The sequence below is a fragment of the Microtus oregoni genome, unplaced genomic scaffold (genome assembly GCF_018167655.1).
Source record: "Microtus oregoni isolate MIOR12 unplaced genomic scaffold, Mior012 000036F_ref0000092, whole genome shotgun sequence".
NCBI classification, from domain to species: Eukaryota; Metazoa; Chordata; class Mammalia; order Rodentia; family Cricetidae; genus Microtus; species Microtus oregoni.
In genome coordinates, this window is record NW_024543095.1 from 2,386,641 (window position 1) to 2,497,396 (window position 110,756).

The 110,756-nt window shown below is 40.0% G+C and overlaps 2 protein-coding genes and 1 non-coding gene across 4 annotated transcripts; all 3 read left to right on the forward strand.

The window, feature by feature from the left end:
- Positions 1-11,837: 11,837 nt before the first annotated feature.
- Ppp1cb (protein phosphatase 1 catalytic subunit beta) lies at positions 11,838-46,694 on the forward strand. 2 transcript variants are annotated; one of them, XM_041631072.1, is made up of 9 exons: positions 11,838-11,875; positions 12,032-12,174; positions 32,614-32,745; positions 35,184-35,414; positions 37,241-37,345; positions 39,687-39,758; positions 40,651-40,802; positions 42,385-42,519; positions 44,873-46,694. In XM_041631072.1, exons 2-9 carry the CDS (start codon positions 12,123-12,125, stop codon positions 44,975-44,977), a joined length of 984 nt encoding a protein of 327 aa, XP_041487006.1. In that variant the 5' UTR covers positions 11,838-11,875; positions 12,032-12,122; the 3' UTR covers positions 44,978-46,694. The 2 variants fall into 2 exon arrangements, with proteins under 2 accessions (XP_041487006.1, XP_041487005.1); XM_041631071.1 differs by lacking the exon at positions 11,838-11,875 and having other exon boundaries at positions 11,907-12,174.
- A 5,354-nt stretch (positions 46,695-52,048) lies between these two features.
- On the forward strand, positions 52,049-86,592 carry Spdya (speedy/RINGO cell cycle regulator family member A). The gene is made up of 7 exons (XM_041631280.1): positions 52,049-52,104; positions 55,651-55,900; positions 57,568-57,626; positions 61,059-61,144; positions 66,850-67,021; positions 77,613-77,910; positions 86,225-86,592. The coding sequence occupies exons 2-7, from the start codon at positions 55,669-55,671 to the stop codon at positions 86,314-86,316; spliced, it is 939 nt and encodes a 312-aa protein (XP_041487214.1). The 5' UTR covers positions 52,049-52,104; positions 55,651-55,668; the 3' UTR covers positions 86,317-86,592.
- A 3,588-nt stretch (positions 86,593-90,180) lies between these two features.
- Trnac-gca lies at positions 90,181-90,252 on the forward strand. The gene has a single exon. It is a non-coding gene; the product is annotated as a tRNA-Cys (tRNA).
- Positions 90,253-110,756: the final 20,504 nt, after the last annotated feature.

The window sequence follows — 110,756 nt, forward strand, 5'->3', positions numbered from 1 at the left end:
TTCTGTTGCAGCAATTAGAAAAGGAACACACCACCTAAAATATGAAAACTGGCACAAATATATAGATTTAAGCATGAATATCAATACCCAGTTATCTTCCTTAAGTAATCACTAGATGTGAACAAGAAGATCATAAATTATAAATACAGTAAAGCTCATTAAAATAGAAAAGAAACATGCCATCAGCCTGTTACTATATACCTGTTAAACTAGCAAAATTAAATAGAAAAGATTAAAATACCAATAATGGCTAGATGGTGGAGAAATACACCATTTCATGGTTGTGAAGCATTCAGTTACACAAAACATCATTTTAAAAGTAATTTCCTATAGTTGAGCATGGAAGTCGTCACTGGGTGAAGTTTCCTGGGGAACAAGCTATGAATATGTCCAAAGGAGCTATGAGATTACTTCTGTTGTTAAATAATGATTCCTAGATAGGTATATGCTAGCTCATGACTGTAATCCCAACATTTGAGAGATGGAGGCAGAAGGACCAAGAATTGCAGGTCAGGCTAGTCTAATAAGACCCCATTTTAGCAATGCAAACACATACAGTAATGGTTATTCTAAAGAAATAATGTAGAACCAGGCGGCTGTAGAAGGAGCAGTGGGCTGCATTCCTGCCACCCAGCTCCCGGCCACCTGGCTAGCTTATGCCCTGAAATAACAACATACAAACTGTATTCATATAAACACTGCCTGGCCCATTATATCTAGCCTCTTCTTGGCTAACTCTCATATCTTGCTTAACCCATTTCTAATAATCTGTGTAGCACCACGAGTGGTGTCTTACCAAGAAGATTCTAGCGTATGTCCATCTTGGACTAGAGCTTCATCGCGTCTGACCAGAGAGGAGAGGCATGGCGTCTGGCTCACTTCCCTTCTTCCCAGCATTCTGTTCTGTCTACTCCACCTACCTAAGGGCTGGCCTATCAAATGGGCCAAGGCAGTTTCTTTATTAACCAATGAAATCAACAGATTGACATATGACCTTCCCACATCAGGCCACAGTGGCGCCATGCCTTTGATCCCAGCACTTGGGAGGCAGAGGCCAGTGAATCTCTGTGAGTTCAAGGTCAACCTGGTCTACAAGAGCTAGTTCCAAGACAGTGCTCCAAAGCTACACAGAAAAAAAAATAACAAAAAAAAGAGAAAAAGAAATAATGTAGATGGAAAAAAATACTTTATAGAATTTGTACAGTTTTTTGTTTGCCCAGATATTGAAATAAAAGAATAAAATAACAGCTAAACAGAAAAATAAAGTCATTAATAGAAAATTCATCTATGTTGTCATTCACTAAACATTCAAGTGCCTTCTATCAAAAGAAAATGAATTTTGTTTGTTTAAGACAGAGGCTCACTAGGTAGCCCAGGCTAGCCTCAAAGGCACAATTCTCTTACCTCAGCCTTTCCAGTGTTAAAACTGCAAGCATATACCACCTTTCTTGTCTAAGAGATTTTTTTAAAAGAAAAAAGAAAAAGAAAAGAGGAGGAGGGAGAGAAAGAGAGAAACACACACACTAGAGAGAGAGAGAGAGAGAGAGAGAGAGAGAGAGAAAGAGAGAGAGAGAGAGAGAGAAAGCGAGTATGAGAGAGAGAGAGAGCACGCACACTAGAGTTATATAATCTCATTCATCCTTAAATTTAAACTCAGGGAGATAATATAAAATTTATAGACAGTGAATCCTTTAGGACTTAAGATGTCTAGGTTATTATGGAAGTGTTTTGGAAGGGATTCACTCTTAATACATAACCCTGAGGGGTGGGCATTATGATGACTGTCCAGGAAACATGGCAATGAAATAGCCAGCTCGAAGTGAGTGTTCTAACACAGGGAAGCACCATCGGTTGTTCAACTCCTAATCATCTGGCCCAGTTGTTAAAGGTCAGCTCTGGAGGTCACGTGGCTCCAAGGCTTGCACCCTGGACTTCCACACCAACTGTCTTGCTCACTTTTTATAGGAATCAAGGGCAAAGAAGTTACAGTGGGTACAAAGTACCACGGGAGCACAAAGCATAAAACTGTGGGTTTGGCAGGGGTAGAGAACAGAGGGCAGGGCCAGATCAGGGAGAACAAAGATGCAGAAAAGGCAAAAGACACACCTTGGATTGGGCAAGGTCTCGTATACCCAGCGAGGTATTCAGACGTTATCCTGAGGACAAAGGGCAGCAGCTGAAGGAAGTGAGCTGGTAAGTGGTGCAATCGTATTATTCCGGTGAAGTGGGAGCTGGAGGATGACGGAGGAAAAGCAGGTTGGAGTAGTGTTAGTGCTGAAGATGAATTGATAGCCTCCCTCTCCTGCCAGCAAAGAAACCTGAGGAGGAAAAGGCTCTGCAGCACAGAGGAGACACACAATAACTACACAGTAAGAACACAAAGCACAGGTCGTTTCCTGTGTCAAATAGCATCAGGTTTCCACTCTCTTGCCTCACAGTTCAGGTCCTTCAGGACTTCCTTCTTAATTATCCCACCACACAACACAGTCTCCTCACCCTTGTATGAACTTTCCCCCGGGGCAGTGAGTGAAGCACCGAATGAGTCTCTTTAACAAGTTCTGCTGTGTTTCCTTCTGTTTGGTTTTTGAGCTCTATATCAGTGAAAAGTGGGGGAGGGAGAGGAGAGTGTTGTAAGGGGCAATGTTTCAAAATACAACTTTGATTATTCTGGGGAAAAGTTCCCTAAGTAATTTTTTTTTGTTTGTTTTTGAAACAGGGTCTCAGTTTGCAGTCTGGCTTTGAACCCACCTCATAGGCCTGCTGGCCTTGAACTCAAGATCCACCCAGTTCTGCCTCCCAAATGCTGGGACTGTAGATGTGAACCACCATAGCTGGCTCCCCAAAGTGATTCTACAACAAACACATCAGTCATTTTAACTGCAAGTCAGTGATGTAAATCACCCAAAACCTAGGTCAAATCCTTTTTCAGCATTGATGTTCCAAAGGCTTGCATGACCTCTCTGGAATTCTGAAAAAGTTTAGGAACCAGCCCACACCTCCAGAAAGTTGTGCTGGACTTGCATAAAATGAAGGTTTTTGGGTGTTTCTTTTTTCCTTTGGTTTTTTTTCCCCCCAAGACAATGGTTCCTCTTTATAATAGCCCTGGCTGTCCTGGAACTCACTTTGTAGACCAGGCTGGCTTTGAACTCACAGAAATCTTCTTGCCTCTGCCTTCCAAGTTCTAGGATTAAAAGTGTGTTCCACTACACCAGACTAGATGAGGTTTTCTTTCTTTCTTTCCTTCATTTTTTTCCTTTCTTCCTTTTTTCCATCCATCCTTCCTTCTTTATTTCTTTCTTTCCTTATTAGTTTCTTTCTTGTTTGTTTGATTGTTTTAGACCGGGTCTTGCCATGAAGCCCTGGCTGTCCTGGAACTCACTCTATAGACCAGGCTGGTCTCAAACCCACAAAAATCCTCTTACTTCTGCCTCCCAAGTGTTGGGATTAAAGGCATGTGTGACTAGGCCCTGCAAGATAAAGGTTTCTTGTACAGAAATATTGATAATGTTGACCTGACCAAGCAACTATAGGAAAGGGCAGGAGACTCCCTGTCCTTCTCCTAGTAGAGGCTGGGAATCACTTCCCACAGTTCACTTCCTAGAATACTTCCTCCATAGCTTGAATTGCCTGCATTCCTTCCTGTTGTGTCCATCAACACAACTGGCTACATCTACTGCCCCAGGCCCCTACACTTCTTCCCTCTTCCTCTCCCTATCGACTCTAGTTCTAGGCAGCTAGAGTCAAATTAAAGCCTCCTAGCCTTCCTTTCTGTTGCTGGGAAAGAAGAGCTACTTACTGCAAGCATTCTCAGAGTGGGCTGAATGCACACCCCTCACAGTTCCCAGCACTCCATGAAACTGGGCGTGGTGGTGCGCGCCTGTAATCCTAGTACTTCAAAGGTAAGGGCAAGAGGCTGGTTCAATGTCATCCTTGGCTGTATAGCAAGTTTAGGGGCAGCTTGAACTACAGGAGGCCTTGTTTTAAAACAAAACGTGTGCCATCCATCTCCAGTTGCAGGCTCTTTCAACAAAAAAGCAGTATCTATGGTATAGGCACTTGGACACAGAGCATCGCTGAGGGCTGACCGTGGTGCTAGAGTTCGGGGTTGCTCACTACAGTCTGTAGGTGGTTTATGTAAGCTTGCAGTGGAAAAGCGGCTTGTGAGCAAGGGAGATGTCATCCTCTGGGCTGCTGGTGCTGTTCGACACATGGGGACACAACAGCAAAGTGTGGTAATTGCTGTTCTGGTTGCCCTGGAAAATAAGAAATGTGGGTGGGCAGGGAATGCCAGGTTCTAAGATCTCAGAGTAGGAAGAAGAGTGGCTGAAAAAAGGAATTTCTTGCATAGCATGGTATCTCTCAAGTAAAAATCTGGGAGTGGCAGAGAAGAATAGAAACAGCAAGGTCCAGATATGTGTTCCAGCTTCAGGATTCCATCAACAAGATTAAGCTTTATAGATCTCAGCTCCTAATTAAAAGTAATTTAATCCCAGCACTCAGGAGGCAGAGGCAGGAGGATCTCTGTGAGTTTGAGGCCAGCCTAGCCTACAGAGTGAGTTCCAGGACAGACTCCAAAGCTATAGAGAAACCCTGTTTCAGAAAAAAGGAGAAAAAGTAATTGTGTCTTTTTTAAAGTTTCTAGAACAGTCTGTTCACTTCCTGTTTCCTTTTGCCCTTCTATCCCTACCCTTTGATTCAGAAGCCAGCTTCTTCCTAGCAACCAAACCACTAGACACCATGACTATGCTGAGCCCACCCTGCAGTAGGCTCAGAGTTATTGGAGCATCCCTGCCTTTCCAGTCTATGGGGCCAAGCTTTGGGTCAGGACCATCTGAAAGTTGGAAGAGAAAGTCCTTCATGCTTATCAGGGCAGTAGAAACCCTTGTGTAGGAAGATTTGGGGGGGGGGGGAATTCAGGACCGCCAGCTCCCCCAAAAAACCACACAGAGACTTACTATTAAGTGTAAATGCTCAGCCGATATCTTTGTCTTGTTACTAACTCATGAACCCATTAACCCATATTTTCTAATCTATGCTGTGCCGTGTGGCAGTACCTGTCTTCAGCACAGCATGTTCATCTGCTTCCTCTATATCTGGCTGGCGACTCTGACCTTTTTCTTTTTTGTATGTATGTTTATATACTCTGCCCTTTTTCATTCCCAAGCTCTTTTTGTCTGAAAGTCCTGTCTAACCTCTACCGGCCTAATGATTGGCCATTTAGCCCTTTATTAAGCCAATGAAAGCAACACATATTCACAGTATAAGAAAAGATTGTTCCACAGTGTCCCTGAAATGTGTTCTCTGCCATGCCAAATTAGAATCCTTGAGGAATGTTTTACATTGATGTTTCTTTCTTTTTTTCTTTTCTTTTCTTTCTTTTTTTTATTTTTATTTTTTTGAGACAGGTCCTGAAACTAGCGCTTGTAGACCAGGCTGGCCTTGACAGAGATCTGCCTGCCTCTGCCTCCCGAGTGCTGGGATTAAAGGCGTGCACCACCACTGCCCAGCTCTACATTGATGTTTCAAAGACTGATGGTTGAAGTCCACACTGCTATGGTCACTTTTCTATAGTTATATTAAGGATCAGATAAGTTTTTGCAGACCAATCTGGAAATTTACCATTTGTACAGTCTGTGTTCCAAAACAATAGACCTTTTGGAGTTGAGGCAGTTCCTAAGTTGGAGTCAGTTTTCCACTGTTATTATATGTGTGGGTTCCATCTGTGTCTTAGACTCAAAGACTGGACGGGTAGAAGACACTAATGAGAGTATTTTAGTGGTGGGAATCTTTTGTAGTTAATAACACCCAGAGTCAGAAGATGGATCTGGTTAAGGTTGTTCAGCTACTCTGGTCTTCCACCTTTAATCTGATTCCTTTCCTGCAACCCAGCTCATTTGTGTTCATTTTCCCATGCGGTCAATGACTTTTCCAAAGTACCTCCTTTTGTGCAAAATCAAATCCAGTTAATACTCACTTAGTCCATTATATATTTCACTTTAGAAGTCTGTTCATTACAGATTCAACACAATGCCCATCAAAATCCCAACAAAATTCTTCAAAGACCTTCAAAGAATGGTACTCAACTTCATTAGGAAAAGCAAAAACCCAGGGTAGCCAAACCAATCCTATACAATAAAAGAACTTCTTGAGGCATCACAGTCCCTGACTTCAAACTCTACTACAGAGCTACAGTACTGAAAACAGCCTGGTATTGGCATAAGGACAGACAGGAGGACCAATGGAACCGAATAGAAGACCTGGATAAGAAATAATGAAAGAAGTTTGAGACCAGCCTGGTCTACAAGAGCTAGTTCCAGGACAGGCTCCAAAACCACAGAGAAACCCTGTCTCGAAAAACCAAAAAAAAAAAAAAAAAAAAAAAGAAATAATGAAAGAGAAAGTTAGGAAAGCTTTCAGGTTAACCTCCAACTGAAAAGGTTAAAAGGCGAGAGAACAATTTTGGTTGTAAGAGACCAACTTGTGTTAGTAACCAAAGATTGCAAGTGTTTTATTTGAAACAAACTTTCACTTAGTATATTTTTTTTTCTCACCAAAAAGTAGCTATAAGTGAACTCTTGGTGCCCTGTTTGAAGGAGCAAGCTGTGAGAACACTGAAAGAGAAACATTCTTACATATGTAGATAACAGAGTTGGTTGTAACAAACTCAGGCTGACCTAAATAGTACTGCCTCTGTAATCTCTTTCCAAGAGAAAAAGAATGGGGGGGAAAAAAGAAGGGAAAAAAAGGAATGGCCATTGACCCAACTCTTCAACCATTAAACACTCACCATTACTGGCGGCCACTCCTAACTTTAATTGCCCTGTAGTTGACAGTTCCCTGTGGCTAGTTAACCCCTTCTTTCACTAGGGATTTGTTTTCTTTTCAGTTTATTTTGAAGGATCAAGATTAAGTATAAAATGCTCCACTGAGCAGTGCGGTGGTGGCTCACGCCTTTAATCCCAGCACTCGGGAGGCAGAGGCAGGCGGATCTCTGTGAGTTCGAGACCAGCCTGGTCTACAAGAGCTAGTTCCAGGACAGGCTCCAAAACCACAGAGAAACCCTGTCTCGAAAAACCAAAAAAAAAAAAAAAAAAAAAAAAAGCTCCACTGAAAATCAACTTCCCCACATGTAGTGTGTCTGTCTTTCCTTGGGGGTGGGGGGAAGGGCAGGCTAAGAAGAAGTCTTTGACCAAGGTCAGGAAAAAGGCAGTTGGTTATATTTGCTTTAATTATTTAGGACTAAGCTTGAATAGTGTGTATGCTACAAGTACATATATATGTATAAATGTAAGAAATGGGAAGTGTTTAAAATGACTGAAGACATGCTTCATGCCTAGTTTCCTTTTCTATCTTTTAGTGTTTTGTTCATTTGCTTGTTTTTTGAGATAGCTCTGGCTGTCTTGAAACTCACTGTGTAGATCTGCCTGCCTCTGCCTTCTTAGTGCTGGGATTAAAGGTGTGAGCCACTATACCCGGCTTTAGTTGCTTTTCTATTGCTGTGGTAAGACACCCTGATCATGGAAATTTATAGAAGAAAGTCTTTAATTTGGGGCTGACTGTTTCAGAGGGTTAGAGTCCATACTCATGGTGGAGAGCATGGCAGCAGGCAGGCATGGCATTGAAGCAGTAGCTTAGAGCTCTTAAGACAACCAGGATGCAGAGCAGAGAGACTTAGAGTGGCAAATAGCATGAGCCTTCTAAAATCTCAAGCTCACCCCACTGACACACCTCCTTCAATGAGGCCACGCCTCCTAATCCTTCCCAAACAGTTCCACCAACTGAGGGCCAAGTCTTCAAACACATGAGCCATCGACATTCAAACCACTATAACTTGGGAAACTGATAGCTTTGCCAAGCTGGTTATTTCCTCATCTGTGCACTGAAATAAAATCTAAACTAAATCTTAAGAAAAATATCTTGAAACTGGGCGATGGTGGTACATGCCTTTAATCCCAGTACTTGGAAGGCAGAGGCAGGTGGATTTCCGTGAGTTTGAGGCCAGCCTGGTCTACAAGAACTAGTGACAGGACAGGCTCCAAAAGCTACATGGAGAAACCCTGTCTTGAAAAACCAAGAAAAGAAAAAAAAAAAAAAGAAAAAAGAAAAATACCTTGGCCCTAGGGCACCTATACTGGGATCTATATTGAGAGGGGTAACTTCTCGCTGATGCAGCTTGGTTTTTCTCTGATATTTCAATTTTCTTAAATTGAGCTGGCTTCAAAAGTTTTTTGACATTTGTTTCTTTAAAAACTATGTCCTCCAGGTACGTTTAAAATTAAACTCAGGTACCCAAGACCTACTGAAGACGTGACTGAGAGAAATAGTACTGATGGAAGACAGCCAGAATATTGCTTCATCCAATCCAGAACCATCCTGGGCCAGAGTAGTGACACATAATCTTGTCTTAGTTCTCCTGAGGCAGCAGGAGGACAATCAGCAGTTCAAAGCCAGTCCTGACTGTGTGAATCCCTGTCTAGGCAAATAACTGAACAATGGATTAAGTCAGAGCAACAAAGCTCTGTACATAATGACTCTCACGCTCTGCTACCTGTATCTGCTTACTCTCATATATGGGTGACTGTCCAGGCAGCGAGATGTCTCTGTGATTTCTAGAGTTTTGTAAGTTGCTTACTTCTCATTTACTTAGGTCTTTGATGGAGTTGAAACATAGATAGTTATAGTTTTCCTTAGTTATGATAAAGATAAAATAGATATAAATATTGTAATTCTTACTTGAAAAAACAAACAAGGATGTAGCTCCCCACAAGAAAACAAACCCAACTATGATGCATTCTTTCTTACTGGGAAAATCTGATGGGAGTGGAAACCTGAGCCTCTTTCCTGTGTTTGGTTGGTTCCCTTTTGCCCTCTTGGATGCTGCACTTGGTTCCCCTCTTTCCCCTCTCCCCCTACCCCGTCTCCTCACTATGTTCAGCGTCATGTCTACCCTGGACTCTCCCAGATATCTCTGCCTCTGGCTACACTCTCTCCTTTATCTCCAATAAGCCTTCTCCTCCACCATACCCAGGAACAGTCGTGTCCTTTCCTTTTTCATTTTTTTTTCAATATGGAACTGAAGTTATAGGTAGTTGTGAGTCACCATGTGGGTGCTAAGAATCGAACCCAAGCCCTCTGCAAAAGTAGCCAGTGCTCTTAACCTCTGAACCATCTCTGTAGCATGAATTCTAATTGTTCTTTAAATAAAACCCGGAACCAGATACTAGGGGTGAAAGCTGAGAGATCAGAGAAGCAGTGCAGCCAGCCACCAGAGACCTTTTACCTCTAACAATGCTCAGACCAAAGGGGAATTCTGTTCTTAGACTGCATCCTCAGACTGCATCCTCAGATTACATCCTCAGACTGCAACTGTCTCCACCAAACCTGACTGCATTGGGGCTCCAGTCTCCTTCCTCTCTGCCCAGCCATATCCCTTCCTGTCTCCACTTCCCTAGTGCTATGATTAAGGACATGGGACTCCCAAATACTGGGGTTAAAGATGTGAGCTACCACTGCCTGGCCTCTAGTGGCTTAGCCTCTGCACTGTGATCTTCAGGCAAGCTTTATTAAAACACAAACAAAATATCACTATACATTTCTCCAGGCCCTGTGTTTTTTTTTTTAATTTACCCCAACTGGAAGCATTTATTTAAATTAACTTATACCCTTTCTTCTGGAATAAAGTTGGGTATAAATAAAGTAGACTTAAATAAAATATAATGAAAATGAGCCATCATGTCTTTACCTCTAAAATTTTGGGGAATGCAAACTGCTAGTTTTCACAGATTACTTCAGAGCCGGTGTAATATACACTAGCATCAATACAAAGGCTAAATTAAAATATAGAAAAAAACTAAAGGTTTTTTTTAAAAGCAAATTCGAGCATTCATCTGGACATGTAAAGAACTTGACTTGATAATGTTTTTTCTTTGGTTTTTTTTTTTTTTTTTTCGAGACAGGGTTTCTCTGTGGCTTTGGAGCCTGTCCTGGAACTAGCTCTGTAGACCAGGCTGGTCTCGAACTCACAGAGATCCGCCTGCCTCTGCCTCCCGAGTGCTGGGATTAAAGGCGTGCACCACCATCGCCCGACTGATAATGTTTTTTCTAAAACAACACATGCACACACCTTAGTTTCTATTCTCCAAGTTTGTGTCAAAGCATATGCACGTTTGAGAAAGAATATTGCAATTTAGTACATATTATAGCACTAGATTCCTGGGTTTGAATTCCAGCTGTGATGTTTGTTACTTGAGGCAACTAACCCATTTAGCGTCTCAGACAGTCTTACCCACAAGTAGAGGAAATAACGGCACCTGCCACCTAGGACTTGCTGTAAGGGTTAAATGAGATGTTGCTGTATGACATATACAGTAGGACCAGGACACATGATCTCAGTAAGTGTTTCGCTGTGTGATCAAGGAAAGCACACATGGCCTTGCGCTCTCAACATCATGAAGTCTGAGTTGGGGGAGGTGGAGGCAGGAAGCACACACTTGGGAATAGTTAAAAGTTTTGACCTGGCCGGTGGTGGTGGCGGTGTACTCCTTTAATTCCAGCACTTCGGAGGCAGAAGCAGGTGGATCTCTGTGAGTTGGAGGCCAGCCTGGTCTGCAGAACGAGATCCAAGACAGCCAGGGCTACAGAGAAACCCTGTCTCGAAAAACAAAACAAAAACTAAAAAGCTTTGACCTGACCTCCTCAAATTTTTGCTTAAATCTTTCCCGTGGCTACTCTTTCGTCCTTTGGTGAAGGAACGGTAAACAACGAACCTTTCCAAGTTCCTGAGTTTCTATTTCTCCCTGTCTTGTATGACCCAGATACTTAGTGGATGGTGCAGACACAAAGATCAATGTGATGTCTTTGGTTGGTTTCTTGAGACAGGAACTCCTTTAGCACAAGCTGCCCCGCCTGTTTTGTAGTTGACGATGACCTTGAGCTTCGGAATCTTCTGCCTCGACCTCCCAAGTGTGTGCAGGGATTAGATGGGTGTCAAGCCCAATGCGTGTGATTTTATCCCCTAGAAACCAAGTGCAGAAGAAAAATGTTTAAACTATCACAAGATAAGAAGACTACGCAATATTATCAAGCAAAGAACAGAAACACACTACAGAAAAGTGGTATCTAGCGCGTATGAAGATGTTAGATGTGATGAAAGGGCTACAGAAGCAGAAACCGGGAGGGAGCGTATAAAATCTTATTACTGCGGACCGGGGTCCACTTTGATGCTGTTTCACCCAGGGCCACCTGGAGAGTCAGCCACTCTGGTAAAAAAAAAAATAAGGAACCCCCTCATTTGCAATGTCAGTAGTTTTCAACAGAAAAGTCTCCTTCTGCTTACAACACACCTGGGTTTCCAACAAGGGTAACAGCAGCGCACGTCTCCGGATTAGCGGAAACATGAGGAATTGTTTGCAAAAGCGGTAAATGAAGCCAAGAAAAGAAAGCAAGGCGGGAGGAACGCTATCACTAACTACGGAAACCCCAAGCCCTAGGTAGGAGAAAAGAGGAAGGTCATTCGTGCCTACGCGGGCTCCGCTTTCACTCCGGCGCTGCAAGGCTGGCTCCGCCCTGCGCCTGCGCAGTCGCGACAGTCGGGCGCAGCGGACCGGGCGCGGGAGGAAGCCGCACCTGCGCGGTAGCTGCGGCGGAGGCGAAGGCCCGGAGCAGGAGCCGCGGGGAGGGGGACGTGGCGCGCGTGCGTGCGCACGGCTCAGCGCGGCAGCGAGGCGGGTGCAGGGCGGAGGGGGAGGGAGTGACGCTGGGGGCGGGGCTACCCGCGGCGCCGGCGAGCATTGCGGAGCTGGGCGGTGCCGAGCAGCAGGAGGAGGAGGAGGAGGAGGAGGCGGCGGCGGTGGCGGCTGGGGTCTGACGCGGCCCGGTTCGTGGGGCCCCGCTTGTTTATTTATTTATTTCTAGTGGGTTTCGCCGGGCGTGTGAGCGCGCCCTCGCTGCTCGGCGGGGAGGGGTGGGGGGAGGGCCCGGCCCGCGCCCAGGGGGAGTTGGAGCCGGGGTCGAAACGCCGCGTGACTCGTAGGTGAGAACGCGGAGCCGCTGCCGCCACCACCGCCGCCACCGCCGAGAAGCCCTTGTTCCCGCTGCGGGGAGGAGAGTCTGCTGCCGACAAGATGGCGGACGGGGAGCTGAACGTGGACAGCCTTATCACCCGCCTGCTGGAGGGTGAGTGCGGCGCCGGTCCCGGGGCTCTTCCCGCTCGAGCCGAGCCCGGGCAAGAGGGCGGGCGGGCGGGCTAGGTGGCCCCGGAAGCCCCGGAGCGCGGGATGGCGGGCGGGCCGGCGGAGAGGCCGGTCCGAGGCCCGGGCCCCCTCGGCGGGGACAGCCTTCCCGGGAGGCGGCGGGACTCCGCTAACCCTTCCCTAGAAGGGGCGACGATGCCTGCCGCTGCGCATTGTGTGTCCGTGGAATGTGTATTTCTTCTCTGTTCTCTTTGTGCGTTGGTTGCCCTTGGCTGCCTCCGATTGTCGTTCCGGTAGTGAATTTTACCATAAAAAAAGAAAGAAAAGAGAGAGAAAGAAAAAGAAACGATCCGCGGCTCGGATCGTTTGCAATTTTTTTTTTAACTGGATGCTCTAGAACGGCGTAAGGAGAGGATAGGATGAATAGTTTACCATTTATTGTCTGGCGTACAAAAAAAATAGTAAAAGTATTGTATCGGTTTGGAGATGTCCGTTAGAAATACGATACGCGAGAATACGTGGAGCCGAAAGGGGGTTATAATGGGGGGGGGGCTTAAAATTATAACATGTTTGAGCTGAGTTTAATTTCTGCACAAACTTAGTAAATGTTTGTTGTAACAGCCTCTCCTGGGCTTAAAAGGTATTTTTACAAGTCTTCGCAGCATTTGAAGTTTCGGGCTCTCATGCTTTTTATTGATTAGTTTTGTATTGGTGGGAACATGAGAAAAGACTTGATGGAGAGACCAGTAGTTAAACGGATTGATCTGTTGTGGGATACTGTTTAAAGTTAAAGGCGGGTCTTGGTCAAAAGAACCCTTTTACTCTAAAATTCGCGTCGTCGCTAATTGTTTGGGGAGTTTGTAAAAAGAAAAAGAATTGTCTCTTTGAATGATTAAGAGTCCTCTTGTCGGACACCTAATGAATGCCTGTGTACTGCTTTTGTTTACTATAGCGAAGCAGTTTGCATATGTTTGGAAGTTTACCAAAGACGTTTGTGTAGGGACTTTTTCAACTAAAGTACAACGCTTCTATCAGCTGTAAAAACCTTTGTATATTTGCTTCAGATATTAAAGCTATCCAGCAGCAGAAGTTGCCTTTTTTTTTTTTAAACCAGGAACTCCTTCTTATTTACCTTTTCCTTTAGTATCAAGTTATTCCTGGGAGGCCCCCTGGTGCTTGCTGTGTTCACTACTCGGGACTTTGTTGTCTTTATAACTGATAGGAGTATCTTGCTGGGTCTATGAGAAATTTGTTTAGAAAAAAATTTATGCTTATAGTGCATGACTAGCTCCATAAGGGAAATAGAGTTATTTAAAAATTTTATATCTTGTTAGTCTTCGGCGAAAGGGAATTTAAGCCTGCCGCTGTTTTCATCTACTTTAAATTTTACATTAAGTTTAAATTTGACTGTATCTCAGCTTATTTTCATTTAAAATTTTTCATAAACACCTGATAGCGATTCATGTATTTTAAACTGATCTAGAGCCCTTTAAATCAAATGTACCTTTATGTGATTACAGACGCTTTAACTAGTTGGGTGAAAGTTGTAGAGAAAAGGGGGAAAGCAACCTAATACTTGCTTCTTCTAGCTTCAGTCCACCCCCCTTTTGGGGTAAGAATTCTTGTCAAGATACATTGTTCTTTTTTTCTAATATAGCAAGTGTTTATTGATTCCTGTGCCAGGCACCAAGAATTCAAAGATAAGACAAATCTCCACTCAGGGAGCTCAGTATAAACAAGCGAGTTCAGCATTTTCTAGCCTTCTTGCTCTTCTGATGTTGAAGATAGTTTATTAGTTTTTTTTTACATTTTTTTATCCAATTGAAGATTATTTTCCTTGACATCTCCGTTACTCTGAAATATTACCAGTCCCTCCCTTCCTCCCCAAATCCAATCCTGTTCAAATAATTGTCAAAGACTTGGATTTTCTAATGAGTATTTTTAATGTTAATTTTTTTGTCAACTTTTGTTTCGTGCTAATTTAACTCATCCAAGGGATGCTATTTTGCAAAGTTGTCTAGCAGAGTAACTTCTATTTTTTTTGTGTCCTAAGTGAAAATAACATTAAAATTGGACCAGTAAAAGATACATTATTATAGTTAGAATAAATTTAAGAAGACTTCTATCATAGCAAGGTTAGTGGTTGTTGTATTGAAAAACGTGAAGAGAACATATGGTCTGAGCTCTAAGCACAAATATGATAGCCTTGTGAGATAAAATTTGTGAATTCAATATGTTCAACCAGTATATATACACTTAAAAACATTATGTTGTACCTAAAAATATGCAGTGTTATCTGTCAGTTAAGTGTGCTTTGGGCTGGGCAAAAGATGTGGCTGGTTTATGTCATTAATCCCAGCCCTGAGTAGGCAAAAGCAGGCAGATCTTTCTGAGTTTGTGGCCAGCCTGGTCTACATAGCAAATTCTAGGTCACTAAAACACAACAAAAGGAAAAAAAAACTTGTCTTTGTAAAACTTTCTGTATTAAGGGAAAAAAATGACCTGGATCTAGTCACGTTTTAAAATGCTTGCTCTGTGTCATGGTATATTCCTTAAAAAAAAAAAAAGATATAGAAACTATATTTGATTGCTAGTTAGGCACATGTACTTTTAGTAAGTACATTTTATGGGTTTATTTGATGTTATGATTTCACAGAACCTTAAGGACATTTAAATAAATTATACTATTATTTAGTATAATATAAGAGTACTGGTGCATTATTTAGAAGGTGCATGTTTCTCTATTATTTTATTTTGCTTTAAGTTTTTCTTAAAATGAAAAACAACTACTGTTCTGTCACTTGTAATGATCCTGTAGCATAGCTCACAATATTCTTGTGGTTTATCTTAACTGGTTGATTATTTAAATTAAGGCTAGTTAGTATAGGTAAGCTAGAAAGCCCAGGAAAGGATTTTTGCTAAAATTAGTTGTTTAGCCGGGCGGTGGTGGTGCACGCCTTTAATCCCAGCACTCAGGAGGCAGAGGCAGGCGGATCTCTGTGAGTTCGAGACCAGCCTGGTCTACAAGAGCTAGTTCCAGGACAGGCTCCAAAGCCACAGAGAAACCCTGTCTCGAAAAACCAAAAAAAATAATAATAATAATAAAAAAAATAAAATAAATTTAGTTGTTTACTCTAGGTATTTGAGAGGAAGCGGGAATCCCCTGGGGGCTTTAGATCCCATTATAAATGCTGTTTATTTTGGAAGAAGTCAGAAGGGATAAATAGAACTACTATGCATTGGGGAGGAGAATCAAATGGTGCCCTCAGAGGCTCTTAACTGCTGAGCCATGTCTCCAGCACCAAACCTTGGCTTTTAATGACAGCTTTATGAGATGCAATTCACATACCATAGGGCTTGCCTATTGCTGGCATGTTAGTGATTTTTAGTGTGGTCACAATGTTTTGCAGCTGTCACCACAGTCAGTTTTAGAGTATTTTCACACACATATCCCAAAAAAAACCCTGTTCTCTTTTTCCCCTTCATCTGTCTCCATGGATTTGCCAGTTTGTGCACATTTTATGTAAATGAAAGTGTATATGATGTGGTCTTTTGTAACTAGTTTCTTTCCTTCTTTAAAAAATTTTTGAGACAAGTTGTCACTATGTAGCCTTAGCTGGCCTCAAACTCACAGAGATGCTGCTGAAATCAAAGATTCCTGGGCCTCTTTAATGTTTCTTAAGTTTCATCCATGTTGTAAAATGTATTAGTACTTCATTCCTTTCATGGCTAGATAATACTCCATTGTGTCTATGTGCCAATTTTCAGAAGTAGTCACTGGTTGATGGCTGTTTCAGTTGTTTTCTCTTTTGACCATTGTGGACAGCACTGCTCTCAACTTCTGGGTTCAGGTTTTTGCAGGGACCTAGACTTTCAGTCCCCTTTAGTGTATTGTTGCGAATGGAATTGCCTTGTCAAATGATAACTCTGTTTAGCGTTTTGAAAAACTTGCAGACTGTCTAAAGTTTTTTTACTGGTTAAAATTGCTTAAAATTCAAGCCCAACAATTTTTAAAAAAAAAGTTGAAGGGCTAGTTGCTTCAGCCACCTCCGCATCAGTCAGCGTGCTGTAGTGGGCGTGAGGCAGGACCCATTAAAAATCAAAGCAAGCTTGAAAGTAGCTCATTGGAGGTAGACTTCCTTCTCTTGACTATTCTAGATGAGAGTTTAGTCTAGTATGCACAGATAGTGGGTATTTTTTTAAACTAAGTCGTAGATCACCCCACCCCCTTGTTAATTAGTTCCAGCAAATAAAGGAAGCTAGTTTGAGAAAAACAATCTATACATATTTTTAATTTGCTACTTAAACCTAGCCCAAGAAGTTTTCTATGATGTTTCCAAATTCAAGATAAGAATTGGTTGGGACTTAGAAATAAATGTATTCATGAAGAAAACCTTAAATTGCATCTAGCAAAAAAAAAAATTTGTTAACGCACATACACACATACACACCTTTTAAATTCTAGAGATTGAACTAAGGACCTTATGCTTGCATGCTAGGCAAATGCCCTACTTCTCCAGCCCTTTTAATTTCTGTTTTAACAAATTGTTGCTAAGAAAGTAGCCATTCTGGCCTTGAGCTTGCCCTGTATCCGAAACAGGCCTTGAATTTTGAATCTTGTGACTTAGTTCCTTAAGTAACTAGAATTACAAATGTATGTCACCATACCCTACATTCATCACTTAACAGACTAGTTCTCATTGGCCACATGGCACACTCATACCAGTAAATAGAAACATCAAGGTATTTTTATATGACTAAACTGCCATTGAGTATTTCTGAAACTGAAATTTCAGAATTAATTTCAGTGTCAGTAGGCAAGAAATGGTTTAGTCAGGGTATGTTTGGACTCTTGAGTCTCCTGGGATTTAGTTTTGGTCAGGTACAGATTATAACTAACCTCTGGACACCACTTCCAGTAAATAACCATTTCAGATCTTGTTTTCTCTAGACAAAGTAGGATCCGTAAAGATAGTGAAGCCCTATGCGTGATTTGGTAATAGACATTGGTCATTTGGAAAATGGTTCAGCTGAATTATATAGTTAAATGTCAACAGATCCAAGAATTCTATTTGTTAACCATGGAAGTCTCATCAGAAGAGACCTTAAGACTGGATGAGCTATGAGAATAGATACAAAGTTTCCAGTATTTAAATTTTTACACTGAAATCTTGAATTTTATCATTGGCTACAAAAGAACTATTTTCTTTGCCATGGCAGGGTGTTGTTTGTTTTTGAGAGTGTTAATTATGTAAGTCTGGTAGCAGTAGTTTGTCAGTCTCGTGCTTTTCTTTGAGACAATTACTGTGTTGTATTGCAGCAGACATATGTTTGGATACTTTGCCTTTTCTCATAGATGATTAAAGACGTAATTGCAAGAGCTGGGCTTAATTGATCATTTTTACTGGTTTTATCACAATGTTTTACTGAATTGCATGGCAGTGAACACAGGATTCTCAGTAGTTGATAGCTCTGACCTGGTGTGTGTCAAAGTGCCAACCATTTTCAGCATATTGCTTTTGTCCCCTCAAACAGATGTCAAAATAATTCAGGAGTTCATGCTTTGAGCTGGGTACTTATTTATTCCTGAACTATTTCATCCCAACCTGTTTATCAACATTCTTTACTCTTTGTACTACACTGTTTTGCCAGTGTACAGGGGCATGGCTTTTACTTACAGTGTATCACAAATCTTTTTGAGGATTCATGAAAAACACTGTAAAGTTTTATTTTTGGTTGCTAGTAGACCTTTGTGCTCAGAGGGAGCACCTATGCAGAATTTAGGAAATCTAGATTAACTGACATTAGTTAGTGATGGGGTGAAGAGGGGAGGAGTGGCATAAATGGAAGAGAAAAATATCAGTAGTTAGTGAAGATTACTGAGATTTCGTGAGGCACACATGTAAAGCTGATCGAATTGGTTCTTTTTGTTTTCTTGCTGTCCTCTGTTTCAGAGAAGGGAGTCTTGAGTAACTTAGAAAGTACAGGTGATGGTTAGTGAAAGATAAACATTAGTGTGCATGGAAGATTCCACGGAGACACATCACAGGTCCTTTTTAGTTTAAAAGACAAACCTGTATTGGAAATTTTTCAAACAAATAAAATTGTAATATGGTAGTGAGTACAATTTGGCAGGTTGTTATTTTGTTTGTTTTTTGTAATTACTGGGATGGAATTCTTTTGGATAGAATTCAACATTTTAAGATTCAAGTAAGTGGTTTCAATGTTGGTCATAAAATTTGATTGTAAGTGCTCATCTGTTGATACTGATCTGTAACGAGATTTTGTGAATTTAATCTTGAAAGATGCCCTTTCACACAGATAGGAGCTGCCAAATGCTAACAGTAGTCTATAAGTGTATGATCTTTTTGTTTGTTTGTTTTTGCTTTTTGAGGCAGGGTTTCTCTATGTAGCTTTGGAGCCTGTCCTGGTACAAGCTCTGTAGAACAGGCTGGTCTCAATGAGAGTGAGATGATTTTTAGTGGTTTTTTGATTTTTGGAGACAGGGTTTCTCTGTGTAACAGCCCTTGACTGTCCTAGAACTCGCTCTGTAGACCAGGCTGTACTTGAACTCATGGAGACCCACCTGCCACTGCCTCCCAAGTGCTGGGATTAAAGGTGTGCTCCACCACCACCTGGCTAAGTATATGATTTTAATTGAGCGTGTTCATTTCTTAGAACACATTTATACTTTTTGGAGACCGGATTTCTCTGTGTAATAGCTCTGGCTGTCCCATAACTCACTTTGTAGACCAGGCTGGCCCTGAACTCAATGGTCCACCTGCCTCTGTCTCCCGAGTGTTGGTATTAAAGGCGTGTGCCACCACTCCCAGCCTTGAGTAGTTTTTCTCTTTTAAAAAGGTGTTCCCAAAGAAACCCGGGACCCTTTTTTAATTTTATTTTTTTTAAAGATTTATTATGTATGCAGTGTTCTGCCTGCAAAATAGGACACCAGATCTCATTACAGATGGGTGTGAGTCATTATGTGGTTGCTGAGAATTGAACTCAGGACCTCCAGAAGAGAGCAGTTAGTACTCTTAACCTCTGAGCCATCTCTCCAGCCCCTTTGAGTGATTTTTCTTACCCTTGACTAGGTGACACATGTTACTAACATGATAATTGGTTGGAGGAGCAAGTGTTCAAACCAAAGTGACTCCAAAGTTAGCTTGTAGGATAGTCATTGTGGAAATACAGGAAAAAATGTTTTCAAAGAAGCTGAGAAAAAACAATTCAGTATAACCTATATCAGAATCTGCTAAATGATACAACTGATGGTAGTGAAAAACCACATAAAACAGGGAGGGGGGAAAAAACCTTAGCTGTCTTTAAAGTCTTTTGATACAGATGTTCTACAGAAAAGGTACCTTATCATGTTTTCAAGCCAAGAATATCAATAACCAACTTCATTTGCTTTCATGATCTCATTCAGTTTTAGTTTTGTGATTATATCAGTAATAGATTGTAACTTTGATTTTGTTTAATGATAAAATTTTTCTGAATGAAAATTATTTAAATTTTTAAAATTATGCATATACTTATGTCTGTGTAGCTATGAGCACATGAGTGTAGGTACCATGGGAACCAGAGGTATGGGACCCTTAGCACTGCAGCAGCAGCGAGCTGGGTGCTAGGAACCAAGAAGACCTGCAAGACCAAGCAGCACATGGCTATAACTGCTAAGTTCTTCAACCCATGAAAATTATTCTTCTTAATCATTATTGAGTACAGGATAGTGTTAGGGTCTTGATATGTAATCCATGCTCACTTTAACTTCAAGATGCCCCCGTGTCAGACTGCAGAGTGTCTGAATACAGGTGTACATGTGACCTCACTACCCAGCACTTAATGCTACATATAAGTTCAACTTAAAATTGTAAGAACGCCCCACTACAGTTTGTAAACATAGTGTAAGTCATTTTGATAATAGCACCTTTGTTTACCATGCTATCAAAAGTTAAAATAAGCAAGATCTTTATCCTCATAAACCTTCAGATTATTTTCCAATTCACTATAGTTCCTTCAGACCTTAAGTACAAAAGCAATTTCCATATCAAAACCCATTTACTGTGTGACTAAGCAGCTTCCACCTAGCTCTATATTTGGAAATAATCAATATGTAACATAATAACATGTTAAAAGACAAATTACAAAGGAATTGTAAATCTAGGTAGTAGCGCACACCTTTAGTTCCAGTACTTGGGAGACAGAGGCAGGTGGGTCTCTGTGAGTTCGAGGCCATCCTGGTCTACAAAGTAAGTTCTAGGACAGCCAAAGGCTACACAGAGAAACCCTGTCTCCAAAATTCAACCACTGAAAATCATCTCACTCTCATTTTTAAATTGTTCATATCATCCCCAGTGTCCTCAGTCAGGCCAATAGTCTTTAAAATTTTTACCTCAAGATAATTGTCACAGATTATCCCAGTCAAACATAATTGACCTACCATTGGTAAAGTGGTTTACCTCACTTAGCTGACAGTTGAACCACTTGAAAATTTCTCCACTTGTTAAATTCTGAGTTTGAGGCCAGCCAGGGCAGCATAATGTGATCCTGACTTAAAAAAACAAAACCAACCAACGAAATAGACCAAAAACAAAGAAAAAGAAAAAGAATGCTACCAAAGCTTCGAAGTAATGTCAGTCAAGTAACAGCAATCTGTCTCTTAAACTACTAAAGCCCAAACAGAATGGTTTTTTTAGAGTGGCAAAAAAAGAGGATGCTTACCTAGAATTCCAATTATACTAAGGATATTCTTCACCACTAAAAGCAAAAATAAAGACACATCGGAGCTCAGAAAATTGAGATGGGTCAGTGGTTAAGAGCAGGGCTGCTCTTCAGAGGTTCGATTCCCAGCACCCACATGACAGGTTGCAACCACCTGATTTTTGTCAGAAACCATAGTAAATGTAAAAGAAACAAACATTGAAATTAAGATCATTCCAGCAGTTGGCAAGCAGAAGTATCAACCAAAGCTGAAGATCATCCTGGTCTACTTAGTAAGTTTCAGGGTAGTCAGACATAAATACTGAGGCCCTTTCTCATTAAATTAAGGGAGCGGGGACAGGTAGAGAAAACTCAGAAATTTACATATTGAATATAAAGACATTTTAAATTTAGGAACACAGTGGGGGGGGTGACTAGAGAGAAGACTTAGCATTTAAAAGCACTGGCTGCTCTTCCAGAGGACCTGCGTTTAATTCCCAACATCCATGAGGTGGATAATAATCATCTGTAGCTCCAGTCTCAGGGATCCACACCCTCTTTGGCCTCTGTAGGAAGCAGGCACACAGTGGTACGCAGGTATGCATATAGGGAAAACACCCAAATGCAAACAGAGTTTTAGTTAAATAAAAAAGAAAAACAGATAAATACAAAAATGGGAAAACTGTGTCATGTACACATTACTCAAATGAGGCCTGGGTTGACAATGCTAGGTGAAGCTGTAAACTTCAGTGTCACTAGAGATAATGAAGAATATTAGTGCTTTCATGATAAATTCAACAGAAATAAATATTTATGTCTTAAAAATAAGTCCAACACAAAAATCTAAAGTCACTAGACCTAAAAAGACATAGAGAAAACCTTATCCCCATAGTGTACTACTATAGCTTTAGTACCTGGTAGAACAAACAAACAGGAAACACTCAAATGGTTGGAAATTGAGGATGAAAGATATCACACAATTGGCCTGTGAAGATATCTCAGTAAGCTTTCGAGAAGATCTGAGTAGGAGACACAGAAAGTTTGCATAATAAACTAACTTCGTATGGTGGTGTGGGCCTGTAATCCCAGCACTAGGGATACAGAGAAGGGCTTGGGGAATCACTGGTCAGTTAATTTAACCTACTTGGCAAGTTCTAGGCCAGAGGAAATGGACAGCACATGGAAAATGCCACCCCGAGTTATCCTCTGGCCCTCATACACAAAAGCAAGCTGGTTCAGACAGTGGAATAAGGATTTTATCAAAGTAGAAAGAAACAGTAGCAGAAAGTAAGTATCCTCTTGATGAAAAGATTAAAAGTTTATGTGTCTAGAAAGACTTAATATCAGTAAAGATAAAGGAAACAATAGTACTAAGGGTACTAGTATAGAGCAGAGATGAACACATGTGATTGTGATTGTGCTAGAGGAAAATAAATGCTTTAGAAGATGATTGGAATAGTTGAGTATTGTCTTTTAAATGTTTGTATCCAAGTCTAGTGACTTGTGCTGTGACCCTGAAAGGGGTAGTATTCCAAACTATTATGTTAAGGGGTGAAAAGACCTGATGCCTGCCATACTTCAGAGAGAAGTAGGACTCTTGTTGAAGGACAATAAGATATAAGTAACTTTATGCTAATAAATGTAAAGGCTTAGATGAAAAGTTTAGCTCAACTGATAGAAAAATAGAAAATATTATTGTTCGAGAAAATGGATTTGTATTGAAACACCTTAAATTTCTAGGCTAGATTGTTTTAGTAGTGATCTAAACTACAAAGACATTAACATCTATTTATAACCTTACAGATACATATAAAAAGACAGGGGTTGGAAAGGTTGTTCAGCAATTATGAGCACTTGCTGCCCTTGCATATGATCCATGTTCTGTTCCCAACGTCCAGCACAGTGGCTCACAACTACTTGTAACTCCAGTTCCAAGGAACCTAACCATCTTCTGAAGTAGGATGCCCCTCTCTATGCTGTGAATATGTTTTATTACCATTGGTGAATGAAGAAGCTACTTTGGCCTGTAGTAGGACAGAATATAGCTAGGTGGGAAATCCAGACAGATACAGGGAGAAAGAAGGTATAGAGTCAGGGAGACATCAGCAGCTGCCAAATGAGTAAGTTGCCAGAGCATCACAGGGCACATGGCAGTATGCAGTTAAATGGAATGGGTTAATTTAAGTTGTAAGAGCTAGTTAATAGTAAACCTGAGATGATAAGCCGAACAGTAGTTAATGTTAAGCCTCAGAGTGGTTGTTAGGGAACTGGCAGGCAGGAGAGAAACTGCCAGTTATACTCTTTTAGTCTCAGGTGAACTTTTACACATGTGGTACATTCATGCAGGGTCATACACACATACATGAATAAAAATAATAACACTTCCCAACTTCATAAAAGCTTGCACAGCACTTTAGCAAAACCTGGCAATAACAAGAAATCAACCAGTATGTGAATATAATCCCCCAAATCTTGAAAAATATGTGTCATTGTGAAACCCATTAATGTGTGTTAATAATTATGATCTTAAAAACTCAGCAAACTGGGGGCTGGAGAGATGGCTCAGCGGTTAAGAACTCTGACTGTTCTTCCAGAGGACCCGGGTTCAATTCCCAGCAACCACATGGCAGCTCACAGCTGTCTAAAAATCCAGTTCCAGGGGATCTATCTGACACCTTTATACCAATTCACATAAAATAAAGTTAAAAATTTATTCTTAAAAAACAAAACAAAAAACTCAGCAAACTATTTGCAGGTTGAATCTTAACATGTTTAATAAAGATGTGGGCTTGCTTTAGGAGACCAGTTTACTCTAATACTCAGAGCTTCCGTTAAAATAAATCACATTAATATAAAAGGGAAAGTTGGTGGTTATCTCGATTAAAAAGTATTTGGTAAAAACAAAAAATTCCCTTCCCCCCGACAGAAATTCTTAGTAAAGTAAAACAGGCATTTTCTTCAAGATAAGGTACATAGAGTTATCAGTTATTAGATAAATTAAACGGAAATAAATATTTGTGTCTCAAAAATATGATGGTGAGGTGCTGCTGGGTGCCATTTCCTCCAAACAGGTTCAAAAACGTGATGGGAGAAAGAAACAGCATCAGTTCTGCTCCTGAAAACTCTAGCCAATTGAGCAAGCAAGGAAGAGAAATTAAAGATTATGTCTTAGTCATTGTTCTATTGCTATGAAGAGGCATCATGACCAAAGGAACTTTTATTTTCCTTTTAAGACAGGATTTCTCTGTGTAAGACCTCTAGCTGTCCAGGAACTTGCTCTGTAGACCAAGCTGGCCTCGAATTTACAGAGATCCACCAGTCTCTGCCTCCTTGAATGCTGTGATTAGAATGTTGGGATTGAAGACGTACTCCATTTTATTATAGTGAAAAGCAAACAGGAATGTTGCTGGAGCAGTAGCTGAGGACTTTACATCCTGATCCACAGGAAGCAGGCAGAGAGAGACTGGGCCTGGTTTGAGCTTTTTGGAACCTCAAAGCCCACTCCCAGTGACACACCTAAATTTTTCCAAACAGTTTATCAACTGGAGACTTAAATATGCATATGTTTGGGTTAGTGGGGGTCTATTCTATTTGAATCACATTCCACTCCCTGGCTCCCATGAACTTGTAATGGTATCAAAAGGCAAACTGCATTTAGCTCAACTTCATAAGACCCTATAGTCTTTTACAGTCTCAATCAATACAGTCTCTTTTGAGACTCAAGACAATCTCTTAATTGTAACCCACTGTAAAATCAAAAGGAAAATTGCATACTTCCAACATACAATGGCACAGAATATACACTACCATTCCAAAAGGAAGGAGAGGGCATAGTGATGAAATACTGGACCATAGCAAGTCCACAGCCCAGCAGGGCAAGCTCCAAACTTTGCATGTACCTGCATCTGATGTCAAAGCACTCTTCAGGTCTCTGGCTCCTTTCAACTTTATTGGATGTAATACACTTGTCTCTCTTGGGCTAGTTCCACTCCCTGTTAGCAGCTCTCCTTGGCAGGTAGCCCAGCACTCTGATCCCTCCAATATCTTGGGATCTCCTTCACAATCCAGGCCTCACCTCCACAGCTTCATGCAGTGGCTTCTCTGAGCCTCCATGCAGGGACTTCCTTGCTAAATGCCTGACATCAGTGCCCTTCCTTAACCACTGAGGAAGGTTCCATAACTCTTTTCCGGTATGCTTGACTAAAATCAGAACCATGTGGCTGAAGCTGCCAGGTTCTGCTGCCTACCTGGGCCCCCTCCATTACTTGTATTTGCATGAATTGTGACCTGGTGGTTTCTAGGCTAAGAAAATCTTAGGCTTATTATTTTCATAGGTTGCAAGGTTAGCTGGTTGGGGCCTTGCCTGAGGTCACCACTCCCTTTATTCCATTTAAACATCAGACTTTAACATTTTCATCTTGAGCACAGACTTGGCTCCAATATTACATTTTCTAGCATTCCTTTTCCACTCAAACTGTACATTTCTTCTCTTTGTCCACTTTCCTTTTCATTATAGATCTACATAAGGGTGATCACTAATAACTGTGACACAGTTCATACTAGACTGTCTTGGAAGTCTCTTTTGCCAATGACATTAATCCAACTCTTCAATTAGCCTTAGGCAGATTTTTAGGAAAAGGGCAAAAAGAAACCACATTTCTCCGCCAAATTATCACAAGAATGGCTTTACCGTCAGCTGATATTTTTCCCCTCTGAAGACAACTGAGCTAGGCCTGCGTAGTTCACATTGGCCTTCAGCACTACTATCTCCCAAGCTCCTACAAGGGTGGATTGCTCAGCCTCACCTACAACATTCACTTGCTTTCTTAATCCAAGTCCCCGAAGTCCACTTTTCACCAACAAGCATCTTGAATAGGCTGGCACAGCCTGGTACCAATTTCTGTCTTAGTTATTCTTCTATTGCTGTAAAGAGACACTGACTAAAGGCTACTTTTATAAAAGCATTTGATTGGTGGCTTGTTTACAGTTTCAGAGGGTTAGTTCATTATCATAGTGGGAAGCAGACGGGCATGGCACTGAAGCATAGCTGAGAACTTTACATCTTCACATCTTGATCCACAAGTAGCAGAGAGGGAGGGGGCTGACTGAATGAACAACAGAGCTTGGGCTTTTGGACTCTCAGAGCACATCCCCAGCAACACACCTACTCCAACAAGGACATGCCTCTTAGTCCTTTTTAAACAGTCCAGTAGCTGGGGACTAAGCATGCAAATATGTCAGCATTTGGGGACCATTCGTGTTCAAACCACCATGGATTGGAAAAGAAATAAAGCTGTGTTTTTATAACTGATATGACTGACTTTTAAAAATCAAAAAAAAAAACCCTCTAAACTTTAATACTACACAAAGTCAGTATACAAAATATGTATTCCTCTGTGTGTGTGTAATCACATACTGGAAAAATGAAACAGACATTTACAGTAGTCCTCCCAAAATCAGTTTGAAAAAATATACAAAACTGCCACGGTAAATACTATGAAGGAAAAATGGACATTGCTGAGGAAGATGACCAGAGCTAGCAAGATGTTACAGCAACTAAAACACACTCACACACACTGGAACAAGAGTAAATGACAAATAAAAGGAGAGGAAAGGGCATGGGTTGGAGACTTGAAATTAAGACATCAATTCTACCAAATTCCTCAGTTCATTTTTCCATAAACCCCATAAGCCCTACAAACTTGATGACCCATAGATACAAGCCAACTTTAAAGCTTTGGGAAACACAGAAGTACCCAGATTACTTTAAGAATTTTAAAGATCAGAGTCAAAATGTTTATAATACAAAAAATGGTGATAGAGTGGTGGTGATGTAAGAAAGAGACACTGTAATAAGAGTGTCTTCTTGTTGATGTTTTCCAGGACAGGGTTTCTCTATGAAACAGTCTTAACTGTCCTGGAACTTGATTTGTAGACCAGGCTGGCCTCGAACTCACTGAGATCCACCTACCTCTGCTTCCTGGGTGCTGGAATTAAAGGTGTGCGCTACCGCTGCCCCTGCTCAGTAAGAGTGGTTTTCTATCAAGCTGCCACTAAATTAGTTGCTATTAATCAGTGCTACTAAATCAGTTGCCTTTGTGCCTGGATAAAAATGAACGCTGGGTTGGAGAGATGACTCAACAATCAAGAGCTCTTGCTGCTCTAAGTTCGATTCCCAGCACCTATGTGCTAGCTCACAACTGTGACTTCATTTTCGGGGGTTCTGGCACATGTACACAAATACACATGCAGGCAAAACACCTAAATTAACCTTGACTTTTACTTCAAGCAGTATAACAACCTAATTCAAGATGAATTATACAATTAAATTAGCTGTAACCAAATATCAAAAAATAATCAACAAATTCTTTAGAAAGGGTAGTGGTTTCTTGATAAAATGCACAAAGTATTAAGAAGTGAAAGGCAAGGTTAACTTAATTGAAATTGTTTTAAAATCTATATTCATTAAAGAACTTTTCATTGAAACAACATTAAGAAGTGGGAAAAGGCCCAGCATCAAGATTGATTGATTGATTGATTTGATTGATTTAAGATTTCTGCCTCCTCCCCGCCACCGCCTCCCATTTTCCTCCCCCTCCCCCGATCAAGCCCCCTCCCTCGTCAGCCCAAAGAGCAATCAGGGTTCCCTGCCCTGTGGGAAGTCCAAGGACCACCCACCTCCATCCAGGTCTAGTAAGGTGAGCATTCAAACTGCCTAGGCTCCCACAAAGCCAGTACGTGCAGTATTTGTAACGAGGTCTGGTGCCCTCTTCTGGCCTGCAGGCATACACACAGACAGAATATTGTATACATAATAAATAAATTAAAAAAAAAACATTGCCATTGTTCTTGAGTTCTCAGTAGTCCTCATTGTCCGCTATGTTCAGCGAGTCCAGTTTTATCCCGTGCTTTTTCAGACCCGGGCCAGCTGGCCTTGGTGAGTTCCCAATAGAAAATCCCCATTGTCTCAGTGTGTGGGTGCACCCCTCGCGGTCCTGGGTTCCTTGCTCGTGCTCTCTCTCCATCTGCTCCTGATTTGGACCTTGAGATTTCAGTCTGGTGCTCCAATGTGGGTCTCTGTCTCTGTCTCCTTTCATCGCCTGATGAAGGTTAATATTCAGGAGGATGCCTATATGTTTTTCTTTGGGTTCACCTTCTTATTTAGCTTCTCTAGGATCACTAATTATAGGCTCAATGTCCTTGGTTTATGGCTAGAAACCAAATATGAGTGAGTACATCCCATGTTCCTCTTTTTGGGTCTGGCTTACCTCACTCAGGATAGTGTTTTCTATTTCCATCCATTTGCATGCAAAATTCAAGAAGTCATTGTGTTTTACTGCTGAATAGTACTCTAATATGTATATATTCCATACTTTCTTCATCCATTCTTCCACTGAAGGGCATCTAGGTTGTTTCCAGGTCCTGGCTATTACAAACAATGCTGCTATGAACATAGTTGAGCATATACTTTTGTTGTATGATAGGGCCTCTCTTGGGTATATTCCCAAGAGTGGTATTGCTGGGTCCAGGGGTAGGTTGATCCCGAATTTCCTGAGAAACCGCCACACTGCTTTCCAATGTGGTTGCACAAGTTTGCATTCCCACCAGCAATGGATGAGGGTACCTCTTTCTCCACAACCTCTCCAGCAAAGGCTATCATTGGTGGTTTTGAGTTTAGCCATTCTGACAGGTGTAAGATGGTATCTTAAAGTTGTCTTGATTTGCATTTTCCTGATCGCTAAGGAAGTTGAGCATGACCTTAAGTGTCTTTTGGCCCTTTGAACTTCTTCTGTTGAGAATTCTCTGTTCAGCTCAGTGCCCTATTTTATAATTGGGTTGATTAGCCTTTTAGAGTCTAGTTTCTTGAGTTCTTTATATATTTTGGAGATCAGACCTTTGTCTGTTGCGGGGTTGGTGAAGATCTTCTCCCAGTCAGTGGGTTGCCTTTTTGTCTTAGTGACAGTGCCAGCATCAAGTTTTAAGGTAAGTAAGCGGTTGCCTCAAAACAAATATCCAAAAAACCCATTAATTATAGGAAAAGGCACTCAACAAGCTTAGTCATCAGGGAAATGCATATTAAGATTTCAGTGAATGCTACTATATTATAGCCAGCAAAGTCACTAAAAGTTAAAAATACAGATAATAGCCAAAGTTGACAAAGATACAGAGCAATAGTGATAGTTTTATTATAAAATGATATAATCACTATGTAAAACTGTGCTGGTGTCTCACTCTTAAAACTCAGCTTTCTCTGTGACTTTGATTTACTCAGTGTTCCAGACATGCTCAAGAGAAAAGTACTTGAACGTATTGGTGACATTGATAGTGGCACCAAAGCGGAACTTTGTGGTGGAGTCATTCAGTGAAACACTTCAGATCACTAGACACAGTTAAAGGGGTAGCAGGTCTCACAGAAAGAATTACGAACAAAAGAGTTTACTTCTGTTGTCTAAAATTCAGAAACAGGTCACATTACTCCATAGTGAAGGAACGCTGACCTTGGACACTGTTAGGGCACAAAGGGATGTTTGGTTGTGGAAAGCATTGTATCTTGAGCTGAGAAGTGGCGTACTGGGTGTGATAGTTGACCTTTCATTGAGTTAGTCATTCTAGCTTAGTTATCTGTACATAATACCTTTAGAGTGTTTTTGTTTGGTGGTAACAGCAGATGTTTGCTATGTTGGTGTCTTACTTAGTTTGACTGTATCTCATGCTGAAGGTTTTCACCGGGAAATTTTATGTACCAAGTGGAAAGAAGACTGGTTGTTTGGTGACTACTTTTGAACCGTTCCTATTGCTGTTTGCTTCCTATGGTTGTGTGAAACATGAGTGCTTTAGTCCTAAGTTGTTTTAATTCACCTCTTACTGTACAATGAAGATAACTTGGAATTTCTGGGCTACCAGAAGGACTAACTGAAAGATGATGATAGTGTTCTGAGCCTGATAGAGTATGCAAACTTAGCTGTGCCTTCATAATATAGTGTGACCTTATACCTGGACCCATTCAAACACTGGCAATATTGTGGGCTAGTCTAGTTGCTCCATGTAAAGGAAGAAATGATTGCTTGATTGTACTGTCACTGTCCCCCACCCAAGATGACCGAGAAATGTGAAGTGCTCTTAGAACCGGAGTACTCTGGGCATGGTTCTGAAATGAAAGGATTGGGTTGCTCTGAGGACTACCCTAGTTTTCTAACATTTAACCAGTTAAATTTTGAAGTCTCTTGATAAAGGCTTTTGGAACCGTTAGTTTCTATAATAGCATTCATCCGCCCCTTAGAATTTTGTCTGAAATGCACCTTTATGTGCTACTAGGTGGGGAGAAAACCTGTTAGCCCTAAGACGGTGTTAGTCAGAAGGCAAGCAGCAAAATAATCACTGCAGCATGGCTCTGTTTGATAAAATTTTAGTTCTGTAGGTTAACATGACTAAGTTAAAGCGTTTAAACTTTGTAAATATGTTAGTCAAAGCCACATAATTACTGAACTCAAAATTAAACCTACAGCTGGGGAAATGACATGCTCAAACATGAAGACCCGAGTTTAGACCCCCAGCACCAATGTTAAAAGACACCTGCTTTAACCTCCATACGGGGGGGGGGGGGGGCGGGGGTGACATGCTAACTGGGTACCAGCCTAACTCGTGGTCAGTGGGAAGTTCTAGGAATGAGACCGTGTCAGAGCAGAATGCCTAGTGTCCTTTTCTGGCCTCTGCATGACTCACAGATGAGCACACACACACACACACACACACACACACACACACACACACACACAAATAAACACGTAATTTACTGATAACAGAGAAAGAAGATAGCCGCTTTAAACTGACCTATTAAGGTGACCCACACTCATCTTCTGACTTATAGTTGCTGTTAAGTTTCAACTAGCTTTGGAGCTTAGTGTTTTATTAATAAATTGTAGGTAATAAATTACAAACTTCATTGTTATTGGGAATCTCACTAGTGTTCAGGTTGAGGTGAATTTAGGATTTTTTTCCACCTCAGACACATGCCGTTGTGCCAATTTTGAATTTTTATAACAGCCAAAAATGTTTCCATTGACTTCAGTTGCTGTTATCTTTAACAACTTATACACAGTGGATTTTCAAGTATTTGCTGAATTGATGACTTCTGAACAGTCATTTTTAGCTCTGCATGTACTCATTCAGAGACCTTTAATCTTTCAAGGTGAATGCTTTTCCTCTTAAACCAGAGGTCTCCCAATTTATAACTAATGCCAAACCAAGCCTTTAATCTTGGGAGGCAGGTGAATTTCTATGAGTTCAAGGTCAGCCAGAGCTACACAGTGAGACAGTGATAAAAATAAACAAACACTAGCAAATAAAACCCTAATGCTAAAACCAGGTGTAGTGGTGGTTGCTTATAATTCCAGCAGTTCAGAGTAGCCCAGACTACATACAGGAGATCCTGTCTTAAACAGGCAAACAACAAACCAATGCCAAATTAAAATTGTTGCTATATTGAAGCTAGTTTTCCAGAATTTTCTTTGAATTTCAAGGGTAGTTTTGTGTGTGCGCGCGCGCATGTGGAGGGGGGTATCATTCCTTAGTTACCGTCCACTTTATTTTTTCTTTTATACAGTCTCTCTTTGGCCCAAATTCATCTTTGAAATTCAAAAGTAACAACCAGCTAAACCGGTTGCCTTTCTTATACAAACCTTAACACAGCTTTACATAAGTACTCCATCCACAGGTGTGAACCACCCCTGGGATTTTCTGCGCAGGTTAAATTGGCTGGCCAAGGAACACCAAGAATCCACCTCCTGTTTCTGCTTCCCCAGTGCGGGAGTTACTTCACCCTGCTTTTTATTTAACGTGGGTTTTGGGAATTGAAATAGATCCTTATGCTTTTAAGGTAGTCTTATTAACTGGTGTATATATGCCAAAACATTTGTACATTGTATTCTCTTACCTCTTCCTTGGTATTTTGGTATTAATATGGTCATAGAATGTATAGTTCTAATTTTTGAATATCTGTTTCTTTTTAAAGCCTGTTTCATTCTGACAAAGGAATTATAGCAGTTCTTAGGGGAGAAAAATGTGTGTTTAGTTTGCAAATGGGAACTTGCAGTGCGGGGTATATTATATGGCATGTTTCAGTGTTCTAATGAGCAGCTAGAAGTGCAGATTGATAAGCCTCGGCACTGCTGCGACTTTAAGGAACTGTGGGAAGCGGAATCACCTCATCTCTCTTTGCTGCTGGTTCTTAGTGATGCTGTGTTTGCTTTCTGCTTACTCAAGAGTTTATTTAATGAGAACAGGACAGACCTTAAGATGCTAGCCTTGAAATCATTTGAGTATCTTGGACTACTAGCTGATGCTGGCCACCGGAGAAATGCATTTTAAATTATTTGTTTTGCCTGCATGTATGTCTGTGTGAAGATGTCGAATCGTGGAGTTACAGTTTTGTGCGGCCATGTGGGTGCTGGGTATCAACATTAGGTTCTCTGGATGAGCATCCAGTGTTCTTAACCACTGAGCCATCTCTCAACTTGTCCAGATTTGAGAAGTATCATCAGAAGCCAGCAACATTGGAAATTAATGCCACAGTTCTTAAAATAAATTCACCGTTAGCCATATGACCCGGTCCATGTGTGACTGTTTCTGGTCTTCAAAATATGGGTGTAGTTCTTTAGAAAGCATTATTATTTTATGGATAATTCTGAAAAAGTGACCAGTTTCCTCATTGTTTTATCAGTACGAGGATGCCGTCCAGGAAAGATTGTGCAGATGACTGAAGCAGAAGTTCGAGGACTGTGTATCAAGTCTCGGGAAATCTTTCTCAGCCAACCTATTCTTTTGGAATTGGAAGCACCACTGAAGATTTGTGGTATGTAGATGGTCAAAGTTAGAAATGAGTTTTCTTTTTTTTTAGGCTGACTTCGAACTCAAAGAGAGATCTATCTGCCTCTGCCCCCCCCCCAGTACTGGGATTAAAGGTTTGTGCCACCATGCCTGGCAGGAAGTGAGGGTTTTTTTGTTGTTGTTGTTTTTTGTTTTTGAGACAAGGTTTCTCTGTAGCTTTGTAGACCAGAATGGCCTTGAACTCAAGAGATCCGCCTGCCTCTGCCTCCCGAGTGCTGGGATTAAGGTTTGCGTGAGTTTTCTAAAGCACTTATTCTCTCGTAATAATTTTGAGGGTGATTTAAAGAAAACTTCCAAATTTGAATTAAAACAATTCATAGTTTTTATTAAGGGTTGGAATTTATAAAACCTGTGTTCTTTGTAATGGTTATGTGTTTGTGAAAACCCTTTGTTCTTCATGTTTCTAAGTAATCTACCTTGAAGCCATGTAACTTGATGTTCAGTGTATATTTTTAAATGTCAGATATTCACTAATGGGATGATACTTTCCCTTTCCCAGACTACTGCCCCTCCCATTCCAGGGTTCCTCTGAGTTCAGTGTTGTCCTGTTAGGAAAAGGTCCTGGTCCTCAGGCACATAGTTTGGAGGAGGTCCTCATCCCTTTCTAGGGGTTGCTTCTGGTCTTTTTTGTTAAGAACAAGATGGGGTCGGGTAGGGGAAGACTTTAGCCACCAGCACTCAGAGTTCTATGATGTCCCAAGCTGGGGTTCCAGGGTTAAGTAGGGGCTAGGGTATCTCCAGCCTTAGCAACCTGAAGACCTCAAGGATCAGACTCTCGAGATATTGCCAGAGAAGCAGCTTTGGGCAGCGGCTCCTAATTGGTTACTGGGTTTGGGGAAAAGTCACCAGGGGACTGCAATGGTAGAGGTAGTCATGTATGTTGAGTCAGGAGGGGTAGGTGACCATGTTCTCCTTGGACTGGAACTATTTGTGCAAGGGTTCCCTGGTATCCAGTCCTCAAGGTGGACCAGTTGTCCCAACTTGGAGGGCCTTGCTTTCGGGACTATTGCAGAATCATTATGGTTAGTTTCAGGGTCCCACAGATTTAGTGTATTTCTTAAGTGCTTTGTATTCTCTCCTCTGTGGGATTTTATTAAATCACCTGTGGTGCTTTGTACTGTATCCAGCAGATACATAGTAGCAGAGTAAATGTTTGTTGATAAGTGAGCTTAGACTATTACCCTTACATCAAAAACAGTAGTTGAAACTCCTGGCAATCTTCAGTCTCTTATGATTTATAAATAAGGTAATTTAGTTATTTGTAGATGATCTAAAAATTATTTGAAGTACAGATCCTCCTGGATTTATGGTGTGGTTATATTCCAGTAAACATTAGGTTGAAAATAACATAAACCCAAAATACATTTAAAACACTAATGCTGAACACTATGGTTTGATACATTACACTGTCAAGCATCAGTTGTACGGTCACAAGCAGTGTGACTGGTGGATACCTAGAGCTTGCTGCTGCCACCTAGCATAGCCCAAGTGTTGTATCACATTTCCCTAGCTTGACAAAAAGATTCGGAATTCAAACTGCAGTCTACTGACCACACAGTGCTATTGCACCACCATAAAGTGAGAATCTTGTAAGTTAAATCATTTTAAGTCAGTGATTGTATTTCATACATATACCCCTGCAAAGGTTATTTAATATAGCAATAACTTAAAGGTAATAAAAGTTATTTGTATGATTTTTTTTTTGTTCGTTTGTGGGGTTTTTTTGTGGTTGGAGAGACAGCCGTGGGTTCTGGAAACCGAACTCTTATTTTTGGTTGTGAGCCTAGCCTTTAACGGCTGAGCCATCTCTCCAGCCCATTTGTATGTATTTTAGTTCCTGATATTTGGTATAACAGTATGACTTAAGTTCAGCTACCAGCTAATGAGAGTAACTGTCCCAATTATTTTATAAAAAATTGCCTGAAATTTTTGTAGTATACAACAATATTAGTTTTTCAGCTCAGTTTCTATAAGATAGGAATTTTGACTCAGCTTTGCTAGTTCTTCAGGTTCTGAGAGTCTCGTGACACTCCAGTCAAAGTGTGCTCTGGGCCTTGGTCATGTGCAGGCTGAGCTGTGAATGGGTTTGGGTCTGTGTAGGTTTACTGGACTGCGGGCCCTTATTCCAACTGAATGAGCTGCTGGCCAGAGTCTCCTCCATTCTTTGTAAGAAGCAGCTCCATCAGCAAGCAGGGGAGAAGGTGTGAGGTTGCAAGCATGATAAAAGTTACAGTTTTTGTAAATGAGTCTTAGAAGTGACTGGCCGCATTTGGGTGGTGTTGTTTATTAGCAGTAAGTCTGGATAGTGACCAATGCTGTAATGGTAAGGAAGTATACAGAGTTTCTAACTGTCATAGACGCTACGTAAAACTAATTAAATTTTCTAACCCGGTTTGTTTTTAGGAGATATTCATGGACAATATACAGATTTACTGAGATTATTTGAATATGGAGGTTTTCCACCAGAAGCCAACTATCTTTTCTTAGGCGATTATGTGGACAGAGGAAAACAGTCTTTGGAAACCATCTGTTTGCTGTTGGCTTATAAGATCAAATACCCAGAAAACTTCTTTCTCCTAAGAGGGAACCATGAGTGTGCCAGCATCAATCGCATTTATGGATTCTACGATGAGTGTAAGTGGGATTTAAAGCTTAGAAGCGCATTTAGTTTCCACATGCTTTTACGATTCAAGTGAATTTCTTCTTCAGGTGCTCGGTGATGTTTTCATTTTTATTTTTTTAATACAATCTCAGGCAAAAGCCCAGAAAGAACCTAAAGCTAGGAAACACGTTAAATTTTTTTCTTGGGATCTCCTTGGTTATGTTCCAGATTGTCTGCAGCTTAGTTGGCTGAAGGTAGTCCTCTTAGTTTTCCCAGTAGGATACCCGAGAGAAACAAGCTCAGTACACTACAGACAGTGGCTTCTGCTTTTCTGCTGTTTATTTGTTCATTAATTTGTGTGTGTGTGTGCAAACATGTGCACAGGCACTCTACATACATGGTATCGTGACACACATTTGGAGATCAGAAAAGAAGATGGCTTCCGATTGTTTTTTTTTACCTAACATTCTCAGCAGTTGGGAGCCCTGGCTGCTCTTCTGGGGGACTCAGGTTTGGTTCCCAGCACCACATCAGGGAACTGACAAACTCTGCTTTTAACTCCAGGTTCAGCGATTCTCTCTGTGGCCTTGGCAGTAACTTCATACATGTGGTTCATAAACAAACAAGCAGACTCACATGTATAACATAAATAAAAATAAATAAATAAAATGCTAAGTAAAAGTCAAAATTTATTTTTAAAATTTTAATTTGTTCTCATACATTTATAGTAGTTTTCTAATTAAATTATTTTTACTGCTAAATTACCCATTTGAATCTACTTTTTTTTTTTTTTTTCTTAAAAACCCATAGCTTCCTGACTCCTGTAACAACAAATGCTTGTGAATGTGTCGTGTATGCCAGTGACTTCTGACCCTGGAATGTGCTGATGCTCAGGGCAAGTTACTCTCAAACACACATGGAGTTTATGTTGTAATGATTCTGTATTTGATTTTTACATTTTTTTTGTGATCTGAATTAAGTCAGACTTGTACAGAGAAAGTAAGTTGAAGCACATCAAACTGTAGCTGTTTTTCTAAGCTACAACAGAAATTAAGGCATGTTCTTAGAAAATAAAGTGAGACTTGAATATCCTTTAGGGTAGAAAAGACTTCAGATGAAACGTGTGGGAAAACAGCTTGTAAACGGTCTATAAGTTACACTTACTAATTAAAAGGTAGGCTTGGACATAAAAACGGGAAATTAATAGCTGACTTTCATCCCTTCTCTGGCTTGGTAGTTGAACTTAATGCCCAATCAGGAAAATCTGGTAACTCTTAGTTGAAGCTGTCTTTGTTGTAGCTGGGCTATGGGAAATTATAGCCTTGCATCTTTTCACTTGCTGTAGTACCAAGTTGTAATTTGCTTGGAAGTGAATACGACTTAGGCACTTGGAAGTGTTCCTTTCATGGTAGTAGGTTTATACCTCGTTACTCAGTGCACTAGGTTAACGTGGACCAGCTCCTCATTTTATCTACTTACTTGGCTAGGTAAATCCATTGAATGGAGGGAATTAGCTAATACCCTATTAGCCAATTTTAAAAATAGTGTATTACAGTGATTTTATAAGATAAAGCCATTTGATGTCTTTAAAGTCTTTATAATCCTGTAGGTGGTGCTGATTGTTTATTTTATTGCCCCTTTAAAAACATAAGTAAAAAAGTTAAGTATAATGATAAACTTGCATGCTGGACAAGTACTGAAACATGAGCTACATCCCCAGCACATGAAAAAAGCGCTATGTGGATGAGCTGTGTTTGTGCTAAGGTAGCACAAAGAAGAAAATTAAAACCATCATATTTTCTCTTTGAGATAACTAATGAGAATGGTTATTGATTCATTAATTCTCACTTTTTTATAGGCAAAAGAAGATTTAATATTAAATTGTGGAAGACATTCACTGATTGTTTTAACTGTCTGCCTATAGCTGCCATTGTGGATGAGAAAATCTTCTGTTGTCATGGAGGTGGAGTAATAAATTTGCTATTTACACAGCAACTAAAAGCCATTCTGACAGCAGATTACAGGCCAGGCAGGGTCAGGGCTGCATAGGAAGATGCTGTCTCAAACAAAAGCAAAGTCATGCTAAGACTGAATAAAAACTGCTCGAGGCCTGCTTACGACCTCCTTCAGATGGGGGCAGTGGTGGCTCACGCAGAGGCAATCCCAGTGGGGACAGAGGCAGGCGGATTTTAGTGCGTTCAAGTCCAGCCTGGTCTACAAAGTGAGTTCTAGGACAGAGCTGCTACACAGAGAAACCCTGTCTTCAAAAACAAACATAAGACCTTCTTTAGTAATTAGAAATTTGTGATTATTGATAATGAAAATTTAACATAAGTATTGACCTGAGTGGTCTATACACACCTATAATTCCAGAATTTGGAGGGAGATGGATCTCGGGGCCATCCTAGGCCATATATGCTATGTGAAAGAAAAAAAGAAAACTAGGTGATTTTTAAAAGTATTTTCACTTTGCCTCAGTTTAGGCCTGGTTGACTGGTTGGGTGATTTTTTGTTTGTTTGTTTGTTTTTGTTTTTTGTTTTGTTTTGTTTTGGTGGTGCTGTGGCTCTAGCCCATGCCTCAAATTTTGATGAAAAGATACTCTGCCATCAGTAAAACTGAGAGGCTAATTATCTTTCTGTCTATATTAAATACTTTTTATCAAACTTTAAATGTAATATAATTTAATATTCATATAACTTCTAAATTTTATGCAGTATATCAGCATAAGTACATGTTAGGAAATGAGGATACGAGAATACAGAGATTAGAATTCATATCAAACGTTTTCAGACCTCCATCCTCAGCACCCAACTTTACATCAGTGCTCTTTGGTGTCTCAGAGCTATGTTTCTGACTCATCTCTGAAGATTGTAAATAGCTGTGACTAATGCCTGGGGACTTTCTGAAGAGCCCCAGTGTGTAATAATGAATAATCTTGTCTACGTTAGATGAAGTTTTTTTAAGTTCACATGCATCAGAACTCACTTGAGAAGACACAATAAAGTTTTCTATGCTATCACGTACACACAGAGTTTTTCAAAAGTTAGGGAGATAGTATATTTGGTAAAATGCTTGCCATGAAAACCTGATAGCCTAAATTCAATCCTTTAGAACCCATGTGGAAAAGTCAGCTTTGTTTAACCAGTGAGCTCCAGGCTAATGAGATATCTTCCTTTTCAAGCAAGGTAGAGGCAGGCATGTCTGTGTGAGTTCAAGGCTATCCTGATCTGTGTACCAAGTTCCACATCAGCCAACCTGTCTAGAAACAAACATAGCAACAGCAACATACAAGGAGATTGCTCCTGAGGCAACATCCAAGGTTATCTATCATCTGGCTTCTGCATATAAAAATATAATCATACACACATGTACAGGCGTGTATAGGTCAATTTAATAACTATTTGTATTTTCATATAGGGAAGAAATTTAATGAAATAATATAAAAAATTGGTTGCTCAGTATTATCCAGGGTAGTATCTTAAGGGAAGCTGTAAAGTGGGAAATGCTGCTAAGACGGGTAGTCAGGCCTAAGGTAGTGAGTGGTTCATTCTGACAGCATCATTCACTGTATTTGTTGAAATGTTGTTTTCCGTAGACTGAACACTTAAGGAATTGTGTTCTTGGACATTGGTGTAGCTGAGATAGGAACCGAGAAGTTTTTTTTTTTTTAAATATTTATTTATTATGTATAATTTATTTATTTATTATGTATACACTATTCTGTCTGTATGCCTGAAGGCCAGAAGAGGGCGCCAGACCTCTTTACAGATGGTTGTGAGCCACCATGTGGTTGCTGGGAATTGAACTCAGGACCTTTGGAAGAGCAGGCAATGCTCTTAACCACTGAGCCATCTCTCCAGCCCCCAGGAACCTAGAAGTTTGAAGTGTGTATTTAGCTTCATTCCTTGTGATGATAATTGAATTATTTACTAAAGAAATGGTAGCTTATATTTATGTTCTACTTTAAAGATTACAGAGTGTATTCTTGTGCTTTTTCTTATCTATACTTCTGATTAATAGTTTATATATTTTTGCAGATAATGAGCATGTTGAGGTAGGATATGGGGAAAAGTTCTTAGGGGACCAAGAAAGTAAAACTGCTTCAAGATTTAGTGGTCATGAAGTTATAAAAGTAGTAGGAAGGATTGCAACTGAATGTCTTCTTATGGAGGATAAGGGCATTTGGGAAGAAAATATTGGAGTTCCTCCTTGGAGACTTAATTTATTTCCTTGGTAGAAGGATAGAAAAGACAACATTATAAGTGTTCTGCTAGATGTCAAGTCTTTCTCTTTTTATTTATAGGACTGTCACCAGATCTACAATCTATGGAACAGATTCGGAGAATCATGAGACCCACTGATGTCCCCGATACAGGTAAGTATATACAGAAGTTTAGTTAATTGCTTTATGTGAAATGCTGACATGTCTGAACCTAATTATACTTAGTGAAAGTCATTCAGAAACTTAGTATCAGCCCCGAAACCAGTTAACATTTGATAGTAAGTTTCTGCTTGGGGGATATTTTAATTGAAAGTTTCTGAGATATTGAAAATGTTTATTTTGGTGTTTGATTTTCTGTTCAGCCTTCTGAAATATATTATAGTCCTTAGATCTTTTCCTAGGTTCAGACATTTCTCGAATTTAGGATCTGATTTGATTTTGTTCTTCATATATTTTTTTTAATACTGTAGAGATTAGAAAGGCAGACTTAAAGTGAAAAACAGAATCCAAAGTGATCAGGACAATCCTGACGGAAAAAATTACAGGAAAAGATTAACCCTTCCTGTAAGATAAAAGTCTTACTTAAAAGTGTTAATGTGTTTGTGACTTAATGATAATAAATAAAATGACATAAGAGGCTGGTAGTGTAATTGTAAAGAATGGATAAGCTGACTATCGAGAAACTAAACAGGTTCCAGCTACCATGCTTCAGTGTTTCACACACTATTTCATGTCTGCAGAAATCATCAGAAAGTGTGCCTTAGGAAGCCAGGGAAGGTTATATTTGTCTGATTGCCTCAACATCAGAAATCATCAGAAAGTGTGCCTTAGGAAGCCAGGGAAGGTTATATTTGTCTGCCTCAACAAAGAATGGTTAAAGTGTAAGAAGGCAGGAGAAAAAATATAAAATAAAATATATATATATATATATATATATGGGGATATATATATATATATATGGGGATATATATATGTGTGTGTGTGTGTGTGTGCGCGCGCGCGCGCCTAATTCTGTGCTTATTTTTTTCTTTTCTGTTTTTTAAAGGTTTACTTTGTGATTTACTGTGGTCTGACCCAGATAAGGATGTACAAGGCTGGGGAGAAAATGATCGTGGTGTTTCTTTTACTTTTGGAGCTGATGTAGTCAGTAAATTTCTGAATCGCCATGATTTAGACTTGATTTGTCGAGCTCATCAGGTATGCAGTATTAAGACTTTTGGATATTTTGTTAATTTCACATGCTTTTGTTCACGGGTAGATAAACAGATAAGCTTCTATCTCCCCATGTATCTTAGTTACTGTTCTGTTGCTGTGAAGAGACACCATGACCAAGACAATACATTTAAAAAAAAAAAGCATTCAATTTTGGGTTCGCAGTTTTAGGGGACTAGAGTTCATGAACTGCATGGCATGAAGTGTGATGGCTGGCAGGCATGTGCTAGAGTAATAGCTAAGAGCTTCCATCTTGAGCAACAACCAGTGAGGCAGAGAGAGCGTGATGACTGGGAATGGCTTGGACTTTTGAAACCTCAAAACCCCCAATGATACGCGTCCTTCAACCAGGCCACACCTCATACTTCCCAACAGTTCCATCTTCTGAGGACCAAGCATTCAAATATAGGCATTGATATCTAAGAAAGGTAATGTAGGGGGTTGACAAAGTGGCTCAGTAATCAAGATTACTGGCTGTTCTTCCAAAGAACCCACCCACATCTGATTCCCAGCACTTACATGACAGCTTCAAACTGTCTGAAATTCCAGTCCCAGGGAATCAGACACCTTCTGATCTCCAGTGGATGATACTAGGCATGCAAATGATGCACAGACATACATGCCGGCAGAACACCTATACACGTAAAAATAGAATAATTCATTAAAAATAAAAGATAATGTTGTTTATGTAGGAAAAAGAGATAAGGAGGCCAGCATCTAGAACTCATAGTGTGTTACCCAAATGTGTGGGTATTGTTTTTTGACAAAAAAAAATTTTTGATTGTGTTTTTGTTTCAAGACGGGGTTTCTTTGTGTAACAGCCCTAGCTGTCTTGGAACTAGCTATCATCCATCCGCCTGCCTCTGCCTCCCAAGTGCTGGGAATAAAGATGTGTGCCACAACTGCCCGGCGCTATAAGAAATTTTTTGAGACAGCCATAGAATGTGATTATAAACTGATTAATTATACATTGTTAATTATTTTCTGTGATCAAATCATTATTGATCCACCGTTCTCAGTAATGCATACTTACAGTGCTCATGATCTATAAAACATAATTGGCTTGTAATACATTTTGGAAATATTTTTGTCTTAATTTTGTTTTTAAAGTATACATTTCATTTTCTGTGTGTGAATGTTTTGCTTGACTGTATGTGCTTGTACCACAAACATGCCTGGGGCCTAACAGATCAGAAAAGGACATGAGAACCCTGGAAGTAGCAATTTGGATGTTCGTGAGCTGCCATGTTGCTGTTTGGGAACTGAATTCAAGTGCTCTGAAAGAGCAACAAGTGCTTCTAACCAATGAGCCATTACCTCAGTCCCTTTGACCTCTTTTTACATTGCTGGTTTGGTTTTGTGGGTTTAAAAAAGGAAGTTATATATCTGTGTGGGAGTATGTGCAAACGGGAAGACTCATTTTGTTTTTTCTTACCATCTCCGGGCGTAAAACCAGGGCCCTGGCACCTGAAAAAGTTGCTGCTGTTTGGCCTTTGCTTCATTAATCTGCATTAGCATAGACGATTAAAAATTACCTGCTAATGAGGATTTTTATTTCTTTTGACAGGTGGTGGAAGATGGGTATGAATTTTTTGCTAAAAGACAATTGGTAACCTTATTTTCTGCCCCAAATTACTGTGGCGAGTTTGACAATGCTGGCGGTATGATGAGTGTGGATGAGACTTTGATGTGTTCATTTCAGGTAAGACACGAGATATAAATGTCTGCCCGCCCGCCTCCTTCCTTCCTTCCTTCCTTCCTTCCTTCCTTCCTTCCTTCCTTCTTTCCTTCCTTCCTTCACAGGATCTTCCTGTATAGCCCAGGCAGACTCTGACCTTACAGTCTTCCTGCCTCTCCCTCCTGAATATCAGGATAATAGCCATTTGCTGCCCTGTCTGGCTTGGTAGATTATTAATGACTATACACATTCATTAAAACTATTGTCAGAGTAATTTTTCTTTTTCAATAATCTCTGTCTGAGTAGGATGTGTTGAAAATCAGTTTAATTAAGAATTTGTTAACATTCAGGGCTAGAGATACAGTTGAGTGATAAAATGCTTTCTTACCACATGCAAGGCCTTTTGGTTCAATCTCCAAATACATCAGTGGAAGTGGATCTCCCTCCCCCTCCAAAAAAGAAAGAAAGTGATTACCATTCACACTGATTAAAACTTTCTGGTTTGGGTCATAAACTTCCTAATGTTCGGTCTGTATAACCAGATACATTTTTAGAAACGTTTAGGCTGCACCTTTCTTGTTCCACATGTTGAAATAGTTAATTCTTTTGTGACATACGGATAGTGCATAACTACTAAAAGAATAGGAAGAGCAAGCTGGGAAGATGGCTCAGTGAGAAAAGTGCTTGCCATTTAGCATGAGTGCCTGAGTTTGGACTCCATGGAGAACAGTGTGGGCCTTTAGTTTCACTATGAGGAAACTGTGAACTTTCTGTACATGTTCAATCCAGAAATCTTTTTTTGTAAATAGTCTGACTTTAGTATTAGCTGGGTTCCTGGTATATAGAACTGACACAGTGTAGCAAGTTAGCTAGGGCTCTTGCTGTGAAGAGACATCATGACCATGGCAGCTCTTAAATGAAAACATTTGCCAGGTGGCGCATGTCTTTCAGGAGGCAGATGCAGGCAGATCTTTGTGAGTTCAACGCCAGCCTGGTCTACAAAACCTAGTTCCAGGACAGGCTCAAAGCTACAGAGAAACCCTGTCTCGGAAAAGAAAGAAAGAAAAAGAAAGAAAGAAAGAAAGAAAGAAAGAAAGAAAGAATTTAATTGGGTGACTTGTTTACAGTTTCAAGAGGTTCACTCCATTAACATGACAGCATGCAGGCAGACATGGTGTTGGAGTAATAGCTGAGAGAGTCCTAAATTTTGTAGGTATCAGGAAATTGACAGACACACTAGGAGGTATCCTGAGAGTGTCTCAAAGCCTATCCCCACTGTGACACACTTCCTCTAACAAAGCCACATCTCGTAATAGTTTCGTTCCGTATCAGATTGTGGGGGCCAGTTACATTCAAATACCACAGTTTTCATAGTTCTTTCCCTTTGATGTATTAGACCGTACTTATGAACAACTGAATGCTAATGGCTTGGTGTCTCCATTACATTTTAAGAGTTCTAACCAAGTCTTGTCCTTCAGCGATTGTTGGATTAATATATTTCTTTTATTGGGATACTCTAATATGCAGAGTGGTTTTAAGAAACACCACATAAATATTTTCCATATTTAGTCTTGTAAAATTATGGCATTTTCTATTTCTAACAGGTAATGCTCTATTTATGCTAAGCCCTGTAGTGAGTGTAATGAAAGTAACAGGTGTTTATGCAGGGCATGGTTGCTTATGCCTTTAATCCTAGTACTCAGAAAACAACCAGGCAGTTGTCTTTGAGTTTGAGGCCAGCCAGGGCAACATAGCCCTGTCTTAAGATAAAACAAAATGTTTGCAAGGACACAGAACATTTTAAAACCTAAAACCCTAATACATTAATGGTGGAAATGCAGATTGCTACAGCTGCCCTAGGAATACAGTTTGGCAATTCATTAAAAGTTAGATGTAGTGTTAACAGATGATTGAGCAAAATTAGGTCCACTCAAAATCCTGTAGCATTGTTTGTAATAACTAAAAGTGGAAACAACTCCAGAGCCCAGCTGCAGAATGGATAAACCCGGGGTGGGGTAGGGGTCAGAATTAAGGTAAGAACCTAAGGTTTTGTTTTTTTTTTCTCTAATGAAGTGAACTAATGGTGAAAATTTTAGCCTAAATTTATGGGCTTGGCAGTTGCTAAGGCTGTGTAACCAAGCTTTTGTTACTAAAATATAACTAACTAGTAAGTGTTCCTAAGGGCAGTGCTGGAGGCTGAATCCAAGTACTTCTTCATGCTAAGCACTTACTCAGCTGCTCTGCCTAACTTACCCAGTCCTTAAGTCTAAGAAATGTTTGTGTAATGTTGCTGAACTATTTCTATATTTTCATTGTACTTTAACAATTGATGTCATTTATTAAAAGAATAATATTGTTAATAATTTTTTTTTTCAAGATACTGAAACCTTCTGAAAAGAAAGCTAAGTACCAGTATGGTGGATTGAACTCTGGACGTCCTGTCACTCCACCTCGAACAGCTAATCCACCGAAGAAAAGGTGAAGAAAGGAATTCTGTAAAGAAACCATCAGATTTGTTAAGGACATACTTCATAATATATAAGTGTGCACTGTAAAACCATCCAGCCATTTGACACCCTTTATGATGTCACACCTTTAACTTAAGGAGACGGGTAAAGGCTCTTAAATTTTTTTCTAATAGAAAGATGTGCTACACTGTATTGTAATAAGTATACTCTGTTATAATATTCAACAAAGTTAAATCCAAATTCAAAAGTATCCATAAAGTTATATCTTCTGGTATCACAATTTTTAAAGTTGAAAAGCATCCCAGTTAACTAGCTGTGGTAGTTACCCAGATGAAAGCATGGTGTTCCACCTGTGTCACATGGTTTTAGTGTTGCTTGGTTGTTTAATTATTTTGGGCTTGTTTTGTTTTGTTTGTTTTTGCTAGAATAATGGCAACTACTTTTCCTGTTTTTCCCTAAACATTTTAAAAAATGGACTATGGGAAGAGCTTTAAAGACATTCACCAACTATTCTTTTCCTTCACTTATCTACTTATGGAGCTGTTTGCTCTTACTAAGAAAACTTATGCCTCATAATAGTAAAAAAGAATTTTAGAGGTTGATAGGTTTTAAAAATATGCAAACTCTCTGATCCAATGATTTTTATCAAACAGTTTGACTGGGCAGATGTTGCAGCTGATAATGAATGGATATTTTGCTTTTTACAAAATTGCCACTGATTTGGATTTGTGCACTCTAATTTTTAATTTATTGATGCTCTATTGTGCAGTAGCATTTCATTTAAGATAAGGCTCATATAGTATTACCCAAAACTAGTTGGTAATGTGATTATGTGGTACCTTGGCTTTAGGCTTTAATTCGCACGAAACACCTTTTGGCATGCTTAACTTTCTGGTATTACCCTCACCTGCATTGGTTTTGTTTTTTGGGGTTTTTGTTGTTGTTTGTTTTCGTTTGTTTGTTTGTTTGTTTTTAGATCCACAGAACATGAGAATCCTTTTTGACAAGCCTTGGAAAGGTGGCGCTCTTCTTTCCCTCTCTATGTGAAGGATGTATTTAAATGAATGCTGGTCAGTGGGACATTTATCAGCTCTGAGTATCGGGGTGCTTCACTGTCTAATAATTGCCATGTGAATGTTGTTTTTGACTGTAAGGCTTTGTCACTAAAGATTTTTACTCCGTGTTTTCATAATCAAAGGTCATATAGTATGTATAGACATGCTTTGTAGTGAAGTATAGTAGCAATAATTTCTGTACATGATCAAGAGTTTATTGCAACATTTCTTTTCCTGTTCTCTTTTTTTAAGGGTTAGCATTAACAAATGTCAAGGAGTAGCAAAGTCAACACAGATTTTAGGAGGACTTAACAACAGGCACAGATCTGTGGTTCTTTGGAAGTGACACTATTGGATGTGATTATAATAAAGTATTTTATTGAACATTGTCAAATTTGTAAGCTTCATAGGGATGGACATAATATTTATATAATGCCCTTCTTATGTGTTACCATAGATGTGAAACCTTATATTGTCTTTGAGAATGTTAAATTGAGAACTCTGTTAACATTTTATGGATTGGCGCATATTGTATTACTGCAAGAAACATTTGATTTTCAGCACAGTGCAAAAGTTCTTTAAAATGCATACATCTTTTTTTTCTAATTCCATATTGTTTTGAAGCACATTTTAAATGTAGTTTTCTCATTTAGTAAAGTTGTCTAATTGATAAAAAGTCTGAGTGATTATTCTGTGTTAAGACATGTAAACACACATTGACACGGCTATAGCCATGCTCTATTAGGTCACACACACCTTTATCTAATGTGATGTCATAACTGTACTGAAATATAAGTCAAACGTTTGCTAATAGGATTTTAGATGTCATCTCTCAGTAGTCAGTATTTAAGGTAGCTCAAGAAGATAGCTTTAATCTCAATGTTAATTAATCCACATTATTCAGTATCTTATAGACCGGATTTTTATGAAAACTTATTCGAGACAGGGTTTCCCTGTGGTTTTGGAGCCTGTCCTGGAACTAGCTCTTGTAGACCAGGCTGGTCTCGAACTCACAGAGATCCGCCTGCCTCTGCCTCCCAAGTGCTGGGATTAAAGGCGTGCGCTACCACCGCCTGGCAAAAAAAGAAAATTTTTAAATAATTATTTATTTGCTTATTTTAGTTTTCTGAGATAGGATTTAAGTGTAAGAGCCCAGGATGTTCTAGAACTCGCTTTGTAGACTGTGCTGTCCTCAACCTCACAGAGATCCACCTGCTTCTGCCTCTTAAGCACTGGGATTAAAAGCATTTGTCACTGCTGCCTGATTTTTTTGTTTTTTAAGTGCTAAGCAAATGCAATGAGGTTTTTAATTGGGGGTTGTCACTGTTTTTGTTTTGAGACAGAGTTAAGTCTAGGTTGGCTTAAGCTCTAGGCTTCCTGCCTTAGCTTCCTGACTGTAGGTGTGACCTCCAAGGCTAAGGCATCCATGTTAAGTATGTAACCCTCTGATAACTGCTAGCTACCAAGAATGCCCCTGAAACTTCATTTCTTATAGAGCTCATGAACCTACTCCGTACAGCAAATCAAAGTACTTACTACTTTAGAAGTTTTGTGGTTTTGGTTGTTTTTGTTTTGTTTTCTTTTTTAAGATTTACTTACTTATTTAATGTGTGTGAATCTTTTGCCTATGTGTATTTATGTGTTCCACATGTGTGTCTGGTGCCTGTAGAAGTCAAAAGGTGTTGGGTCCCAGAACTGGAATTATGGATGGTTCTGGGCCACTATGGGTGCTGGGAATCAGGATCCTCTGCAAAAGCAACAAAAGTGCTCTTAGTCACTGAATCATCTCTCCAGTCCTTGCCTTTAAAAATCTTACTGTGAGGCCCGGTGTCCCACTCCCAGCAGGAAGTCTTTACTAGGCATAGTGACACACAAGTCTGAGGCATTTGAGCCTAAACTGGGTTATAGATCAAGACACTATCTTAACAGAAAAAAATCACTAACAGCAAAATAAGCTTCTCATCTTAGTCAGACCTAGTGAGACCTGCTATCTGAATCTCAGGCAGGAGGATCTGGAGTTCAAGGCCAAGCTTCAGCTAGACAGTAAATTGAGGCCAACCTGAGCTAAGTGAGACCCTGTTTTAAAATAACCACACATGTTCTGGGGGTGTGGTGGGGGCTTATTGAGTGCTCCACCCTAAACCCATTTATCACCCCAAGTCTTTAACGCAGTGAAAGGGCAGAAGGATGGAGAACAGTGCTATTAAACACTGTCTTCTGGACATGAGATGACATTATACTCATGGTCTATGGTTACCTGCACGAATTGAGCCTTGTTAGCACTTCAGCCTGGACGGTTGATGGGCTCACAAAGTTCCACTCCAAGTTGAAATTAATGGCTCCTGGGGGAAAGGAGGTCTTTTCTTTTTTTTTTTTAAGATTTATTTATTATGTATACAACACACATAATTATGTATCCTCACATGCCAGAAGAGGGCACCAGGTATAATGATATCACAACAGATGGTTGTGAGCTACCATGTGGTTGCTAGGAATTGAACTCACGACCTGTGAAAGAACAGTCAGTGCTCTTAACCACTGAGCCATCTCTCCAGCTCAAGGAGGTCTTTTCTTTAGTGGTATAGCCAATGCTCCATTGCCCCTGCTCCAGTGATTAGGTCCACATGCGTGTTCATGACTTGAAGTCAGCGAGTCAAAACAAAAAAATGGACATGAGACTAAGAGTCCAGGAGGAGAGGGTAATGTGATGAAAATGATTGTAAACAATTCATAAATTGTCAGTGGATATTTTTGAGACTTGATCTACCAGGATAAAAGTCTGAAAACTTATAACAGGTCTGTTGACCCCCTCTGAAGTTAATTCAACTAGTCACCAGAGGCCTAGGTTACAGTTGCTTACCATACTGTGATATCTGTTTTGTTAGGAAGCTAGTCTTTCAGCTTTTGAATTGTCAGTTATTCTTTACTGAGAGCCACGTGTGTTGGGTTCTCCTTCAAGAATTTGACCTTAACCTTTAGGTGCCTAACAAGCTCTGAGGCAGAGATTATTGTTTATTACTGATGCATTTCCTGAAGTGATGTTTGGCATGTCAGAGACCTACAAATTTAATGAATCACAGATTTCAAAAATGACTGCTCACATTGCTGTTGGCACTTTGACCCTATAAAGAAATTTACAACACAGTTCCAATTGCCCTTTATTCTCATGTCTCAAAAACACTGCAGTTATCTCTGGAGGTTTTGAATTTGTACTGTCAGAATAAATGGTTCATTGTGAAAACTGTGGTTCTAATAGATAAATATAAGGAAAAAATAATGGGTTTGTGGAAGCAAGCTGACACATACTTTTTAGAAATGAGGTTTATGGGGGCAGGGGAGATGGCTCAGAGGTTAAGAGCACAGGCTGCTTTCTCTTCCCGAGGTCCTGAGTTAGTTAATTTCCCAGCAACCACATGATGGCTCACAATGATTATAATGACAATTCAGACTCCTTGAAACATGGGCATTAGTAGGAAATTTAAATGGTGAAGAAAGCACATTATAAGCTAGGTTTAAAAAAAAAAAAAAAAAAAACGAGCTGGGTGGTAGTGGTACACACCTTCTATCTCAGCACTTGGGAGGCAGAGTTTGAGGCCAGTCTGGTCTACAGAGCTAGTTCCAGGACAGCCAGGGATACACAGAGAAACCCTGTCTCAAACAAACAAACAAAAACAATAATAATAAAGACAAGCAGAAATGTTTCAGACATGTTCAAGAAAAAGTTTATAAAGTTTAGTAAGAGAATTAATTGTGAACTGCTGTTTGAAAACTGGAATGGAGCCTGGATTCTCTGAAAGAACAGCCATTGCCTTCAGTCATCTCTCCAGCTCGGGACTTGCTTTAAGTACTCAGTCAAATCCAAGTCTCGGATACAAGACAAGAAGGAAACCAAGAATGCTTTCTCTGTACCTGTCCAGCACATGAGGTTTGTCCCAGGATGACACAGTAAGTACCAGCTCACATTCATGTTTACTTTGACATGCTGAGGTCACATCTGCCTGCATTTATACTGCTGGTAAAGATGTCCTACTAATGCCCATGTGCCAAGGCCCTGCTTACATCAGCGAGTGTTTGCTGCGTGCAGGAAATTGCAGCAGTGTCGCGGCTGTTGTGTCCTTTGAGTGGCAAGCATGGTCCAGTGCTTACGGAGCCTCATCTGACTCTTGGATCTCACATCTGTCTACAGAGCTCAACTGAAACAGGAACTCAAACTGCCTGGCGTGTTCAAATAGTTTAAAAAGTAGTGAGAACATTCATGAAGGCCTCACTGGTTGTAACCTTTTAAGCCAAAATATTGGCATTAAATTACTTCTTCGATACCTTTATTTTGATAAATTGACCTTAATATAAAAACATAATAAAACGTAAATTTAAGTATGATTATTTGAGGAACACTGTCAGACATGGTGGTACACTCGAGAGGTGAAGTTCGGGGTTATCCTCTGCTATGTATGAACTGAAGGCCATCCATCCTTGACTACACAAAACCCAGTCTCGCAAAAAAATAAAAGTGTATGTGTTTCATTTTTATGGTTTTAGAAGACAGTGTTTCTCTGTTTGGAACCTGTCCTGGAACTGTACATCAGGCTGGCCTCAAACTCACGGAAATTTTCCTGCTTCTGTCTCCCGAGTGCTGGGGTTAAAGGCCACCACCACCCAGCCGTGTGTGTACTTTCTGTACCTCTCATGGAAAAGGCTGTCCAACGACTGTTCTGCGGCAGCAGAGTGCTGTTCATGTGCTGAATATTCATTGCTCAGTAAATAACATTTTATACTAATGGCTGGAAACTAGTGATCACAAGAATCCCTGCTCCTGAGAAAAGAACAGCAGAGAAGGATCCTCATGAAAAACCACAGGAATGAGTGAAGCAGCCACTTCCCTAAAGATTTTCTTGACACATTTATTCACCGGAGGGCCATGGATCTAAGAAATGAAAAGTGAAGAGCTAGGCAGTGGTGGCACACTCCTTTAATCCCAACACTTGGGAGGCAGAGGCAGGAGGATCTCTTGTGAGTTCGAGGCCAGCCTGGTCTAGAGTGAGTTCCAGAAACTGGGAGGGAGGGGAGAAACAACAACAAAAGACCAACTCAAGGACCTCCCTCCCTCAGGAAAGCTTAGTACTCAAAGTGCCCCTTTAGGTTGATTTGTGTGTTAGTAAGCTGCTTTCAGTGTTCAGAGTTGCTGAGCAAGAAAGTAATAACTGGGAAGTACTGCAAATAGGCAAGGCTAAGATGCTCTTAAATGCTATAATCGGAAAAGAAAGTCCCAAAGTCATAGACGCAGCGTCAGCCATCCGAATGATCTAAATCTCGCTCTTTTCTGGAATATGAGGCAGTAAGACATGAAAGACTAACAGCATGGAGAAACGGATGCTGAAAAAAAGCAGATTCTGCATTAGAGGGATGGGGCAGGCGAGCATTTATTAAACACCTTTGCTACATCCCAGACCTCTCAAGAAAACACTGGATTTAACTGTGAACGGGAGAACACGGTCCTCACTAAAAGTCACTTTATTTTGGTTTTTTTTGTTTTGTTTTGTTTCTCTGTGGTTTTGGAGCCTGTCCTGGAACTAGCTCTTATAGACCTATTCACACCCTTTGAGCTAGCTTAGGCGGGCTTTTCCTCCTTTCAGACACTTGTGCACACGCGGTTCTGAGGCGGCAGCGTTCTCTCAAGCTCACAAGTGCGAGGTGCGTGCAGGGAAGCGGGAAGGAGGGGTACTGCGGGCGACCCCGGGCCTGCAGGGCATCACGGTGTCCTCGTCCCGTCCGGGGCGGAGACCTCAACGGTTCCACACTGACACGTTCGCGGGAAAGCGCGATTCCCACGTAGAGGTCCATAGAGCTAGAGCCAAAATTAACGGCAGAAGACCAGGCGTCAGCCCCGGGACCGGGAGGGGCGGGGCTACAGAGCCGGCCCCGCCCCCAGCTCTTCCCGCGCTCCGATTGGCTCCGGCGGCCGCGCGCTCCCGGCGGGGCAGCTGGCGGCTGAAAAGCCGGTGCTGCTCTGTGCGAGCCACCAGCGAGCAACCGTCTGAGGCTGCGGGCTGAAGCGGAGGCCGCTCGCTCTTCGCCGGTCTGCGCAGGTACCTTCGCCCTCGCTGGGCGGGCGGCCTTGGTGACGAGTCCCGAGTGTCAGCAGCGCCGGTGCCCTCCGCTCTCTCCCGCAGTACGGCGTGAGGAGGGCCCTCAGCCCTCAGCGGCGCATCGGGGCGGTCTCGCGGCCTCGAGGCTCCCCGCACCTACCCCCCCCCCCCCCCCCCCCAGCTCTGAGGGCCGGGACGCGAGTGAGCCTCCCCGAGGCGGAGACCGGAGGGAACCCGTGGAGGGACCGGGTCGCCCGGCAGGTCGGGCTGCACGGTGGGGCTGAGGGGATGCGAGTCCTGCCGCTTGATCCCGTGTCCCACGCTCCCACCCAGAGTCGCATCACAGTGTCGAGTTCTGAGCTGCCCTGTGTCATCGCGACACCCCAGATGTAGGAAAGTTTCTCCGCCTGCCTATCCCCAGTCGCCAGGGATTGGATTTTCATACAGAAAAAACGATTTCTATTTTATGATTCTGTCGCCAGATGCCCTTTATCCTACGCCGAGAGAGAACTTTCTTCAGATGCCTACAAAGTTCAGGTGTATTTACAAAAAATACAAAAACAAAACCCCAAACCTCACAAACTCAGACATGGTCTTTATGAATTCTGCTATGACTTTTCAAATGTCGCTGGAATGCATGCAGGCGAATTGAAGGATTCTTACCTTATGTTGTGAGACTTTGCCTTGAGTGACGCAAACCAGCGTCTACTAACCCCAGATAGGGAGCGGATGGCACAAAAGTAGGGGTTCCGCCCGAGTCCAGGTTGAGAAGCATGGATGAATCAAGCTGCATCCCCGAAGAGCCCACCCCGGGGGGACTGATGTCTGGGAAAGTTGTACAGGCGATCGGTTTCCTCCCGCCGCAGTCCTGCTCTGGAACCGCGGGTCGGGGCTGGTATCTGTGAACCCGAGTCTTGGGCAGCTTCCCTCTAGGATGGAATGTGTCTGTTTGGAGACGTGGCTACACAATACCTATTGGCCATAGTTTCTTATCCTCCCCCCCCCCCCCACAACACACACACACTCCCTCTTTAGAGAAATGCCCATATTTTAATTAGCCTTTGATTCTTTTCCTCTGAGCAAAGAGCTAAGCCAAAGAGATCCCACAAAGTGGAATTTTACACACGCTGTGGCATAGACAGCTTCTGTCCTTACGTTCTTGCTCCACGACTTTCCTTCAGTCTTTCTTAACTTCAGTGAATATCTATTTGGGAATTTCAGACGCTCCCTTTTCCTGTTTTCAAGAGTCTTAGATGAAATAGTCTGATACTCGAAGTTTGCTTTTTCTTATTTTCCATTGGTTTCAATATAAAAATAATTATTTGAAAGTCACCACTGAGTCAAACTTAACTCGTGAAAAATGGGCCACAATATTCTGTATTCTGGTATGTTTTACCACTGAACCTAGCCCTGCCCCCACTGCATTGGCGAATTCTAATGATTGCTTAGTTTTTTTCCAGAAGACAGATGAAGGAAGCAAAACAAAAGGCAAGAAATTATTGTAGAACTAATTGTAATTTCTTCTGTTTAATTTTTGTTGTTGGCTGATTGGTTCTGTTTGTTTACTTTTGAGATAGAGTCCAGGTTCCTCTCAGACTAAAGACATAGCTGTAGCTACAAGTGTTTTTCTCAGTTCCTATCCTCTGCCTTCTCTCTCTCTCTCTCTCTCTCTCTCTCTCTCTCTCTCTCTCTCTCTTTCCCTCTCCCCCTCCCTCCCTCCCTCCCTCCCTCCCTTCCTCCCTCCTCCCTCTTCCCCTCTCTTTCCCTCCCTCCCTCCTTCTCCTTCTCCCCTTCCCTCCTTTTTATTTACACACACACACACACACACACACACACACACACACACGATTATTTTGTCTGTGTCTGTACACCACACGCTTTCCTGTTGCCCTCAGAGACCAGAAGAAGGCACGGAATTCCCTGGAGCTGGAGTTAGATGATTGTGAGCCCCTGTGAGTGCCAAACTGCTGAGCCATCTCTCTAGCCCCCTCTGCCTACTTCTTTATCATCTAACCCTACACTGTAGCCACTAGCCACATGTGACCATAAACACTTATTTGGCTGGGTGCAACAGAAAACTTTTTTTACTTCATTTAATTATAAAATGGAAGGAGTGTAAAATATTCTCTCATACACTACTTCATTTTTTATAGGACTACATTTTGAGTTATTTAGTAATTAACATAAAATTGAGATATGTATAAAGTATCAAAAATGTATCAGGGCTGGAGAGATGGATCAGAGGTTAAAAGCACTGCTCTTCCAGTAGGTCTCGGGTTCAATTCCTAGCACCCACGTGGCAGCTTGAAACTGCCTGTAACTCCAGTTTCAGGGGATCTGACACCTTCACACAGACACACTTACAGGCAAAACATGAGTGCGCATGAAATAAAAATGTTTTTTTTTAAATGTACCAGACTTAAAAGATTTTGGATGTAAAATATTTTATTAATTTTATATTGATTAGATGTTAAAATTACATGTTTGATCTATGGCTTTATTAAAATTAACTTTGTTTTTAGCACTGAGGCTTGAGCTCTGCTCTCACACATGCTAGGCAAGTAGTCTCCCCTCCCACTGAGCTATAGCCCAGCCCTCATATATTCCATATATTCTCTCTCTCTCTCTCTCTCTCTCTCCCCCCCCCCCGTTTTTGTTTTGCCAGACAGGGTTTCTCTGTAGCTTTGGAGACTGCCCTGGAACCCGCTCTGTAGACCAGGCTGGCCTTGAACTCACAGAGATCCACCTGCCTCTTCCTCCCAAGTGCTGGGATTAAACGCATGTGCCACCACTGCCCTGGCCATGTTTTCTTTTTAAATATAGCTTAAAAATATAAAACTGTGTATGTGACTCGTAGATTGGGCGATATTGGTAGTATCCAGCTAGTTTGGGTGTAGTAGCTTCACCTTCAGCAGGAGAGATTCTTAGAGCAGGAAGGAATCTGTCCATAACTTGTTGTGTGCCAAGGGAAGTGTGGCTGCTTGGTTACTATGAGTCAGGGATTCAGAGGTTTGCATTAGGATCCTGAAGTTGTTCCAGCTTGATCTGCTTAGTGATTTCTAGGCCAGCTAAGAAGTACGTAGTGAGACCCTGTCTCAACAAAACACACACACACACACACACACACACACACACACACACACACACACACACACATTAGTGAAAATCATACAAAGCACATGTGTCATTTATTTACTAAAACTGTTCAGAAAATACCAATAATTGCTTATTGAATATGGAAACTTTGTGGCCAAGGAAGACATACCAGGAAAAATGAACACTATAAAAAGAAAATAAGCAAGTTTCAGATTTGATTTTGAGTTCCAGAATAACCAAGGGAAAATGAACAAGAAGAAGTATGCCGTTACCCAAGGAGGCATAGCATTTCTGAGCACTGTAAGAATAATTTCTAATATGACTTGGTGTTACAGATAACATTTTAATAGCAAGATCAACATTTTATATGATTACATATGGTAATATCCAGATAGTTTTATATAGAAATGAATGGATGTGAACAATAATTTTTTATTTTTATTTTTGTAGGAATCTCGGGAAGCCACAATGCGGCACAATCAGATGTGTTGTGAGACACCACCTACTGTCACTGTTCATGTGAAATCAGGTTCTAATCGGTCACATCAAACTAAAAAGCCTACCAATCTGAAGCGTCCTATTTTCAAAGATAGTTGGCAAGCATCTGAAAAAAATGCACATAACAACAAATCTAAGCGGCCCAAAGGACCCTGTCTAATTATACAGCGTCAGGAAATGACTGCTTTCTTTAAATTATTTGGTAGGTGTAAGACATTTTAATAGTGTAAAGTACTGAAGAATCCTAGTGTAAATCTCTTTTGTCAGGTTTTTACAATGTAGTGTTTATACCAGCCAAGAAAAGGAGCCCTGCTTTTGCAGTCGCAAGGTAGACAATAGAATAAGAGATAGTGTAGATGTTTCCTGATAAGGACTCAGATCACAGCACAGTCTAATAGTGCTGCACAGCAGACCCTCCTTGACTATAGAGGAAGTCTATATGCTTGCCTGCACACTTGGTAAGATGCAAAGAATGTCAGAGCTAAAAGATGAGCTAAATATATAAGGAATGTAAAGAGAAGTTATAAAGTTTTCTCCAGTCAGAATCTAGAATGTTAACACGATCCCATTGCTCCTTAGTAAGAAGAGAGCAAAATGATTGCCCACAAACCTTTCTTTAGGCTCTCCTTACTCCTCACCACCTTTGTGTTAGAAAGGGTCCCATGTACGCCCAGGCTAGTCTTAAACTTTGTATGTACTTAAGGATAACCTTGTGTTTTTAATCCTGCCCTCACCTACCAAATGCTCAGATTAGAGGCAAGCAAAATACCCGTTTTGTTGGTCATCTCCAGTCCTTACCCCACAAGGTTTTTGAGTACTCTTAATTGGTCATAAGAAAACACCTGATTCCATCATTTTAGGTAACTTATGAAATAGAAACAAAATTAAAAGAACAAATTAATTCCAGAAAATAAAGTTATTCTTAGAAGTTTCCAAATATCAATTACAAGAATGCAATTCATAACATACAAAATGAATAAAAAGAACCTTTTGCTTTGTTATTAAAACAAAGGTGATTTTCCTAGATTAAATTCTGATAGTTTTCAACATATTTTGAGATTATCTATTTTAATGCTTTCAAATCAAACCAAGGTTTTTTTTTTTAAATTTACTTTTTGGATGTTGCTTTTTGTTGTGTTTTTGTTTTGAGACAGAGTCTCGTCAAGTAACTCTGGCTGGCCTGGAGTAGAACTTGAATTCACAGAGACTTGCTGGGATCAAAGGATTGCACCACCACTCTGTGGTAGATATTATTCTTCATAATTTTGTTGATCTTTTTATTCTAAAAATTGGTTTTCTCAAAATTAAATGTTAATTATAAATCCAAGTAAAACTTGAAGTTATTTATATAGACATATTTATATTTTTATTTGAGTAATAAGTAGACTAGAGAGGAAATAGGGGAAAGGGTCCAAAATGAAAAATACCCAAATGAATAATACCCAAAATGAAAAAAGGTGAAAGTAATTGGGAAAAGTGATACACTTAGAACAATATTAAGCTATTATTTATTAGGAGATGAATTATCTTACTTCAGATTCCATTTCTGCCTCTTACAATGTACTCTGCAAAAGAAGAAAGAGCTGGAGTTTCCCAACATGCTGTTGGATGCTCAAAAATGAAACATTATTCACTTTTAAAGTTGAATATATATATATATATATATATATACACACATCTAGTAAGGCAAATCAGATGGGAAATGATAGTCATTGCAATAATAAATTTACTTTTAAAACTGACAACTAAACCTTAGTAACCATTTTTGCTTAATTTCCAAGCATCACTTTATAATGTCCCAATACAGAAAGTATCTCTTCAAAAGGAAACATTTTAAAGAAAATAAGTCATAGTTACCTTTTGTTGTAGATGACGACTTAATTCAAGATTTCTTGTGGATGGATTGCTGTTGTAAAATTGCAGACAAGGTAAACTGAAAACAGTATAATCATAAGCTATCGTTGTGTTACTAGATCATTAAAATTTTTGATACCCAATAAGAATTTACTCCTTCATTATGTTTAGAAAAATAGCCTATGTCTTTCCTTCAGAGCAGAATTCTTTGGTCATATCTGTTGTGTGTGTGTGTGTGTGTGTGTGTGTGTGTGTGTGTGTGTGTGTGTGACAGTGACAACATGGATACCGTAGCCATTATGTTGAGGTCAGAAGACAATTTACAGAGTTGTTCCTCTTCTTCCACCATGACAGCATGTGCCTTTACCCACTGATCCATTCCACTGGTTCCCAAAGCAGAATTTTTAAACTTAATTTTTACCAAATCTATTTGGAAACAATACTCAATACTTTGGTGGCAGGGTTCAGGGTAGGGAGTGGGGGTGGAGGGCAAGGATACATTCTCTCTCATTCCAGCCCAGCCTGACCTCAAACTCGTAAATTCACAATCACCTTACCTCAGTCTCCTAAGACATGTATAACTGTGGTCAGCTAGATTCAATTCATTTGGTTAGAATTACTACTTTTTTTTAAAAAAGTAGACCAAGAAGAAGAATTACTACCTTTAATTGGTATGGAGAAAAGTTCTTGAGACTCCGTTAAGGCAATCTTCTATAAGTTTGAATATTTTATAAGTAATTCAGACCAAAAATTTCAATTATCCTTTTAATCAATTTATTACTATAATTCAAGAGGTATTAAATTGCTGTATATAATTTCTAATAGCGTAAATAGCCTCTTATTCCATGATGGCTTTCTTACTGCTGGGTAACAGTAAGAAATGATGAGCGACTGTCACATACTTTGAAAAACACTAGACAAGTGAAAATTGAGAAATATTCTATAGAGCAAATGGCTTGTGGGGTGGAAAAATGGCTTAGTAGTTAGTAGAGCACTAGATGCTCTTCTAGAGGATCCAGAGGTTTTTTTCTACCCACATCTGGCTGCTTGCAACTACTGTAACTCCAGCTCTGGGCGGGTGCATGAATGCACACACACACACACACACGCATACACACATTCCAACATGACACAATTAAAAGTATCTTTAAAATAATGGATCATTCTCTTTTGGGTTAGTGTACAAAGAAATCAGTTTCATTGTGATATTATCATATGTGTGTATCATTTATTATCCTTTTTTTCCCTGAGACATGGGCTTAACTATGTAACACTAGCTGTCCTAAAACTTCCTTTGTAGACTTGAACTCAAAGATTAAAGGCATGTACCCAGATGCCCATATACTTTATTCTTATTCATATCTCTCATTCCCCACCCCTTAGTTTAACATGTTCTTCAGTTAGATATCATATTCTATAAACTGTTTAGTTTATTAGGAACAGCAATGGTTTATGCTCTTTTATGGATACGTTTCAATATTTGTTTCTATACTTTTGAGTAAGCTGAAAGTTGCCATTTTACTTTTGTAAATACCAATTTAGACTGAGCAGTCATATATTAAGTTCAGTAACAGTTAAAATATAAATCAATAGATAAAGGAAAGTATAGAAGATTAGTTTATGATTTAAGTCTAAGAATTGAAATAAAGGTCTTTGTTTCATACAAAATTGCCAAAGATAAAAAAGTTTTCGAAGTTTTTTTTTTTTTTTTTTTTTTTTTTAATTTGGGAGGCTGGAGAAATGGTTGAGTGGGTTAAGAGGACATCCTGTTCTTTCAGAGGACCTGAGTTCAGTTTCCAGCACCGGTACTGAGTGACTCATAACTGATTGTAGCTCCAGCTCCAGGTGATCTGCTGACTTCTGGTCTTTTCAGGCATCTGCACTCATATGCACACACGCACACACACACACACACAATTAAAAGCTAAAATATTTTTTAAAATAAAATTAATTTTGGAAAGTTTTTTTTTAGAAACTTTATGTATTTGGGTGATCAGTTTGTTTGTATGTCTGTTCACCATTTGCATGCTTTGAGGGTCAGAAAATGGTGTCCGATCCCCAAGATCTGGAGTTACAGACAGTTGTGAGTCCCCGTATGGGTGCTAAGAATCAAACTCCGGGTCCTCTGGAAGAATAGACCGCACTGTTAATGGCTGAGGCATCTCTGCAGCCTCTGGAAACTATTTTGGAAAAACTAAAGCACACATAGCTTAAAGACCTTCCGTGTGGCTCTTAAAAGTACAGCCATCATCAACGTGGCCATTCTTCTTTCTTTTAACCCTTCTTCCTAGGAATGTAAACTATTTTGAGGTAAATCTGAGGCATGCTAACTTTTTTTGTTGCTATTGTTTTTTGAGACAGTGTTTCTCTGTGTAGCCCTGGCTGTCCTGGAACTCACTGAGATCTGCCTGCCTCTGTCTCACAAGTACTAGGATTACAGGTGCTGACACCACTGCCTGGCACATGCTAACATTTTATCACAAACATTTGATGTGAGGTTGCCAGGATACATACATACTACACCAACTGCTAAAGGTGCCTGATGCCAATCCTGAGTTGATCCCGGGATTCACATGATGGAAGAGCGAATGAAATGGGCTTCCGTCATTTGTTCTCTGATTGCCTCATCTGGATGGTGGCCTGACACATGACACACACTGATAAATAAATAAATAAATAAATAAATAAATAAATAAATAAATAAATGTGTGTGTGTGTAAAAATAAAATATGTCTCCAAAAATGTAATCTTTAAAACAATCGCAGTGTCAGTTTTCACATAAACTAATATACCCAAATCCTCAGTTTCTATAGTTGTGGTAAACGGTATAGTTTAGGTGCTTTAATGCTGGTGGACAGCAGGGGGCAGTGTTTAAAAAGTAACTAACCCAGAACACTTGACATTATTTCAGGAATCCTTTACTTAGAAGTTAAGGGAACCCTTGGAATTATCTTCTTGTACAATGCCCTTACTAGATAATAAATAAGTATGAAAGATAAAAATTCATATTTTAACTTGTTTCAAATTTAAATCATTAGATCTTGGCATACATTCTAATAGGATAATTGTGTGTATTTGTGATATTGCATTTAAAATGTGTTTTCTCAATGAAACTAAGCCTTGCTATTCTAATTTTTGAAGTTATTTAGAAGTTATCCTTACATATTATTTTTTAGAGTAACTATTGGTGAATCTAGGTGAAAGATGTTTGGTTACTCATTGAACTATTTCAACTTCTCTATAAGATTGAAATTTAAGTTAGAAAAAAATGGAATTTTAATTTTAGAATGCATCAGTTATAATAAGATTTGGAAATACACTTAGCTAAATATAATAAATCATCAGTAACTCTCACATATTCAAGCGGATTAATTACAGGAGAAAAAAATAAGTGCTCAGGTGATTGCATAAAGATTAATAATGCCTTAAAGTTTAGTTTACTATTTTATAGCAGTTGTATTACAGAAAGCAAACCACTAATATTAATTTCTAACTTTTCCTTATAGTATCTTTTGGCTATGACCTTTGTTTATTTCAAGAGAGCTAAATTTACTATAAATGAGCATACCAGGATAAATTTCTTTATTGCTCTGTAAGTATGCTTTCTACTTAAATGAATTTTATTGGTTATTTACAATATATGTGATTTATAATTTAAAGCAGAAACATTAAATTTTTATGGATATTGTTAATAGGCCTTGTGTATGAAAATTGCATATATTTTATTTTAGTAGGATAGTTTTATGTTCTTTTCCCTCTCTTACATTACATGCCGGAGATTTATTGTTCACTACCCCACTTCAGGTTGTATTGTGTTTTCTACATTTTTCACAGTGCTCTCATAGAAATTTCGTCAATTCTCTTTCTCTTTCTCTCCCATTCCCCACTGGTTGTTGTTGTTGTTGTTGTTGCTTTGTGGTTGTGGTTTTTGGTTTTGTGGGGTTTTTATTTTTGAGACAAGGTTTCTTTTTGCAACAGCTCTGACTGTCCTGGAGCTCACTCTATAGATAAGGCTGGCCTGGAACTCAAGAGATCCACCTGCTTCTCTCTTCCAAGTTTGTTAAAGGCATGCATGCACCACCACTGTCCAGTGTGGATATGTTCCTTGTAAGTCTATTTCTAAAAGATAGGAATTATTTATTTTTAATACTTTTGTGTTCACTGATGGTCTCATCAAACACTGAATATTGTTTATTCTCCAGATTTTCTGGTGATAGCACATTAATTAATGATAGCCTTGTTATCTGTTAAGTTGTTTTAATGATGTGGTTTTCCAATTCATAGGTCCTAATTTAGTAAGGAAAAGTACAATTTCAGGGCTATAAGGGATATAACTTAATGGTGGAATATTTGTCTGGTATGCACAAAACCCTGGAGTCAGGCATCAGCAGTGCTTTAGAATAAAGGGAAAAGGTTAAATTTAAGAATACATCTTGGGGGGCTGGAGAGATGGCTCAGTGGTTAAGAGCACTGCCTGCTCTTCCAAAGGTCCTGAGTTCAATTCCCAGCAACCACATGGTGGCTCACAACCACCTGTAATGAGATCTGGTGCCCTCTTCTGGCCTGTATACTTAATAAATAAATAAATAAATAAATAAATAAAAGAATACATCTTGGGGAGCGGGGGGGGGGGCGGGGAAGAATACATCTTGGGTTGGGTGGTGGTGGTGTACGCCTTTAATCCCAGCACTTGGGAGGCAGAGGCAGGTGGATCTCCAAGAGTTTGAGGAAGGGAGTTCTAGGATAGCCAGGACTTACACAGAGAAACCCTGTCTCGAAAAACCATAAAAAAAAAGAAGAAAAAAAAGAATTCATTTTGGTTCCAGGACAGTCAGGGCTGTTACACAGAAAAACTCTGACTCAAAACAAACAAAAAAATACATAATATATTTTGAAAGTTGTGGTGTTCGAGGAAGTAGCATGGTTTCCCTGGTATGCAGGATGCCCTGGTTTCAATTACTAGTAAACCTCCCCCACAGCAAAAAAAAAAAAAAAAAAAGAAAAAAAGAAAAAAAAAGACAAAGACTTTTACCTTCTCCATGGATACAGCAATGCAGCTGGAATGTACATGAATAATTTTAAGTGTTAAAGTAGGAAACTGTATACTGAGCCATTTCAGTATTGGGGGCTGGAGAGATTAGCTCAGTGATTTAAGCACAACCACCTGTAACTCCAGTTCCAAGGAGCCTGACACTCTCTGAATGATGGAGACATCATGTTTTGGAGAAAGGATGACAACTCGCCCTAACTTAGTCCCAGCATTCATAGAGCCATGCAAAGAAAATCCCATCCAGTCCCTTCAGCCCTTCCCAGACGATGCTGGTGACAGATTTCTGGGTGCTCTCAACACACTCTCTTCTGGCCTCTGGGCATTAGCACACACATGGCTCACATAGGCAGGCAAAACACTGAAACACATAGAAACAAATCTGAAAAAAAGACATTGGCGTGCCACAATAGCTCTCAGAACCGAGGAAGAAGTTTGTGCTCAAAGTCTGTTTAGAATCAGAGTTTTTAAAGAAATCAAACCAGAGGAGCATTATCTATGCATGAATTAGAGGGACACTTCCCGAATGTAGGAAAATGTGATGGTTGCTAAACTGGAAGAATTTAATAGTAATAGCTAACACTGAGTATTATTTGTCAGCTGCCACAGCTTATATATTTATACATTTAGTTTTGTTACGAAATGTATCCTTTTTGTTGTTATTTGGTTTTTTTTTTTTTCCAGACAGGATTTCCCTGGATGTCCTAGAATTCACTTTGTAGACCAGGCTGGCCTCTGCCTCTGAGTTAAATGAAATGCATTTCTTATTCCTTATGTGGAAACAGAATTTAGGAAGATAAAGCACTTTACAAGATCACAGAAGTTAGTAAGGAAGCCAGGTGTTGTAGTACACACCTATATTCCCAACATTTAGGAAGCTAAGGCTGGAGAATCATGAGTTTGAGAGCAGCCTGACCTCAAGAAAAAACAAACAAAAGGAGCAGGGTTGCTGAGGTGCAAATTCATGTATGTATGATATTTCCAAGAGCCAGAGTCAGCCTTTACACTGTTAAATTGCAATTTATGTGTTTCAGTATTTTATTTTCATATAATATCATACATATTCTGTAGTTTTCTTCATCTGACAATTAAAGATAAACCAAAAATGACTTTAGTGCAAATCTAGGTAAAGGTCTGAAACTGAATGTTTCTCTTGTTTTGTGGTAATAACCATTAAAGGGCAATTAACTTTTACTATGTAGTAATCTTTAAGATTGCACTGAAGATTGTATTATATTTGAAGTAGCATGAATTATAATTTCCATCTTGTGTCTGATCATGTTTTCTGTAAGCTAATTCAATATTTCTTTTTCATTAAGCATGTTTTGTTAGCCAGTTTTAAAGCTTGTATTTTGTATGTAGTCATGTAATGTTTCCTTATTATAGTCTTGTAACACGCTGAATTTCATTTTCTTTTCTTATTTTTTAAAGATGTATTTATGTATTATGAATACAGTGTTCACCCTGCATGTATGCATCCAGGCCAGAAGAGGGCACCAGATCTCACTACAGGTGGTTGTGAGCCACCATGTGGTTGCTGGGAATTGAACTCAGGACCTCTGGAAGAACAGCCAGTGCTTGTAAAAATAAGCCATCTCTCCAGCCCTCTTTTCTTATCTTTTAAAATCTTTTGAGATAAGGTATTTGTAGCCTAGGTGGGCCCCAAACTCCCTGTGTAGCCAAGGATTCTCCTTTCTTTGCCTTTCAAATGCTGAGATCGCAGCTGCCGGGAACTGAAGCCAGGTCCTCTGTAAGAGCCTCTCCAGCTCCTACACAGTTGTTTTTATATTCTATCTTGACTTTGGGATTTGCTTCTCATGATGTTTTGTTTCCTTGTGTGTTTTGTAATGTTTTTGTTGTTAAAGCCTGTGGAGCTTGCATTGCTTCTGATATGAAATCTGCCCCATCCTTAACTTTATCCCTGTATTAATTTCTTGTGCCCTTCCTTCCTTCCTTCCTTCCTTCCTTCCTTCCTTGCTTCCTTCCTTCCTTCCTTTTTTACCGGGGTCTCATGTAGTCCAGGCTGGACTCATACTACATAGCTGAGGATAGTTTTGGATTCTTGATTCTTCTGTCTCAACCTCTCAAGTACTAGGATTACAGATGTGTGACAACATTCTACTTTAATGTGTCTCTTTTTGTCTGTTTTTCAGTTTTTATCATTGCTTTTGAACAGCTTGGTTAGGATGTACCATGGTATAACTTTTTTGTGATTTCTTGTTTCTTATTCATTACATTTCTTTGTATATTTGTAGGTTTTCTGTTTTGTTTTGGGTGTTTTTTGTTTCATTTTTATTGGAGAGATATTTTGTTGTTGGTTTGTGAGGGGTTGTTGTTTCCTTTTTTGCCTTTTTTTTTTTTTTTTTGGTTTTTTCGAGACAGGGTTTCTCTTTGGCTTTGGAGCCTGTCCTGGAACTAGCTCTGTAGACCAGGCTGGTCTCGAACTCACTGAGATACGCCTGCCTCTGCCTCCCGAGTGCTGGGATTAAAGGCGTGCACCACCATCACCCGGCTCCTTTTTTGCTTTTTCAAGACAGGGTTTTTGTGTATGTGTGTGTGTAGCTCTGACTGTTCTGGTGTATTGTAGACCAGGCTGGCCTTGTACTCAGAGATCCACCTGCCTCTGCCTTCTGAGTGTTGGAATTAAAGGCATGTACCATCATTGCCTGGCTGCATGTTTATAATTTTTGTCAAATTTTTATAAAGGGTCTCCTATAGTCCAGGTTGGACTCAAACTTTCTCTATAGCTAAGGATATCCTTGAACTTCTGATCTTTCTGCATCTACCTCTCAAGGGCTGTAATTATAGGTATGTGCCACATACCTATTTATGCAATGCTGGGGACCAAGTTCAGAGGCTCCTGCATGCTGTGTGAACATTGTAACAGCTTACATTTCTAGCCCCATTTTCTTCAAACTTTGGGAAAATTCATCTATTTCATCAATAGTTTGTGTCTACCTGCCATTTTTCAGATCCCAAGTTTACTTTGAATTCACTTCTTGAAGTTTTCACACATTAACTAATGTTCTATTTCTGACTTTTAATTTTTATCTTTATATTCCAGGTCGGGTAGATTCTATTACTGTACCTTTAATTGACAAATCTCTTCTCCAGTACTCAATCTTCCATTAATCTAGTTCAGTGCTTTTCATCCTACACATTGTGGATTTCATCTCTAGAAGTACAGTTTCATGCACCTCCTTTTTGAGCATATAGAATAGTTATAGTTGTTTTGTGCCCCGGCTTGACTTGAGAAGGTGTGCCTTCCTATAGTTTGCAACCAGGGCTGGCTTTCCTCCGCCTGTCGCTGTGCCCTACTGGGTCACTTATATGCTTCGATAGAGCTTTGACAAATAAGGCAGGGCTGAGAACGAGACAGAGATGATATGACCCATAAGCCCCAAATACCTATAGTACAGATACAGTTTGTATAACTAACTGGCATGGTGAATAAAACTAACCTTTTATTCCAGCATTTGGGAGGCAGAGGCAAGCAGATCTCTGTGAGTTCGAGGCCAGCCTGGCCTCCATAGAGAGACCATTTGTTGCTGGATCGATGTGGCCCTGCACTCACACACACCAGGGCCAAAGAGGAGGCAAATATGGTCTTATATTCCAGAGGGGAAGTGGGAACCAAAAAGAAAAAAAAAGAATAATTACAGTTGTTTTGATGTCCTTTTATGTATCAGTTTACGTTTGGATTGGTTTTGATTAGTCAGTTTTTCTCTTTATCATGATTTTTGTTTTTCTGTTTCTTTGTATGTCTGCTTCCCCTCAAGTATATGGCAAAATACCAACTTCCAAATGTGTATGAAGGAGCTGTCTGAAGATAGCCTAAAGAAAGACAACCCAAAGATAGCCCAAAGAGTGGCTCACAGTCGTTCATCTAGAACAATAAGCATAGCTGTTCTCAGGCAGGCAGACACCACAGTCCCTGGAGTAGTAAGGGAATGCTCTGGAAAGTCCTGTCTGGGGTCAGCTGATTAGCTCCAGACTGAACATGCCACAGATTCACCTTAGAAGTCAGAAAAACTTCAGACTGCATCCCAGAACAAAGGTCAAAATTTATAGGAATACAGAAAGACCTAGAAGATGCAACAATTATATCACTATTTTTATTATGTACTTTAGATATGAATACCCTTCATGTGTTGATAAGTCATTTGTATTTCTTTTTTTATTGTTGTTTTGTTTTCTGTTGTTATTGCCCTTATCCATTTCCTCCTTGGGTTGTTGATCCTCTTTGTTAGGTACCTGGCTAATACAGTTGAAGAAGATGAAGAGGAAGCCAAGTATGAAATTTTTCCATGGGCTTTAGGGAAAAACTGGAGAAAACTGTTCCCTAATTTCTTAAAGTTAAGGGACCAGCTCTGGGACAGGATTGACTATAGGGCTATTGTGAGCAGGCGGTGCTGTGAAGAGGTAAGGATTTAAGAACACCTTTTATTTATAATCTTTGTTTACCTAATTATCCTTGGTTTATTTTGCTTCCTTATTTGGGATAGAGTCCAGAAAGTAACCCAGCCTGGCTTGGAATTCATAGTCCTATTTTGTCCTCTTCAGTTTTAGAATACAAGTATATAGTGCCAGTCTGTCCTGCCCACACCACTTTGGTTTTTAATGCTCTTTCTCTCTCTGTCTTTGTACATGTACAGAGATCATTAACCTCAGTCACTATTATGAATGTATGAGTATATTCTATTTCTGTATGAATTTTATCAGATATTAAAATTTGTCATTTCCATTTTTTTAGAGCAAACTACTTCTATACTGTTCTTATTGTAGTGTTCCCTTCCTGTCTAAAAGATCACCACTATGCCAGCAAGGGGTTTGTGAACATATTAAAGAATCTTATTCAAGATTATTATAAAATTAGGAAACTAGAACTGAATAATAATTTCCACTAAAGTATATGATCGTTTTCAACATTGAGGCCAACAGTGTGGTGTATAATTTAAATTTATTTAAAATTATACCTCTTTTCACAAAGAATACATTTTTTATTTAAAAAATTTTTTTTTAAATATTTATTTATTTATTATGTATACAATATTCTGTCTGTGTGTATGTCTGCAGGCCAGAAGAGGGCACCAGACCTCATTCCAGATGGTTGTGAGCCACCATGTGGTTGCCGGGAATTGAACTCAGGACCTTTAGAAGAGCAGGCAATGCTCTTAACCACTGAGCCATCTCTCCAGCCCCCTTATTTAAAAATTTTTAAATTTAATTTGAGACAATTTGAGACAGGGTCTCTCTCTCTATAGCTCTGGCTGTCCTGGGAAATTCTATGCATCACCATGCTTAGCATATTGTTTTCTTAATGTTGTATTTTAGTAAGATAAATGATTTTATTTATAAATAAGGTTTCTTCCTGTTTTTTTTTTTTGACACATGGTTTCTCTGTGTAACAGCCCTGACTGTCCTGGAATTTGATTTATAGACCAGGCTGGGATCACAGGCATGTACCACCACTGCCCAACCCTGTGCATATGCAAGAATTCAGAAATAAAAGAGGACAGGAAATAACAGAAAGATTATATAGCAGGCTAAGACTCTACAAGGTTAAATTCAATGGGAAAGATGAAAAGTTACATATATATGAGGTCTCTAAAATTAATTCATTGTCATTCAAACTGAACTGAATCCAGTTATAAGGTATGGAAAGAATCCTGTAGCTTATTTTTATGTCTCTGTTTCTTGCATGTATTTTTTATGTCTCTACTTGGGTCAAGTGGATAAACAGTAAATGCTGTGGTCCGTTCCTATAATCTCAGTACTCAGGAGGCTAAAGCAGGAGGATCTCAAATTCAATGTCAACCTGGACTGTATAGTGAGACCCTGACTCAAAGAAAGGAATAAATGGCAATCTGCATAGCTGTTTGCCTTGAGAGTGACAGAAGGCCATATTTGAACATTATAATTTTCCACGTATATACTACTCTGCTTTTATTCTGTTCTTTTCCATTCTCTTTGAAACTATTATATAAAACCTTTCCTCTGTCTAACAGAGCTGTGTCATTGCCTCCTGATAGCCTTATGTTGCCAAAACATAGGACAGATTTTAGGTTTTAGTCCTCAACTTAGCAGCAGTGTTTGGCACACTTACTTCTCTGATGTACTGTGTTCATGTGGTTTTCCGAGTCAGTTCCCTTTCTCTCATCAGCCTTATTAGGTGCCACCAGAGCTCAGTCCTGGGACCTATTCTTGCCTCCATTGGAATTAACTTAGTAAATGATCTTGTTTATTCTTAAGCCGTTAGCTCAGAACTGGAGAGATAGCTCAGCAGTTAGAACCACTTCCTCATCATCCAGAAGACCAGAGTTCAGTTCTGGCACCCATATCTGGCAGCTCACAACCACCTGCAGCTCTGACTTCTAGGAATCTGACACACTCTTCTGGTGCCAAAGGCATGTGCATGTGTAAATACACATACAAATTAAGATATTTTCTAGGAGACTTTAACATAAAGATCTAAAGATCATGTGTGTAGTAATATGGGGCGGCAGGGCTGCGTCCCCCACACCCGGCCGCCCACATGGCTAGCTTATGCTCCGAAATAACAACACACAAAACTGTATTCTTTTAATCACTGCTTGGCCCATTCTCTTCTAGGCTAATTCTCACATATTAATTTAGCCCACCTCTAATCATCTGTATGTAGCACCCCAAGGTGCGCTTACCAGGGAGATTCCAGCCTAGTCCATCCTGGGTCGGAGCTTCATCCCGGGAGTGGGGCATGGCGTCTCTCCTGAGGCGTCTGCTCCGGAGAGCAGAGCTGTGGAGTCTCTGACCTCACTTCCTCTTCCTCCCAGTGTTCTGTCCTGTTTTCTCCTCCCACCTATCCTCTAACCAATAAAATGGGCCAGGGCAGTGCCTTTATTAGCCAATGACCTTCCTCCATCATTTCCCCTTTTTCGGTTTAAACAAAAAAAAAAGGCTTTAACATAGCAAAATTACATATAACAAAACAGTTATCAAGTAAAAGTTACAATAATCTTTATCATAACTAAGGAAAACTATAACTAACTATTCTTAACTCCATCAAAGACTCCAGAAAGATATACTACTACCTAAGCAAACAAGAAAAAAGCAACTTTCAAACTCTAGAAATGACAGAGACATCTCGCTGCCTGGACAGTCACCCAAAGTTCCTCTGTACCGTTGGGGCATCCATCTTCAGCCTTCAGGCCCATGGTATCCAGCAGACATTTCCATAAAGCAGGAAAATTCAAAGTCAGTTCAGTCACTATCTGTTGTGTCCTGCAGAATGTCTCGCAGACTCTTTCATGAATCAGGACCCCCAAAAGATCATTTTACCTTAGGCAAGTTCAGTAGTCCTTTCTCTGTGGGTTCTCTGTGTCCAGTTTATGCAATAGTCCAGGTAAGAGCAGTTTCTTGCCCAAATGGCTATCAAACTCCATAAGCATCCTCTTCGATGCCCATCTTCCTCTTGAAGTAGATTGGTGCTGCCAGGAGCAGAGTGTTTCATTGTCATGAAAAGTCCTAAGTTATTAAAACATTTAAAATGCCATATTCTATAATCTTTGAAAAATATGAAGAATGCCTATCTAAAATATATCTACGCACATCTAGAAAATATTAACTAACATGACTACAAACTTTACTATTATCGATTATCCATTAACAACCTATATTTCTTAATTATACCGTACATATTTAAATGAACTACACAATCACAATACCTTAATCAAAATCAGAAACACTTATATATATAACAAAATTGACCTTTAATCTCTATCAATAAAGCAAAATCTATACTAATGTAAATTATTCATATCTATATCATATCCCCCTTTAAATGTAAAAGGACGTTTATAAACCATATTTGGGAACATGGGCGCAGTTTTTTCTCTCCAAACTGCTTCCTGCTGAATGGGGGCGTCGTTAATTAGGTCTTTCATGGTATAACCTCTGTGCTAGTCTCATCTCAGTTGGCAGTTGAGCGAAGCAATTTTTTGAAGGCGTGCACAGGAACCATTCAGGAGGACGTGGTCCATCATACCAAATCGGAATAGAAGAAATGAACAGCGTCTCATCCTCTGTGAAAACAAAATAAGAAACTCCTTTCCAAAGCATCATGTCCTTAGATCCAAATTTCAAAGTTAAGGCATTTTCAAAGTATCTATGTTGGATTAGTTCAGCAGCATTTATAAACAAATATCTTTTAGCATCTGTTGCTCCTTCCTCAGCATTTAAATAATTTAAAGAGAGCATAATAGCATACAGTATCAAAATTTTCTGTGTATTTTCCATCTTTGTACAGCTTTGTTTTAACCTCGATTTCGTTTATTTTTACTTTTAACTCTTTGCTTTTTGAGACAGGTTCTCTGTGTCTTTGACCTGAAGTAACTCTGTAGACCAGGCTGTCTTTGAACTCTCAGAGATCCGCCTGTCTCTGCCTCCCAGGCATTGGGATTAAAGGTGTAAGCTACTACACCTTGAACTCACAGAGGTCTGTTTGCCTCTGCCTTCTAGGCACTGGGATTAAAGGCGTGTGCTACCACACACAACTCTCTTTCTTTTTTTGTTTTTTACTTTAAGAACTTCAACTTTTAGTCTGCATATATTTTTAACACACTGTAAACCATTTAAAAATTTTCTTTGTCTTTGAATCTCTCTTTACTGTATATCTCTCTTTTTCTGACCACATGAATCTTTAATTTACCAAGCAATATCAGTAGGATTAAAGGCGTGGCTTTGCCGGCTGGATCCAGCCCATTCCTTAGCTTTCCAGCCTCATGGCTGAGGTACTGGCTGTAGCCACGTTTACTGCGACAACTCTATGACATTTCAAGGTTCCTGCCAGCAAGCGAGCTTCAGCAGCCTTTGCTTGCAAACCGCACGAACCGCCTGTGTAAAAGAGTCAGAGTTTGTTCTGGCAGGACAGCCCAGAAAGCTGGCATTTTTAAACGGCGCAGCTTTTTTCCTGCTGCTGCTGAAAACCGAAAAGCATGTGTTCAGCTTTTCGTCAACACCGTTTAAGTGTTTCGTGGCAGGACCTCTTAATGAGCTGCAGGCTTTGCAGCTAAAGCTGAGTCAGGAAGCCTCTCTTAGATGAGGCGCTTGCTTGCCTCTAGCAAGCAGAGTAGAACCGAGAAATTGCTGCTACCAAGAAACCAGGCACAATGCTTTCATTTTGTTCAAGAATTACTTCCCAAGCTGTCTCAGGCTTTATGTGGAAGCAGTTGTCCACGTGGGCACCATATGTAGTATTAGGGGCGGCGGGGCCTCTTCCCCAGCACCCCAGCACCCCAGCACCCCAGCCACCCGCTCGGCTAGCTTATGCCCGAAATAACAACACACAAACTGTATTCATTTAAACACTGCTTGGCCCATTCTCTTCTAGGCTAATTCTCACATATTAATTTAGCCCATCTCTAATCATCTGTGTATGGCACCCCAAGGTGCGCTTACCAGGAAGATTCTAGCCTATGTCCATCCTGGGTCGGAGCTTCATCCCGGGAGCAGGGCATGGCGTCTCTCCTGAGGCGTCTGCTCCGGAGAGCAGAGCTGTGGAGTCTCTGACCTCACTTCCTCTTCCTCCCAGTGTTCTGTCCTGTTTTCTCCTCCCACCTATCCTCTAACCAATAAAATGGGCCAGGGCAGTGCCTTTATTAGCCAATGACCTTCCTCCATCACATGTGTAATGACTTCCCACTGTTCTCTCTGTGGCATCTAGCTGCCATATAAACACAATGGTGATTTAGAAGATTCATCTATATCTTATTATCTTGGGAACTAAGAAGTATAACTATTCTTTCCATTTCTCAGGTTAAAAAGTGTGGTTAAATTATGACCTGTCTTTCTGTTACCTCTGTTAAAAAAACATGTATTCCCCTTTTAGGTAATATTGAGATTTGTAATTTGTTTCTCTTTTCTTTTCTTCCTTCCTTGCTTCCTTCCTTCTTTGCTTGCTTGCTTCCTTCCTTCCTTTCTTTCCTTTTTTTTTTTTTTTTTGGCTCTTTCTGCATCGCCCTGGCTGTTCTGGAACTTAACTTATAGACCAGGCTGGCCTTGACCTCACAGCAATCTGCCTGTCTTTATCTCCTTAATGCTGGGATTAAAGGTATGCACCACCATACCCAGCCCCTTTTTCTTTTAAAAACTACATTTGCGCAACTATTTTCTATAACCATCTTAACTGCATTGCGTTTTGTAACTGTTGGCTTTTTCTCACTTTAGTTCAACTTCCCTTTTGGGTCCAATTTAAATGTGAATTACTTTTTTATTTTAATTTTTAGACTTATTTTATGCATACATATATTTCATCTCCATGTGTATTTTTGTACCACATGAGTGCCTGGTGCCCGTATCAGAAGAGAGCATTAAATTCTCTGCAACTGAGATACAGATAGTTGTAAGCGACCATGTGCTGCTAGGCATCCAGCCTAGGTCCTCTGCATGAGCAACAACTTCTCTTAATAGCTGAACCATCTCTCCATCCCCCCCCTTTTGTGTTCAGCTCCCTTACACACTTGTTTGAAGAAAGGTGGACCGTAATTATATGCAAATAAAATATGCTCTGTATTACAAATACACACGTGTACACATACACACACACGGCTTTTCCAGAAAAAAATTAAGACTATTTCCCTACTAACTCTGATCTTGGTTTCTTACTTTCTTGCCTTTTTAGACATAGTTCCTTTAAAGTGAAATTAATTTACACTGATGATGGCTTAATTTCTAGACTGGTTCACATATCAGGGTAGCTGCCTATCCACTGAGAGATTCCATCCCAGCACCTTTCATGTATCATAAAAGGTGACAGTTGACTGGGGAGAAAGCTTTTCTTTATGCTGCTTTATGTACTCTGGTGTTGTTGCTACAGTATCATCATAGCTAATGTCTGATAGCTACTGCTTGGTTTCAGATTTGTAATTTAGGGAGCAATAGTATTGGACAGAATAATACAATGATGGTATGCAAAAGAGACCCTCTATTGGAGCTGCTGGAAAGAGCTAAACTTGTTATAGTTTAGGAACTAGATAGAAGTACTCTGGAAGTGAAGCTAGTGTTAGAATGCTACAAAATTATAGTTGTCATGACTTAGTAATAAGTTGGCTAGAGCATATTTGGGAAAACAAATCATTGGTTTCAGATCTGTATAACAGGAAGAATGTTGGGTTCTCTAATGTAATAAGAAAGGAAAGAGAATCAAACTGGTTTATTGAAAAGTTAAGGAATTTGGTATTTAAACATAGGAATTTAGGGTAATAACTGGGTAAAAAGAAGCTAAGGAGAATCACCACATAGAAATGATGCTTAAAGCTTAGAAAAATTTTAATTGTATAGGTCTTTTATCTTCTTGGTTAAGTTTATTCCAAGGTTTTTCTAAATTATTTATTTCATGTACATTGGTGTTTTGCCTGTATGTATGTCTGTGTGAGGGTTTCAGGTCTTCTGGAACTGGAGTTATAGACAGTTCTGAGCTGCTGGGAATTGAACCTAGTTCCTCTAGAAGAGCAGTCACTACTCTTAACCACTAAGCCATCTCTCCAGCCCCTCCGAGGTTTGTTTGTTTTGAGGAAGTTGTGAATAAGATTGTCTTTCTGGTTTCTTGCTCAACATGTTTGTTATTGGTATATAGGAAGAGTACTGATTTTTCTATATATACTGCCAAATTGCTGAAAGTGTTTATCAGCTCTAAGGGTTTTCTGGTGGAATCTTGGGATTGTGGACTGTATGTAGGAAACTAGATCATCTAAAAATAAGGATACTTTGACTTCTTTTCATACTTTTATCTTTTTTACTTTCGTTTCTTATCTTACTATTCTGTAGACCTCAAAAACACCAATACCACATTTTTCTCTATTTTGTGCATCTTACATTTTTATAGAGATGTATCAAACCATTTATGTACAGCTGACATGACATAACACCACTCTGACTATGCTGAGCACAGTGGTGCGCAACTTTAGTGCCAGTACATGGGAGGCAGAGGCAGGTGGATTTCTGTGACTCTGAGGCCGTCAGTCTACATAAAGAGACACTGTCTCAAATAATAACTAATAATACGTTAAATGGGTTTTAAAAAGAAAGTAAAAGCAGCAAAAGTATAAAGGAAACTAAAAGGGAGGGTAAGGCACAAAAGAGTGAGGGCAGCAAGATGTGGGGAATATGCTTTAAAGTACATTACATCCTCGCATGAAAATGGCATCATGTCACCCAGTGTAAAAAAATTATGTTAAATGTCGTAAAGATTCAAGGCGAAAACAACCCTCACAGTCTTTGAGAGCCTATCAGTCATGGCTCTCATCACCACACGTGAATTACCTCTCAGTTAGGAAGTAGCAGATAGGGGACCAATGAAGCACAGAGAGGGTGCCTAGCTTCTATGAGGACACACAGATCAAAAGTCATACTAGGACAAAAGAAGAGAATATTCTAGACATGAAAAAGTGCTGAGGAAAAGAATTCACTAAAAACAAAAGAAATAAACTAGGAGGTGGTGGCGCACACTTTTAATCCCAGCATTGGGAGGTAGAGGAGGACGATCTCTGTGAGTTTGAGGCCAGCCTGGTCTACAGAGCGAATTCTAGGACAGCTCCAACACTACACAGAGAAACCCTGTCTCGAAAAAAAGAAAGAAAGAATGAAAGAAAGAAAGAAAGAAAGAGAGAGAGAGAAAGAAAGAGATTCTTGGGGAGTCTCGTTCAGTGGTATGTCTGTTTAATTTGCATGAAGCACTGGGTTCAATCCCCAAAAAATACAATTGTAATAGTTATCTAATATTCTACTTCCTCACCTTAGGAAGTTTTGTACAATTAACATTCTCATTTGCTTCTAGTTTTCTTTTATGTATGGAACTTTATTAATAGTTTTAGTTGAAAACTTAAAGGAAGGATATAGCAGTATATACCTGTAAACCCATCACTTAGAAGGTGGACAAGGAGACCAGAAATCTAAGAATAAGGTCATCCTTAGCCATATGTGTGTTCAAAGCCATCCTGAGTTATATGAATCATAGTTTCTGTCCTTCCCATCTTCATGGGTGTATATATTTTATATGTATTTATTTTATAGATTGATTACATTTTATCTATATATGTGTATATAGATACACACATAAAATTTAAGAAACTTACATAGAGATTTGTGAGGTGGCTCAGTGGTACAGCACTTGCTTGGTAAAGCCACACCACCACCATTTGCTGAGTAAACTAATCTAGTAATATTTTATTTTCCTAGCAAGAGTTCTTATCAAACAAAATTATACACCTTATATATACACCCCTAGAACTGAGCTCCTCCGCTGCTGCCTTCCCTTGTCCTTCCTCGGCCCCCAATATAGCTCTGAAATTTTAGAAATTTTAGAACATTTTAGAACAATCACTAGGTTAAGCCACTACTGTTGCCTCTCTGGCTCTCATTTTAGTATTATTCTAATTCTCACTTACTGTGGGTCATTGATAACTGAAGCTAAAGGTTTTGAACTAAAACTCATTGATGTTTTGAATTTCATGAAGTCGGCATAGTAATCTTTTCCTTATCTCAATGTCTTAAACGGCTATCACTTTCCAGCTACTTACTATGTGGTAAAGACTTTACATATATAATATTGAATCTCAAAACAATCTTCGGGGTATTTGGCACTCCCATTTTTATCAATGAAGTAAGTGAACCTCAGAGAGGTTAAATAACTTGCTCCGTAGCATACAGTCAGCAATTGGTAGAGCCAGGACAAGAAAGTCTACGACTAAATAAAGTTCATGCTTTATTTAATAAACCTATGACAATGCCTGCTAGGTCTTTTTAAATAATTTATTTTTATTTTATTTGCATTGGTGTTTTGTCTGCATGTATGTCAGTGTCAAATCTTGGAGTTACAGACAGTTGTGAGCTGCCATGTGGGTACTGGGAATTGAACTCAAGTCCTCTGGAAGACTGGCCAATGCTCTTAACCACTGAGCCATCTCTCCAGCTCCGATGGTGAGGCCTTAAGTGCTTTATAAAATGCATTCTTTCCTCACCACAACCTTCTAAAAATACACTCTTGCTGTTATCGCTATGTAACAAATAAGGAAACTAAGGAACAAAGAAATTAATTTATGTTTTTATTTTTAATACCACAACCTTTGATATAACTGCAAATATTTAAAAATTAGCCTAACAAACATAGGAGCCTAATTTTTTAACCTAACACACTCAAAAGTTAAGAATTATGTAATGTTTTAGGTGAACTACATTATCTTTCATATACTTATAAATAATTAGAATTTTAAAAATAAATATCCTAGCCGGTATCTAATTATTGACAGATACATACACCTTTTCCTGACACTCAGGAGGCACAAACTGGCAGATCTCTAAGTTTGAGGACAGCCAGCTATATAGAGAGACTCTGTCTCAAAAAACCGATTAAATAAATAAATATCAACTTAAAAGGTTTCTTCATTTTTTAAAAATATTTATTTATTTATTATGTATATATACATTCTGCCTCCATGTATGCCTGCAGGCCAAAAGAGGGCACCAGATATCATTACAAATGGTTGTGAGCCACCATGTGATTGCTGGGAATTGAACTTGGGACCTCTGGAAGAGCAGCCAGTGCTCTTAACCACTGAGCCATATCTCCAGCCCAAGGTTTCTTCATTTTTATTATCTTCTTGAACTAATTTAGATCCTTGCCAGTTATAATATTAAAGATCCAAGAAGCCACTCTTCAGAAATGCCGCTGTAGAAACTCTAAACTTGGTAACCTAAGTGTTCTAATTGTTTGTTTTTTGATACAGGGTTTCTTTGCATAGCCTTTGCTGTCCTTTGCTCTGTAGACCAGGCTGGCCTCAAACTCACAGAGATCTGCCTGCCTCTGCCACCCAAGTGCTGGGATTCAAGGTGTGAGCCACCACCGCCTGGCTCCAGTCTTTTTTTCCTTTCTTTTGTTTTTTAATCTGTTTTAGAAAAAGCTGCTCTTAAAGTACAATTTCTGTACTTTACTCAATTTTATGCTTTTATTAAATTCTAAAGTAACCATTTCATTATATAGGTTATGGCCATTGCACCAACCCATTACATCTGGCAACGAGAGCGCTCTGTGCATCACAGTGGAGCTATTAGGAACTACAACAGAGATGAAGTTCATCTGCCCCGGGGTCCTAGTGCCACACCAGTAGACTGTTTACTGTGTGGTAAAAAAGGAAGATATATGAGATTGGGACTGTCTTCATCATCATCTTCATCCAGTGACACAGTAGAGCTAATGGAAAAACACTCTCAGGAATTACACAATTCATTATCAGTGGACATGATAGGTGAACCTTCTCAAGCCAATAGCTATTCTCAAGGTATGCTTTAATGGTAAAATAAATTAAACCAATGCATGCTATTTATCTAGTCAGGGATGCAAACATTTCATAACTGAGTTAAATTAGTATTGAAAATTTTCCCTCTTTGAGTTACCACTTTTTATTCTCTGTCTATACCTGTTTTGTGGTAGTGCATAAACACTAAAAGGGTTTTGACATATATTAAGATGAAACTCGGTATTTTGTGAGGGTATTAGAGCTCCAAGTATTAGGACTTGAAGGGTTTCTATGAAATGTATGTTTTATTTAAAAATGATTTCAAGAAAATAAATTTACTTGTAATCCCCACCCAATTATTGGTTTCTTCTATATACTTTTCTATTTCTAACAAAAGTAGACCATATAAAGGCTAGCCTTTTATTATTTAGTATAAGTCATTTCCCCATGTCATTTAGTCTTATTGTGATATGTTATGCCTTAATATTTGTTGTGAGGAGGCCACTTGTTGGTTCCTGGCTGCTTGGCAGCTCAGACCCAAAATAATCACACAGAAACTATATTTTTTAAAGATTTATTTATTGTGTATACAGTATTCTGCTTGGAAGCATGCCTTCAAGCCAGAAGAGGGCACCAGATTTCATTACAGATGGTTGTGAGCCACTATGTGGTTGCTGGGCATTGACTCAGGACCTTTAGAAGAGCAGGCAGTGCTCTTACCACTGAGCCATCTCTCCAGCCCCTCAAATTATTTTTATATGTAGCATTTCTCTGGCATTTCTTTTCTAGATTTGAAACAGTACTAGAATACTCTGTCATAGGATCCTGTTTCTCTCATTTGAAATATTTCTTGTTTTCCCTTCTATCCTGAAAAAAAAAAAAAAGACACACACAACCTCAGAATTTTCCTGGTTTATTTTTACCATATTTCTATGAGAAGGACAATGACTACTGAAGCTTTTCTTTACTAAAGAGGAAACTAAACTCTAGTCCTTTGACAGAAGAGGTTGAACCTTAGTTCCTGTTTCTTTCTTTGGACACAGAATTTACTTAACAAATTTTATTGACAGTATAGTTTCTTGCTTTTCAACATCTCCAAGTACACTCATTATTGTCATACCCATATTTGACATTAAGTAGGGCTGATCAGTTATAAAGTAAGAATTGATCATCCCTCTCCTATCTTCCAGGGCTCTTTTACTTTTACATTCTTTGATCCTCAGAATAGGTAAGGTTTATTGGATACTTAAATGTCCCAGGCAATACAGAAAACCCCTAACATTCATAATGCACTACCATTGGGGGTTAAGTATTGTTATCTCCACTTGGCAAATAAGGAAAACCGAGACTTCTGTTAATTTGCCCAAGATTGGTAGAGTAATATTTGAAACCCCAGTCACCTGAATTCCTACCTAGTATGCTCTATGGGCCTTTGATTAAATCTTGCTTTTAGCAGTGAAAATAAGCTGGTGGCAGAAGCCTTTAAGAAGATTGCTAAAGCAGAGGTGGAAATATCAAGAACCAAGTTCCTTCTGAAATGCTTGTGGAGTGAGTTGGGAGCAAATTCTAATAATTTGAACAGGTATCTACAGAAAGCAGAAGAGGAACTGCTGTGTTTTCAGACCAGTCCTGTAGATCTCACTGGAGTATACTCTGTACTCAAGGCCTTGACAGTCCCACTAGGAGACTGGAGAGAGGCAGGAAGAAAGGCACGCTGCCAGTCACTGCCTTGAAAAAGCTGGAGGCAGGGGACATGCCAGTGGGTAAAGACTGCTAGCTGATGACCTGAGAAAGAGAGAGTAAATGTAATTTTTAAATTTTTAAAACAAATCTTTGAGACATTATGGACGAAACAGGGCAGGGAGTTGTGGAAAGATTGTTTGCTGATGAAATCCCAGTTTAGGATTTATAGGTCTTCTTTGTTGGTTTGTTTTTGTTTTTGAGACAGAGTTCTCTGTGTACCTCTGGATATCCTGAAACTCCCTCTGTAGACCAAGCTCTGTAGACCAAGCTGGCCTTGAACTCAAGAGTTCCACCTGCCTCTGCCTCCTGAGTGCTGGGATTAAAGGTGTGTGCCACATGGTCTGGCTGTGAATCTTAAGGTTAACTCTAAAAACCTTTGATAATATCAGAGGGCAAGTGATATAAAGAAAAACTATTTCTGGGTATGGTGCCAATGTCTTGTGATCTCAGCACTTAGGTTAAAGTAGGAGGACTGCAAGCTGGAAGCCACAGTGGTTTCCCATTAAAAGGGGGAGGTGGGGGTGGTGAGCACTTAAGCAATGTCTCAGGGATGAAAAGCACCTCCCACTCTTCCAGAGGCCTCCAATTTGATTCCAGCACCCACATGGTGGTCATAACTGTAACACAAGTCCCAGGGTACCTGATGCCTTTTTCTGGCCTTTACAGATACCACATTGGTTATACACAGACATACATGTAGGACACATGTACATGCAGGCAAAATGCCTATATACATCAAAGTTAATAATAAAATTTAAAAACAAATCATTAGGAACAACAAAAAACCCTATTAGATGGAAAGATATAAAATATTGATCACATATAAATTTAATCAGTAAAAAAGTCTACATTCATTTTCTGGGCCTCACAGAATGTGAAGTAACTAGGGATGAAGTATACAATATTGTAGGAGTCATAGCATTTCCTAGAGTAGGGTCGGTCTCACCTGCCTTAGCAGCTGCTCACGTTTATAGTGTCCTCTGCTAACAAAACATTTCCCCTACAGTCTACATAATGCTGGAGTCACTTGATGATTTATATGTAGTCATAAAATATTCATTCCAAGTCGGGCAGTGGTGGCGGACATGCCTTTGACCCCAGCACTTGGGAGGCAGAGCCAGGTGGATCTGAGTTTGAGGCCAACCTGGTCTACAGAGTGAGTTTCAGGACAGCGAAGGATACATAGAGAAACCCTGTCTTGAAACCAACAAAATCTTTCAAGAGAGACATTCAAGGAGTTGACGCTGGCTCCAGGTCTTTAAGCTATGGTTTATTGTAGATAGTGATCAGTACACCTTTCAAACAAAAGAAAGCAACTTTCTTCCATCTATCCTAACTTGCCTTTTTTCCCCCTCTTTCTTCCTTTCTCTTTTTCTTGGTTTCATTGTGTAACACTGGGTGACCCAAACTCAATACATAGATCAGATTGGCCTCAAACTTACAGAGATCCACCTGCCTCTGGGATTACAAGTATGCAATACCATGGCTAAATTCGTTTGATTTTTAAGTAACATGTACCAGAAAGCAATTTTAACACAAAAAACTATCAATGATATACTAGTCCTTTATACTAATCACATTTAAAAGCCCAATCACCCAAGAAGTTTTAAAGTGGTTTTGTAATATTCATTTTACTGCTGGAAAAACTCAGAAAAGTCACACTATTACCAGCTAAAGCAACAAACAGCAACAGAAATAAGGGGTTCAACTCTATCTAAATATGCAACTTTTGAAAAAAATATCGTATGTGTATGAGTGTTTTGCTTGCATGTGTATGTCCTTACCATGTGAGGACAATGCCCATGGAGGCTGGAAGAAGACATAGGATCCCTTAGAACTGAAGTTACATGTTTGTAAGCCACCATGTAGGTGCTGGGAATTGAACCCAGGTCCTCTGGAAGAATGGCCTAGGGTTTGTAACCCCTGAGTCATCTCTCCAGCCCCCACTTTTCTGTTTTTGCTGGTTTTGTTTTTGGTGTTGGTGTTTGAACCCAGGGCGTTATATAAGCTATACTCATGTTCTTACATTTAGGTTATGCCTCCAAACCCTGTAGCCGATTTTATATTAAACTATCTCTGCTACTGTTTATGCAGCTTGAAGCCCCAAGGCATCTAAGCTAGTCCAAAATGCACATGAACTGTCTGCAAACTTGAGGTTTTAAAATAAAAACAACGGGGAAAAAATAACCAAGCCTTTTCTTAGACATCGACAGGCATATGTCCATCTTAAAATGGAATATTCGCTATGTTAGATAACCTATAACCAAATAATTTTCTTAAAAATAAATCAACTTGGGCTGGAGAGATGGCTCAGAGGTTAAGAGCATTGCCTGCTCTTCCAGAGGTCCTGAGTTCAATTCCCAGCAACCACATGGTGGCTCACAACCATCTGTACTGAGATTTGGCACCCTCCTCTGGTGTGCGGGCATACATCGAGGCAGAATGTTGTATACATAATAAATAAATAAATCTAAAAAAAACCCAAACAAGCCAATATTCCAAAAAAAAAAAAAATCAACTTGGGGCTGGAGAGATGGCTCAGTGTTAAGAGCACTGATTGCTCTTCTAAAGGACCCAGGTTCAATTCTCAGCATCCAGATGGCAGCTTACAGCTGTCTGTAATTCCAAGATCTGGACTACACGCAAGCAAAGGAATACTTGCAAGCAAAACACCAATGTACATAAAATAAAAAAATCAACTTTGGAACTTCATTTTTTCTTAAATTGTTATATGTGTTCTAGATACAGTCATCTGTGTTTAAAATCTTTCCACTGTGTCAGGCGGTGGTGGCACACGCCTATAATCCCAGCACTTGGGAAGTAGCCTGGTCTACAAAGCAAGTTTCAGGACAGCTAGGACTGTTACACAGAGAAACCCTATCTTGACAAACAAACAAAAATCTTTGCACTTAACAAAGATATAATCAGGGATAAAGATATGTCTCAGTGGATGAGCATGTTTGGCAAGCATTGAACACTCGGTGCAAGGCACATGGATTAATAATGTGATCAGTGCTATGCTATATGACCAACATTTAGGAGCACAAAATATTACAGAATTATAACCCCCAAACTCTGCAGGTTGAAGGAGAACTACTGTAGGTTCTAAGCTAGCCAAAGCTCTAGAGAATCCTATCTTCAAAAACATAATAGACTACAGAATTCTCTCTGTAGAATGAGAAAGTTGGTAAAAGATTTTCAGAACAAGTAAGGAATGAACAGGACATTGAGTTCCTAGTCCTGTTTTGCCAGGGACTAGCAAACATAAGGGACGGAGTGGAATGACAGGAATTTGAAAATACAATGTCTTACACTGAATCATTAGCTAACCTGGTTCTTTCTTCACTATATTTTTTATACCTGTCCCCTTTAATTCCTAACCACATATGCATTACTATAACTAAGTTAGATGAAACGATGCATGATCCAGTGTAACTTAAAGCCACCAGCAAACTTACTGACCATTTACTGGATAGGAAACGTAGGGCAAGGCCTCTAGAAATCAACCGGAAGACAGTTCTGAACCAGATCTCTTAAGATTTGAGCATGATACATGAGGGTCAGACACAGACACAAAAAATTATCATGAAGCTAGGCATGGTGGCACATACTTAATAACCTCAGCACTTTGGATGTGGAGTGGATCAGGAATTCAAGGTCATCATCAGTTTGAGGTCAGCCTGAGTTACATGAGAGCCTGTCTCAAAAAAATGAAAAGGAAAGGAAGGAGAAAGAAAGTTAACATTTAGTTAGCATTTGTCCTAGCATGCTTATAATCCTAGTACCTAGATGCTGAGACATAAAGATCATGTGTTCAAGGCTAGTCTGAGCTACACAGGGAGTGAGATCCTGACAGAGCTGGGGATGGCATCCGGGCCATAAATAGAATGCAAACATAATGAGAGAGAAGGGTTGGAGAAAGGTCTTAAACGGAAGCTTGATGAACTATTTGAAAACAAATGCTAATTTGTTTAACATTCAATTCAAAATTAAGATGGATACAATGATAGAGAGATATTGTTCAATTATCCATTGGACATATGCTAATATGCTAAGCAGAAACTAAGATCACTTAGTTTGAAATGAAAAAGGTTAAGCAACAGGATGTTCATTTGCCTTTAATCCAATCCCTTCTCCATGTAGTCACGTAGGACCTGACATAGGATATCAAAACTCTAGTTACTCTAGAGACAGACCTCAGTGAGTACTTTAATGCAGCCAGAATGGCTTTTCCACACAAAAATCTAAGCATGTTACCCTTAAGTTACTTTAGTGGCACCTCAGTTTTTTGTTTTTAAGATAGCCAAATTTGGGTTGGAGATATAGCTCAGTTGACAGAGTATTTGGTTAGCCTTCACTGACCATAGGATTTGATCCCCAGAATTACATAATAAAGGCACAGTAATTCACACCAGTATTATCAGCACTTAGGAGGCAGAGGCAGGAGGATCAAAAGTTCAAGGTGTCAACCTCAGCTACATACTGAGCCAACTCCTTAGAAGGCCTCTAAGATCCCACATAGCCTGATCCCGATGCCAAGCTCTTTCTCATCTTCCTGCCCCTACCTCCCCATTCCCCACTTTGATAGCCCTCTTTCTCTCTCTGGACACCCTCTTTAGAACATATCCACCTATTAATTCCATGTCTTTAAAAAACTTTTTTTTTGGGATAGAATCTTACTATGTTACCCTAGGTGTCCTAAAGCTTACTATATAAAACATGCTGGCCTTGAACTCACAGAGATCCAATTGTCCCTGCCACCTGGGTGCTAGGATTAAAGGTATATTCCATCATACTCAGGTTTGTTTGATAGTTTGTTGTTGTTGTTTTTGTTGTTAAAGTAACCCGCCAAGTTTAATTAGCGTTGCTTACATGTTCGTTTGCTAGAGCAAGGGCACCTTACCAGTGGCTATACTACTGAAGAAAAATGACTCCCCTCTCCCATCTATGCTAGAATGTTGATGGGGTTGATCTTATGCAGGTAAACACGGCTGTTGTGGGTTTCTTTGCACAATGTCATTTCCCTAAGTGTTTTATAGCACTTCTCTCTGTCCTTGGCTCTTAACATTCTTTTCCTCTCTGAACTGCAAGTGTGTGTAATACACAGATGTCCCGTTTAGGGCTAAGCACCAGTCACTGACTCTCAGCACTCTGACCAGTTATGAATTTATTCATTAACCACTGCCCACCACAAAAGGCCTCTATGACCAAGGTTGAGAGCAGCACTAATCTAGGGGTATAATGTTAAATGTTTAGAAAGCAGCACAGCATCATGTCCCCTTAGCAAAATACGGAAGTAGGTTCCCCTCTAAAGCTAATGGCCTCCTCAGCTACAGGCATGAATGTACTATATATATAACCCAAGCCAGCCTGGAGCCCATGGCAGTTCTGCTTCAGCCTCAGAATTAATGAAATACATCAATGATGGCAGAAATATTCTGTAGGAATGTGAACTAGGAATAGGGATTATTCGTAGGTACCAGTTATATTAATTCTGATGTTATTTTAACCTGGTTAAAAGGATTCTGTCTGAAACACTGTCTTGAAAAACAAGCAAGCAAGCAAAATTCTGTCGATGGTAGCTCACATCTGTTATTCCAGAGTTCAGGAGACTGGAGCAGGAGGGCTGCCATTAGTTCCAGAATACCCTGAGCTATAGTAAGGTCAGCCTAGGTTATAGAATGAGACTCTAGAGAGAAAGGCAGAAGGATCAGAGTTCAAGGCCACCCTGACTACTTGACACCTTGTCTTTAAGTCCCAGAGGAATAGAAACCAACCAAACAAAGAGAATTATTATGTCTTGAGGGTGTACTCCATTAATAGTGAGTTTAAGATGTACCAGGCTCAAGGTCCTGGTGTCAATTCCTAGAAACAAAAGCAACAATGTTACATCTTTATTATAATTTTTAAGATTATATCATTCTCATGGGTTCTTCCTCAGTTCTTCCTATTTATTACAGTCCTGTTTTCCTTTTGTTTATGTTTTTGTGGCTTTTTGGAGATTGCCCCCCACCTCTTGAGGGAGGCTCTTTCTTTGTTTTGGCTGCTGTACCAAGCACTCTAGGCTAGCTGACCAACCAGCAAGCTCCCAGGTGAAACTCCTGTTTCTACCTCCCATATTGCTATAGGAGTGTTGGTATTACAGGTGTCCACCACTTCTGCATCCAGCTTTTTCTACTCCCCACCCCACCTCCCAAGTCAGGGTTTCTCTGTATAACAGTCCTGGCTGTTCTGGAACTCACTTTGTAGACCGAGCTGGACTGAAACTCACAGAGATCCGCCTGCCTCTGCCTCCCAAGAGCTGGGATTAAAGGTTTATGCCACCACTGCTTGGCTCATTATTACTTTAAAGTTCCAACAAACAATTAAAATATGTACTAGGACCTTTAATCCCAGCACTTGGGAGGAAGAGGCAGTTGGTCTTTTTTTTTTTTGAAGTAGGGCCTCTTGTATCTTAATCCTCCTGCCTCTTCCTCAACAAACTCTGAGATTAAAAGCATGATCACTACTCCCAAATTGAGACTGTTTCAAAAATAAAGTCAAAAAATATTTTAAAATATATAAATTTTTGTTTTAAAATACAATTTACCTTAAAATGCATATTTTATTTCAGTAGCCAATGACCATCAATCAAACAAAGAAAAGGAAACTAATTTTATGAAGAAAGGCAGAGCTATGGAGTGGTTTACAGGAAGTGAAGAATGACGTGGCTCAAGTAAAGCAACCTGGAATTAACTACAGAATATCAAAATAAATGCAAGACAATGTCAAAATGGGACAGATACCCAGTTGTACAATATTCTTTAGCTTCTGTTATTCTTCAAACATATGTAAAAGTTATACAAGTCATAGTAATAACTAAAAGTACCAATTTATGACAGTGATTGATAATACGAAATTCTAATTTGACACTTCTCTGCCTTCAAGTTGGTAGCTCTCATCTCAGGTATCTCAGTCCAGCTGTGGTTTGACCTTTCTCAACCTGACAAGAACAGCCAGTTTAAACGAGAAAACAATTAAGGTCATACCACTGTATTAGTTAAAGAAACATTTAGTATGTTCTGAAAACATTACTGACGTGTGCGGACAGTTTGCCAGTGTGCAGATCTAGCAATAGAGAGATATGGTCTGTATAGAAAATCAGAATGAGACTTTGTGTAACAGAACAAAATGCTTACTACACTGTATGTGTTTGTAATTTGTTCACACTGTCCTGTTCTTGTAAAGCTCTTTTCTTCTTCTTTTTGTATTTGTATTGGATCTATACTGCTAGTCAGTATACAGAAACATTTGCCAGCGATCGCATAGTAGTAACCTTACAGATAAGCTTATGACCAAAAGGATAAGCCTGTTTCATAGATAAATATATCTGAAACCCTTTTCATGGCCTAGATAATGTGCATATACAAGGACCTAAGCTTGCTTCCTGGAAGAACTCCAGCAGCACTTTAGGACTTCTGCAATTAATTTAACAGAATAGAAAAACACTACACTTCAGTTTCTGTTCCAAAATTATAATAATAATGATAATGATAATCCATGAAGAGTATCTAGTAGTTATGTGAGCGTGTTATTGTGTGAATGTTTTGGCCAATATACTCAAGAATCTGCAATACTTACTATTGAATATGCAAGCATAAAATAAAACTGGAGCTCACCATGGTTCTCCTCTTGAAACACTTCATTTCCAGCTCGAATTTTCTTTTGAGAATGTAATTGTAAATTTGTGTTGATTCTTGGTCTGACTTTTAGAGGCAGAATTCTACTTTTCTGCTTTGTAAGGCAAACCAGCCAGTCTCTGACTGACCTCGCTTACCTGTTCACACAAGAGAGCAAGTTCACAAGTGTGAATCCCATCCAACAGTTATTCAACATTTTACATGTGCCTATTTAACATTTTATATGTGCCAATCTGGGTGGTAGTGATGCGTGCCTTTAATCCCAGCACTCGGGAGACAGAGGCAGGCAGATCTCTCGGCCTGAGACCAGCCTGGCCTACAGAATGAATTCCAGGACAGCCAGGGCTACACAGAGAAACCCTGTCTCAAAACCACCACCCCAAAAAAGAAAAGAAATGATTAACGTTTAATTTAGAATTATAATACTAGAGATTTTGAAACCTTGCTATGTAGACCAGGCTGGCCCAAACTCACAGTGATTTTCCTGCCCCTGCCTGCTAGGTGCCTGGCTAGTGGAACTCCATCTACTAGATAGATAAGACCTTTGTAGTCTTGAAATCAGCATATCTCTTGTTACCCAATGAGACCTCAAAATATCCCAAGGATGGGCCTATTAGCATTCGGTCCTTGAAATGGGTCAGGAGTGAGTTTCACCTGCTTATCCATCCACTTCTGCTCACTCACCAAAACCCAACTTCCCCACGTCCCAACTACGGTTTCCCGTGGCTCTTAGGGGTGACATAGGAAGGTTTACTGGGGTTGGGACTCCACTGATGTGGCTTTAGAGGTCACCCATGCTTGGACAGAGCTTGTCCAGGAAGTAGCTCCCTGGCATACCCACGCATCAGTAATTACCCCATAATCTCACTGGCTCACCAAACTGGACTTAGATGGAATCGTTTCCTTGGTCTGTTGGTGTCTTATCTGGGCTGAAGAGTCACTTATGTGCATCTCAAGAGCAAAATAACAGAGGAGAACCAGGGTTTTTGATGCATTCCAGGCAAGCTCTCTACACTGAGTTAAATCCCTAACCCTAATACAAATACATGTGATAAAATATACTTCCAGTAACATACTTTATTAAGTATTATTATTAAAATACCGCCAAGGGGCCTGCAGATGGCCCAGCCAAGTGGATACACTGTGGACAAGCCTGATAACCTGAATTTGATCCCAGGATCCCACAAGGTGGCAGAAGAGAACTGACTTTGGGAGACACACACACACACACACACACACCAAATATTAAAAAAAAAAGAAAGAAAAACAAAACCGTTACAATGGCACTACAAAATTTACCCCCAAACATTCAACATTCTCTTAAGTATTGAACTCACTTAAGAGTTGCGGGGAACAAGTATGTCTCTGTTTAGCAAGTCCCCGTCACTTTAATAGAAAACTGACATAATCTTCATTTTAGATATGGGAGTAGGGTCTATCAAATTTAAACTCAGTTTCTTTCTAAAATTATCTGTATCTGAACATGTTTAAAAACCCAACATGGGGCTGGAGAAATGGCTCAGAGGTTAAGAGCATTGCCTGCTCTTCCAAAGGTCCTGAGTTCAATTCCCAGCAACCACATGGTGGCTCACAACCATCTGCAATGGGGTCTGGTGCCCTCTTCTGGCCCGCAGAATATACAGAATATTGTATACATAATAAATAAATATTTAAAAAAATAAAAAGCCAACTTGTTGAAAAACTCCAACAGTTGGTGATATGATGAGAATATTCACCAGACTGCGGTACTGCGCTCATCTTTGCCCTTCCTGGAACCCGCACCCACCTAATCCCCATCGCAATGCCAATGGTAAGTATTCGTTTCATCATTAAAACATAGTCCCCAAACTTGACCTCTAGAGGAACTCGTCAGGATCTGGCCAGAGACCTTGCCCACCATCTATCTCGCTGAACGGGATTGTCCCCAGTTAATATTAAAGTGCCCGACGTTGCACAGCTGTCTTTCTCCCGTCTGAACTACCGTCTGAACTAAAATAAGCTCTCTAGCCCGAAAGGGTGCCTCTCCGTAAGGGGAGCACGAAGAGGAAGTGTTAAGCGCTACTCTCCACTCCCGTCCTCCCGATCTCGAGCGGGTGACTCTTCCCGCGAAGTCCACAGCCTGAGGTTCTCCGCAGTCTAGAGACACCGAGTTCCCTACACTCCGGACACCGGGAGCACGAGACGGGGGACAACCCGAGCACGCGCTCTCCATCTCGCGCGTCTCCAGGACTCGCAACACCGGAACTGAGCTCCCTCTCAAGACACTAACCCAAGTTATGTTATGAATGAGTCGGCTCCGAGTTTCCACCGACTCTGGAGCTCAGCAGACTCAGCAATGGAAAACAGAGCAGGTGCTGAGGTACACACGTGACGCAATCACAGCTCCAGCCCCAGTTTCTGGGTAGCGTAGGCGGCGGACTCACCGGTGTCGCAGGCAGAGTAGCGTCACTGCCCTTGCGTCCGGCAGATACGGTGGGCGGAGCCTGGGGCTCGTTGACCTCGCGGCTAAGGGGACTGTCTCCGCAGCAAAAATTCTTGCTGCTTCTTCGGGTGGCGAGAGTACAGAGTTTACCACTCAGCAACCTCCGCCAGCCGCCCGGGGACCAGGAATACCCGGAAAGACGAAATGTAGATTGTGGAACCTGGAAAGTCTTCTGCTAGGTTTAAGTCGCTAGTGCTGGTGAACGGGAACGCCACCTATCACCACAAGAAGCAAAAGTAAATTTGCCCTGAGATTCGTTGGTCAGACATTGTAGATTGCACTATTTGGTGACCCACATACTTTGTTCATGACTGGCAAGTCCTTTTTGAATGGGTAGGGACCGTCTGCCCGTTCTCAGTCCGAAGTCCAGAGTGTCCACAGAGGCAGAGGAAGACTAGAATAACCAATGGGGGTATAGCTCAGTGGTAGAGCATTTGACTGCAGATCAAGAGGTCCCTGGTTCAAGTCCAGGTGCCCCCTTACCCTTGTTTTTGGAAACCAAAGGAAGCTATGGTGGCACATGCTTGAAAAAGGCAGAGACAGGTGAATTAGAGACCAGCCTGGTCTACATAAGAAGGTCCAGGACTGCCAAAGACCAGAACCACTAAATAGAAAGAACAAACTAAAAATTAACACTCTTCGCTTACATTCTTATCTAAAAGAACTCTTTACAAAAATCAAACAAGTCAGGCGGTGGTGGCACACGCCTTTAATCCCAGCACTCAGGAGGCAGAAGTAGGCGGATCTCTGTAGGCATGAGGCCAGCCTGGTCTACAAGAGCTAGTTCCAGTACGACTAGAACGGTTACACGGAGAAACACTGTCTCGAAAAATCAGAAAAACAAACAAACAAACAAACCCACAATTGTTTTAGTACCACCCCCCCCCCCAACTTCTTAAAACTGAAGTTACCTTTTGCATCCAAAGTTAAATATCATTAGCCTGTCCGCTTGATCTCAGGGCATCAGGCAATACCATGAATATATATTGAAAATTCACAAGAGGAAGATTAAATAACTACCGCAAGGTCCCCGACAAGAGCTGGAAAGCGGAATGTGAGATTTCTAACTACATCAACCAAATTCAACAGCCCTTGTTAATTGTATCGTAAACCTTTTCTAAAGACTAACCGAGAACTGGGGCAATAGCTCAGTATGTAAATGCTTGCTTTGCAAGAACTGGGGTCCGCGTTTGATTTCCAGAACCCACATTCAAATGAGGTGAGCTGCAGGATGGTTCAGTAGGTAAAGGTGCCCACCCCAGAGACTGGTGCCTAGATTTCGATCCAGGAACCCACATGATGAACATGCTTTTCTGGGTTCTCCTCTGACACCCACACATATTTTGAAGCAAGTGTTCCCCTCCCCCTTCTTTTAAAGCAAGATTGGTGTGTAATTCTGATCCTAGGAAAACAGAAAGGTAGATGCCCCAGCACTCAGTGACCAAGCATTCTAGCTCACCAGACAAGTTCCAGGCCAGTGGACATGAGACCCTGTCTCAGGCACCAGGCATGCAAGTGGTACACAGACATACATGCAGACACTCACCCATGCACACAAAAAATAAAAGTAAATAAAATGTCTTTTAAACATGAAAAATAATCCCCATTCATAGTCTGGGAGTATAGCTGCCCAGTAGTTAATTGCATGCCTAGCTTGCATCAGGCCTTGAATTCAAGCCTCATCACCATGGGGGAAACTCTATTCATATTTTTAAAGTTTACCACATTTTGTCTCAAAACTGAATTTGACAAACTGTTCTTTAAATTCATGTAATAATCTTCTTATGTTACTGTTTTTTAAAAAAAAGATTAGCCAAGTGGTGGCAGCCCACACCTTTGATCCCAGCACTGGGAAGGCAGAGGCAGGTGGATCTCAGTTCCAGGACAGCCTGGTCTACAGAGTGAATTTCAAGACAGCCAGGGGTACACAGAGCAACACTATCTCGAAAAAAACAAAAATCGATCACCGGGCGGCGGAGGGCGGCCGGATCACCGGGCGGTGGAGGGCGGCCGGAGGACTCCCAGCGCAGCCGGCGGGGACCGACTGGGACAGGCTGGAACCGGCTGGGACCAGAGCGGCAGCAGAGGACACAGGCTGCTGGCGGCGGGAACCGTCCCAGCAGCAGAAGCAGGCAGCAGGGACCGTGTGCAACACCGAGAACAGATTGCCCCACTACAATTAAACCAAAGAGGTAGGCCTTCGGTTGGGGAGGTCCCTGGCAAAGGAGGAGCCGGGTCCTATTCCTGAAGACCCTTCTGAGGGGTGAGAGGGATCTTGGCCCCCGGCAGGAACCAGGAAACAGAGCAAGGGCATTTTGTAAGAGGAGCCCCTGGCCAGCAGGGAAACCTGAACCAGTTTTAACAGACCCCTTAGCATCGATAGGAGGAGATGGGCAGGCACCAAGGAAAGAATTCACCCAATAATCTGAAAAACAACATGAAAACACCAGAACCCAATGATCTTACTACAGAAGGTCTCCAACACCCTAACACAGAAGAAGTGGAAAAAATTGACTTTATGAGAGCAGTAGAATCCCTTAAACAACATGTGAAAAATGCCCTTATAGAAATGGATGAGAAGTATAACCAAAAATTTGAAGAAATGAGTAAATACGTACATAATACCCTGGGAAACCAAGAAAGAACGATCAAACAGGTAATGGAAACAGTTCAAGAATTGAAAACTGAAATGGAAGCAAGGAAGAAAACACAAACTGAGGACCAGCTGGATATGGAAAATCTAGGTCAACGAGCAGAGCCTACAGAAACAAGCATAATCAATAGAATACAAGAAATAGAAGAAAGAATCTCAGATTCTGAGGACACCATAGAGAAAATAAATGCTCTGATCAAAGAAAACAGCAAAGCCAACAAATTCTCATCACAAAACATTCAGGAATTATGGGACACAATAAAAAGACCAAATCTAAGAATAATAGGAATAGAAGAAGGAGAAGAGTCACAGCTCAAAGGCCCAGAAAATATTTTGAACAAAATTATGGAAGAAAACTTTCCCAACATAAAGAAAGATATTCCTTTGAATATTCAAGAAGCATACAGAACACCAAACAGACTGGATCAAAGGAAAACATCCCCTCGCCATATAATAATCAAAACACAAAATATTCAGGTTAAAGAAAGAATACTAAGAGCTGCAAAGGAAAAAGGCCAAGTAACTTATAAAGGTAAACCGATCAGACTTACACCTGATTTCTCTATGGAAACAATGAAAGCCAGAAGGTCCTGGATAGAAGTACTGCAGAAGCTAAGAGACCATGGATGCAAGCCCAGACTACTATACCCAGCCAAGCTTTCCTTCACTATAAATGGAGAAATCAAGACATTCCAGGATAAGAACAAATTTAAACAATACGTAGCCACGAACCCAGCCCTACAGAAAGTAATAGAAGGAAAACCGCAACCCAAGGAATCCAACATTGCCAACACTGCCTACAATAACTCGGGCATCTAGCGACCCTTCACTAGCACAACTCAAAGAAGGGAGACACACAAATTCTACTTCCAAAAACAATAAGAATATCCGGCATAAACAACCACTGGTCATTAATATCACTTAATATTAATGGTCTCAATTCACCTATAAAAAGGCACAGGCTAAGAGACTGGATACGAAAACAGGATCCAACATTCTGCTGTTTGCAAGAAACACATCTCAACCACAAAGACAGGCATCTACTCAGAGTAAAGGGTTGGGAAAAGGTCTTTCAAGCAAATGGTCCTAAGAAAAAAGCAGGTGTGGCCATATTAATTTCTAAAAAAACTGACTTCAAACTAATATCAATCAGAAGAGATCGAGAGGGACACTTTATACTCATAACAGGAACAATTTGTCAGGATGACGTCTCAATCCTGAATATTTACGCCCCTAATATAAAAGCACCCACGTATGTAAAAGAAATATTACTAAAACTCAAGGCAGACATCAAACCACACACACTAATAGTAGGAGACTTCAATACACCTCTCTCAGCAATGGACAGGTCAATCAGACAGAAACCTAATAGAGAAGTAAGAGAACTACTGGAGGTAATGAATCAAATGGACTTAACAGACATCTATAGAACATTCCACCCAAATAGGAAAGAATATACCTTCTTCTCTGCAGCCCATGGAACCTTCTTGAAAATTGACCACATACTCGGAAACAAAGAAAACCTCCACAGATACAAAAAAATATCAGTGTCCACCTGTGTCCTATGAGATCACCACGGATTAAAGTTAGAATTCAACAACAATGCTACCTCCAGAAAGCTGACAAACTCATGGAAACTGAACAGTCAATTACTGAACCATACCTGGGTCAAGGAAGAAATCAAGAAAGAAATTAAAGTCTTCCTTGAATTTAATGAAAATAAAGGGACAACATACTCAAACCTATGGGACACTATGAAAGCAGTGCTAAGAGGAAAGTTCATAGCACTAAGTGCCCACTTAAAGAAAACAGAGAAACCATACATCGGAGACTTAACAGCACACCTGAAAGCTTTAGAAAAAAAAGAAGCAGACACGCCCAGGAGGAGTAGAAGACTGGAAATAATCAAACTGAGGGCGGAAATCAACAAAATAGAAATGCAGAGAACAATCCAAAGAATCAATGAAACAAAAAGTTGGTTCTTGGAGAAAATAAACAAGATCGACAAACCCCTATCCAAACTAATTAAACGACAGAGAGAGAACACGCAAATAAATAAGATCAGAAATGAAAAGGGGGACATAACCACAGACACAGAGGAAATTCAGAGACTCATTAGATTTTACTACAAAAGCCTGTATGCCACAAAACTAGAAAATGCAAAAGAAATGGACATTTTTTTAGATAAGTGCCACATACCAAAGCTAAACCAAAACCAGGTGAACGATCTAAATAGACCTGTTAGTCGTGAAGAACTAGAAACCGTTATCAAAAATCTACCTTCCAAAAAAAGCCCAGGACCAGATGGTTTCAATGCAGAATTCTACCAGAACTTCCAAGAAGAGCTAATACCTATACTCCTTAATGTATTTCACAATATAGAAACAGAAGAGTCATTGCCAAATTCCTTTTATGAAGCTACAGTTACCCTGATACCAAAACCACACAACGACCCAACCAAGAAAGAAAATTACAGGCCTATCTCACTCTTGAATATCGACGCAAAAATTCTCAATAAAATACTGGCAAACCGAATCCAAGAACACATTAGAAAAATTATCAATTATAATCAAGTAGGCTTCATCCCAGAGATGCAGGGCTGGTTCAACATATGCAAATCTATCAATGTAATTCAGCATATAAATAAACTGAAAGAAAAAAACCATATGATCATTTCATTAGATGCTGAAAAAGCATTTGACAAAATTCAACACCCCTTTATGATAAAAGTCTTGGAGAGATTAGGTATACAAGGGTCATACCTAAATATAATAAAAGCTATTTACAGCAAGCCGTCGGCTAACATTAAATTAAATGGAGAAAAACTCAAAGCCATCCCACTAAAATCAGGAACACGACAAGGATGTCCACTCTCTCCATACCTCTTCAATATAGTGCTTGAAGTTCTAGCAATAGCAATAAGACAACATAAATGGATCAAGGGGATTTGTATCGGAAAAGAAGAAGTTAAGCTCTCGTTATTTGCAGATGATATGATAGAGTACATAAGCGACCCCAAAAATTCTACCAAAGAACTCCTACAGCTGATAAACACCTTTAGTAATGTGGCAGGATACAAGATCAACTCCAAAAAGTCAGTTGCCTTCCTATACACTAAGGATAAGGAAGCAGAGAGGGAAATCAGAGAAGCATCACCTTTCACGATAGCCACAAATAGCATCAAATATCTTGGGGTAACTATGACCAAGGATGTGAAAGATCTATTTGACAAGAACTTTAAGTCTTTGAAGAAAGAAATTGAAGAGGACACCAGAAAATGGAAAGATCTTCCTTGCTCCTGGATTGGGAGGATCAATAGTAAAAATGGCAATTCTACCCAAAGCAATCTATAGATTCAATGCAATCCCCATCAAAATCCCATCAAAATTCTTCACAGATCTGGAGAAGACAATAATCAACTTTATATGGAAAAACAAAAAACCCAAGATAGCCAAAACAATCTTATACAACAAAGGAGCGTCTGGAGGCATTACCATCCCTGACTTCAAACTCTACTACAGAGCTACAGTATTGAAAACAGCTTGGTATTGGCATAAAAACAGAGAAGTCGACCAATGGAATCGAATAGAAGACCCTGACATTAACCCACAAACCTATGAACACCTGATTTTCGATAAAGGAGCTAAAAGTATACAATGGAAAAAAGAGAGCATCTTCAACAAATTGTGCTGGCAAAACTGGATGTCAACCTGTAGAAGAATGAAAATAGATCCATATCTATCACCATGCACAAAACTCAAGTCCAAATGGATTAAAGACCTCAATATCAGTCCGAACACACTGAACCTGATAGAAGAGAAAGTGGGAAGTACTCTACAACACATGGGCACAGGAGACAACTTCTTATGTATAACCCCAGCTGCACAGACATTAAGGACCTCATTGAATAAATGGGACCTCCTGAGACTGAGAAGCTTCTGTAAAGCAAAGGACACTGTCACTAAGACACAAAGGCAACCCACTAACTGGGAGAAGATCTTCACCAACCCTGCAACTGACAAAGGTCTGATCTCCAAAATATATAAAGATCTCAGGAAACTAGACCGTAAAAGGCTAACCAACCCAATTATAAAATGGGGCATTGAGCTGAACAGAGAATTCTCAACAGAAGAACTTCAAATGGCCAAAAGACATTTAAGGTCATGCTCAACTTCCTTAGCAATCAGGGAAATGCAAATCAAGACAACTTTAAGATATCATCTTACACCTGTCAGAATGGCTAAAATAAAAAACACCTTTGCTGGAGAGGTTGTGGAGAAAGGGGTACACTCATCCATTGCTGGTGGGAATGCAAACTTGTGCAACCACTTTGGAAAGCAGTATGGCGGTTTCTCAGGAAATTCGGGATCAACTTACCCCTGGACCCAGCAATACCACTCTTGGGAATATACCCAAGAGAGGCCTTATCATACAACAAAAGTATATGCTCTACGATGTTCATAGCAGCATTGTTTGTGATAGCCAGAACCTGGAAACAACCTAGATGCCCTTCAATGGAAGAATGGATGAAGAAAGTATGGAATATATACATATTAGAGTATTAGTTTTTTACTCAGCAGTAAAAAACAAGGACTTCTTGAATTTTGCATACAAATGGATGGAAATAGAAAACACTATCCTGAGTGAGGTGAGCCAGACCCAAAAAGAGGAACATGGGATGTATTCACTCATATTTGGTTTCTAGCCATAAACCAAGGACATTGAGCCTATAATTAGTGATCCTAGAGAAGCTAAATAAGGAGAACCCAAAGAAAAACATATAGGCATCCTCCTGAATATTAACCTTCAGCAAGCGATGAAAGGAGACAGAGACAGAGACCCACATTGGAGCACAGGACTGAAATCTCAAGGTCCAAATCAGGAGCAGAAGGAGAGAGAACACGAGGAAGGAACTCAGGACCGCGAGGGGTGCACCCACACACTGAGACAATGGGGATGTTCTACTGGGAACTCACCAAGACCAGCTGGCCTGGGTCTGGAAAAGCCTGGGATAAAACCGGACTCTCTGAACATAGCAGACAATGAGAACTACTGAGAACTCAAGAACAATGGCAATGGGTTTCTGATCCTACTGCACACACTGGCTTTGTGGGAGCCTAGGCAGTTTGGATGCTCAACTTACTAGACCTGGATGGAGGTGGGGGTTCCTTGGACTTCCCACAGGACAGGGAACCCTGATTGCTTTTCGGGCTGAGGGGGGGGGCTTAATTGGGGGAGGGGGAGGGAAATGGGAGGCGGTGGCGGGGAAGAGACAGAAATCTTTAATAAATAAATAAATTAAAAAAACAAAAATCAGGAGAGAGATACTGAGACTTATATATATGAATGTTTTGCTGTGTATGCATGCATGTCTACCACATGTGTGTGTGGTGCATGCAGAGGCCAGAAGAGGGCATCAGACCCCCTGAAAGTGAAGTTACAGGCAGTTATAAGCCGCCGTAGAGATGCTGGAACTGAACTGGGATTCTCTACAAGATCAGCAAGTGCTCTTGACCTCTGAGCCATCTCTCTATCCCCTGCTTCTATTTCCTTTGTGTTTGTCATATTCTGCTTTGAGCATAAAATCATCCAGTAGACACCAGTGGGCTGCATCACTTCTCATTTTCTTATTTGTCCTTGCAAGTAAATTAAAAAAAAAAAAGAAGATGATGACGAATCACACAAGATGCTCAGTGAGCAGAAATTTTGTCCTTCAAAATGTCCCCCCCCCACATTTCCTCAGCACTTCCTTGATGTCCCTCCAGTCCGGTCTCCTTTCTGCTCATCGTGGGTTTTTCCTCATTTCTGTTACTAACAGGTGAGATTGTTTGGCAACAGTGTCCATCTCCTAGGCTTCATTCTTTTTTAAAAAAAATATTTTTAACATTTTTATTTATTGATTTTTATTTTATGTGCACATTTGTCTGTGTGAGGATTTTGGATCTCCTGGAACTGGGATTATAGACAGCTGTGAGCTGCCATGTGGGTGCTGGGAATTGAATCCGGGTCTTCTGGAAGAACAGCCAGTGCTCTTGACCTCCAGTTCTCTCCAGCCCCCCTCAATCTGCTTTTGAGTTCTGAAAACATATCTCCCTTATTCCACATTGTATCGCTGAGGTCCTAGCACAAGTGCTGAAGGAATGGATGAGGGAAAGTTGCAAAACAAAGCCATCGTATTTCCTTCCTCCAGGTGATCTGCTTGCAAAATACATTTACTTGTGTTGTGCTGTGAAATAGGAAAACAAAGCAATGCTCAGAGACAGGGGGCCCAAGAGCTCCCCAAAGTCACTCACCCACTGGGCATAACAGTTCCTCTGCTCAGAGACCAGCGAGAGGATCCCGAGATGTATGCCATCATATTTCATAAATGGGCGCATCTGTGTAAATTGCATTACCTTTATAGAAAATGTCTTCTATTTTGTTTTTTCAATCTTCAATTATCCATTATTATCCCAACAAGGAAGAAAAGTAGCATTCACTTTGCCTGTGCTGTGAGGAGAATGCAGAGAGCAGTGAGCTTCAGAAAGATTCTGATCTGATGTCATCTGTGGAGAGCATGCGGTCCATGTGCTGGAGACATTCCTCTGCACGATGCCATTCTTCAGACCCGGTCTCAGAGTGTAGGGTCTGCATGGCTAGACATAGGGCTGCAGAAATCCTTATCTCAATCCTTAGTTTTAATTTTCTCCAAAACATACTTTTAAAAAATGGAATTCTGGGAGGTTTTCTTGAATACACTAATGCTGCTCCAGGACAGGTAGGGCTACATACAGAGAGACTCTGTCCCCAAAGGGGACAATAGTCATACTGCTCTGCAATCAGCTCCCAGCACCCACACCAGACAGCGTACAACCTCCCAAACCTCCAGCTCCAGTGGATCCAATGCTTCTGGGCCTCCCAGGGCACCAGCACTCATGTTCACACACACACACACACACACACACACACACACACACACACACACACAGAGAGAGAGAGAGAGAGAGAGAGAGAGAGAGAGAGAGATCCAAAGGCTATTTTAAAAAGATGTTTTATTTTTTTATGTGTGTATGCATGCACATGTGTGTTCCCACGTGGAAGTCAGAGAACAGCCTGGGGTGCTGTCACTCAGGAATACCATAAACCTCATTTGAGGTCAGGCCTCTCATTGGCCTGGAGCTCCCTCATTAGGATAGTCTAGTGAGCCCCAGGAACTCTTGTATCTCTGCCCTCTCAGGACTGGAGTTAGAAGCCTGCCACCATGCCTAGCCTTTCGAGGGACTGAACGAGGTTGCTCATGACTGCAAGGTAAGCATTCTCCCCAGCTCTGTTCTACCTCTTTTAGTATTTGAAATGAAACAAGGCCTGGTTGAAGACAGACGATAAAAGGAAACCCCACACTAGCTCAGAATTGAATGTAATAAAGGGCTATTTATTTGGGGGGGGGGGGTAGACTCACAGATCACAGTCCTCTGCTCAAAAGGAGAACAGCAACAGAATCCCACAGCTGGGAGAGAGAGCGAATGTTGCGTGCTTTATGGGGCATTTATAATATAAGAGGCCACGCCCAAGTGAGCAGGTAACTCAAAGGCTGCTGGTGGTAGGGATTCCTACATCACCTCCCCCTTTTGTTTAAATAAGTTCTATAATACAAAATTATATACAATAAGAACAAATATCAGCTATAAAAATTAGAATTACAACCAGCACAAACAATATCAAGCAAGAAACATGTGATAAATGTTTCAGTGATTATCGTATCCTACAACTATCTAGTTTTCAACCCCAATGAACATCCGAGAAGAGAAATACTATTACTTGAGTAAGCAAGAAGTGCAATCAAGCAACTTCAAAAATGTGCAACAAATGACAGAGACAACTAGCTACCAGGGCAATCATCCAAAATCTCATTATTATCATTGGAGAAACCAATTTTTGCTAATGTTTAGAGTAACCGACAGACCACTTTCAGAGGCGGGAAATTTTTCAAAATCATCTTACCCTGTCTTGGGCAAGATTTGACAGTCTTTTTCTTGTATCCTGCTTGTCCTGTCCAGACATCAGACATTTTGTCAGTGATCAATACATGGGCAGTTCCTTGCCCAAAGGACAGTTTTGCCAAGAAAAAAAAAAAAACAAGCTCCAAGTGGAGTGTCTTCAGTACTCAACATTGTCTCAGGAATAGATCGGTGGTTATAGGAGCAATTGTGTCTCAAGTCAACAGAACCCTAAGTTATTTAAAGGCCATATTCTACAGCTCTTTGAAGTGGTTGAAGATTACCTATCTATGCAGAATACAATCTCTATGTATCTAAAGAACCTGATTAGTCTAACTATAAGTATGACAAACAAAAATAACTATTGACCTATAATTCTTAATACCTATATAACTTAAAGACTAAGACTTCATATTAGAATATTAAACAATCTTTAAACAACTATGCAACAAATGAGGACAATAACCTCAAAATGTAAACAGTGTATAAGTATCTTGATCAGAGGTAGAAATGTATATTGCAATATGATAAATATATCCTAATATATCAATAAACAAAATGTCTTAAGCAAAGGTAGAAGCATGCCTACAATATGACAAAATAACTTTGTCTAGGTATACAAATATTGTAGATGAAAATAGGAACATATTCATTATAATTTAAGCTTGTATCAATATACAAGAATCTATACCAATGTAAATTGCCTACAAATAATAGCTCACAAGATTTCACTCTATTACTCATTATTATTAGTGTGAGTAAGCTCATACTAATCTATTATTCTATCCAATTTTCTCCATTTTTTTCAAAGAGATCCCCGAGCTTACATAATTTCCTTCCCTAACCCCCAACCTTGTACAAATTATAATCAACCCCTAAATGATGTCCCTAACCCTGAGAACAAACTTTATTGGGAAAGGGGATGGCATCTTCTAGAATTACTTCCAGCTGTCATGGGGCAATGTTTTTTCTATGACATCTTGTGAAAGTAAAATGATGGTTAAGTTTCAAGATTACTGCCTGGTATAATTGCAAATAGTCTCTGAGCATTCGGTAGGGTTTTTCTGAGGTTCCTATTTGGAGTTCTGGCCAGAATGTTGTAAAACAGTGTACCATTTCAGCTAAACAAGTTGGAACCATCTTGAGCGCTGGTACCCAAAACAGTTCTCATAGTAGCGCTATCAGCATCGTGACGTCATATCAACCAGGTGGAGTTGTTGTTGTGGGGTCCCATCTTCTTCCTGGAAACTTCAAAGATTACTGCAGGAAAATTCACTGTTCATTGTGAAAAACTTAAACATTATTTATACAGAAATATACAATGAAAGGTACAATAGAGACAAACATAGGTATGAAGAAAAATAAATTTTTTTTCTAAATTCTTTCTTCTTTCTGTCCCATACCATGGCTCCTGACATGAGACAAAAATTCTGAATTTTTATTTTAACAACATGATTGGATTTAGAGAAGGACAGAGTCATTGTCCAATTCCAAAGCCAGCTTTGATTTTTAAGTGAGTCATGACTATTATTTGAGTTCATGTTTAGAGATTCTTAACCTCAGATGACCTATACTTTTTAGGCATCTAGATGTCCAAGGTCTCTCAATTTTTTTGAAGTTGTGTATTTTCCTGCAAAGACAAGAATAGAACCCTGCCCCAACCCTAATGAGGTTTCCTTACTACTTGATTAGTTGTCACCACTATGGATGAGCCATCATTTCTCTTTCTCAAGAGATTTCTCTTTTTCAAGCTAAATCTTTATTAATTTTGATGGTATCCATAACTTTTCTTCGCCTGTTGAAACAAGAACAAAACTCCTTCTCCAACATAGTACATCTCCTGGCTTCCATTGTGAGGTCAACACATCATTGAAATATACCAGCTGATTTAATTCAGAAGACTTTTCTATTATCCAATGTCTCTCTGCTACTGTTGTCTTTTTCTCATTAGCGTTAAGAAAATTCAGGGTTAACAAAGCATTATGTAATCTATTTCTGGGGGTATTTTCCATCCCTTTCTGTTTGTTTAACATATCCTTTATAGTTTGATTTGATCTTTCTATAACTGCTTGACCTGTAGGATTGTTTGCTATACCTGTAATATGCTTTATATTATAATAAGCAAAAAACTGTTTTATTTTCTTAGAAACATGTGCTGGACCATTATCTGTCTTTATTTGTATAGGTATGTCCATGATGGCCCTAACTTCTAATAAATGTGTGATTACTGAATCAACCTTTTTTGCACTCAAAGCAGTTGCCCATTGAAAACCTGACTAAGTATCAATGGTGTGGTGTGCATATTTTAATTTTCCAAAATCTGAAAATTGGAACACACTGATTTGCCAGATTTCATTCCTTTGAGTACCCCTTGGGTTACTCCCTGCAGGTAGTGGTGTTTGGTCATAGAAAGAACAAGCAGGACACCTCTTTATAATCTCCTTATCTTGTTGCCATGTAATAGTAAACTCTTTCTTTAAACCTTTTCTATTGACATGATGTTTCTTATAAAATTCTGAGGCCTTCAGCACACTTATTAATCATTATTAATTATTAATCATTATTGATTGATTATTGATTATTGCAATAATGCAATTTCTGCATTACCTTGTGCTAGAGGACCTGGAAGACCGGTATAGGATCAGATGTGTGTTATGTATATGGGACAAAGCCTATTTCTGTTTATATCTTGTACCCGAATGAATAATGAAATCAATTCTGTATCATCTACTATATATTCAGTGGTTTCAGACAACTCTTTTTGCATATTGTGAATAAGTAACTATATTAAGAGATTCTTTAAAATCTCTTAGTACCATCAAAATAGCATGTAATTCTGCCCTTTGGACAGAATTATAAGGGCTTTGTTCTACCTTATTTAAATCTTCTGATTTATAACCTGCCTTTCCTAATTTATTTGCATCAGTATAGAATGTACGGACTCCAGTTATGGGTGTGTCCTGAACAATGTGGGGAAAGATCCAAGCAGTTCTCTTTATAAGATTAATTCTATCACTTTTGGGATAATTGCTATTAATCTCTCCTTAAAAATTAGCACAAGCCCTTTGCCAAGGTTCATTGTCTTCCCATAAATTTTTAATTTCTTTAATAATAAAAGGCACTATAATCTCTGCTGGGACTATACTTGCTAGTTGACAAGGTCTTAATTTTCATTTTATAATTAATTCAGAGACTTTTTCCACATAAGTTTAAATTTTTTACTTGGTTTAGGTGGTAAAAAGATTTATCCTAATATAATATCTTCCCTTCATGCTAAAATTCCTGTAGGGAAAATTCTGGAAGGCAATATGACTAAAATGCAATTAAGATTCAGATTCACCCTATCCACATGTGCCTCCTATAATTTTTCTTCACCAACAATCAATTGCTTTTCTGCTTCAGCTGTTAATTCTCTGGGACTATTTAAGTCTTTGTCACCAACTAAGGTTTTGCTTAAATGAACTATTAGATCAGGTGTTATCCCAACAGCTGGTCGTAGACTGGAAATGTTTCCTAACAATCTTTGAAAGTCCTAAGAGTCCACAATTGGTCTCTTCTAGTTTGTGCCTTTTGTGTTCTAATTTTTGTAAACCTATTTTATAACCTAGGTAAGTAACAGAATCTCCTCTCTGTATTTTATCAGGAGGAATTTGTAATCCCCATTTTAGTAAAACTTTTTTTTTACTTCTTTAAACATTCTTTATACAGTATCTATGTTTATTAGATAGCAAAATGTCATCCATATAATGGTAAATTATAGATTTAGGAATTTTTTTTTACATATTATTTCCAATGACTGACTTACAAAGTATTGGCATAAGGTAGGGATATTGAGCATCCCTGTGGAAGAATAGTACACTGGTATCTCCTTGGAGGCTGAGAATTATAAGCTGGCACTGTGAAGGCAAATTTTTCTCTGTTCTTTTTTTGTAAAGGTATAGTGAAGAAACAATCTTTTAAATCAATAACTATAAGAGGCCATCCTTTTGGTAATAGAGAAGGCAAAGGAATTCCAGATTGTAGGGGGCCCATAGTTTGAATTACCTTGTTGACATCTCTTAGATCTGTCACCATTCTCTATTTGCCAGATTTCTTTTTAACAATAAATACAGGAGAATTCCAAGGACTGGGTGATTCTTCAGTGTGGTGAGCATCTAGTTGCTCCTGTACCAGCTGTTCTAAAGCCTGCAGTTTGTCTTCTGTTAACATCATCCACTGTTTAACCACTTTAAAGTTAACCATTTTAAAGGTAGGGGCATTGGTACCTCTAAAGGTTTGTTAGTTGCTTTGTGTTCTTGTACAACCTGAATGGCTGGTGACCTTTGTGTATAGTACCTTAAAATATCCTTCCCAGAAATATGAGAATTATGGGACTTCAAGAATGTTAATCTGGGTATTCCATTGCTGCATCAGGCCACGACCCCATAAATTCACTGCAATATTGGCCACATAACAGTCTTCCTCTCTGTCCTTCTAGCCCTGTGCATTCAACCTATCTCATGCTTTGTTTCACTTGAGATAGCGTTCCAATTCCTAGGAATTGAACATCTGCCTCTTGAAGAGGCCAATTTGGATGCCAAGATTCTGGAGTAATAATACTCACGTCCACACCTGTGTCTATCAAACACACAATTACAATGTCATTTATACACACTCTTAGCTTTGGTCTTTGATCATTTATAGAAGTATGCCAGAATATATGTTTCTTAAGTTCTATTGGAATTTTTGATTCATCCTCCATGTTTGCTCCATCATCAAGAACAGAATGGCTTTTTTTTCAGAAGGCTCTGGATATTTTAATTTTCCTGGTGAGACATGTCCTCCACAGTGACTGGGAATGAATGGAACACCTTTGACTTGGGGGCCTGCGAGAGGTTCCTCCACAGAGTTTCCTGATGGTATCTGGTTGCCTTGTCTGCTTTTTGTTGATCTGCATTCATTGGTCTAATGTTGGCCTTTGGCACACCTTCTACATAATCCAGAAGGTTTATACCTTTTATTTTTGCCATTCCCAGAAAAGACATTATTTCTAGGAATTCCTTATCTATTATACCTTCTCAGATGTCCTATTCTACCACAATTAAAACATTTGGCATTTTGATGTCTCCTCATACCTTTGGAAATTGCTTCTCCTATCCAAGACTTAGTATTATATTCAAATGTCTCAATGTTCATTGTATGCAGGATCCATCCATCTATTGGTGCTGCTCTAACCTTTAAAGGTCCAAATATCTTTTTGCTTCTAAGTTGGCATTTTCAAAAGCCAGAGATTCAATAAGTACTCATCTAGCATCTGAGGCTGTTACTCCTATTTGTACAGCCTTATTTAATCTTTGTAAAAAAAATCACTAAAGTTCTCTCTGGCCCTGTTTAAGATTCAACTTATCTTCCTAGTTCTTAAATCCTGTCCCAAACATTTGAGGTTGCTTTGTGGCATAGGGATAAGATTTGTTCATCATAAAGAGCTTGAGCCTGTGGGTCAGCATAAGTACCCTCAGCAAGAATTTGATCTTGGGAGGTCCCAAGCCCTTTTACTTTCCCTGTTGTTCTAAAACTTTTGTCTCTTTCCTGAAATAACATTTCCACATCAAATGAGGCCTGTCATCCAGGACTGCTGAAACTAACTGAAACCATTCATGTGGCATGGCTTTAAGGCCAGAAGTCCATGTCTTTACCATCTCCATAACAAATGCAGAATGCAAGCCATAAGTTACTACTACATGCTTAATTTCTTTTAAATCATTCATTCCTATAGGCATCCATCTACCTTCTTTGGATTCTTTTGAGCCTTTAGAACCTGATAATTTGTCAGAGTTGATTACGGGATAGGAAGCTAAAACCCTGGGTAAGTAATCTCTGACAGCTACTGGCAATGTTAAATCCTGTCCTTGTACCTTCTTTCCCTGCTCATCAGTTCCAACAATTTCTTCAATCTTTTCAAATTTTTTTACTACTGTCTTTTGTAAAGCCTTAATCTTCTGGCCTGTATATATATTTCTAGTGATTTCATTGAGGCACCTAGCCTCTGGTCCCCATTCTGCACATGTGATTCCAAGGTCTGATATTTTTCCTTTAAAGATAACATCTCATCCTTGGACATTATTTGGATAGCATGCAGATTGCCTTCCTGGAGATACTCTCTCGGCTAACCCATCATAACTTTTTAACAAATTTTGATAGTCAAGTTTAACAGTATGAATTCTTTCAGATAATTTCTCAGTACTGTTTGACATGAATTCAATTTTGTCTGTCAAATTAATGTTACCATTTTCAATAGTGTTAAATTTTTTAGGTAACTTTTGATTTCCAATATTTATATAACATTTCCTAACAGTAGCCAAATTACAGTTATGAAGTAGCAATAAAAATAATTTTATGGTTGGGAGTCACCACACGAGGAACTGTATTAAGGGTTGAAGCACTAGGAAGGTTAGAACCAATGGTTTAATCACTGGCAATGTTATAAGAGTCAACCCAATCATATACACTATAGTTGTTTGTTCCTTTTCTGCATAAATTTTGTTTTAGTTGTTATAATTAATAGGTGATTTTTAAAAATTCATTTGTCATTGATTCAACTTACCCTCTTCCAGCTGTATAAAACTCCATGTCATATCTGCATTCATATTGGTTATTTTGTCATTATCATCTGCTTACATTTCTCAGAGACTTTGGATCATCTTGTTTCCATCAGCTGGCCTGTTATCCTCCAGAGTCACCATCAACTGGAGGTTGCCTCAGCCTCTCTGTCTACTCTTCTGTGCTTCCTATATCCCATCTTCTCTTTTTCCTGATCTACTCACTGTTTTTGTAGAGAAATCATCCTTCACTCACTCCCAAAAAGAACTCAGGAAGTAAAGCCATGTACATCTTATACATCAGAAAGCATCTTGATTTGACCCTTCTTGCTTTGTTTCAAGACAGGGTTTCTCTATGTAACAGTCCTGACTGTCCTGGAACTCACTCTGTAGACCAGGCTGGCCTCGAACTAACAGAGATTTTCCTTCCTCTGCCTCCCGAGTGCTGGGATTAAGGCATGTGCCACGACCTCCTAGCTTCAACTCTTCCTCTTGATAGTATGTTTTCTGGGTTCAAATTTTATTTTTTGTTAGAGTTTTGACACACTTTAATATCTTCTTGCTTTTACTTTTTGATAAGACAGATTCCATCTGATTCCTGATAATTCTTATGTTCTCTCTCACTCTTTGAATCTCCTCATGAATTGCTCACAGTGATGTAATTTTAAGTGTGATTTCATCCACTGTACATCATTTGTGGGGCTTTTCTCTAATTTTATTTTCTTCTATGTGCCTAGGTGATTTTGACTACATGTGTGTCTATGCACCATTTGTGTGCCTGGTACCCATGGAGGCTGGGAAAGGGGATCTGATCCCTGGAGATGGAGTTACAGATAGTTGTAAGCCACCACATGGATGTTAGAAATTGCACCTGGGTACTCTGGAAGAGCAGCCATTGTCCTTCCAGTTTTTGAAGTTGTTGAGTCTTCTGAGCCATCCTGATTTTATTTTATTCAGTTTCCCTCCCTTTGCCTCTCTAACCACCATCTGACTCAGTTACTACACAGCAGACTATTTTAGATGTCATAAAGCTAAAACCAAGCAGTGCTTGTCCTGTGATTGACATCACACTTGGTATAATGTCCTCCAGTTCATCCATGTTGTGGCAGACAGCACACACTTTTTCTTCTTAAAGGTTAAATATCATTCTCAATGTATACTCACATTTCCTGTAATCACTCATTCACCAGTGAGAATTTAGATTATTTGTGTAGTTTGCCTATTGTGGATAATTTTCTTGGAACACAGGACAGCAGACAATCTCTTTGATAGCCTGAATTCAGTTCCTTCTCCTATCTGCCCAGATGGTATTGATGAATCATATGATAGTTCTATTTTAAACTTTTTTTTTTGAGGAAATTCTATGCTGTTTTTTCTTCTTCTTTCCGTACTGTTTTCCACAGAGGGTGTACAAATTCACATTCCTACCAGCAGTGTGCACTGCTTCCCTATTCCACACCTTCTTAGACACTGTGGTTTTAATTTACATTTCCATGATAGTGATGCACGTGCTGAATGACCACGTGTTTTGGAAAAATGTTGATTCAAGATTTTGGACTATTTTAAAATGAGATGGGCTTTGTTTCCCAAGTGCTTCCAGTGTAGAACCTTGTGACCTCTGCTTCTGGAAAAATCTTTTCTTAAAAGTTGCTTAAATTACAGTGAGAGATGGGGGAGAAGTGGAGCAAGGGAGAAGGAGATGGAGGAGAGACTTGTATGTTGAGGTCAGAGGACAACTCATAGAAGTTTAAGCTCATTATCTACCACATGGGTCCTGGGGTCCAAACTCATGTTTTCAGGCTTGTTGGCAAGTGACTTTACCCACAGAGTCTGTTTCAAAAACAAAAACAAAAAGCAACACACACACACACACACATAAGTTTAAAAATAACTGAGGTGCTGAGCAGCAGTGGTATGCCTTTAATCCCAGCACTTGGGATGCAGAGGCAGGTGGAACTTTGTGAATTTGAGACTAGCCTGGTATACAGAGTGAGCTATAGAGAAACCCTGTCTCGAAAAACCAAAAAAAAAACAAAAAAACAAACAAACAACAAAAAAAAAAACAACTGTGCTTGCCTATCAAAGCTTTAGATCCATTCCAAAGGGGAAAAAGAAAGAAGGGAAGGAAAAGGGTCTGGAGAGATGACTCAATAGTTAAGAGCCTTGACTACTTCTCCAGAGAACCCAAGTTCAGTTCCTGTCACCCACATGATGGCTGACAACCATCTGTAACTCCAGTTCCAGGGGGTCTGACACCCCCTTCAGGCCTCCATTGGCATCGTGCACACATGATGTACACACATACATGCAAGTATAATACTCAGACATGTTAAAAATAATACATAAAAATAAAGTTAAGGGTGTCTTAATTAAGCCACTCCCAAGGTCAAACCTCCTATTTCAAAAAAACAAGCAAAAATATACTTAAATATCCTGACCGTTGGTCAGGGTGGAGTGGATCTACCTGTATGGGTCATCTTAATGTCAAAAACCAAATAACCACACCCTAGGCCGCACTTGTTGTCAACAACATTAAACAAGCTCTGACCTTCAGAGAAGGTTAAAAAAAAACCAGACTCATTCATAATTGGGTTCTAGCCACAAATAAAGGTCAGTGAGTCTATAATATGATATCCTAAAGAAGCTAAATAAGGTGAACCCAAAGAAAAACATATAGCTATCCTCCTGGTTATGGGAAGTAGACAAGATTGCCGGGCAAAAAATTGGGATCTTGGGGGTGGAGTGGGAGGGGGTAAGGGGAGATGGGGAGAGAAAGTGAGAAGGGGAGGATGGGGGGAACTTGGGGAAACAGGATGATTGGGATAAAGGAAGGTTGGAAAGGGAGCAGGGAAGCACATATCTTAATTAAGGGAGCCATCTTAGGGTTGGCAAGAGACTTGGACCTAGAGGGGCTCCCAGGTGCCCAGGGCGATGTCCCCAGTTAGTTCCTGGGGCAGCTGAGGATAGGGAACCTGAAATGACCCTATCCTATAGCCATACTGATGAATATCTTGCATATCACCATAGAACCTTCATCTGGCGATGGATGGAGATAGAGACAGAGACCCACACTGGAGCACCGGACTGAGCTCCCAATGTCCCAATGAGGAGCAGAAGGAGGGAGAACATGAGCAAAGAAGTCAGGACCACAAGGGATGCACTCACCCACGGAGACAGTGGGGCTGATCTGTTGGGAGCTCACCAAGGCCAGCTGGACTGTGACTGAGAAAGCATGTGATAAAACCGGACTCTCTGAATATGGTGAACAATGAGGGCTGCTGAGAAGCCAAGGACAATGGCACTGGGTCTTGATCCTACTTCATGTTCTGGCTTTGTGGGAACCTAGCCAGTTTAGATGTTCACCTTCCTAGACCAGGATGGAGGGGGGAGGACTTTGGACTTTCAGCAGGGGAGGGAACCCTGACTGCTCTTCAGACTGGAGAGGGAGGGGGAGAGGAGTGGGAGGAAGGGGAGAGGAGTGGGAGGAGGGGGAGGGAAATGGGAGGCTGGGAGGAGGCGGAATTTTTTTTCAATAAAAAACAATAAAGAAAAACAGACTCACATTTTTGGGCCTCCACACACTGACCCCCCCTTCCCCCATACCCACTTCCTTTCCTTCCTCTGTTGCAGGAGCTCCTTCTGCTCCTTCAGCCAATAGCCACTGAGATACCAGCCCATTGGGGCGTGGTCTCTCTCCCTTTAAAAAAGCGGCCACTTCCCTCTGCTCATGCTCTGGCTTCCAACTCCACTTCTGGCAACTAGGCTTCCTTCCTGATT

Bases quoted from the DNA above. Each gene is read 5' to 3' on its own strand.
- Ppp1cb (XM_041631072.1), top strand. From the start codon at position 12,123: ATGGCGGACGGGGAGCTGAACGTGGACAGCCTTATCACCCGCCTGCTG. The intron at 40,803-42,384 runs GTATGCAGTATT...TTCTTTTGACAG, and splicing joins TGATTTGTCGAGCTCATCAG to GTGGTGGAAGATGGGTATGA. The intron at 42,520-44,872 runs GTAAGACACGAG...TTTTTTTTCAAG, and splicing joins CTTTGATGTGTTCATTTCAG to ATACTGAAACCTTCTGAAAA.
- Spdya (XM_041631280.1), top strand. From the start codon at position 55,669: ATGCGGCACAATCAGATGTGTTGTGAGACACCACCTACTGTCACTGTT. The intron at 55,901-57,567 runs GTAGGTGTAAGA...CTTTTGTTGTAG, and splicing joins TGCTTTCTTTAAATTATTTG to ATGACGACTTAATTCAAGAT. The intron at 77,911-86,224 runs GTATGCTTTAAT...ATTTTATTTCAG, and splicing joins AGCCAATAGCTATTCTCAAG to TAGCCAATGACCATCAATCA.